The 126817-nt window shown below is 38.0% G+C and overlaps 5 protein-coding genes and 4 pseudogenes across 5 annotated transcripts; 4 read left to right on the top strand and 5 right to left on the bottom strand.

Annotated features, from left to right (window-relative positions):
• Nucleotides 1-21670: 21670 nt before the first annotated feature.
• Nucleotides 21671-22636, top strand: LOC121476672 (olfactory receptor 688-like). Its single transcript, XM_041730810.1, has one exon. It carries the CDS (start codon nt 21671-21673, stop codon nt 22634-22636), a length of 966 nt encoding a protein of 321 aa, XP_041586744.1.
• A 4608-nt stretch (nt 22637-27244) lies between these two features.
• LOC121475952 lies at nt 27245-28531 on the bottom strand (annotated as a pseudogene).
• Nucleotides 28532-49845: 21314 nt separating this feature from the next.
• Nucleotides 49846-50799, bottom strand: LOC121476097 (olfactory receptor 52L1-like). The gene is given in 1 exon segment (XM_041729840.1): nt 49846-50799. A coding segment is annotated over 1 exon segment (948 nt). The 5' UTR covers nt 50794-50799.
• A 7709-nt stretch (nt 50800-58508) lies between these two features.
• LOC121476236 (olfactory receptor 52K1-like) lies at nt 58509-59459 on the bottom strand. Its single transcript, XM_041729969.1, has one exon. The coding sequence runs from the start codon at nt 59457-59459 to the stop codon at nt 58509-58511; it is 951 nt and encodes a 316-aa protein (XP_041585903.1).
• Nucleotides 59460-68623: 9164 nt separating this feature from the next.
• On the top strand, nt 68624-74023 carry LOC121476096 (annotated as a pseudogene).
• A 14028-nt stretch (nt 74024-88051) lies between these two features.
• LOC121476673 (olfactory receptor 688-like) lies at nt 88052-89017 on the top strand. Its single transcript, XM_041730811.1, has one exon. It carries the CDS (start codon nt 88052-88054, stop codon nt 89015-89017), a length of 966 nt encoding a protein of 321 aa, XP_041586745.1.
• A 15757-nt stretch (nt 89018-104774) lies between these two features.
• On the top strand, nt 104775-105749 carry LOC121476095 (annotated as a pseudogene).
• A 10465-nt stretch (nt 105750-116214) lies between these two features.
• LOC121476094 lies at nt 116215-117227 on the bottom strand (annotated as a pseudogene).
• Nucleotides 117228-123931: 6704 nt separating this feature from the next.
• LOC121476660 (olfactory receptor 52B2) lies at nt 123932-124900 on the bottom strand. Its single transcript, XM_041730796.1, has one exon. The coding sequence runs from the start codon at nt 124898-124900 to the stop codon at nt 123932-123934; it is 969 nt and encodes a 322-aa protein (XP_041586730.1).
• Nucleotides 124901-126817: the final 1917 nt, after the last annotated feature.

The raw sequence follows: 126817 nt of genomic DNA, 5'->3' as shown, positions 1-126817 counted from the left end.
ACAGTTAATCTGAGGCAAAAGTAAATAAGTTTAAAACAACTAAAATGTGTCAGAACAGATGTATTGGAAGACTCAGAGCCATAGTAGCCAACCAAGAAGTAGCTCTTATCACAAGGACTATAACAAAGGCAGGAGCTAGCTGTCAATAGGCTTCCCCAAAACTGTAAGCCTCAAATATGACCTCAATTCCCACACCTGAAATCCTGTGCATGGACCTTTAGCAGGTTCCGTTATCTTCATTCTGAAAGGCAAGTCCATTCTTGATAGTTCTCCAAAGTTGGCGACTGTAAACAAGGCACTGGGCAAGCAAGATGTTATACCAATTGGCAGGTCCCAGAGGACACTGTAATATACCTGGACAGAACCCAAGTTAGCATCCACATTAGCTAGAGGCATGCAGCACTAAGTCTACTGCCCCCAGGATAGCTGATTGGGCAGGAGAGGTGGTTATTTCCCTGAAATAACCATCCTGTCCTATATAAGAGGAGAGAAAAAAACTAAAAGACACTTGTGAAGTTCACAGTCTAAAAGACACTTGTGAAGTTCACAGTCCAGTGGTACTAAAACACTGAGATCTAAATACAGTACTATAGGGATCCCTGGGTGGCGCAGCGGTTTGGCGCCTGTCTTTGGCCCAGGGCGCGATCCTGGAGACCCGGGATCGAATCCCACATCGGGCTCCCGGTGCATGGAGCCTGCTTCTCCCTCTGCCTGTGTCTCTGCCTCTCTCTCTCTCTCTCTCTCTCTCTCTCTGTGACTATCATAAATAAAAAAAAAAATTAAAAAAATAAATAAATAAATACAGTACTATAGAACACTTCCCCTTCCTCTACATTTTATTACCATATTATGAAGGTCTATATATAGCAGCTGGGGGGGGGGGTTAGGTTTTTGTTTTGTTTTGTTTTGTTTTTTGCCTAATATATCATGTCCAGCTATCAACAAAAAATTACAAGGCATTTAAAAAACAAAACACACAATTTAAAGAGACAAAGCAATCATGGGGCTCAGACATGGCAGGGTAGTTGGAATTATCAGACTAGGAATTTTAAATAATTATGAATAATAGGCTGAAGACTCTAATAGACAAAGTGGACATCATGCAAGAGCAGATAGGCAATATAGGCAGAGAAATAGAAATACTAAGAAAAAAACAAAAAGAAGCGCTAGTAATTAAAAACAAAACCAACAACATTCTATTTCTTTTCTGTAACAGAAAGGAAAAATGACTTGATGGGATTATTCGTAGATTGGATGTGGCAGAGTAAAGAGTCTCTGAGTTTGAGAATAGATCAATAGAATCCTCAAGGGAACAAAGACTGAAAAAAAAAAACAGATTAGAATATCCAATGACTGTGGGACAACTACAAAAGGTATAACATATATATATAATGGGATTACAAGGAGAAAAAAGAAATGAAGAAATATTTGAAACAATAATGACAGAATTTCCCCCAAATGAATGTCAGACACAAAACCATATCCAGGAAGCTCAGAAAATACCAAATAGGATAAATGCCCCCCAAAAACCACATCTAGGCATATCATTTTCAAACTACCAAAAATCAAAGATAAAGAAAAAATAATGAAATAAGTCACAGGGGTAAAACACCCTTTCTATAGAAGAACAAAGATAAGAATTACATCTGACTTTACCTCAAAAAATATGTAAGAAAGAAAATAGAAAAGCGAAATATTTAAACAATTGAATGACAGAACATAACAAACCAGAATTCTCTGCCCTGTAAAATTATCCTTCAAAAATGAAGGAGAAATAAAGATTTTCTTGGGCAAACAGAAATCTCACTGAGTATGACACACTACAAAGAGGACGACACATCTGCATTCCACATGCCCCACTGCAATGTAACATTGATAATTCCTCCCCTTGAATCTGAGCTGGCCATGGTGATCCACTGACAATCCATAGAATGTGACAGAAGTCTGCACTAGTAAAGGCCATGCAGCATCTGTCTGCATGTCTTGGAATGTTTCCTCCCTGGATGCTCCCTCCAGTAAGCTCCCTCTTAGAATCCACCTGCTATGCAATGAGAAATCTAAACCACATGAAGAGGCCTTGGGTAGATCCTCTAGTCAACACTCCTAATTAAGACCAGTTTTAAAATAATGCCAGCCCAGGAGCAGACATGTGAGCAAAGACACCGTCCACTGATTCCAGCCTCTAGCCCCTTGATTACTTTTACCTGTTTGAGTAGAAGGAAGCCACTGCACTCCACTCCATTGTACTCCTTTTAAACTCCTGACCCACAGAATCTGTCAGAGTGATAAAACCGATGTTATTTTATGCCACTATGTTTATGATGGTTTGTTAAAGAAAGTAGATAACCATAACCCTGGATTTTACTAAATAATTTGGGATTTTACTTATGAGTCATTATTGATGATTTTTTATTTTTTTTAAGATTTTATTTATTTATTCATAGAGTCACAGAGAGAGAGAGAGAGAGAGAGAGAGAGACAGGCAGAGGGAGAAGCAGGCACCATGCAGAGAGCCTGACATGGGACTCGATCCAGGGTCTCCAGGATCACACCCTGGGCTGCAGGCGGCGCTAAACCGCTGAGCCACTGAGGCTGCCCTATTAATGATGATTTTTTAAAGCATGTGCTTCTATTTAAAAATTTTGGGAGGTGCTTGGGTAGCTTAATTGGTTAAATGTATGCTTTCCATTCAGGTCATAATCCCAGATCCTGAGATGGCAGGCATTAAGCTCCCTGCTCAGCAGGAAGTCTGCTTCTTCCTCTACCCCTCCCCCCTACTGGTGATCTTTCTCTCTCTCTCATGCTATCTCTCTCTCAAATAAATAAATAAAATCTTTTTAAAAATAAACGTTTTTAATTTTTAATATAGTTCACAATAACACTAGCAAAATTCTTTTCTATTTGGCTGTGAACCTTTACTAAATCCTTTGTGTTTTGTTCCTTTAATATATCATTCTGCATACAGTCAGAGGAGACAAGCCACATGATTATTTATTTGTTTGTCTGTTTGTTTGTTTAAGATTTTATTTATTTATTCATAGAGCCACAGAGAGAGAGAGAGAGAGAGGCAGAGACACAGGCAGAGGGAGAAGCGGCTCCATACAAGGAGCCCAACGTGGGACTCGATCCCAGGTCTCCAGGATCACGCCCCAGGCTGCAGGTGGCACTAAACTGCTATGCCACTGGGGCTGCCTGCCACATGATAATTTAAATATGGAAAGTTAAATATAAATAATTTTCAACTATAACAAGGAATTGGATTATCAAGGGATTGGCTAGTAAATAGAGAGTACTCCAAAGAATATATCAATAGCAGATGAAAAGAGCAGCCCTTACCACTAGAGATAAGACAGATTGCCCAGGAAGACCCATCCTGAGCTGAAAATCATTTCCTGTCAGAGAGGGAACAAGGTAGTACACTGAATAGAAAAGAAGTTGTTGTAATGGTATGTCAGTGGAGTTGAAATTGCTGGAAATCCACATTCTAGGACGCTGAGGACAGTTGTTCACAAGAAAGTACCTTGCCAGATGCTCTGCCATAAACCCACTCCAGGGAGATGGTGCATGAAGCACCTGGCCACCGGGCACTGCTGGCTGCCAAGCACTACAGAAGCTGGGTACTTGGGAAGATGAGTGCACTGCAAGGCCTGGGCACTCAAGAAGCTGTGCACACTTCAGCAAAGTCTGCCAGACAATCATATAACAACTAGGAACCAAAACCCTTTCCGGTGACTTCAGTGAAATAGTAGACTAAGGGACTACAGAGCTTGTTCCCCCACAAAAACAGCAAATAATCTATCCCAAACTACTAGAATCAGCTTTATCAGAACCTTGGAAACTAGTCAAAGATTTGCAGCAAACAGGTGAACACTTAGTCAAGGAAAAGGTGGTTGAATCTAAGTAGGAGAGCTCTGTGACATTTTAACTCACCCTGGCTTCATCCCTCCCTCTTTAGTTCAGCAGTGCTCTTGAAAATGGTAGCCCATGTTACCCATGTAGATCCACGGAACTGAGAGAAGCAGAGCAGACCTTGTTCTCAAAGAATTATAGTTGTTTGCTTTGACCTATCTTGTGGTTTCCTGAGGATAGGTGCACGGAGGTTGCTTTTATTTTACATAACTCAGAACTTTCCCAGGATAAGGTGGTAGCTACTTATGAATATTTGTCAAAACATTTAAAGACAAATGGATTAGCCTCTGCCACCTGAGAGAAGGAATGATAGTTAGGGAAGGAATAGATACACCAAAAATGTTGGAGGAAGGCTAGGGAGTGAGAGGTCTCACTGGAATAGGGGCTTACTTTGAAAAGTTCTCCTGTATTCCTGGGAATCTAGAAAGCCTCATACATGTCCAGGACTTAATGCATGCTCAGAAAAGACCTGAGAAGGCCCTTAACTCTTATCTCTGCTGACCTTTGGTCTCTGTGCAAGCAGAAAATCAATACTAAGGTAGCATTGCAAAGTGCCTAGCTGACTGTTGAAGGCATGCTTTAACACACACAGAGCCCACCTGCAAAGAATGGAAGTTTTTCATTCTAGGCAATTAAAGAAATTTCTGTTGAATCTAGCTGACCACTAAGCTAGTCCATAGAGACTTTAGTAACTACAAAAACAAAAACAAAAACAAAAACAAAAACAAAAACAAAAACAACAGCCTTTACAAAATTTGTGTGGAATCACTAAAAAGCAAGAGCACCACCACAAGGAGTCACTGTTTAGTGTCCTTTCATTTCATCCTAAAGGACTCCTTTCATCCCAGGGTCCCACAAATTCCAGAGGGGGAGAATTTGAATTCCACAGTTGCTACATTATAATATTCAAAATGTTCACTTTTAACCAAAAATTATGAGGTATGCAAAGAACTAAGAAATATGTCTTATACACAGGCATAAGAAAAGGAATTAATAGAAACTGTCTTAAACATTTTTAATGAGCAGAAGAAAACCATGAATAAAAAACTAGAGCAAACCAATATAACAATATCTCACCAAATCAAGAATGTCACTAACAGGAAATAAATTATATAAAGAGACCATATAAAAATTCTGGACTTGAAAAGCACAATAACTCAATTAAATCTCACTAGATGGATGCAATAGCAGATTTAAGCAGGAAGAATAAAGAATTTATTAAACTGAAGAATCCATTGGGATTAACCAAAATGAGAAGCAGAAAAAATAGAATGAAGAAAAATGGACAGAACCTAAAAGACCTGTAGGACACTAATAAATCACATCAATACACACATAATGAGAATGGCAGAAGGAGAAAAAAGAAAAAAGAATATTTGAAGAAATAGTTACAAAAAGCTTCCTAAATTTGGTGAAAGATTTGAATCTATCCATTCAGAGCTCAATAAATTATTTTAGTGTAAATTCAATGAGATATACAATGAGACGTATTATAATCAAACTTTAGAAAGACGAAGAAAAAGAATCATGATGGTAGCAAGAGAAAGGTCTTAAGAGAGCCTCAATAAGACTATCAGCTGATTTCTTGTCAGAAACCATGGAGACTAGGGGCACCTGGGTGGCTCAGTCAGTTGGGCATCTGACTCTTGGTTTCAGCTCAGGTCACAATCTCAGGGTTGTGGGATCAAGCCATGTATCAGGCTCTATGCTCAGGGTGGAGTCTGCTTGAAATTCTCTCTCTCCCTCCTTCTGCCCCTTCCCCTACTTGTGTCCTCTCTCTTTTTCTCTCTCTCTCAAATAAATAAATAAAATCTTAAAAAAAAAAACATGGAGACTAGAAGTCAGTAGGATGGCAAATTAAAAGTGCTAAAAGAAAAAAATCTCAACCAATATTTCTGTATCTGGTAAAATTATCCTTCAAAATAAAGGAGAGTTAAAATATTCCCTGACAATTCCCAAAAAAATAAAAACAGAATTCATAACTAGTAGAGCTACCCTACCAAAAAATGCAAAAGGTGTGAGTCCTTTAGGATGACATAAAAGGACTCTAAACAGTAACTCAAATCCATATAAAGAAACAAAGAATAGCCTTGGTCTGGCCAAGAGGCATGGCGTGGGCAGAGGCCAGGTCACTGAAATACAAAGGGAGGAGCCTGAGCCACTGCTGCCACCACCACTGCTCCTGCCAGAAAGAAGCAAGTGTGCAACTTGAGCCAGGAAAATGAAGATGGACACCAAATCATGACTCGATTACAACTAACAGGTTCCTGTTGCATGTAAATCTTGTCTCTGTGGTTATGTACTTATTAATAGGAAACTCCTAAAAATAAACATCTAAGATAAATCATCACCTTTTACTGATGTGAACATTATCGTATCTTTGAAAGATTTCTGAATACCTTTTTTTATATGATCTTAAACAAGGATACAATGCATCTATAGTAAGTAGAAACATCAAGTCTATCTTTTGAGAAGACCTCTGAAGGTCTATAGAGTGGTGGCATGAAATTTTTGTTCCGGAGAGCTGAGTCTGAAAAATGACCCTGTAGGAAGACCCAAATCTGTTTTAAATGAAGATCAGCTGAAAGCCATGGTGGAAGCTAACTCCAAAACAGTAAATCAAGGCCTTCCAGCCGACTTCAGAATTTCTGCTACAACAGTTTCTCAACATCCAGCTTCTGGCTGCAATAGGAAACGTGAAAACATTGGACAAGTGGGCAGGTATCACACCATGATGGATGATCACAGATGATTAGAAATGTGCTCATCTCTTAGACTTGAAAGAGGAGAGAACTGTTTTGGAGAGGATCATGAGTTTTGACAAAAAAATAAAATTGAAAGTGATCTGGACAATAGTTGGATGCTGACAAAGTTCCCAAATACATGTTATAGCCATCATTGGAACAAAAAAAACTTCCAGTAAATGTATGGTGGCCTGCAAAAAGGGCATTTCATTACTGCTTTTTAAATAAGCTTAAACTAACTTCTTATTGTCAAGAAATTGAAATTACATACCAAAAATTGTTTTAAAAGCCCTCTGCTTTGGTTAGTAAACATGCACCTATATTTTTCCATGACAATATTTGACTATAGACATCACAAAATACCATAATAAAATTAAGTGAATTAGGCTAAGAAATTCATTATACTCACCTGAATCTCTTTCAACAGATTAACACTTTTTTTGTCATTTGAATCTCTTTATAAGAAAGAGACATTCAGAGGCGGGGCAAGATGGTGGAGAAGTAGGATTCCCAAGTCACCTGTCCCCACCAACTTACCTAGATAACTTTCAAATCATTCTGAAAACCTATGAATTCGACCTGAGATTTAAAGAGAGAACAGCTAAAATGCTACAGAGAGAAGGGTTTGTGCTTCTAAGAAGGTAGAAAGTCAGGAAAAAAATTTAAAAAAATAAAATAAAATAAATAAATAAAATTTTTAAAAAGTTTTTTTAATCCAGTGGGGGAGGGGCCCCCACGAGGAGCCAGGCTAAGGCCAGACAGCGAGAGCCTCCAGGACAGGAAAGCCCTGTCCCGGAGAGGCAGGAACTTTAAAAATCCATGCTGCATTCATCCCAGGTGGAAAGGCACTCACGGGGAACTTGGACAGAACCGCAGGAGGGGCAGTGGAGCCTCCAGATTCCGGGGGTCACTAACAGAGGAAGTGCGCCCCAAGGGACAGCGCACCACACACTGCAGGATGATCTCGGTAAAGGGCTGGTGCACGAGCCCTGCCAGGCCTCGGGAGCAGCTCAGGTCCCCGGACCCAGGGCCTGGGGGACACAGCCCAGGATCCAGTGCTCCCCTGGGACAGGCAGAGGCGGGGAGAGCACAGGACAGTGAGGACGCTCCTGCCACTGGGCACCCTGAGCTGTGCAGATCAGCGCCCACCCTCCACCTCCCCCAGCATCCAGGCCCCTCCAGACTCAGAGACCGTGGTAGTTACCTTAGGTGCTGACTCCAGGGCTGGAGAGCTGGCCGCTGCTAGTGTTGTTCTCCCTCCTGGTGTCACCCAGTGCCAGGGACAGAGAGGGGCCACCAGGGAACAGGGGCCTCACAAGATAAACAGCTCCCACTAAGCCATGTACTTGGCAGGAGGTAGGGCAACTCCCTCAGGTACACACACCTAAGAATCAGCACAGCAGGATCCTCCCCCAGATGACCAGCTGGGAGGACAGGGGTAGAGCAAGTTCTTGGCCAAGCAGCACTAGAAAGCTCCAGCACAAGTCATAGGATTTACAGTATACAGAACCAGAGGATACCCCTCCTTGTTTTCTTTTGTTTGTTTTCTGTTTTTTCTTTTTTTTTTCTTTTTCTTCCTTTTTCCAGTATATTTCTTTTTTAGCCACTCCACATGGAACAAAATGACTAGAAAGAAGAACTCAGAACAAAAGAAAGAATCAGAAACAGTACTCTCTGCCACAGAGTTACAGAATTTGGATTACAATTTGATGTCAAAAAGGCAATTCAGAAGCATAATTATAAAGCTGCTTGTGGTTCTGAATAAAGCATAAAGGTTTCAAGAGACTTCATGACTGCAGAAGTTAGATCTAATCAGGCCGAAATTAAAAATCAATTAAATGAGATGCAATCCAAACTGGAGGCCCTAACGATGAGGGTTAATGACATAGAAGAACGAGTGAGTGACATAGAAGACAAGTTGATGGCAAGGAAGGAAGCAGAAGAAAAAAGAGAAAAACAATCATGAGGAAAAGTAAAGAGAAATAAAAGCCTCAGAAAGAAAAATCTATGTCTAATTCAGGTCCCAGAGGGTGCCGAAAGGGACAGGGGAAAAGAAAGGGTATTTGAACAAATCATAGCTGACAACATCCCTAATTTAGGGAGGGAAACAGGCATTCAGATCCAGGAGATAGAAAAATCCCCCCCTAAAATCAATAAAAACATTCAACACCTCGACATTTAATAGTAACTTGCAAATTCCAAAGATAAAGAGAAAATCCTTAAAGAATCAGGAGACAAGAGATCCCTAAATTATATGGAGAGAAATATTAGATTAACAGCAGCCCTCTCCACAGTGACAAAGCAGGCCAGAAAGGGCTGGCAGGATATATTCAGGGTTCTAAATGAGAAGAACACGCAGCCAAGAATACTCTATGCACAAAGGCTCTCATTCAGAATAGAAGAGATAAAGAGTTTCCAAGTTAGGCAGAAACTGAAATACTATGTGACCACCAAACCAGCTCTGGAAGAAATATTAAGGGGGACCCTATAAAAGAAAGAGGAAGCCCAAAGAAATAATTCACAAAAACAGGGACCGAGTAGGTATTATGATGACACTAAATCCATACCTTTCAATAGTAACTCTGAATGTGAATGGGCTAAATTATCCCATCAAAAATGCAGCGTATCAGACTGGATAAAAGGCAAGACCCATCTATTTGCTGTCTACAAGAGACTCATTTTAGACATAAGGACACCTACAGCCTGAAAATAAAAGGTTGGAGAACCATGTACCATTCAAATGGTCCTCAAAGAAAAGCGTAGGTAGCCATCCTTATATCAGATAAACTAAAGTTTATCCCAAAGACTGTAGTAAGAGGTGAAGAGGGACACTGTATCATACTTAAAGGATTTATTCAACAAGAGGACCTAACAATCATGAATATTTATACCCCTAATGTGGGAACTGCCAAGTATATGAATGAATTAATAACAAAAGTAAAGACATACTTAGATAACAATACACTAATACTGGGAGACTTCAACACGATGCTTTCTGCAAATGACATCTCTTCTAAGCACAACAGCTCCAAAGAAACAAGAGCTTAAATAATATACTGGACCAAACAGATTTCACAGATATTTACAGAATTTTACACCCAAAAGCTACTGAATACACATTCTTGTCAAGTGCACATGGAACTTTCTCCAGAATAGACCACATACTGGGTCACAAAACAGGTCTCAACCAATACCAAAATATTGGGATTGTCCCCTGCATATTTTCAGACCTTATTGCTTTGAAACTTGAACTCAATCACAAGAAGACATTTGGAAGAAATTCAAATTTAGCATCTTGCTAAAAGATGAAACACTCAACCAGGAAATTAGAGAAGAAATACAAAGATTCATGGAAACTAATGAAAATGAAGATACAACCATTCAAAATCTTTGGGATACAGCAAAAGCAGTCCTGAGGGAGAAATACATCACAATACAAGTGTCCCTCAAAAAATTGGAAAAACTCAAATACACAAGCTAACCTTGCACCTAAAGGAGCTGGAGAAAGAACAGCAAATAGAACCTACACCCAGCAGAAGAAGAGAGTTAATAAAGTTTCAAGCAGAACTCATTGTAATAGAGACCAGAAGAACTGTAGAACAGGTGAACAAAATCAGAAGTTTGTTCTTTGAAAGAATAAATAAGATAGATAAACCATTAGCCACCCTTATTAAAAACAAAAGAGAAAAGACTCAAATTAATAAAATTATGAATGAAAAAGGAGAGATCACCACCAATACCAAGGAAATACAAACGATTTTTAAAACTTATTATGAGCAGCTATATGCCAATAAATTAGGCAATCTAGAAGAAATGGACGCATTTCTGGAAAACCACAAACTACCAAAACTGGAACAGGAAGCAATAGAAAACCTGACCAGGCCAATAATTGGAGAGGAAATTGAGGCAGTCATCAAATACCTCCCAAGACACAAAAGTCCAGGGCCAGATGGCTTCCCAGGAGAATTGTATCACATGTTTAAAGAAGAAACCATACCTATTCTACTAAAGCTGTTCCGAAATATAGAAAGGGGTGGAATATTACCAAACTTGTTCTATGATGCCTGCATCACCTTAATTCCAAAACCAGACAAAGTCCGAACAAAAAAGGAGAATTATAGACCAATATCCCTGATGAACACAGATGCTAAAATTCTGACCAAGATACTAGCTAATAGTATCCAACAGTACATTAAGAAGATTATTCATCATGACCAAGTGGGATTTATCCCCAGATGCAAGGCTGGTTCAACACTCCTAAAGCAATCAATGTTTTTAAATCATATCAACAAGAGAAAAAAACAGGAACCATATGATCTTCTCAATAGATGCAGACAAAGCATTTGACAAAATACAGCATCCATTCCTGATAAAAACTCTTCAGAGTGTAGGGATAGAGGGAACATTCCTCAGGATCTTACAGTACATCTATGAAAAGCCCATATCAAATATCATTCTCAATGGGGAACACTGGGAGACTATCCCCTAAGTTCAGGAACATTATAGGGATGTCTACTGTCACCACTGCCATTCAACATAGTACTAGAAGTCCTAGCCTCAGCAGTCAGACAACAAAAAGACATTTAAGGCATTCAAATTGGCAAAGAAGCTGAACTCTCCCTCTTTGCAGATGACATGGTACTATACATAGAAAACCCAAAAGACTCCACCCCAAGATTGCTAGAACTCATACAGCAATTCAGCAGTGTGGCATGATACAAAATCTATGCCCAGAAGTCAGTGGCATTTTATACACTAACAATGAGACTGAAGAAAGAGAAATTAAGGAGTCAATCCCATTTACAATTGCACCCAAAAGCATAAGATACCTAGGAATAAACCTAACTAAAGAGGTAAAGGATCTATACCCTAAAAACTACAGAGCACTTCTGAAAAAAATTGAGGAAGAGACAAAGAGATGGAAAAATATTCCATGCTCATGGATTGGAAAAATTAATATTATGCAAATGTCCGTGTTACCTAGGGCAATTTACACATTCAGTACACTCCCTATCAAAATACCATGGAGTGTCTTCAGAGAATTGGAACAAATCATCTTAAGGTCTGTATGGAATCAGAAAAGACCCCGAATAGCTAGGGGAATATTAAAAAAGAAAACCATAGCTGGGGGCATCACAATGCCAGATTTCACGTTGTACTACAAAGCTGTGGTCAAGACAGTGTGGTTCTGGCACAAAAACAGACACATAGATCAATGGAACAGAATAGAGAATCCAGAAATGGCCCCTCAACTCTATGGTCAACTAATATTCAACAAAGCAGGAAAGACTATCCACTGGAAAAAGGACAGTCTCTTCAATAAATGGTGCTGGGAAAATTGGACAGCCACATGCAGAAGAATGAAACTAGACCACTCTCTTACACCATACACAAAGATAAACTCAAAATGGATGAAAGATCTAAATTTGAGACAAGAATCCATCAAAATCCTAGAGAAGAACACAGGGTGTTGGAACTTGGCCACAGCAACCTCTTGCAAGATACTCCTATGAAGGCAAGGAAAAGAAAAGCTAAAAAGAACTATGGGGACTTCATCAAGATAAAAAGCTTCTGCACAGCAAAAGAAGCAGTCAACAAAAAAAGACAACCTACAGAATGGGAGAAGATATTTGCAAATGACGTATCAGATAAAGACCTAGTATCCAAGATCTATAAGAACTTAGCAAAGAAACAAACAATCCAATCATGAAATGGGCAAAAGACGTGAACAGAAATCTGATAGAGGAAGACATAGACATGGCCAACAAGCACATGAGGAAATGCTCCACATCACTTGCCATCAGGGAAATACAAATCAAAACCACAATGAGATGCCACCTCACACCAGTGAGAATGGTGAACATTAACAAGATGGGAATCAACAAATGTTGGAGAGGATGTGGAGAAAGGGGAACCCTCCTGCACTGCTGGTGGGAATGGGAATTGGTGCAGCCACTCTGGAAAACTGTGTGGAGGTTCCTCAAAGAGTTAAAAATAGAACTGCTCTAAGCCCCAACCATTGCACTGCTGGGGATTTACCCCAAAGATACAGATGCAGTGAAACAGCAGGACACCCGCACCCCAATGTTTATAGCAGCAATGTCCACAATAGCCAAACTGTGGAAGGAGTCTCAGTGTCCACCAAAAGATGAATGGATAAAGAAGATGTGGTTTATGTATACAATGGAATATTACTCAGCCATTAGAAAAGACAAATACCCACGATTTGCTTAGACGTGGATGGAACTGGAGGATATTATGCTGAGTGAAGTAAGTCAATCGGAGAAGGACAAACATTGTGTGGTCTCATTCATTGGGGGAATATAAAAAAATAGTGAAAGGGAATAAAGGGGAAAGGAGAGAAAATGAGTGATAAATATCAGAGGGGGTGACAGAATATGAGAGACACCTAACTCTGGGAAATGAACAAGGGTTGGTGGAAAGGGAAGCGGGTGGGTGGGTTGGGGTGACTTGGTGATGGGCACTGAGGGGGGCACTTAGCACGATGAGTACTGGGTGTTATGCTATATGTTGGCAAATTGAACTCCAATAAAAAATATACAAAAGAAAAAAAGGAGAACATTCTCCAGTTGAGTAGCAGTAATAAGAGAATTTGAATAAATTTTAACAATGCTGATATATGGTATTATTTAATATTTGGAGAAATTTATCATTTAGGGAAAGTGGTTAATGCTAACAGTGGATGTTTCGGCTGAATAAAAGTTTCCTTTTCCGAAAGAAAGTTGAATGTACATAAGTAAAGTTTACAACATGTGTAGACATAAAATATAATTAATCATCTAATCACTAATCATCAAAGAAATGCAAATCAAACCACAATGAGATATCACCTCATACCTATCAGAATGACTAAAATCAAAAACTCAAGAAATAAGTGTTGGTGAAGATGTGGAGAAAAAAGAACACTCATTCACTGTTGGTGGGAGTGCGAACTGGTACAGCAGCTGTGAAAAACAGTATGAATATTTCTAAAAAACTTAAAAACAGAATTACCATGTGATCCAGTAATTCCACTGCTGGGTATTAGCCCAAAGAATATGAAAATTCTAGTTCAAAAAAATATATGTGCCCCAATGTTTATTCTAGTATTATTTACAATAGCCAAATTATGAACACAGTCAAGTGCTCATGGATAAATAAATGGATAAACATGTGGTATATATCCATACAATAGAATTCTACTCACCCTTTATAATATAAAGAATGAAGTCTTGCCATTTGCAACAATAGAGATGGATCAAGAGACTACAATGCTAAGTGAAATAATCCAGTCAGAGAAAGACAAACACCGTATGATTTCACTCCTATGTGGAATTCTTTTTAAAGATTTGTTTGTTTGTTTGTTTGTTTGTTTACTTGAAAGATAGAGTCATGGGGGTAGGGACAGAGGGAGAGAGAGAGAGAGAGTCAGACTGCCTGCTGATCATAGAGCCTGGCATGAGGCTAAATCCCATGACCCTGAGATCATGAGCTAAGCCAAAACCAAGTGTATGATAGTTGACCGACTGAGCCACCAAAGTGTCCCCATATATGAAATTTAAGAAACAAAACAAATGACCAAAGAAAAAGAAACCAAAAAACAGACTCTTATCAATGAGAACAAACTGACGTTAGGAGAGGAAAAGTGAAAGGGAGGATGGGTAAAATAAGTGAAGGAAATTAAGAGTACACCTATTGTTATGAGCACTGAGTAGTGTACAGAATTGTTGAATCACTATATTGAATAACTGAAATCAATATAACTTTGCACATTAACTACAGTGAAATTAATGTTTTTAGCCTTTTAAAAATACAATTATAAATTTACTAGTAAACAACTTTTTATAATTTAAAGTACAACTATAAAACAACAATTATAAATTTATGTTGTGGGCATATAAAAATGTAATTTGTAACAACAACAAGATAAAGGGAATAGAACTATATAAAAAGTAAAGTATTTTGAATACTATTGAAACTATATTGATATCAATTCAAACAAAATTATTATAAATTAAGATGTTAATTATAATCTCCAAAAAAAATGTATATATTGTTTCCTCATACATATATGAGGGAAAAAAAGAAGGGAATCAAAATAGTATACTATAAAATATTTGTATAACACATAGAATTGAGAAATTCAGGAATACAAAAGATATAAGACATGTAGAAGACCATTCGTAAAATGGCAGAAGTTCTCCCTTATCAATAATGACTTTAAATTTAACTAGGTTAGCTCTCCAATTATAAGGCAGAAATTGGCAGAATAGGTTAACTAAAACATGATCTAACTATATAGTCTCTACAAAGAGACTCACTTTAAAACCAAAACAGAAATTCATTGAAAGTGAAAGAAAAGAAAAAGATAATCCATGAAAACAGTGACCAAAAGAAAGCCATGATATATATTAGTATACTTAATATTAGATTAGACTTTAGTAGTAAAAAATTGCTACATGGGATATAGAAAGACATTATATAATGACAAAAGGTAAAAATCCATCAAGAAACTGTGACAATAATGCATATATACCCACCAAATAACAAAGCCTCAAAATATAAAAAGAAAAATTGACAGAATTGAAGGGGAAAGTAAAGAATTCAACAATAATACTTGAGGATTTCAACAACCACTTTCAACAATGGATGGAACAATCACACATAAGATAAGGAAATAGAAAATTTGAACATTATAAACGAACTCGACTTAAAGATTATGCATAAAACATTCAACCCAACAAGAGCAAAATGCACATTCTTTTTAAGGTCACATGGAACATTCTTCAGGATAGGCCATATATTAGGCCACAAAACAAGAGTTAATAAATATAAAAAGACTGAAATCATACAAAGTGTCTTCTCTAATAATAATGGAATGAAATTAGAATTCAATAATAGAAGGAAAACTGGAAATTTAAAAGAATGTGATAATTAGCACACAGTTTTTAAAAGTTGAGTCAAAGAGAAAATCAAAAAAAAATTGGAAAATACTTGATAAGAATAAAAATTAACATACACTGTTCCAAAACTTATGGGATATGGCAAAAGCATTGCTCAAAATTTATACCTACAACACCTACATTAAAAAAATAAAATAGATCTTTTTTTAAATTAATTTTTATTGGTGTTCAATTTACCAACATACAGAAAAACACCCAGTGCTCATCCCGTCAAGTGTCCGCCTCAGTGCCCGTCACCCATTCCCCTCCACCCCCCCGCCCTCCTCCCCTTCCACCACCCTTAGTTCGTTTCCCCGAGTTAGGAGTCTTTATGTTCTATCTCCCTTCCTGGTATTTCCCAACATTTCTTTTACCTTCCTTTATATTCCCTTTCACTATTTTTTATATTCCCCAAATGAATGAGAACATACACTGTTTGTCCTTCTCCAATTGACTTATTTCACTCAGCATAATACCCTCCAGTTCCATCCACGTTGAAGCAAATGGTGGGTATTTGTCGTTTCTAATTGCTGAGTAATATTCCATTGTATACATAAACCACATGGTCTTTATCCATTCATCTTTCAATGGACACCAAGGCTCCTTCCACAGTTTGGCTATTGTGGACATTGCTGCTAGAAACATCGGGGTGCAGGTGTCCCGGCGTTTCATTGCATCTGAATCTTTGGGGTAAATCCCCAACAGTGCAATTGCTGGGTCGTAGGGGAAGTCTATTTTTAACTCTTTGAGGAACCTCCACACAGTTTTCCAGAGTGGCTGCACCGGTTCACATTCCCACCAACAGTGTAAGAGGGTTCCCTTTTCTCGGCATCCTCTCCAACATTTGTTGTTTCCTGCCTTGTTAATTTCCCCATTCTCACTGGTGTGAGGTGGTATCTCATTGTGGTTTGGATTTGTATTTCCCTGATGGCAAGTGATGCAGAGCATTTTCTCATGCACATGTTGGCCATGTCCATGTCTTCCTCTGTGAGATTTCTCTTCATGTCTCTTAAATCAAAAACCTAACTTTTCCACTTAAGTAACTAGGAAAAGAACAGCAAACTAAACACAAAGCAAGAAGAAAGATGGAAAAACTGAAGATTACAGTATTACAGTGGCAATAAATGAAATAGAGAATAGAAAAGAATAATGAAAATCAACCAAACCAAGATTCAGCTCTTTGAAACGATCAACAAAATTGACAAACCTTTAGCTAGACTGACTAAGACAATTAGGCAATGAAAAAATAAAAGTAAAAAGTATCCAAATAAAAAAGGAAGAAGCAGCACTATCTCTAATCACAGATGATATGATATTATACAGAGAAAATCCTAAAGAATACACACACACACACACACAACACTAGCACTAATAAATTCAGAAATTTTGCAGGATACATTAGCATAAAAATCAATGTATTTGTATGCATTAGCAAAGAAAAATTCAAAAATGGAATTAAGTCCATTTACAATACCATCAAAAAACATAAAATACTTTTTTAAAAAAGTATATAATACTTAAGAATTTAACCTAGAAGTTACAAGACTTGTACAATTAAAACTACAAAACATTTCTAAAAGACATTAAAGTATGAAAACAGAGAAGGATGCAAACCATAGGAGATGCTTAACTATAAGAAACAAACTGAGGGTTGCTGGAGGGGATATAGGTGGGGGGGATGAGGTAATTGGGTGAGGGGCATTAAGGAGGACACTTGATATAATGGGCACTGGGCATTATATGCAACCGATGAATCACTAAATTCTACCGCTGAAATTAATAATACAGTATATGTTAACTAAATTGAATTTAAATAAATAAATCAGCAAATAAATTTAAAAATGAAATTAAATTAGAATTAAGTGAATGTAAAGATATCAGTATTCATGATTAGAAGACTCAATATGGTTCAGATGGCAATACTCCCCAAATTAATCCACAGATACAATACAATCCTAGCAAAATACTAATTGCTTTTTTTTTTTCTTGAAGAAATGGACAAGCTGTTCATAAAATTCATGTGGAATTTCAAGGGACCTTGAGTCAAAACAATCTTGGAAAAAATCAAGTTGGAGGACTCACATGTCCCAATTTCAAAACTGACTACAAAGCAAAGTAATCAAAACAACGTAGTATTGACATAAAGATAGACAAATAGTTGAATGCAAGAGAATTAAGAGTCCATAAATAGGGTGCCTGGGTGGCTCAGTCAGTTAAGTGTCTGCCTTCAATTCAGGTCATGATCCAAGAGTCCTGGGATCAAGTTCGATGTCAGGCTCCCTGCTCAGTAGGAAGTCTGCTTCTCCTTCTTCTCCCCTTCCTCCTTGCTCATGCTCTCTCTCTAGATAAATAAATTAATTAAATCTTTGGGGAAAAAAAGAGTCCATAAGTAAATTCGTACATTTATGGTCCACCAATTTTCAGCAAGGGTGCAAAGATCATTCAATAATAGAATAGTCTTTTCAACAAATTATTCTAGAAGCACTCAACATCCATGTGGAAATAAAGAAAGAAGTTGGATGCTTCCTGGCACCACATACAAAAATTAATTTAAGATGAGTCACAGACCTAAATATGAAAACTAAAACTACAAACCTCTCAGAAAAAAATGTAGAAGTAAATATGACCTTTGTTTTGGCAAAACCTTCCTAGCTATGATACCAAAAGCAAAGGATAAAGGGGAAAAACAGACAAATTGGACTTCATCAAAATTAAAAAACTGTTTGTACTTCAAAGAATATTATCAAAAAAGTGAGAAAACAACCCAAAGAATAAGGTAATAATTTTATAAATCAAAGTGACAAAGAAATAACTCCATACTTTGGCATGTTGTGATAGTTGCTCTCGAGATAAAGGGAAGTTGGGTGGATTCCTCCTGTGTGTACCACCTTGCAGAAGGATAAAGGAAAGAATGGGACTGCCATTTTAGACATAATTATCAACAAATACCTTTCTCATTAAGGAGCATCTGATCTGATTATATGTTCAATATCACTCTTTCATTTCAGTTTAATTAACACTAAAAGTACCATATCATGAAAGACAAGAGAGGTTCCTAGAAGGAACCAATCAACACAGACAAATACTAGAAAGGGTTCAGGTAAGATGACATTCTAAATCCATTATTTTTGGCAATTTGAGAGCAAGCATTAGCAAGAGTAATTTCTGTGCAATGTTGAAATAAAAATTAAACTGCGAAATAAGTATTAAGGAGATGATGAAGAGTTAACAAAATAAAGAGGTTAATCACAAAGTTTGTGAAGGGGAAAATAGATGGGGCAATCTCTAGAAGGAATATGAAGGAAAGATATATTTGAAGGGGGGATACTTCAGAAATGTCCTTTAATCTGAAGGGCATTATTCGTCAGAGAAGAGTGAGTTAAGCTCTGGGGAGTCTGGAATAGAAAGCTGTCCATCTGGTGAGCTGCTCTGAGATTAGTGTTGAATGGATCTACTTCCTGAAATTACTCAGCTAACCCCTAAGGGCACTGGAGCCCTTTTCCCATTTCAAAATAAAAAAAAGCATTAGACCCAGGAGGATGCTTAGAATAGAGTGGTGAGGGTTTATATAGCTGCACACAAAACCAGAGCATCCCCAGCACCTAATTTATTCTAAAACTCCACTCCAGAGATGTCAAACAAAGCTACAGATCTGAACAACAAATGACTGAATACAGGCAGCTGAAGCCAGGAGTGCTGAAGCAGCTACAGAAAGCAGTGCCTGTCTGGGAGAACCTTTTCAAAGATCCTATTGGTAAGGAAACCAACCAATAATCTACATTCCAAGAGGTGAGGGGATGGGTGTGTCCCAAATTCCAGTATTTCTGTCCTGATCTCTGAATTTGATTAGTATGTGTCTTATCTTTGGCTTCCATGGCTGGCTTTCCTTATTCGATTCTTCACTTCCAGTACCTCCCTCTCACAAGCTCTTCACTTTTATAAAGGCTAAGGTCTATGATCAGAAAGTAGAACCAGGTGGGCTCCTGGGTGGCTCAGTAGGTTAAGCATATGTCTTCCACTCAGGTCATCGTTCCAGAGTCCTGGGATCCAGCTCTGCATTGGGTTCCCTGCTCAGTGGAGAGCCTGCTTCTCCTGCTCCCTCTGCTACTGCCCCTGCTTGTGTGCTTGCTCTCTCTCTCTCTCCCTTGAATAAATAAATACAATCTTAATTAAAAAAAAAAAAAGGCAGGAATGACAGACAACCTCAAAAGGGTGGGATTTTCCAGTCAGAAGCCCTTACACTTTTTACTTTACATCTCAAGAGAGGAACTAAGACTTGGGTGGATTCCTCCTGTGTGTACCACCTTGCACAAAGGAGAGAGTGAGGCAAGAAAGAGGGAAAAAAATGCTGTGAAAATTTCTGCAATTTTGAGTGTAGCATTTCCTTGGTTGGGCACTTACCCGTTTCCTATAGATCTTGACTTAGTTTCTCAGTTTCTAAAACTTCCACAAAGCTATTTTGGTCAATCTGTTGCTTGGTGTTCTGTAGTAGAACAAGGACCTAGAGGTTCCTAGTCCACCATTTTGCTGACATTCGTCCCTTAAATACACTTTTTGGTACACTTATTTGAAAAGGTTTCCAAAGATTAAAGAATTAATGAAATCAAGAATGTAAAAATGAAGAGGACCAAGTGTGAAAGGGCCAAGGGTAAGCCATGAAATGCCTTAAACAAAGAAAAAAAATGCTTATGTGCAAAAAAATGCATGCTGTATTTCCAACTTGTACCATACAGAAATATAGCTTGTTAAAAGTTTATTGTCACTTGGAATTTAAGAAATAAAACAGATGAACATAGGGAAGGGAAGGAAAAGAAAATAAGATGAAAACAGAGAGAAAAGCAAACCATAAGAGATTCTTAACTCTTGGAAACAAACTGAGGCTTGCTGGAAGGGAGGGGGCTAGGGGTGTAGGGTGATTGGGTGATAGGCATCAAGAAGGATACTTGATATACTGAGCACTGAGTGTTCTATGCAACTGACAAGTCACTAAATTCTTTCCTGAAATTAATACTACACTATATGTGAACTAATTTGAGTTTAAATAAAATCTTGAAAAAAAAAAAAAGTTTATTGCTACTTGTCCCTCCTTCTTTTGTTAATAAAATTGGTGATTTAAAAATACAACTCTAGGTATTTTAACATTACTTTAATAATCAGAAGAGGAAACATGCTATTCTATAGTGTACTGACGTATCCACTAAGATTTTATGGAAGGAATGTTGGATTTAAATGCATAACATTAAAATTTTACTGTAGTTTTGACACTTATTAATGATTTCAATACATGATCCTTATCTAGACAAATCATTCAGTCCATTTCCTCATATGAATAACATTTATATATGGTTGCAAATTAAATGAAGTGCTTTATGTCAAAAACTATTTTCCAGCAGCAAGGCACTTAGAAAGACTGATCAGAGCTCTAATTGCAGCTACTTATTCTCTTGCTGAAGATCCCCAGGAATGGAGACATCACCTCTACTCTCCAACTTTACTTACTTGTTTTGGCTCAATTGTATCCCTCAATTCATGCATTGAAATTATAATTAACAGCTTTGTAGAAAACGTCTTTAAAGAGGTAATTGAGTTAAAATGAATCTTGACCACAGGCCCTAATCCAATTGACTAGTGTTCTTAAGAAGAGTAAATTTGGACATGTGCATTCACAAAGAGTGGATGATATGAAGACACCAGAAGACAGCTATCTAAAAGTCAACAAGAAGGGACTTAGAAGAAACCAGAGCTACCAACACCTTGATTTTGGGCTTCTAGCCTACAAAACTGTGAGAAAACAAATTTCCATACCGGATTTCCAGCACATAAAATCAGTGAATCTCTACTTTTATTATATTACATTTTTAATCTTATTATCTATATTGGACCTTTTCTTATTCATAGGTAAACTTTCCCCAGAATCTCAAGGAGATAAAGGATACATTATATTTCAAAGGACTAAATTACTATTGGTGAATCTTACACCTGTACACAAATTTTGACATTCACCTAAGCTAACCATAGACTGTCCTTGCTTCTCTTAATCCATAGGCAGATGCTGAGAAGAAGACATTCCATAATATGGATATCACCCTGAGTATAACCAATAGCTCCAGGTTACAAGTACCTGAATTCATCCTCCTGGGGCTCCCAGGCATTCATGAGTGGCAGCACTGGCTCTCTCTGCCCCTGGCTCTGCTCTACATCTTAGCTCTTTGTGCTAACATCCTCATCTTAATCACCATCCAACATGAGCCTTCCCTGCACCAGCCCATGTATTGGTTCCTTGGTGTCTTGGCTATAGTGGACATTGGCCTGGCTACCACTATCATACCCAAGATCCTGGCCATTCTCTGGTTTGATGCCAAGGCCATCAGCCTCCCTGAGTGCTTTGCTCAGATCTATGCCATCCACTCTTTTATGGGCATGGAGTCAGGCATCTTCCTCTGCATGGCTATCGATAGATATGTAGCCATTTCCTACCCCCTTCGGTATCCCTCCATACTCACTGAGGCTTTTGTGATCAAAGTCACACTGTCCATGGTGCTCAGGAATGGCCTGTTGACCCTCCCAGTGCCTGTATTGGCTGCCCAGAGACACTATTGCTCCAGGAATGAAATTGACCACTGTCTATGCTCTAATTTGGGGGTCACTTCTCTGGCCTGTGATGACATCACTATTAACAGATTTTACCAGTTGGCCTTGGTATGGGTTATGGTTGGGGGTGACATGGGTCTGGTCTTTGCTTCCTATGCTTTGATTATTCGCTCAGTGCTGAGGCTGAACTCTGCTAAAGCAACATCAAAGGCCCTGAGTACCTGCAGCTCCCATCTCATCCTCATTCTCTTTTTCTACACGGCTGTTATTGTGGTGTCTGTCACCCAGCTGGCAGGAAGAAAGGTCCCCCTTATCCCTGCTCTCTTCAATGTGCTGCACAGTATCATGCCCCCAGCCTTTAACCCCATGGTTTATGCCCTCCGAACCCAGGAGCTGAGAGTGGGCTTCCAGAGGGTGCTAGGTTTGGGTGACAATGTGTCCAGGAAGTGAGCCAGCTTTAAATGGCTGGTTTTTATAACTGGTATTACAGAAAGAGCACAGGCTTTGGAGTACAACAGCCCTGGATTAAAATTCCATGTCTCCCAATTGCTAAGAACATCAATTCAAATTAATTCACCTGTTTTATACAGCATATACTAAGTTCCAAGCACTGTAAACAGTTCACAAATATTAATTCATATAATTGCATAACAATCCTATGAAACAATTGTTATTTAGATGACACAATTGTTACTGAGAAACTTGCCCAAGTCCAATGGGAAAGAAGTTGACAGTGGCATTAAAATCCAAGCAGACCCTGTTCTTAACCCCTTTCTCTCTATTCAACCTTGCTACTAACTTTTAAAAACATAAATTGACAATAAGAAAGAATGATATCCAAGTAAAATTTTAAATCACTTGTCTTTTAATAAAAGAATATTCCATTTAAAAGTTGACAGCAATTTTCCTGTCCGATACAACACATTTTAAATCCTCTCGAGTCAACCTAGGAGATCCTGTTATATAAATGTAAGTCAAGAACTTGACAGTATTTTGTTAGTTTATAAAATCTTTACCAACTCTTGAGTTTATTTTCATTAGAGTCCAAAGAGGAATATTGCAACTGCTTTTTGTTACCATTCAACATTACTTGAATTTCTCTACTGAATTGAGAAAATCCCAATGATATCCAGTGGTTTATTGAAAGTATAAAGGACACCAAAAGTACCTAAAGAGAAACTTTTCCCATAAGAGAAATGATATATGTTTGGGGGGAAAAAGAGGGGGAAAATTGGTCAATTTTTTTTTATTTATTTCAATGCCAGAGTATATATCAGTAAGGGTGCAATGCTGACTCAAGATAATATGTGGTTATGATTGGGTTTCATGCTGACCCAATCACATGGCATTATGGCAGACTTTTCAAAGTGAAACCTAATTTATGCCAGTAAATTTGGAAGCTCAAATGTGAGGATAAAATTCTCACATTAATCCTTAAGGAATTGAATCATCTTTCCTTTGAACAGAGCAAGTTAGATAGAGTTTTATATCTAATGTCAAGGCAGAATTGGACCATGGGCTTTCACCTGTTTTTAATTGTGATCCTATATACCAAAAATAAAAGTGCTGACAACTGACAAAGAGTAGTGCACTAATGGATAGGTCAAAGCCTTTTACTCTTTCCATGTGATATTTGGACCAGTCCTTGAGATCCTTTGATATTTCAGGGAGAAAAAAATAAGCCCTAAAAGAAAGATACTAGAATATCTTTTAATCTGGCCCTCCAAGAGGTTGGATTTCATCTCTATTAATGGCTGAGAGGATAATTCAAAGATTCCTGGTGAGAACAAGTAGAGATGATGGACAAACATCTTTAAAGGGGTATAGAGATTTTGGAGAACTAAGAAATCAGTAGAAATTATGTGAGAATCAGAGACTTCCTTTTGCTGCAACTTGTAAAGGAAACTCAGAAGTTGTCACTCACATTCTTACATCGAGATAAAACTGGACAAATGGAAAACTAACCACTTTTCTTGGACCCATCAGAGAACTGAGGTCACAGGACTAACTGACTTCCTGGAGTCAGAGGAATACACTTCCCCTAAATTGGGTATGGCTCTAATAAGTCTCTTCTCCTGGAGACAAAACCTTTATCATGGAAAATGCTCTGGGATTATTTCACAATATTAACTTTTCCCCTCCCCCGCCACGAGAGTCCTCTTGGATCTTTACTAGGAGAATCTGCTGAGTTTGCTGGCTATAAAGTGTGGGGCCTCTCTAAGACTGTAGCTCCTGATTATTTCAAAATTACCTTTGAACTCTTCCTACCAGTTTGTCACTCCAACAGCTTCTTCTCTAAGTAACCAGATAGGAAAACCAGTGTTTTTGTATCTCACCAAATTTTAGGGTGGCATTTTGCCTGGCAATAATCAGTTCCCTGATGGATACAAGAAAAATTATTAATATTCCTTTTTCCTAACTTTTCTTCTTGTAACTTCTAAGTTCTTTACACATCAGGAATCCTAGTATTCAGTTAATACCCAATGTACAAAATAAATACCGTAAGTCCACACTGATATAAATGGATGATGCAATAAATAAATGAATGGAGAATAATAGACAAATCTTCCATGTAAAAAATTTCCAAATAATTTATGTACATACATCACTCTGAAATAGGTGAAACATAATTCCTTACTTCTTCTCTCCAAAGAGCACAGTATGGGAAGTGGGAGAAATAATAAGTTTACAAATGAAGAAACCCAACAAACACTATGTCAGTTAGTTGATCAAGTTTGATACAATATGATACATCATGTTCATAATAAGTCTCTTTGATATAATATGATGAGAATAGCATCATTTTACCCCTCTGGTTTTTCTACAAAAACACATAACCTTGATCTAATCATAAGAAAACCATCAATCAAAATGTTTCTAAATGTGATATTATGTCCTGGTGGAATCCCAGAACAGAAAAAAGACATTAGGTGAAAACTAAAAAAAAAAAAAAAAATTGAATAAAGTATGTACTCTAGTTAATATTGTATCAAATATTGGTCATTAAAGGTGAAAAATGTACTGTACCAGATAAATAATTAATAAAAGAGAAACTGAGAGTGGCAATATATGGGAACTCTACACTATCTTCACAACTAACACAATTCTAAAAATCTAAGATCATTCTGCAATAAAGAGTTAATTTTGGAGGTTCCTGGGTGGCTCAGTTGGTTAAGCATCTGATTCTTAATTTTGGCTCAGGTCATGGTCTCAGGGCCATGAGATCGAGCTCTGAGTCAGGCTTCATGACCAACTTAAGACTCTCTTTCTTCCTCTCACTCTGCCTCACCCCTTCCTCCCTCCTCACTCATATGCAGGCTCCCTCTCTCTCTCTCTCAAAAAAAAAAAAAAAAAGAAAAGTCCATTTCTCATTTGCTATTATCTACCCTTTTTGATGATAGGCATTCTAGTTGATGTGAAGTTGTATTCCTTTGTGGTTTGGATTTGCACTTCCTGATGGTTAATGATGTTATGCTTATTGACCATATGTATCACTTGTTTAGAGAAATGTTCATTCAGATCTTTTTCCCATTTTTAAACTGGATTTTTAGTTGGTTGGTTTGTCCTTTTGTTATTGAGTTGTAAGAGTTCCTTGAATATTCTACATACAAGTTCCTGATCAGATGCATGATTTGCATGTATATTTTCTTATTCTGAAGGTTGTCTTTTGAACGCCTTGCTGGTATCCTTTGAAGCATGGATATTTTTAATTTTGATAACATTAAATTTATATATTTTCTTTGTTTGATTGTTCTTTTGGTTTCATAGGTTTTGCCTAACCCAATGTCATAAATATTTGTTTCTACATTATCTTCTAAGGGTTTTATAGTTTTAGTTCTCACATATTATATATGATGTGTGAGGAAAGGGTCCAACTGCACCTTTTTGCATGTGGATATCCAATTATCCGAGTATCATCTGTTGAAAAGACTATTCCTTCTATTGAATTGATTTGATAAATTTGTTGAAAACTAGTTAATCATAAGTGTGAAAGTTTATTTCTGAATTCTCAATTCTATTCCACTGAATTATATGCATATCCCTATATCAATACCATCCTGTTTTGATTACTATAACTGTGTAGTAAATTTGAAGTGTGAGTCCTCCAATTTTGTTCTTTTTTAAGATTGTTTAGCTGTTCTTAGTACCTTGAATTTCCATGTAAATTTTGGAATGGACAAGTACATGTCCATTTCTGCCAAAAAGGCAGTTGGGATTTTGATAGGGATTTCATGGAATCTATGGATCTATTTGAGGAGTATTGCCATCTCAATGATATTAATACTTCTAATCCATGAACACAAGATATCATTACCTTTATTTAGTTCATCTTTAATTTCTTCAAAATGTTTTGTTGTTTTCAGAGTACACACTTTTTATTCCTTTTATTACATTTACTCCTAGATATTTCATTATTTATGTTTTCAATGTAATTGTTTTATTTCAGTTTTGAATAGTTCATTAATAGTGTAAAAAATACAAATAATTTTTGTACAAATGACTTTATATCCTGCAACCCTGCTAAACTCATTTATTAGTTATAATAGTTATAATAGTTTTGAGTGGATCTTCTACATACAAGATTATGTTGTTGGGGTGCCTGGGTGGCTCAGTGGTTGAATGTCTGCTTTTGGCTCAGGTTGTAGCCCTGGGTCTTGGGATCAAGTCCCACATCAGTCCCACATCAAGTCCCTTGTTGGGAGCCTGCTTCTTCCTCTGCCTATGTCTCTGCCTCTCTCACTGCGTGTCTCTCATGAATAAATAAATAAAATCTTTTTTAAAAAGATTATGTTGTCTTCAAATAGAGATAGTCTTACTCTTTCCTTTACAATTAGAATGTCTTTTTTTTAAGTACAGGTTCAGTCAGATTTAATTTTAAAAATGGAACATATCTTACACAAGGATCTTTTTAGAAATGTAGTCACTACAGGAGATGCACAGACCTATAACTCATGAGTTACAGAGTGTATAGACAATTTTGTAAGGATTTGAAAAACAATTCAAAAATAGTTTACAAAGAGAATCAGGAGGCAGAAGATGCTTCAAGAGGCATGATACTCAGAAATTGTTCTGGAATGCTGGTTCACTTGTATCAGTGTCACGTTCCTGGATCAATTTCTTGAACTCACCACTTAGAAGAAGATATGCTCAAAAGAATATGTTTGGCATCTTGTTGGTCCTTTGGTAGTTTATTAGTTACTCCAAGAATGTCACCACACTTTCTGACATAGAATTCCAGGTCTTCTTCAGTACATTTATTGGTAATCTGAACAAGGCGGGCCTTCTCAGAAGAAAATGTCTCATCTAAGCCAAATAGCTCCAGTGGAGGAAACTGAAACAGGGAAGGAAAACCGCTGGCTGAAGGGCTGGCAGTGGCCTCTCAAACTGAGGTTGGATAAGCTGGAAAGGTTCATGTTTCACGTTCAGCTGTTCATGGGCCTTGATGACCTTGGGGAGGGAAGTGGTATCCAGTTGGTAAATGAACAGGTTGAAGAGGATGGTAAAGTCTCTCGGGTTCTCATTGCCCTCCAGGAGACACACTTGAAGCTTCTCTGACAGGGTGTCTGCTGGGCAGCATCACGTTGTCAGAAATCTCTGGGTCCTTAGCATCGATCTGGTTTAGGTGGATGTCTCCCATTGTGAGCCACTGGAAAACAACATCCATGTGATTTTGCTGCTTTCTTCTTTATCCTAATATTAGTCACTGAACATGTGACATGAGCCAAGGACTACCAGCTTCCCACCTTGGTTCTTCGAGTGACAGAAAGCCAGAATGGGTCTGTTAAGTGATAAATAGAGCCTGTGGACAGAACAGCCACTGCTGGTTCCATGACACTCAACGTGGCACCAAAAGGATAGACAAAGGTGAGAGCCTGAGCATTGTTTTCATTGCTTTCCTCATCAGTGATTCCAGGCACAGTGTTCCCTGCAGCTCGGCAAATTTCCCTATTCAGGACTCCATTGGAAACTAGAACTTCTTTAGGATGGAAATATTTATAATATACATTTCTAACCACAGCATCATTATTAACCATGATTCCATATTATTCTAGGAGAAAGTTAATATTGGTGTCAAATCTGGATTCTCCCCCTCTCTTAGCATCATAAGGATATCACCACCACCATGAAGGTATTTCTTCAGGACTTCAAACTCAGCTGCAGTAAATTTTTCCTTTGGCCCAGTTTTACTCCAATTAGCTTCTCAGATGTGATTTCATCTTTTAAGCTCTGAGTCTTCCAATTACTCTGAAGTCTTCTCTGTATGGATTTATAGCCATTGTTGATGGTAAATACTTCTTTCTTCTATGCATTGAAAAGAATGGTGATCTGAAGCTCTTTCTCCATGGTTACCTGAGGCCTAGTGACCACCATCTTCACCTGACTCTGCCCAGCATCAGAATTTTTTTTTAAGATTTTATTTATTTATTTATTTGAGAAAAAGAGAGATAACAAGAGAGATCATGAGCATGGAGGAGAGAGAAAAGCAGGCTCAACACTGAGCAGGGAGCCTGACACTGGGCTTGATCCCAGGACCCTGAGATCATGACCTGAGCCAAAGGCAGATGCTTGACCGACTGAGCCATCCAAGTGTCCCCAAAATGTCTTTTATTTCAGTTTTTTTCCTTCTATCTTGGATAGAACCTTAGTATAATGTTGAATAGAAGTGGTGGGAACAGATATCTGTATTTCATTCCTGATCTTAGAGGGAAAACATTCAATCTTACATCATCAGTGTGTTAGTTGTGGAGTTTTAATAGATGCCCTTTAACAGGTTGAGGTTGAAGGTATTCCCTTCTATTCCTAGCTTGTAAATATTTTTTATCTTGAAGGAGTATTAGATTTTGTCAAGTGCTTTTTCTACATCCTGAGATGATCATGTGGTTTGGGTTTATATTCCATTGATATGGCATAGTACATTGATTTTCAGATGTTAACTCAATCTTGTATTTCAGAGATAAAACACACCTAATTAAAACATATAATCATTTTTATGCATTGCCGAATTCTGTTGCTAATATTTTCTTGAGAATTTTTGTGTCTAAACATGCATTTTGAATGCTAACAATTTCTTTAATCAAACGGACTCTCCCAAACTACTGAGACATAGGACACTGCAGACATAGGACCTTTATTTACAACTGGAGTTACTGGGATGCCTGGGTGGCTCAGGAGTTGAGTGTCTGCTTTCAGCTCCGGGTGTGATTCCCAGTCCAGGGATAAAATCCCAGATTGGGCTCCCTGCAGGGAACATGCTTCTCCTTCTACCTGTATCTGCCTCTCTGTCTCTCATGAATAAATAAATTAAATCTTAAAAAAAAAAAAACCTGGAGTTACCATATGGCTGCGTACCACAGAGATGCATGTTACAGAAACGAGAAGAGAAAAAGAGACTGAGCTCTACATGCCCATCATTTTTCTTCTTTATATTACTTACTCATATTGAGACACTCCTACTCTGGAAAGAGGGTGAAGGGTGAACAGAAGCCAGTAGTATTCTAACAATATACTGGCCTACATAACCAGTGAAATATCAAGAAGGGGAAAGGTGTGCCTCACTAATATTAGTCAAGAATTCATTAGGATTATGTTTAGCTGTATAAGAGACACTAGATTACAGTGGCTTAACCAGACTGAAGTTTATTTCTCTCATCACACACATACACACACACACACACACACACACACACACACACACACACAGAATCAGGAAGTTCAGAGTTATTATGACACTTCCATTATACCAACAAAAGACAAGGCTTTTTCTATTTTTCTGCTCTGCCACTCAAAGCAATGACCACCATCCTCAACATTCAACTCCAAACAAAAAAGAAAAGATGGAAAAGGAAGCTTCCACAGACCTTTATATGTGATTGGGTAATTAATCTGATGTTCATATCTAATAGCAGAGAAGATTCCCAAGTACTTTAGCTTTCTAGTATCTTTGATAAAGGAAAGTTAAACAAAGATGGATTTGAATGAATGTTGAATAGCTAACACTCAGTAATAACAGATAATGTACATCATGTTCTTGGCATGTCTTATTCTCAGACATTGATAAAATTGTAAGTCATGAAGAAAATCTCAAAAATTCTAAAGAGTAAAAAAGTTGCAAAGATCTCTGGATCAACATGATAAACTTAGCACTCCCTTCCTCCTCCTACTCTAAAACCTATCAATACTGACAAGATATTCAAAAATAAATCAACGCATAATAACAAATGGAGAGTGTTTTATGAAACAGAAACATGAGGCAATTCTAAAAGATGAAAGATTACTGTGAAAGAATGATACAGGCCAAAAGGTGCACAGGAAAAAAATGCCACAAAAATAATGCTGAATCAGATTCAGAGATCCCTGATGCTACAAGAAGCAGAGAGCCATGAGAAAAATCAAGCTGCTGATAAATGAGCAGCTCAGGGTCGTAGGCAGGTCTGTCCTCCTGCACATACATTCCTGAAGAAATAGGCCAAAAGTCAAGAAACTGTGGTGGATGTTTCAGAATATTAAAAATTGGGTCAGAAAACAGAACAGTGACCCACATGGCTATAATCATACCCCATGAAGCACAGGGAATAAGCTCAAGTATAAATCGAGCTATTAGCACACCCTACATCTCCTGTACTGCACAATCAAATACAGCAGCTTCCTGAGATTGCCTACTAGGAAAAAAACCAAGAGATCAAAATGGCTAAACTTCAGACAGTTTCTGCAAGACTATAGGCCAATGTCCTTTGTTTTCTTAGAGCACTTGCTGGAGCAAATTTGTAATTATAAGTTCTTTCTGTGTCCCTTTACAGTGTATAGAAATCTTGTCCTAACTTCTTGCCAGTTTTGCATCCTAGGAAATGTCCTCGAGAACCTGGGAATTATCTAATGTAAACACTGAAATAGATAGCACCCTATCTCCCAGTCCCTGTAAAGTGTACCAGTCTAATTTCTAAGGGTGCCAATTAACAAACACAGATGGCCTAATCACAGACAAAAACATTGGCAATCTCAGGAATAATTCAATGTGCTTGACACATCCCATTGATCAATCTCCCACTGAAGTCCTCCAGTACATTTTCCACTTGCTCACCCCAGGGCTTAAACCTATTCCATCTGACACCTTACCCCAGCTCAGCTCTGCCTTTGTGTTAATGAAACTCGGTATTCATACTTGATCTGTGCTCTCTTCTCCATTGTTGGCATTAGTGTAAGAATAAAATCAACTTCTACTTGCTCATCCTGTCCGTTGCAATTTAACACCAAAAACAACCAGATATTTGAGCAAAATCAACATGAGAAAGTGGCATCAAAGTTAATAAACATAATCCATGGCTGAAGAGATAGAATAAATTCAGCATCAATCAAAAAAGTTCCTTTCAAGGTAATCTTCTCTCTGCCAACTCCCTACTTCAAAAATCTAGTGACTCCTCCCTTCACATCTAAAGCTGGTAACAAGTGCTGTTACTAACCCAAGGTCACTGCATTATCTTTTAGGGTCTTTTACTGATGACATCCTTATAAATAGTCCCTTTATACATAAATCCTTCTCTAATTGTTTTACTTTGAGTGGGCCATCTAGTCCCTATTGGGACTCTCTCTAATTCAATGCTCATTCAATTAGGCAATATGGAAGTCATTAGCAAAAGCAGTTTCAATATACCAATAGGACAGATTTTATTTTTTTTAAGATTTTATTTATTTATTCATGAGAGACACAGAGAGAGAGAGAGAGAGAGGCAGAGACACAGGCAGAGGGAGAAGCAGGCTCCATGCAGGAAGCCCGACATGGGACTCCATCCGGGGTCTCTAGGATCACGCCCCTGGCCAAAGGCAGGCGCTCAACCACTGAGCCACCGGGGCTGCCCTAGGACGGATTTTAGATGATCACAGATTTAAAATGTGAGGAAGTGAGAACAATATACAAAGATGACTCTTGCAAGAGATTGAGTCAGTGAAAGAAAGATCCTGAAAATGCAGGTTGCAACTGGGAAGTGCCATGAAAGGACTCAGGCACAAGTGTGTGCAATAGAGATTTTTTTTTAAGTTCTCAGTCCTTGGAATCTTCAATTATTGAGCTAAAAGATTTAGGAAAAGACTACTGACACAGGCAAAGGAAGATGCAGTTCCTTCCCTTCTGCTATCACTTGTTTTGAATGCACAACACCAGTGATACACTATGAAACAACTTGAGGATAACTGAATTTCACTTTTGCCTTTGTGCAATCCAAACACAGAAAATTGCATCAAGCTGAGAGTAAGCATCCTAGGACACACACACACACACACACACACACACACACACACACACACAGACTTCTAACATCCACCAGCTACCTTCTCTCACTTCACAACTTTTTGAGTTCAGACAAAGCTCTTTATACCACTTCACCGTAGCTCACAAGCTGAAGCCCTCCCACGCACTTCCACAAGCAAATCTCATGTCCTTCACAAAGTATTATATTAATCGCAGTATTTGTATTTCTTATGACACTTTGACACTTTAATATGTGTCAAACTATACTAGGTTTATACTAGTTTTCTATCTTTTCCGTGTCACTGATAACATTTTTGAGTACTATGCTCCTAATTCCATTTTTTCATAAATCCTGTGGTTTCTCATTGGGGGGGTGGGGGTTGCATAGCCCAGTGATTCTGAAGACCTCCTGTGTCCCATTACAAAAGAATACACAACTTGCTAGAGTCAGTGGAGAGGAAACCAAGCCTAGACAAGAAAGGCAAACATGCTATCTTCCAACATTTCAACCTGACAGAGCAGTCCATCTGCTGGGCCCATGCCCTGGGCCTAGGTTTGTTCTCAGAGTGGCTGAGGCAGGCATCCAAAGTCACTTGGGGCCCTTCCTGCTGGAGTGAGACAACCTGCCCCAGGGGGAGTTGGGTGACACTGAGGAGTGCTATGTTTTATGCCTGGGGCAGGGGGCAGGGGGCAGTCACATCAAGACTAGGTGATTTCAGAGCTGTGATTTACATCCAAAACCCCAGGAGTGGTAGGAGAGGGACATATCTGCTCTGAGGAACAAAAGGCCCAGCATAGGCAGCAACAGCCAGGAGAGGGGAAGCAGCCCAGAAGTTAAGAACCAGCCCAGGGGCATCTTCATGGAATCTCCTGCAGGAGTAAGTAAATCAGCCACTATCACAGACACTGGGATGGGACTCAGTGGAGGTAGTTCCCCTCTGAGGATTCTGTCCCTGTCTATGAATCTGGTTCACTGTCCTTGGATTTCTCAACTTGCCTTTCCTTACCTTCCATCAGTCTCTTCACCTGGGCAGGGGTTAAGAACTGTATGTGGGGATGAGGGCAAAGAGTTGCTGCTGAGCTCTGATGTGACCATATTGCAGACAGTGGGGCTCTTGAGCCAGGGGAATGTGCAAAGAAAACACCTTGGCTGCCATAGTGTCAGGCACACAGGAGACTTAGACAAAGTTTTTGAGTTTTGTGATCTTAGGTAACTCCTCACACTGTTCCACCCCCTTCTCCAAGATATCTGGGAATACTCCTAGTTTGGGAGTCCAAGAGGAGCTGATGAGCTGGGTCTCTTGGGAACCTTCATCTCACCTTATGTTATGGTGCTACTGGGTGCTAGTAGTTGTGATGTGAGTGACCATATTTGAAACTGACTTGAAATTCAAATCTATATCCATCTACTTGATTCCATAGATCATCCTTCTAAATATTATACCACTAGCAACATCCTGAAATTTTATATTGAACCTTTCCAGAATTTCTTAACAAAACTATTTTTTTTTCCTGCTTCTCACAGTATCCTGTATTGAACTCCGCTGTTTGATATCTGCATGAGTTTGGGCAGCTAATTCACCCTATATAAAAGTAGTCATTGGATTTTTATTATTATTATTCTTTTTTAAAATTTGTTTTATTTATTTACTTACCAACATATAGTATAAAACCCAGGGCTCATCCCCTCAAGTGCCCTCCTCAGTGCCCATCATCCAGTTACCCCAACCCCCTGTCCAACTACATTTATGCAATCCTTTGTTTTTTCCCAGAGTTAGGAGTCTTTCATGGTTTGTCTCCCTCTTTAATTTTTCCCACACAGTTCATCTCCTTTTTCATATAATCCCTTTCACTATTTCTTATATTCCCGTGTGAGTGAAACTATATGATGATTGACCTTCTCCGGTTGACTTATTTCACTCAGCATAATAACCTCCACTTCAATCTACATAGAAGCAAATGGTGGGTATGCATCCTTTCTGACAGCTGAGTGATATTCCATTGTATGTATATATAGAATATCTTTATCCATTCATCTTTCGATGGACACCGAGGCTCCTTTCACAGTTTGGCTGTTGTGGACATTGCTGCTAGAAACATCAGGGTGCAGGTGTTCCAGCGTTTCACTACATCTGCGTCTTTGGGGTAAATAGCCAGTACTGCAATTGCTGAGTTGTAGGGCAGGTCTATTTTCAAATTTGAGGAACCTCCACACTGTTTTCCAGAGTCGCCCTACCAGTTCACATTCCCACCAACAGTGCAAGAGGGTTCCCCTTCTCCACATCCTCTCCAGCATTTGTTGTTTCTCGTCTTGTTAATGTTCACCATTCTCACTGGTGTGAGGTGGTATCTTGTTGTGGTTTGGATTTGTATTTCCCTGATGGCCAGTGATGCAGAGCATTTTCTCATGTGCTTGTTGGCCATGTCTATGTCTTCCTCTGTGAGATTTCTGTTCATGTCTTTTGTCCATTTCATGATTGGATTGTCTGTTTCTTTGCTGTTGAGTTTAATAAGTTCTTAGAAACTTATAGATCTTGGATACTAGCCCTTTATCTGATAGGACATTTGCAAATATCTTCTCCCATTCTGTAGGTTGTCTTTTAGTTTTGTTGACTGTTTCTTTTGCTGTGCAGAAGCTTTTTATCCTGATTAAGTCCGAATAGTTCATTTTTGCTTTTGCTTGCCTTCATAGATGTATCTTGCAAGAAGTTGCTGTGGCCAAGTTCAAAAAGGGTGTTGCCTGTGTTCTCCTCCAGGATTTTGATGGAATCTTGTCTCACATTTAGATCTTTCATCCATTTTGAGTTTATCTTGGTGTATGGTGTAAGAGAATGGTCTAGTTTCATTCTTCTGAATGTGGCTGCCCAATTTTCCCAGGACCATTTATTGAAGAAACTGTGTTTTTTCCAGTGGATAGTCTTTCCTGCTTTATCGAAGATTAGTTGACCATAAAGTTGAGGGCCCATTTCTGGATTCTCTATTCTGTTCCATTGATCTATGTGTCTGTTTTTGTGCCAATACCACACTATCTTGATGATCACAGCTTTGTAGTACAACCTGAAATCTGGCATTCTGATACCTCTGGCAATGGTTTTCTTTTTCAATATTCCTCTGGCTATTTGGGGTTTTTTCTGACTCCACACAAATCTTAAGATGATTTGTTCCAACTCTCTAAAGAAAGTCCATGGTATTGTGATAGGGATTGCATTGGATGTGTAAATTGCCCTGGATAGCATTGACATTTTCACAATATTTATTGTTCCAGTCCATGAGTATGGAATGTTTTTCCATCTCTTTGTGTCTTCCTCAATTTCTTTCAAAAGTGTTCTGTAGTTTTTAGGATATAGATCCGTTACCGCTTTCGTTAGGTTTATTCCTAGGTATCTTATGGTTTGGGATGCAATTGCAAATGGGATTGATTCCTTAATTTCTCTTAATTCAGTCTCATTGTTGGTGTGTAGAAATGCCACTGATTTCTGGGCATTGAGATTGTATCCTGCCACACTGCTGAATTTCTATATGAGTTCTAACAATCTGGGGTGGAGTCTTTTGGGTTTTCTATATATAGTACCATGTCATCTGCAAAGAGGGAGAGTTTGGCTTCTTCTTTGCCAATTTAAACACCTTTGATTTCTTTTTGTTGCCTGATTGCTGAGGCTAGGACTTCTTGTTCCATACTGAACAACAGCGGTGAGAGTGGACATCCCTGTATTGTTCCTGATCTTAGGAGAAAGGCTCTCAGTGTTCCCCCATTGAGTATGATATTTTCCCTGGGATTTTCATAAATGGCTTTTAAGATATTGAGGAATGTTCCCTCTATCCCTACTTCTTGAAGAGTTTTAATAAGGAATGGATGCTCTATTTTGTCAAATGCTTTCTCTGCATCTATTGAGAGGATCATATGGTTCTTGTTTTTTTTTTCTTGTTGATAGGATCTATCACGTTGATTATTTTAATGAGTGTTGAACCAGCCTTGCATCCTGGGGATAAATTCCACTTGGTCATGGTGAATAATCCTCTTAATATACTGTTTGTTCCTATTGGCTAGTATTTTGTTGAGAATTTTAGCATCTGTGTTCATCAGGGATATTTGTCTCTAATTCTTTTTGGTGGGTTCTATGTATCATTTTGGAATCAAGGTAATGCTTGCCTCATAAAACAAGTTTGCAAGTATTCCCTCCCTTTCTATCATTTGACACAGCTTTAGTAGAATAGGTATTATTTCTTCTTTAAATGTTTGATAGAATTCCCCTGGGAAGTCATCTGGCCCTGGACTTTTATGTCTTGGGAGGTTTTTGATGACTGCTTCAATTTCCTCCCTGGTTATTGGCCTGATCAGGTTTTCTCCTTTTTCCTATTTAGTTTTAGTAGTTTATATGTTTCAAGAAATACATCCATTTCTCTAGATTGCCTAATTTGTTGGGATATAGCTGCTCATAATACGTTTTTAAAATCACTTGTATTTCCTTGGTATTGGTTGTGATCTCTCCTCTTTCATCCATGATTTTATTAATTTCAGCCTTTTCTCTTCTCTTTATAGTAAGGCTGACTAGGGGTTTATCTATATTATTAATTCTTTCAAAGAACCAGCTTCTGGTTTTGTTGATCTGTTCTATACTTCTGGTCGTTATTTCATTGAGTTCTGCTCCAATTTTATCATCTCTCTTCTTCTGCTCCATGTAAGCTTTACTTGATGTTCTTTCTCCAATTCCTTTAGGTGCAAGTTTAGCCTGTGTATTTGAATTTTTTTCCAATGTTTTGTGGGAGGCTTGTATTGCAATGTATTTCCCTCTCAGGACTGCTTTTGCTGTATCCCAAATATTTTGAATGGTTTTATTTTCATATTCATTAGTTTCCATGAATCTTTTTAATTCTTCTCTAATTTCCCAGTTGCCTCTTTCATCTTTTAGCAGGATGCTCTTTAACCTCCATGTGTTTGAGTTTCTTCCAAATTTCTTCTCGTGATTCAGTTCAAGTTTCAAAGCATTTATGGTCTGAAAATATGTAGGGGACAATCCCAATCTATTGGTATTGATTGAGACCTGTTTTGTGACCCAGTATGTGGTCTATTCTGGAGAAGTTCCATGTGCACTTGAGAAGAATGTGTATTCAGTTGCATTTGAATGGGAAGTTCTGTATATATCTGTGAAATCCATCTGGTCCAGTGCATCATTTAAAGCTCTTGTTTTTTGGAGATGTTGTGCTTAGAATATCTGTCATTTGCAGAAAGTTCCGTGTTGAAGTCTCCTACTATTAATGTATTATCTAAGTATGTGTTTACTTTGATTATTAATTCATTGATATACTTGGTACCTCCCACATTCGGGGCATAAATACTCATGATTGTTAAGTCCTCTTGTTGGATAGATCCTTTAAGTATGATATAGTGTCCCTCTTCCTCTCTTACTACAGTCTTTGGGATAAACTTTAATTTATCTGATATGAGGACTGCTACCCTAGCTTTCTTTTGAGGACCATTTGAATGATAAGTGATTCTCCACCCCTTCATTTTCAGGCTGTACATATCCTTAGGTCTAAAATGAGTCTCTTGTAGACAGCATATAAATGGGTCTTGCTTTTCTATCCAGTCTGAAACCCTGTGCCTTTTGATGGGATCATTATCCCATACACGTTTAGAGTTACTATTGAAAGATATGAGTTTAGTGTCATCATAATACCTATTCAGTCCCTGTTTTTTTGGATTATTTCTTTGGGCTTACTCTTTCTTTTACAGGGTCCCCCTTAATATTTCTTGCAGAGCTGGTTTGGTGGTCACATATTCATTCAGTTTCTGCCTATATTGGAAGCTCTTTATTTCTCCTTCTATTCTGAATGAGAGCCTTGCTGGATAAAGTATTCTTGGTTGCGTGTTCTCATTTAGGATCCTGAATATATCCTGCCATCCTTTCTGGCCTACCAGGTCTCTGTGGAGAGGGCTGCTGTTAATCTAATATTTCTCCCCATATAAGTTAGGGATCTCTTGTCTCTTGCTGTTTTAATGATTTTCTCTATCTTTGGAATTTGCAAGTTTCACTATTAAATGTCAAGGTTTGACATTTGTGAAATATTGTGAATAAAAATGAATGATTTTTATTGATTTTAGGGGAGGAACCTCTCTATCTCCTGGATCTGAATGCCTGTTTCCTTCCCCCAAGTTAGGGAAGTTCTCAGCTACAATTTGTTCAAATATGTTTTCTGACCCTCTGTCCCTTTCGGTGCCCTCTGGAACCCCAATTAAACATAGTTGGGTTTTTTTTTCCTTCTGAGGCTATCATTTATTTCCCTTAACCTGTCCTCATAGTCTTTTAATTGTTTTTCTCTTTTTTCCTCGGCCTCCTTCCTTGCCATCAACTTGTCTTCTATGCCACTCACTGTTTCTTCTACCTCATTAACCTTCGTTGTTAGGGCCTCCAGTTTGGATTGCATCTCATTTAATTGATTTTTAATATTGGCCTGATTAGATCTAAATTCTGCAGTCATGAAGTCTCTTGAATCCTTTATGATTTTTTTCCAGAGCCACCAGTAGCTTTATAATTGTGCTTCTGAACTGGCTTTCTGACATCAAATTGTAATCCAAATTCTGTAACTCTATGGGAGAGAGAGAGTACTGTTTCTGATTCTTTCTTTTGTGGTAAATTCTTCCTTCTAGTCATTTTGCTCAGTGCAGAGTGGCTAAAACAAGTTGTACTTGTTGGAAGCACAAGCTCTTCTCTCTGTAGCCTTCCAGCTGTTCTCTTTAAATCTCAAGTCAAATTCATTGGTTTTTCAGGATAATTTGAAAGTTATCTAGGTAAGTTGGTGGGGAAAGGTGACTTGGGGACCCTACTTCTCTGCCATCTTGCCCCACCCTCTATGGCCTAGGTTTACATTTTTAGTTGACTCCAACTTGAATGAAAGTCTGAAGAGTGTTCAAGAGCCTCCATCAAAAAGATAATATGAAGACATGAAGAAATTAATTTATGTATAATACATGAGTCCAGCACTATTATAAGTTTTATTTATATTGATTCCTCTAACCTTCACAAGAATCATATGATGTGGATGTGGTATTATTATTTTCATGTTCAATAAGGAAACTAAGACTCACAGAGATAAAGTGATTTTTTTAAAGTAACACAGTTTATGAGTGATGGTGCTGGGATTTTAACTCTGGTAGCCCATTCTACAGCCTTTTTTCATCATAGCACCCTGCTCTCCATTCTACATCACATTGGTGGCAATTTGCATTATTGAGATGTCATATTGATAAACATTTCACAGATGTTTCATTTTGTGCTGATAAGGTTTTTCACAGTGATGAGCCAATTCTAGATTCCTATTTTGAGGATCTGCTCTTGGGTCACCTTCTAGTACCAAATACTGTATCATGCAGGGTATAAGCAGGAAACAGTACTAGGAAAGGGTTGAACTGAAAGGAATTTAAATACAGAGTATTTATAGAGGTGTTGGCAGGGTCAGGAACCAACAAGAAGAACCCAAGAGCTAGCAACGTCAGGAAGCCACTACCACCCAGGTCTGAAGGGGTAAGGGAAGGGAGTAGTATTACTGCAATATGAGGGACTCCAGAACTGTGGAAGAGGGACTCCTTACAAGGATCTCTGGCTAGGAAGAAACACAAACATGACTAGAACTGTATCAAACCAAAAGGTGGGGTAGGAATAAGTACCCCAGCCTCCCTCATCCCATATTTGATTTCCTGCAGGTGACTCCTGTTGTCTGAACTTGGAAGTTGGGGAACCTAGCTGAAGCAGGACATAGAGATCAGCCTCCTTGAGCACAGAGCAGGGAAAAGATGAGGAAATGAATTTGTGGCTAAATAGAGAATAAACAGCCAAACTGTTTGCTTTTTCTGTGGTTGAACTCAAGAGATAAAGGAGAAAAATGTCACGCAATGAATTTGAATGGTTTTCCTTTAACTTCTTCATCTCAAATCCCCAAGAGATACTCAATAATGTCTGTGATTAGAATGCCTAATCAGTAATGTGGTTCAAATTACACTGAGGAGGTAGGAAATCAGATTACATATGACTTTGATTTCATTAATAAACATTATTTAATGTTTTGATCTTTCTACATTCTAAACACTGTGTTTGATACCATGTTAATGGGAAATAAAATTGACATGGATCCAGTGTTCATGAAGCTAACTGTCCAGTTCAGGTGTAGTGTTGGGTAGGCCATATTAAGAAAGTTTTATTTTAGGAACAGTGGGAAGGTACTGATACTATAATGTAATGTAATTACTATAAGGGAATCCTAATGCAGGCAGGGACCTTACTTTACTCACCTTTATCCCTGTGACTAATCTAGGACTGGACATATAGTTGATAATAGAAAATGGATACATATGGTATACTTGAAACTGATGTGACATTATGTGTGAACTACACTTGAATAAAAAAATTCTGATGGAGGGGCATGATAATGGAAAAGTACGGGTCCTCAATCCCACAAACTTACCTAGACAACCTTCAAAATATCCTGAACACCTATGAATTCGACCTGAGATTTAAAGAGAGAACAGCTAGAATGCTACAGAGAGAAAGGTTTTTGCTTCTTACAAGGTTGGAAGGCGAAAAAATAAAAAAGAATAAAGTGGGGGAGGGGAACTGAGACTATCAGGGATAAGGTGGAGTGGCAAAAGCCTCCAGAGCAGGTAAGCCCAGCCATGGAGAAGTGGGAACTTTAAAAATCCACACGGAGTTTTCCCTGATGGAAAAGTGCTTAGCCAGGAAATTGGGCAGAATCGCAGGAGGGGCAGTGAAGCTTCAAGATTCCTGGAGTCACTATAAGAGGAGGGGCAACTGGGGGAAAGCTCACTGCAAACCGCAGTCTGATATCAGTAAAGCGATGGAGTGCCGCAGCCTTCCAGGGCATTTGGGAGAAACCAGTTGGTTAGGTGGGCCGGCTCCAGAGCTCCTTTACCCTAGAGCTGGGCAATGGATAGACATGGCTGTACTCTGATCCCTTCTGGAGAGGTGGTCCCCAGGAGCATGGGTCCAGCAGCACAGGGCCCTGGATCCCAGGATGCCCAAGCAGACAAAGCCCATGATCTTTTGTTCCCCTTGAAACAGGCAGAAATAGAGAGGGCACAGGAAAGCAAGAACTCTCCTGCTGCAGGGTGCCCCACAAGCTGTACAGATCAGTGCACCCATGCCTGCCCCCAGGAACATATAAGCCAGTGACAACTTGGAGACTGCGGTTAGTTACTTGCAGGGAGGTCAATTCCAGAGCTGGAAATCTGGCCACCACCATTGTTGTTTAATCAAGATAAAAAAACTTCTGCACAGCAAAAGAAACAGTCAACAAAACTAAAAGACATCCTACAGAATGGGAGAAGATATTTGCAAATGACCTATCAGATAAAGGGCTAGTATCCAAGATCTGTAAAGAACTTATTAAACTCAACACCAAATAAACAAACAATCCTTCATGAAATGGGCAAAAGACACGAACAGAAATTTCACAGAGGAAGACATAGACATGGCCAACAAGCACATTAGAAAATGCTCTGCATCACTTGCCATCAGGGAAATACAAATCCAAACCACAATGAGATACCACCTCACACCAGTGAGAATGGGGAAAATTAACAAGGCAGGAAACAACAAATGTTGGAGAGGATGTGGAGAAGGGGAACCCTCTTGCACTGTTGGTGGGAATGTGAACTGGTGCAGCCACTCTGGAAAACTGTGTGGAGGTTCCTCATAGAGTTAAAAATAGATCTGCCCTATGACCCAGGAATTGCACTGTTGGGGATTTACCCCAAAGATACAGATGTAGTGAAACGCTGGAACACCTGCACTCCAGTGTTTATAGCAGCAATGTCCACAATAGCCAAACTGTGAAAGGAGCCTTGGTGTCCATCAAAAGATGAATGGATAAAGAAGATGTGGTCTATGTATACAATGGAATGTTACTCAGCCATTAGAAATGACAAATACCCACCATTTACTTCAACGTGGATGGAACTGGAGGGTATTATGCTGAGTGAAGTAAGTCAATTGGAGAAGGACAAACATTGTATGGTCTCATTCATTGGGGGAATATAAAAAATAGTGAAAGGGAATAAAGGGGGAAGGAGAGAAAATGAGTGGGAAATATCAGAGTGGGTGACAGAACATGAGAGACACCTAACTCTGGGAAACGAACAAGGGGTGGTGGAAAGGGAAGTGGACGGGGGATGGGAGGTTGGGGTGACTGGGTGACAGGCGCTGAGGGAGGCACTTGCCGGGATGAGCACTGGGTGTTATGCTATATGTTGGCAAATCGAACTCCAATTAAAAAACATACTCCCCTAAAAAATAAAAAATAAAAACCCCCAGGCCACTAGCTGATGCCTACTTGCTCCATTTATATATATTTTTTCTCATTATACTATCATAAAGAGAGTCCAAGCTAGACTTACAGATCACATTGTTGGAGAAAAAACACAAAGCCTGGAAGGGGAAGGAAGGAGTCTCTGGAAGTTCATATATCTCATGGTTAGTTTTATGTGACAACTTAACTGGGCTAAGGAATGCCCAGATACCTGGCAAAACATTATATCTGGATGCATCTAAGGGTGTTTTTGGAAGCGATTAGCATTTGGTTCAGTAGACTGAATGTTGGTGGGCATCAACCAATCTATTGAAAGACTTACTAGAACACAAAAAGAGAAAGGAAGGTTTCCTTGAGCTGAGCTGTCCATTTCCTCCCTTCCTATGACTATCAGAGCGCCTAGTTCCTGAGCCTTCAGATTCAGAGACAACACTAACAGCCCCCCAGTTCTCATACCTTTGGCCTCAGACTGGGATTTGTGCCAGGGATTTCCTGGTTCTCAGGCCTTGGAACTCAGAATGAACTATACCACTGGCTTTCCTGGATTTCTCTCTCTCTCTTTAAAAAAAAAAAATATATATATATATATATATATATGTTTGATATATATATATCAAACAAATATATATATATTTGACAGAGAGAAAGAATGAGAGAGCACAAGCAGGGGGGATGGCAGAGGGAGAAAGAGAAACAGAGTCCCCACTGAGCAGGGAGCCCAATGCAGGGCTCAATCCCAGGGCTCTGGGATCATAACCTGAGCCAAAGGTAGCCACTTAACCAACTGAGCCACCCAGTAACCCTTCCTCGTTCTCTTGCTTGCACACAGATTGTGGGACTTATCGGCCTCCATAACCACATGAGCCAATTTCTATAATAAATTTCCTCTTAGGGGCACTTGACAGGATGAGCACTGAGTGTTACGCTATATGTTGACAAATTGAACTTCAATAAGTAAATAAATAAATAAATTCCTCTTATATCTACCTATATTCTATTAGTTCCATTTCTCTGAAGAAATCTATTACAATACAGTCTCCCTTAAAGGGATCTGAGAAGGAGACATCCTTAGTTGATTATTAAAATCATAATAAAAAAAAAGGAAGAAAGTTGAAATGGAGGGAAGAGAGAGAGATGGGGAAAGGAGGGGAAAAAGAAGGAGCTTGGAGAGGACGAAAAGAGGGGGAGGAGGAAAGGGGGAAAGGGAATGGAAGAAAAGGAGAAAAATATTTTCTTTGAAAAAGAAAAGACTATCCCTTGAAAATTCCTAAACATAAATCTGTCCTTAGGATATTTGAGGGCTAGAATTCATATTACATGTGCCTTAAAATCTCATAAGTAAATTGCTGGTTTTGTTGGCTTAATTGGTTTAAAATTGTAACAATCCTTTATTATCCTTTTAATATTTTGTATTGTCTGTATAATTTCTTCAATCATCATATTGATCTTCTGTGTGGTTTTCTTTTTCTAAGTCTTAGAGGAGCTTTATTAATTTTATTAATCTTTCCAAAGAAACAACTTTGTTCTTTTGTTGATTTGTTGATTTTCTCTATTACTTCTGTTTTCAATTTTATTGATTCTGTTCTTGTCTTTATTAATTCCTTACTTTATTCTTATTTACCTGGGCTTAATGTATTCATTCTCTCTCTAAATTCTCAAGTCATCAACTTAAATAATTGCTTTTAAATTTTCATTCTTTTCTGGTGTAAGCAGTAAAAATAAAAATTTACCTCTAATTTCTTTGTAGCTATGTCCCACAGTTTTTGTTATGTGTTATTAAAAATTAGTCTGAAATATTTTCTAAGTTTTTCTGTGATTTTTTAAAAGATTTTATTTATTTATACATGAGAGATGCACAGAGAGAGGCAGAGACATAGGCAGAGGGAGAAGCAGGCTCCTCACAATGAGCCCAATGCAGAACTCGATCCCAGGACCCTGGGATCACACCCTGAGCCAAGGCAGATGCTTAACCACTGAGATACCCAGGTGTTCCTTTTTCTGTGATTCTTATTTAAGCCATGGATTATTTAGAGGTGTGCTGCTTAATTTCCAAGTGTTTGGGGCTTTAATAACTTCTCATTGGTATTGTTTTCCAACTTAGCTCTGTGTTTGTTAAGATAATATACTCTGTAAGGTTTTGTTCTCTTTACATATATTTTTTAAAGATGTTATTTATTTATTTATTTATTTATTTATTTATTTATTTATTCATGAGAGACACACAGAGAGAGGCAGAGACATAGGTAGAGGGAGAAGCAGGCTCCCTGTGGGGAGCTGGATGTGAGACTCAATCCCAGAACCCTGGGTTCACAAACTGAGCCAAAGGCAGACACTCAACCACTGAACCACCCAGATACCCTTCTTGAAATTTACTGAGACATAATTATGATGCAGCAAAGAAAAATTTTTCCTGCCCCTACCCCAAGCTATTTTTCCAACCCTGCCTCCCACCATGTAACATTTTCAATTTCACTCAAAAGAATGTGAAAGAAGTCATCTGCTGCCGATTGTGGAAAAATCTTATTTCCTCCTCTTTGCTTCCAGAGGAAGACTTTTCTTCCCCTCACCACAAGAGGGAAATAATAGGAGTGAAACTTCTCTATCTTTCCTTCCTCCTCTCCCTTGCTTGGTTTTCCATATGGGAAGAAGGATCACTAATACAATTGGACAAGGATAACTGGGAGCAGTGGGTGAGGTTAATGCATCTCAAACATGAAAAATGTTCTGTCTGTTTCACTGCCTGCCTAGAGGACCTTTAAGTATAGCAGTGGATTCTTGCACATTTTATTCCAATATCACATACACATCTGCAGAAGAAGCCTGAAATATGCTTCTCAGAGAAATCTCTAGAAGCCAACAATTCTTTTTGTATTTTATATTCTGTTTGCGGGAGTCCTGCAACCCTCCTTAAAGATACCTGGGTAATTGCACCAAAAGCCTAATTTTCACATCAAATCTCCCTATGTAAATGTCAGGGGGAAGAAAGAGGAATGAATCCCAAGATGTAGAATTAAGAGAATGAAATTGAAGACCTCACCTTTGTCTGCTGGTCCCATGTATAATTTTGCACTCATGACTTACTGCAAACGGAAGTTACTAGGTTCTAACCACCATTACTTTGATCAATCTTTAATTCCTTGTAAGTAACATCAATGACTAAGAACATAGAGGAGCTAAAGATGAGAAATGTGCACTTTCAATTGCTCACCACATTTCTGAGCTTATTTATATCAAGAGACACCATGTCTCCATCAGATGATTAGAATCTAATTCTAGGATGGGATATCTGTCCTCCTCAATAGAAAATCATACTAAAACTTATTTAAAAAAAAAAAAAAAAGGAAGAGGGATCCCTGGGTGGCGCAGCAGTTTGGCGCCTGCCTTTGGCCCAGGGCGCGATCCTGGAGACCCAGGATCGAATCCCACGTCGGGCTCCCGGTGCATGGAGCCTGCTTCTCCTCTGCCTGTGTCTCTGCCACTCTCTCTCTCTCTCTCTCTCTCTCTCTCTCTCTCTCTCAATCTGACTATCATAAAAAAATTTAAAAAAAGGAAGAAAGAAAGCGCTCATGACAGAGGTACCAAGTTTGTGCATTCATCCTGTATCACAAATAATTATTAAAATTTTTGTTGTGTGGGGGACTAAGTCAGGCACTTGATATTGAGAAGTAAATGACATATAGAGACTCCTGTCTTGGGGCACATGAATGGCTCAGACAGTTGAGCATCAGACTCAGTTTTGGCTCAGGTGATGATCTCAGAGTCATGAGATCTAGCCCTAAGTCAGGCTCTGTCTCAGTGCAGAGTCTGCTAAAATTGTCTCCCTTCCTCTCCTTCTCCTTGCTTGCTCTCTATCTCTTGCCCTCTAAAATAAATGAATAAAATGTAAAAAAAAAAAAGAGTCCTCTTTCTGGAGCCTAGTCTAGAAGATATATACAACACAAGTGATATATACAGGACTAAGTTAAAATTGTAATAATTATGATTCAAAATGTTGGACTGAAAACATGATTTACTTCCCATACCTGTTAAGGTTTCCCTTTAATAGCTATAGAAATATGAAAATAAGAGCATTCAATCCAGTACTACACATAGGGAAATATACAAGGATAGGTTCAAATACTTTGAGAAATTTCTGGAATTTATAATTCACGCTGGATTGGCTTTATAGAAAAACCAGAATGACGAGGCTGGAAACCCATGTAGGTATCTGTGTGGAGAATTATGAGTTAGGGAAAGAGAAATTGGACAAGTTAAAGCTTGATGCAGAGATGGGAAATGTGTTCATTAAGTGATCCATGGATTACTCCAAGTTTAAAATCAATGGAAATAGACAGAAATTGAAAGTAATCCTTAAGTGAATTGATGATGTAATTATTCTTGTATTAACTGGACAGGTGGGTAGGTATAGTCTTCTATAGTCACAAAGTGACTAGAACATCAGCTCTCTATATAAAAAGATGCCACTGACTTCCAAATTCTGTCATTGAAGTGAGACAAGATAGAACCAAAATCAATTTTAAGGTAGGATCCAAGTTAGAAATGGACAAAAAGTATGGAGGGCTCTACACATCAGCAAAGCATACTGTACCATCTCTGGTTCCATGTGTAAAACATTCTATACTTCAGGAGAAGAAGAAAAAACTCAGTACATTTTTATTTTCCTCTTGACAACCAGAGGGGAATTCTACTTGTAAGCACATCCCAGGACAATGACCTATAGTGTCCCTACAACCAAGGAACAAGAGCTGTGACCCACCCAGCCTCTGAGGAAACTGCCACCATCTATCCAAACCAATAATTCTCATCTATGAACAGACACATGAAATAATCTACAGACAGTTGAGGAACACTGGCCTCATGAAAAGGAAGAACCATGCTAAACAAGAAGAAAAGCTAATCCATTAGAGATAAGAGTGAAAGTAGAAAAAAAAAGACATTTATAAAACATGTAACCATATTTTTATGTCTTTTTAAATATATCTTTAAAGTGATAAAAAGCAAAATAATATAACTCAGAAAAGAAAAGTGAAATCAAAAAAGCCAGTGCTAACATTAAGTGGCTATAAGTTTAAACATTTAAATATTTTCATGCTATTGAAAAGTGTTTAACATGGATGAGCAAGGAAATCAGGGAAGGCACAAATAAACACTACCAGGAATGAAATTGGGGATATACAGGGATATACCATAGCCACAATAGAAAATAAAACAGTAAAAAAATGATATAAACATTTTCTGATAGTAAAATTGTATGATAGTAAAATAAACAGATTTTTAGACAAACAAGAACTAAAAACCTTTTCAAAAGGAAATTCTAAAAGACATCCTTCAGGCAGAAGAAATATCCCACTTGGATGATCTGAGATGAAAAACATCTACTCCTTAGGCTATAGGTTAGTCAGTTGCAAAAAGATGCCCAAAATATAGTGGCTTAACCCAGATAAAAGTTTCTGCCTCAGGTTTAAGTCAGGGCTGATGGCCCAGACAGCATCAGAGACATAGGCTCTTCTACACTGTAGCTCTGCTTGCTTCAGCAAACATTTCCATCTTGTGACCCAAGGAAGATCTTCAGATCCCACCTTCATACCCACATGCCAAGAGTCAGCAAGTGGTATAAATGGGAGGAGAGAACAAACTACTACTTTGAATAACCTACCTAAATTAAGTAGCTGTAGGGCCAAGATAGCTGTTTTCCCATGGATATAACACAACATACACCACAGTCTGGGCTTCTCCAGGACAACCCACCAGAGTTCAAGTCCTAGGTCTACAACCAAGGTGATGAGAATGTGTGTAATTACTCCTGCAATAAGAACTCATATGACTCCTCCCTAACTCACCCATATATGCCAACCAAACTGAAGACTTCAAACTTATCTCTGTACCTGAAAACTGTTTATTAGGAGTAAAATTTACCAAGAAAGGAGAAACTATGACACTAACCCATCCACTCCCTGCTTTTGACCACTATGGAGTCTCAGAATAGGACCTTCTCAACACCAGAGCATCCTATCTCAATGCAGCAGTGACTTGCTTCTTCTAGGTCTGAACAAAATGTATTACTTTTTAGGATTTTATGGCAATATACAACAAGCAGGATGCAATATGCCAATTGTGATGATCCTCTTGTAAGCTTTACCCAGTTCCTATTACTAGAAATGGGGAGGATCTAATTGACATCATTCATTATCCACATCTCAGAAAGAGAAATTCTCTTTTTCAGGTGTCATAACTAGTTCTATATTTATTAATAAATATAATAATAATTTATAAATTTAATAGAAATTTTCCAATACCAGACACTAGCAAATTTTATGATTATACCATACTAATAATTACATGATTACTTTTCCTTTGTTAAATTAACTTAAAAAACATACATATATTCAATACTTATTCCCTCCTTGTCCTAAGCAAAACATATAAATAAATCAAAATATATCAAAAATACAAATAGAACTTTTAAAAAAGAAATCTACTATATGTACATATAAGTTTATATTTTGAAAATAAGAATCATAACATATTATTCTTAGAGTCTATTACAGTACCTGCCCCACTTAGGTCTGTTTTAAATAAATGAGTAACACCTATATTGTAATAAAAGGTATTTTCTCACAGAGTGGACATGTCAAATGCTTTGAGAACACTTTCTTACTACAAAGGAACCCAGTGACCTAGAACTCACAGAATTTTGAGGATTTGAAGACACTCTAAACTAAAACCACGCAACAGTTGGGACCTCTCATTCCTTTATTAAATGATATTCCACAGTCACTGGGTGAAGGCAGGGGAAAAAATGGCAATCCAGAGGCATAATCTATTGACTTTATCTAACGTCCCACAACACAAGGAGTAGAGAAATATCAGGATCAAGAGGGAAAAAAAGGACGGGGAAAAAAAATCACAAATCCTTCCATCTAAGTAACCCAACCATGGATGGAGCCAAGTGCCCAAGGGTGTTCTTTGCTATGAGACTAGCAGTACTCAAAGGACTCCTTACTGTGGAATGGTCCCTAGCCGCATAGCCTAGACCAGCCAGGGGCTCCTGGCAGTAACTTTGGCAGGAGCTTCAGAAGAAAATGACTGTTCAGATCTATCCTTTTAGGGAGAAAACCCTAAGTACTCGCTGGCGGATCTGTCGAGTCTTCACCCCATAGACAAGAGGATTGAGTGCAGGTGGCACAAGGAGGTAGAGTGTGGCCAGAAGAACATGGATGTGGTGGGGTACATGGTGGCCAAAGCGATGTGTGAGGAAGGAGAATATTCCAGGAACATAGAAGATCAGGATAACACAAATATGAGACCCACATGTGCTAAAGGCCTTAAGTCGGGCCTCACCTCCTGGTACCTTCAGCACTGTCTGCAGGATGAGGGCATAGGAAATACCAATGGCCACAACATCTAGCCCAACCACAAGCAGAGCCACTGCCAACCCATAAGCTCAGTTCACTGTGGTTTCTGAGCAGGCAAGTTTTACAACAGCCATATGTTCACAATAGGCATGGCCTATGATGGTGGCCCGGCAGAAAAGGAGTCTCTGCAACAGGATAGGGAAGGGGAGGAGGAGGACTAACCCCCGCACCAGCACTGCTATCCCAATGCACCCGATGATCCCCGGATGCAGGATGGTGGAATGATGCAGAGGGTGACAAATGGCTACATAGCGATCCAGAGCCATGGCCACAAGTACCCCTGACTCCATGGAAGAGAACGCATGGATGAAGAACATCTGGATCAGGCAGAAAGTGTACCCAATCTCATGGGCATGAGCCAGGAGCACCGCAAGGGTTTTGGGTGCAGTGGAGGAGGCCAGCACCAGGTCAATGCCAGATAGCATGGCCAGAAAGAGGTACATTGGCTGGTGCAAGGATGAGTCAGTCCAGATGATGAAGATGATGGTGACATTGCCCATTACAGCAAGGACATAAAGGAAACACAGTGGCAATGCTATCCAGTGCTGGCTTTCCTCTAAACCGGGGATGCCCATCAGGAAAAAAGAAGGCTGGAGTAGCCTCCAGCTAGAATTACTAAAGGTCATCATCAATGGCTTGGAAGACAGAAGAGAGAAAAGAAACCAAAATCATGATTGCCCCATTCCTGGTGGGTCATCCAGTGTCTAGATCTGGCTACCATCTTCATGAGAAGAAACAAGCTGAAACTGAAACACAAGAAAATAAAGTGAGATACAAAGAAGAGAATCCCCTTTTCTTGAGACAAGGTCTTTAAGGTAAGACATCCACATGTCTTAACTATGATAGGCCTAGTTTCATTTACAGATAAGAGTAAACATGCTGCTTCTAGAGAGATGTTTAGACTCTACCATTCAATTACTCCTCATTTGGAATGTCCACTTGAAAGGATCTTCTGTATCCCCTCTTGCCATTACTAAACACTGCATATCAATTTGTTATCTTTTAAAGTATTCTCCCTCAGTTTCCATAACACAGCACCCTACAGTTAGTTGTTCCTCCTATATCTCCCATCCCACCACCTTCTCCATCTACCTCTCCCTTATATGTGGCTGAATCCAAGGCCTCATCCTCTCCTCCTTCCCCTGTTCTATACAGTATCTCTGATTGAGCTCATCCATTTGCCGTATTTTGACCATCTATATGTTTTAATTTCTTCCAAATATAGGTTTCTGAGTCAAATACCTTTCTGAAACCCAAATCCATTTTCCATTTATCTATGCCTAAATATCTATTCCACATGCTCAACAAATTTGAGACTGAATTAACTTGCATATTCTTCCCACTGCAAATCCACTTCACCTTCCTCATGCTCTTTCATGTAGAAACTCAAAATGATTTTTATTCATTCTTCTCTCTCATCCTTTTTACATTTTCACCAGTTCCTGTTGACTACCTTTTAATCTCTTAATATTCACTCATTCTTCTCACCCTCCACCTTCACAGCCTAGTGCATATTCCTAACTTCTATCACCTGGATTCTTTCCTTAGATCCGTCTGAGTTTGCCATTAACCCCTTCCTATCCACTGTGCATTCTTAAAGCAGAGGATTATGAAATACATCAAAACACTAAGATTAAAATCCTTCAGTCCATTTAATCCATAGAATAAAATTAACATTCAAGACTGGCAAACAAGGTTTTCAAAGGCTATCTTTTGTATTACTTTGACTTATACTTAAACAAATTTCCACATATATGTTTTGAATGAACTATTCCAATGTTCTTGGAATTATATGAGTACATCAATTTATTTTACATATGCCTTTTGTGTATTCTTCTTATTCCTCTATTATTTTAATTGGTCTTTCTTGTCCTTCAAAATTTAGAGTCTACTGGCTACTGTCTCTTAGAAAGGACTCATTAGCTCTATGAGGATTACACTAATCAAGTTAGGAGAACTCTATTTTGTGAATTTTTTTTTGTTCAGCCACAATTTTCTGTTTTATCTAATTATAGAAATCCTTTCAATGCCTAAATGGTTTGTCTCAAGAAAAGAACAGTTTTTCATTAAACTTCATAATTATAAACTAGCTAGTACAGGCGTCACAGTACCGGGGATAGACACAAAGTTTGTAGGCAGACAACTATGCTTAAAATCTGCCCCTTTCATATTCTATAAATGAAACCATGGTAGGCTACTTACATTCTCTGAGTATAGATTGCCTAACCTGTTGGTAGAGCAAATAATACAAATCTTAATGGTTTGTTATAAATATTAATTAAATGATGTATATAAAGTTATGATATATAGGTTATCCTAAAAATAATGTGCAAATTTATACTTAGTTCTTCAATCTTACCATGAAAGACAAGTCCATTCTTGATACTTTCCCAAAGTAGGTCTAGTGACTGTCAATAAGACACTGAGTGGGGAGTATGTTATTACCAACTGGCATGTCCCAGAGGACACACACACACACACACCTCTAGACAAAGCCAAAGTTAGCATCCAGATTGCATGGAGACCCACAGAGCCAAGTCAACTCCCTCAGAGATAACTAGTTGGGCAGAAAGGCAGAGAGGGAGTGGAACCAGGTGGCTCATGTTTGTCCAGTGTTGGTCAAACTTCTAAGTCTATCCACTTTGATATCTGTCATAGGAAACTGCATGCTCAGTGAGCTAGGAAAGCTCATATTTCTCTGTAAGCTCAGATTTCTCATTCTCACAGGTCAAACTCAGAGTAATAAATTCTTTAGTGGACTCTGGTTAAATGTGTTCATTCCCCCATTGCTGAGAGTGTGGGCTGCTAAAAGTTCATAATTGAGTCACTCTCCCTTGAACAGAGAGCTGCCTCACCCAAGATTACTTTTCCTTTCTGAGTGCAACTCTCACCCAATGACCTATCTAGGTACAAATACAAAGAGCTGAACATCTCTCTTTTGAAACAACATTGAAGTACTTTCTCAGCTCAGGAGCTCCCCATGGAATCAGCTCAGGCATCGGGGGTAACTGGATCATAGTTTAACTTCTTCATTTTCCATCCTGTTCCCCTTACTCCCTGACAAGTGTAATTTGTATACTTCACAATAAGCTTCCTGCATGCAAATCTCTGCTTCAGTGACTATTTCTAGAGGATCCAATCTAAGACAAATTGCACCTGTCTCAAGTGAATTAAGCACTCTACTTCTCTTCTGAGGGTTTGCTACAGGTCCACAGATATCAAGTCTACCATGGCAAATATGGGATAGATATTGATTCTCAGACTCCATACAAACAAGTTCCCAATGAGATGGCTAAGACCTCTTTTATCGTATCTCTCCATTACCAGACAGATCCTTCCCTTGGATATCTGATAAAGCAGCTACAGTTCACTCCAGCAGCCACATTCTCCTTTGGAATAATTTTTCAATTGCACAGTCTTTTTACTTCACCAATCAACAAGTATGTCATTCACAGCTGGTAGGAAGTTTGATTTATTCATTCATTCATTGAGTAGTATTAAATACCTACCAAATCCATATACTCTACTAGATGTTAAACAAGACAAATAATATGATAAACAATCCTTGTTATCATAGCTTATGGGATGGAATATATTATGTATGTAATCACAGAAACCTAATAACAGTTATAAGTATTACAAATTAAAACCACAGTATGTCAAACATATAATAAGAGAAACTTCTCATTCTCGGGAGTGCAGGAAAATCCCCCCTAATTCAAGTTAGGTACCAGAAGAATGGGTTAAAAGTGAAAGGAGTTGTAGGGGTAGGCTAAGAATACAAAACCCTGAGGCAAGAGAGAAGGGAGCTTGGTATTGCCGATGCTTGAAAGAATCATGAAATTTGGAGATGTAATATTCAGGAACTGAGCCTGGGGTATAAGCAGGAACCATAGTAGCACATTTTAGGTCATGTTAAAGGACAGTGGGAAGTGGAAGTCAGGAAGATTTTAAGCAGAAGATTGAGACATGAGCAGAATCTCATTATCAAATATCATGCTAGGAGTATGCATAAGAAAAGGTGAAGTACAGATGCTGAGAGATGTCTTGGAGACAAACACAGTGATCTCCAGAGAGGTTCAAGGATATGTCATGGGAATGGGTAAATGAGGGAGGGATCTTGGGAGAAAGAACTCAAGAATATGAGAATGCAGAGTGTTTAATGGGTCATTTGCATAAATCCTGAAGTCTTGCACCAGGGTAATGGGGGGCCAAAAAATAGAGAAGATATTAACTTAGTCATCCTTACTGAAGAATAGCAATAAGGAGATATACCAGTAACTGGGAGTAGTAGAGAATGATCTGCATGAAAGATATCAACAACAAAGTACCAATCCATGCTTATTCCTTTGCTAATCTGTTTTTCCAGAGGAAAAAGGAAACCTGAAAATTGCCTTGGGGAACAAGAACAGTGAACTCATTGTAACGCACTACCAAAGAAGAAGTATGAGAAGTGTGAGAAAATAAATGGTCTCCACTTAGTAGGAACCATAACATTTCTATCAGAAAAAAAAAAAATGGATGTGCGAGTATCAACTTCATATGCATTTTGTAAACATTAAATAAGACAGCCTATATACAAAGTTTTTTTTTCCTCAAGGGCTCAAGGTACCATGGAGTAAGAGCTGAACAACAGGAACTGCTCATATCCTCAAGATTTTACACTAGGGGCACCTGGGTTGCTCAGTGGGCTAAGCATCTGCCTTTGGCTCAAGTCATGATCCCAGGGTCCTGAGATGGAGCCCATGCATCAGGTTCCCTGCTCAGTGGGGAGTCTGCTTATGCATGCTCTCTCTCTCTCTCTCTCTCTCTCTCTCTCTGACTCTCGTTCTCCCTCTCTCTCAAATAAATAAAATCTTTAAAAAACAAAAAGATTTTTACACTAATATAAAATATTCAGACTAAGATTGCTTAAAAGAAGTTTAGGGCAGCCACAATGTCTCAGCAGTTTAGCACCACCTTCTGCCCAGGGCGTGATCCTGGGGACCCAGGATCGAGTCCCATGTCGGGCTCCCTGCGTGGAGCCTGTTTCTCCCTCTGCTTATGTGTGTGTGTGTCTCTCTCTCTTATGAATAACTAAATAAAATCTTTTTTAAAAATAAAATAAAATAAAACAAGTTTAGCTAAGGCACATAAAGGACTCTACACCCATTGGTAATAAGTACACTCATCCATCCTCCCACTAAGGAATCTTCCTCTAGGGGCAGCCCGGGTGGCTCAGTGGTTTAGCACCACCTTTGGCCCAGGGTGTGATCCTGGAGACCTGGGGTCGAGTCCCACATCGGGCTTCCTGCATGGAGCCTGCTTCTCCTTCTGCCTGTGTCTCTGCCCCTCTCTCTCTCCCTGTGTGTCTCATGGATAAATAAATAAAATAAATAAAATCTTAAAAAAAAAAAAAAAAAGGAATCTTCCTCTAGAATCCTACTGCACGTCTCCAGTAGCTCTTTCTTTCACTCCAACCCATGGAATAGAGTTAAGAGAAGAGGGAGGTCTCCACTTTGCCTTTTCTTTGAACTCCTATTTTCTTGGGGGTTTGTTGTTGTTATTTTTTATTGTGGAAAAATATATTTAACATTATATTTATCATTTTATGTTACAATTTTATATTTAGCACTTTTAAGTTATAATTTCTGTGGCATTAGGTACATTTACAGTGTTGTGCAGCCAACACCAATATCTATTTCCAAAATTTTCCCCATCATCTCAAACAGAAGCTCTGTATCTATTAAATAATTCCCATCCTTGTCTCCTATAGCCCCCTGGAAACCTCTATGCTACTTATGTGTCTATAAATTTGCCTATTGTAGGTACTTCATATAAGAGGAATCATACAATATTTGTCATTTTGTGTTTGGCTTATTTCACTTACCATAATGTTTAAGGTTCATCCATGCTCTAGCATGTGTCAGAATTTCATTCTGCTTAAGGGACTACTAATACGTGTATACTGCAGTTTTGCTAATCCATTCATTATTGATGGATACATGGGTTGTTTTCACCTTTAGCTACTGTGAATAATGCTGCTGTGCTATACACAAAAAAGGAAACCTGGGATCACTGAGTATGGCATAGAGCAAAAGCTAATTAGGAGAAAGACTGAGGTAGACTCCCTCTAGGGACCATAAGTTTAGCCATAACTCTCCATCTGCCCACTCAACAACCTAGACTCACACTCTTCTAAACCTTGGTCATTTATAGCATCTCTTTAACCTAACCCAACCCATGTCCCTTTCCTGCCCCTTACTTCCCATTCAGTGACTTGGAACCAACATCCACCACAGCACTATCACATTTTATCACAGTTTCTCTATTTTCAAGGTCATTTCATCATCACAACGAGAGCCTGGTAAACAATCAGGATGAAGAAGAAAATAATGGAGAAAACAAAAGTAAATGAAGATAAGAAGGAAGACAAATGTTATTTTTCTGATTTTATTCTCTATACACAGCATTGAGTTTGCCTTAGAAGAGTAATCATATTCTTCCATTCTTCTGCACAGTGTCCAAAATATCATCAGTTGAAATTTTTTTAAAACATGAAATTACATTTGAAAGTTGAGATAGTAAAAAAAAAAAAAAAGTTGAGATAGTAAAAAAAAAAAAAAAGTTGAGATAGTGATCATCACAATGATAGCAGTAAAGACAGTAGTGTTAATAGTGATTATGACTTCAATGTTGGTTTTGTGACAACTTATTTAATTTCCTCAATAAAAAGTTACTGAGTACCTGTATCACATTTTGAGATTTATATATTCATTTAATCCAAAACACACATATGTCAATGCGACTGATGAGGAAACATGCTAGCAATGATATAGTCCATTAAAATAACAATATTTATTTATTAAATAAACATTTATTGAGTGCCTATCATGTGTCAGATACTATGTTAAGGATACAATGCAGTTCACCATTTAGTAGAGATGGGGGACAGAGATCATTCAACCAATCAATATATATATATATATATATATATATATATATATATATATATATATAACTTTTTAAGATTTATTTATTTATTTATTTATTTATTTATTTTAGAAAGAGAAAGAGTATGAGCAGGGGGAGGGACAGAAAGGAGAGGGAGAGAGAATCTCAAGCAGACTCCCCACTGAGCAGGGAGCCCAACTCAGGGCTCAATCTCACAACCCTGTGATCATGACCTGAGTTGAAATTAAGAGTCCAATGCTCAACCAACTGAGCCATCCAGGCAGCCAGATAGGTAGATTGATAGATGATAGATAGATGATAGATAGATAGATAGATAGATAGATAGATAATATATAGATGATAGATAATTTTAAATCCTGATAGATAATGAAAGAAATATACATGGAGCTCCAAATTCATAAAACAAGTGACCTGATCTAGTTTTAAAACTCTTCTTCAAAGAGATGAGATTTGATCTAAAGTTCAAGATGAGTACCAATAGCAAGGATAAAGACAGGGAGCTGCATTCCCACTAGGAAAAGCCCGGACTACCCATGCGTGGAAGAAGCAAGGACATATGAGCTACTAGAGAAGGACATTTATGTATATTAGGAATACATAACACTCAATCAACGCTATATACATTGCAAGGATACTTAAGAACATACAATAAACATATTAAAAAGTGAGTGCCTATAGTAGAAACTGGAAGAGAATGGCCAAAAGAATTACCAAAAGACTAAAAATGGAAAAAATATCATTACTATTAGAGATTAAAAATACATAATACTATAGGAGTCAGAGATCATCCATCTCAAAAACAGGAATGAAAGCACATGGACTAAAGTATTTCTAGAATCAGATGGAACATGAATATTTTAAAGAGTTTCTTTCATGAATCTGAAACTCTAAAGAGTTTCTATAGTTTTCCACCCCTATTTCTGTGATGCCAAAGTTTCACTGATAGAGAAGACCTATCAGCTCCCACATACTATGTGTCAGTGTCATGATGGTGGGAAGTGGCCCATATTCTCATATGTATAAACAGGCACTCAGTTCATCTCTCCCTGATCTAAGTCACTTATTCCAGGTCTATAGAAATCGTCATTGTTTCTTAATTTCCTGATGCATTTATCTTATCAACACAAGTAAATCACAAACTCTTAGAAGAAAGATGTCTTCAAAAAATTACTTGCTTGAGACACCCCAGCACTTCCATTTCCCATCCCAGTATCTAAACACTATATATACCTGAGAAGAGATTTCCCAACTTCCAAACACTCAAGAAAACTTAATTTTCTTTCTCTTCACTGTCCCTGATATTTACCAGGTAAATATCCTGGGCTATGAGGCTCCTGCTCCACAGGGCAAGACTACCCTTGCCCTGAGAGCCAGATGATGAGAACTATACTCAGGTGGGATCAATCTGCTTGGGCCTTAGCATTTTAAACAGCTGATCACGGATCTGTTTGGTCTTGACCCCATAGACAATGGGGTCCAGGGCAGGGGGAAAGAGCAAGTAGAGATTGGCAAGAATAACCTTAGCAGCAGAGGCTGTGGGTGGGCCAAAGCGCTGCATGACCACTGAAAGAAAGCCTGGTCCATAGAAGAAGAGGATGACACAGACATGAGCTGTACATGTGCTGCCTGCTTTAGCACGTGCCTCAGGTGAAGGAAAATTAATCACAGTCTTCACAATCTGCCCATAGGAGTAAGCAATAAAGGCCACATCCCCCACACCAAGAAAGATTGCCACAGCAAAGGCATAGAGATTATCCACAGTGGTGGCGCCACAGGCCAACTTTACTACTGCCATATGCTCACAGTAGGTATAGGCAATTGTATGAGAGCCACAGTAGGGCAGCCGACGAGCCAAGGTTGGAAAGGAGATGGTCAATCCCACACCTCGCAGAACCACCAGGCCTCCAATCTTGGCAACAACAAATGGTGTAAGAATAGTTGCATAATGTAGTGGGTTACAGATGGCCACAAAGCGGTCCATGGCCATGGCCACCAGCACTCCTGACTCCATAGCAGAGAATGCATGGATGAAGAACATCTGGGAAAGACAGGAGTGGGAGCTGATAGCTGTAGCACCAAACCAGAAAATGGCCAGCATCTTGGGCAGAGTGGAGAGGGAGAGAACCAGGTCGACAAAGGAGAGCATGGCAAGAAAGAAAAACATGGGCTGGTGAAGGCTGCGCTCTGTCCGGATAAGAAAAAGCAGGACACAATTCCCAGTCATTGCCAGGAAGAACATGAAGCAAAAGGGAAGTGAGATCCAAATGTGGGCAGCAGTCAGTCCTGGGATACCAGCCAAGAAGAAAGTATGTGGGAAGTGAGAATTATTGGAAAGAATCATGGTGATCATCTCACTTAGAAGAGTGAAGAGCTACTGCAAAGAAAAGAGACAGGTTAAATTCAGTGATAGGGAGCTCAAAATATATGGTCCCACTAACTGTCACCATCATTCTTCCCCCAAAGGTTTCAGTAAACAGTGAAAAATAATTTTCAGCTTGGTTAATATCTCTGCAGGATCTTCAAACACAGAAGAGGCAAGTCACTTGGTCCAAAAGGAAATGCACTGGACAAGAAGTTCAGAAACCAGGTCCTAGAATTTAATATGCTAATATATTTATGACCTGAAGCAAATGACATAACCAGATTTTAGCAGATGCCCAGAAACTAATGTTAAATAAAAACCCTTCCCATAATGCTCACATTCTCAAATTCTGAATGCTGGCACTAGATTTAATTAAGACTGACCTCACATGGTTATTTAATCTTATATCACTAACTTCCATTTGAAATTGCCAAATATCCTAACATCTGGAAACTCCCTTAATATGGAGAGACAATACTCCTCCAAATTTCACTTCACTGCCAGATTACAGAATAAATGGTCCCTGAAAACTCCAACATTGATTAGGTTCTTCCTTGAATTATTCCCCAATCATTTCACAGTTTATATCTTATTTCTCTCCCCAGTATCTCAATCCTGTATCTCCCTCTCCTTCAATGCAGTGGTATACAGAGGTAGACACAAAGTTCAGAGTTGTGGTGACCTGGAAAAAAAACAAAAAAAACAGAAGTTCTTGGTAATAGCTATCATGTGAAAGCCAAAGAATTCTAAATCATGCCAAATTAATGAGAACAAAAGAAAAAATGGCAGATATTCCCTCCAGTCCCATTTCTCATGTATCCACAAAAAGTGTACAAAATTATTCATCTCTGCAATACATCCTGTGCTCAAAATCATTGTTTTGTAGGTTAGAAAACTGAAATCTAAAAAGAAGTAAATGTCCAAGGGTCACAGATCTATTTAGTGATAGAATCAGACAAGAGCTTACATCAACGGATCCCTGATCCCTGGTCTAAGCAGTCATCACCCTCTCTGTGTGTTAGCAGAGACTACTGCAGGGTCAAGGAAAAACATCCAGGGCTGGTGGCCAAGGCTGGGCAGTAGAGGAATCAAATAGCAGGGTAGATAAGGAATAATTTAAGGAGTACAGGTCTCCCCAATATCCCTCAATACCTCCAGTGCCCCAATGCTCCATGTGAAAGAAAAACACAGGAATACAGAGAGACCTGGGTCTAGGGTCTGTGAGGGCTTTGGAGCATAAGATAAGTGATTCACATTCCAGGCAGAGAAGATGCATCTGGGTTGATCTAACAATTCCAGAGACAGCAATAAGTAGTTTCTAAGCATGACGGAAAGAAGTCAGCCAGGAGCATAATCCAAGAAAAAAGAAACAGCACAGCTTAAAACAGCCAAGAATGTTTTACTTTTATCTCCAAGAGAAGCTATGTGATTGTTGGCCATACCTTCACCACAGCTGCTAAGAAAACTGCATAACCTCCACAGAAGGCAAGAGAACTGGGAAGATGAGAGATTAAAGTAGACCTATAGTTCTAGTGTCATGGAATAGACTCTGGACCAGGAGTCAAGGTCCTGATTTTCAGTACTATTACTGCCATATGTCAGCTCTGTAACTTGAAGCAAATCATCTATTTCCAAGTCTTAGTTTCCTCTATGTGTAATGAATATACTAAAATCTGTCTCAAAAGATCATTATGAGAATCCAATGAGATACAATATGTGAAAGTCCTTTGTCAAGAGCTGAAAATAGTAATACTATATCCACTGAATTGTAAGAAATGAATAACCCATTTGGAGGAATCTGGTTAAGAGCAACAGAAACTTCAGAGATTCAGAAACAATGCATTTGATTTGACAAGGGATGATATATTCATCCAATGAGTGGGTGTTATATAGTAGTAAACCAAAGACAAATAGTCAAAAATACCATATCCTCTCCAACATTGCTTCCCTCTTTCCTCCCAACCACACGCTATTCCCCGAAGCACCCCCAGGGAATATTTCAATGTGTGTTGGTGGTAGGGGAGGAAAGGTCAGATAGTATCAAGAAATGTGGCTCTGATCACCTGAGTGTCTGCTTCAAATTATCCTCAAAGCTGCCCATCCTTAAGCCTCTGCCCACTTTGTGGAATATGACAGTATCTTCAGAACAGTTTAAGAAATAATTACCTCCAACGCCCCTCAGGACCCAACAAATATCCCTCATCATAACCTTGTGCCTCAAGGAAAAGTATGATTCAGTAGGCTCAGCTCCTTTACTTCTATCAGGAAAGAAGGTTAAGGGAGGTAAGAGGTCCTAGAACCAGAATAATCCAGGACACAGAGTGAAGTGCCTCCATAAATGTTTCTCTATGACTCACCCTGTGGGCTTCAAAGAGGAACAGATTTACAAATAGCTTACTATTGAACCAGGACTAGAAGGATATTTGCCTGCTTGAGAGGAAGTAATTCTCACACACCTGATCTCTCTCTTGCCTGTGTCCATATAACACAAAAGGTCCAAATAGACTTTTAATGATGTACACATCATCAACACTGATGGTATTTCCAATTTCTCCCAGTGATATCAAGACCATGCATTTTCACCCCAGACAGTCTATTAGATTATCCAGATCAGGAAAGGTTGGTGGAAAGTTAATTTGTGGATGAAGCCTATATGTATCTCTCCTACTTGGGCCTACCCTTAGCCATTACTCACCAAAGAGCTGCACTGTTTAAACTACAGAAGGATGAGAAGAAGTTAAGCTACCAGTCAAGTTCCAAGAATAGGGTATTTAATGGGCACCTTTCCAGGCATTGCCTGTAGGGATCCAAAATGAAGCTCCCACCACCCAGACACCAATTAGTACTTCTGCCTCTTCTTCAAACAAAGGTTTAACAAGATCTCTCTTACTGGGGCCCCTGGGAAGAGCTGCAGCAGGGAATATTTTGAACAGTGTACTCCAGGGTGCCATGCCCAGAGACAGCCAAAGTCTTGCAGCCAGAAGCAAGGTAAAGTTTCCTACCATTGGGAGTAGGACCAACTGATGTGATGGCCAAGCAAGATCTGATCTAGGATGAGTGAGGAAGAAAGCAGGGATGAGGAGGGCCAACACTAGGATCAACATACAACATTACGTAAATGATTCTCCCCCGACCATTCTATAGGTGGAACCATGAGAGAAAGAATGGATTAATAAGTAAAAGACTTTATGAGAAAATAGAACCTGGCCAGGGAATAAGAGTGAAGACAAAGTCAAATACCTGAACTCAAAATGATAGGTATAAGAATAGGCCAAGTCTTGTAGATATTACCATCTATACACTATCTCACCTTAAGTGAAATTACCTACAACTCGGTCCCTTCTTAACCAATCCCTCTACATTTGACTCTCATATCAGCCACCAAAATCACTCCTGGAAATGGTGCTAGGTTAATCTATGGGAGAATATTCAAGAGTATGAAGGATCTGGATTGAGAAGGATTCAATAGATTAAGAGGTATTTTAAAAATTGAATGTGTACAGTTTACACAAGAGAACACTTGTGGTGGCGTGCAAGATTTTTCATGTGTTCATCAAGTCTGGGAAGAAACTCCCTGTGAGGGGAAAAGTTATTTTTTATGGAGCCAAAGTAAAAAACAAGAACAAATTCATGCAATTTTATAGTTCAGGACTCAGCGAGACTTGTTTATCTGCAAATGATAATCCCTTATCAGAAAGGCAAAGAGCAACCCAGGCTATCTGGGAAGGGAACAGCACAAGGTTTAATGGGAAGGATCAGTACCCAAAATCAGGTCATCCATTTCTGAGAGCCATACTTTAAGGGTACTGACCCAGTTCCAGAAAGAAGAGGACATAGTAGAGGTCGTTTCAGGTAGAGCCAAGATTAGGAACCCTAGCCTAAAGCAGTCAGTTTTCTAACAGAGAAGTCAATATGGAGAATAGTGAGCTTAGAGCAGATGATGCTGTGTTGTCTGAGACTTCAGAGAGAGGTATAATTAAGCAGAAAATACTGGCCCAGAACCCCAGCAGAGGAGGAAGGAGTAGGCAGAACAAGTAGCAAGAGCAATACAAAGCCCAGTTTAAAAGGCAATGGTAACAGACATAGAAATTCAGGCCCAGAAAATAAAGAAAAGTCTCATAACTAGAACTCTAGATTAGTGTGACTATCGATTGGCTGACTAACACTCTGGACCTTCACCTAAAGTCAGAAATTGTGTAAAATATTGAAAGATGGAATTGGCCAAAGCTCCAAAAATAGTCACAAGTACTGGGATCAATAATTTGTATTGAAAATATATATTTCCTGAGCTCCTCTTAGGGTTGTGGAAAGAAATTCAGAGATTTTAAATGAGGTCAAGTGGAAGATACACATCAAACTAAGGCGAAGTACCACCAAAGGTAAAGCAGAGGCATTCGGCCACACCATGGAGAGATTAGAACACCCAGGAGAGAGAGCATCTAATTATACCTGTGGGGATCAGGCAAGGCTTCACAAAAAAGGAAACATTAAAGAGGGAAGTTGAAGAGTAGAATAGAATATTCCAGAATGACTCATTAGTACTAAAAAGGACTCCAAACTCACAAAGTATGAAATTCTGGATGAAAGGCTAAGAGAGCAATATTGAGGGAGCAGTGCAGAGGGATGAGGTTTGAGAGGAAGGTTGACCCTGACTGTAGCAGGTTTTGAGTACTCTGCCCCACAGCCCTACATGGTAATAAGAGGACAGTGGCACAGATTGATTCACACTTTAATACGTTTCTTTCACAGACTTCTGGACATAAAATGATGTGATATCAGAGTGGGTGAGAATTGGTGAAAATCTGGAAGAAAGCATTGGCAATGGGGTAATTTGGAGGAAACTGAACTAAGTCTTTATGGCAAATTCTATTAAACTCTTACAAAAGAAATCTTGGCAATCCTTACAATAGAAATAACAATGCAGGGTTGGAGAAGATGGAGGAGGAGTAGAGGCCTCAACTCATTCGATCCCACCAACTTACCTAGATAACTTTCAACCAGTTTCAACCAGTTCTGTTCTACAGTTCTGGTCTCTACTTCATTGAGTTCTGCTCAAGTCTTTATGAACTCTCTTCTTCTGCTGGTGTAGGTTTTATTTGCTGTTCTTTCTCCAGTTCATTTACCTGTAAGTTTAGCTGGTGTATTTGAGTTTTTTTCCAATTTTTTGAGGGACGCTTGTATTGTGATGTATTTCCCTCTTAGGACTGCTTTTGCTGTATCCCAAAGATTTTAAATGGTTGTATCTTCATTTTCATTAGTTTCCAAGAATCGTTTTAATTCTCTAACTTACTGGTTGACCCTTTCATCTTTTAGTAGGATGCTCTTTAACCTCCACGTGTTTGAGTTTCTTCCAAATATCTTCTTGTGATTGAGTTCAAGTTTCAAAGCACTATGGTCTGAAAATATGCAGGGGACAATCCCAATCTTTTGGTTTCAGTTGATAGCTGATTTGTGACCCAGTATGTGGTCTATTCTGGAGATAGTTCCATGTGTACTTGAGAATAATGTATATTCAGTTGCGTTCAGATGCAAAGTTCTGTATATATCTGTGAAATCCATCTGGTCCAGTGTATCATTTAAAGCTCTTATTTCTTTGGTGATGTTGTGCTTAGAATATCTGTCACTTGCAGAGAGTGCCGTGTTGAAGTCTCCTACTCCTAGTATATTATTATCTAAATTTGTCTTTACTCTGGTTAATTGATTGATATACTTGGCAGCTCCCACATTCGGGGCATAAATATTCATGATTGTTAGGTCCTCTTGTTGGATAGACCCTTTAAGTCTGATATAGCATCCCTCTTCATCTCTTACTACAGTCTTTGGGATAAACTTAAATTTATCTGATATGAGGATTGCTACCCTAGCTTTCTTTTGAGGACCATTTGAGTGGTAAATGGTTCTCCACCCCTCATCATTAGGACCTCCAGTTTAGGAGTTCCTTGTAATTAGGATTGCATCTCATTTAATTGACTTTTAATTTCAGCCTGATTATATCTAATTTCTGCAATCATGAAGTTTGTTGAATCCTTTATGCTTTTTTTCCAGACCCACTAGTAGCTTTATAATTGTGCTTCTGAACTGGCTTTCTGACATTGAATTGTAATCCAAAATTCTATAATTACTGTGGCAGAGAGTACAGTTTCTGATTCTTTCTTTTGTGGTGAGTTCTTCTTTCTAATCATTTTGCTCTGTGAAGAGTGACTGTATGAGTGGCCTGCACAAGAATATCACCCACAACCTAAGTAAATTTTCCCAGATGTTTCTGCCGAGGTCAGAGACCAGAAATTGAAAACAAAGATCAGAACAAAATAAAACAAAAGGACCACTAAAGTGAAAAATAAATTTTTAAAGATTTTATTTCTTTATTCATGAGAGACACAGAGAGAGAGAGAGAGAGAGAGAGAGGCAGAGACACAGGCAGAGGAGAAACAGACTCCATGCAGAGAGCCCCATGTGGGACTTGATCCTGGGTCTCTAGGATCTCGCCCTTAACTGAAGGTGGCTCTAAACCACTGAGCCACCTGGGCTTCCCGAAAAACAAATTTTAAAATAAAGTAGTAAAAAATAAAAGGCCAAGAATCCCAAAGGAAAAAAGAAGAAGAATAAAAGAGAGAGGAAACAAAAGGGTGTGACTGGGAGAAGTTGGTGGTGATGAAGTTGTAGTAGAGGGAGAATGTAGTTTACCTGAGTGGTTCTAGAGGGTGATCCTCTTCTTTCCGGGTATATTAAGTTCTGTATGTTAGAAGATGCTTAGTCCCAAATTTATATAAACCAGAAATACTTGTAGAGGGCCCCAACATTGACCACCAAAACATAAATGAGATAAAATAGGGGGGCAGAATGGGAATGAGGAATTTCACAGAATGAACCAGCATGGTATACCACTTGGTTCTGGGTGTATACTGGTCATGTTTTAGAAGGTATTAACTTCTGCCATTGTAAAACAAAATAAGGCAGAGAAAACAAAAAGCAAACAAACAAAAAAAATATATCTTGTATATCTCCCAAAATTAAGTTGAGTATGTTGAAGGGAATCTAGAAGTGGAAAATATATCTAGGACCTGTCATTGTAGAAATATGAAAGTCAAAAAAAAAAAAAAGAAAAAGAAATATGAAAGTCAAAGAGGAAGAATCTTAAAAATGAAGAGGTGGTAAAATATTGTAGTTAAGGTGGGAAAAGAGAAAAAATTGGAAATTTATAGTATGATATAAAAACGAGTTGTACTGGAAAAACGAAGAAAAAAAATAGGAGGGGTTTCCTCTGATTCTATATACTGTAAATCCTCGACTTCCCCTGGAGCTTTCCAGCGCTGCTGGACCAAGAACTTGCTCTTCCCCTGACCTTCCAGCTGGTCTTCTGCCAGGTGCGGGCTGAGTGGGAGCTGTTTACCCTGTGAGGCCTCTGTTCCCTGGCAGCCCCGCTCAGTCCCAGGCACAGGGTGACACCAGGAGGAACAACAGCACTGGCAGTAGCCAGGTCTCCGCCCTGGAGTCAGCTCCCGCAGTAACTCCCGCAGTCACTCCCGCAGTCTCCCAGTCCACGCTGGCCTGGATGCTCCGGGGCCACGGGGGCGCCGATCTGCACAGCTTGGGTGAGCCCGGCAGCAGGAGCGTCCTCGCTGTCCTGTGCCCTCCCCGCCCCGCCTGCCCCAGGGGAGCGCAAGATACTGGGCTGTGTCCCCTGCGCCCTGGGGTCCGGGGTCTGAGCTCCTGGAATCACGCTCCCGGCCCAGCTCCCGAAGGCAGCAGGCCGCAGCCCCCTCCCGGAGCACCCCCCGAGCTGCTCCCGAGGCCCCGCCGGGCGCTCCAGCCCTTTACCCGCTGGGCCCGCGGTGTGGGGCGCTCTCCCCGGGCGCGCTTCCTCTGTTGGTGACCCCGGGGACCTGGGGACTCCTCTGCCCCTCCTGCGGTTCTGCCCGAGTTCCCTGCGAGCGCCTTTCCCTCCGGGAAGAATCCGGTGCAGATTTTTAAAGTTCCTGCTTCTCCAGGGCGGGGCTTTCCTGCCTCGGAGGCTCTGGCCAACCCGGGCCTTAGCCCGGCTCCTCCCGGGTGCCCTCCCCCACTTGGTTCTTCCCCACCCCACCCCACCCCCGCCTTCCTACCTTGTTAGAAGCAAACTCCTCTCTGTAGCATTCCAGCTGCTCTCTTTAAATCTCAGGCCGAATTCGTAGGTGTTCAGGATGGTTTGAAAGTTATCTAGGTAAATTGGTGGGGCCAGGTGACTTGGGGACCCTACTCCTCCACCATCTTGCCCCTGTTGGAGAGTTGATTAAAGTAGTTGAATTTGATGCTGATATTTTTACTATATATTATTATACATAACTGAGTACAGAGTATGGTGTTATAGCAACAGAAAGAAAAAAAGATTCAATATATTTATTGAACATCTATGATCAGCCAGCTACCCTGAGAGAATTGAGGAATAAAATAATGGATTAAATAGGCACAGCCCTGCTCTCACAGAGCTTAAAGTAATGGAGAAAAGAGGCATATAATTCCAATTGTAATTCTATCCAAAGATTGATAAAAGGGGAAGTTTTGGACATTATGGTTGTACACAGGAGTGGGATCCAAAAAGACTTGGAAAATCAGGGAAGGATTCTTAGAAGTGATACCTAGGTGCAAAGCAAAAGATTAGTAGAAGTTACTCACATGAACAAAAAAGGGCTCATGACGAAAAAAAAAAAACATCAATAAGAGAAAGGATAAGAACCATATGATCATTTCACTAAATGCATAAAAAGCATTTGACAAAGTCCAAAATCAATTCATGATAAAACCCCTTAACAAAGTAGGTCTGGGGAGTCCAAATGTCCTTCAGTTAACGAATGGATAAAGAAAATGTGACATGATAGATAGATAGATAGATAGATAGATAGATAGATAGATAGATATAAAATTAAAAAGCTATAAAAAAGAATATTATATGAGTAATATACAATGGAAAATTATTCAGCCATAAAAAAAGAATGAAATCTTGCCATTTGCAGGTGACATGGATGGAGCTAGAGTATTATGCTAAGCAAAATAAGTCAGAGAAAGACAAATACCACATGATTTCACTTAGATGCGGAATTTAAGAAACAAAAGGGGAAAAAAGAGAGACATCAAGAAACAGACTCTTGATTATGGAGAACGAACAAATGGTAATTGGACAGGAGGTGAGTAGGGGGATGGATTAAATAGGTGATGGGGAGTAAGGAATGCAGTTGTCATGAGTGCCAGGTGATATATGAAAGTGTTGAATTACTATATCTTACACCTTAAATTAATAAAATACTATGTGTTAACTATCTGGAATTAAAATAAAGCTTAAAATTAAAAAAAAAAAAAAAACAAGTAAATAGCTAACTTTAAAATTAAAAAAAGAAAATTTAAAGGCAGAGTGACCACCTAATAGGCCTTTCCATGGGACTGGGGGCTGAGTACTTCTATTACTTGAGCCAAGCTTGACATACCTCTAAGAGCTTTGGGGGCCATTTGGGGCTATGGCAAAAAGACACCATGCCTTGTTGTACACAGGAACAAAGATTACAGAGAGCCTCATAGAGGACCTAGAGAGTAGCCGAGAAGGTCTATGGCAAGTCTGGGCCTCCAATCTGTGAAATAGCCTAGGCCCCAAGGGAGAGGAGAAGTTATACTCCCAGCAACAAAAGCATAAAAGACAGATGTAGCCAAGAGAATAGAAGCAGCTATGGAAGGCAGTTCCATTAGGGGAGGATCTCTACAGGACCTCATAGCAGGAAATAACCAGGGGCCAAGGGAAAGAAGAAGGGGGCCACTTTCTTGCTCTGTGTTTCTAGCTCTGGGTTCTGGTTGCCCTGCCTCTCTTTTTCCCCATTCTTGGCTTTCTCACTTTGCTTTTTTCTTTTGATCCTCCTGAATTTGGCCTTCTTTTTCTTTAAGATCTTTCCTACAGAGACAAAAGTCTGAGATATGGAAAACAAGGGACAAACATGACACTGAGTGAGTAGAAACCCCTGCCTAACAAAAGAGTAACCAAAGGCTACCTCTCAGAGCCTGACCGAGATATGCTATCAAAGCTGAAAGAATGGTGCCAGCAGGAGATCCTTGCATTTAAATTATGGATCCAAGATCCTGAAAAGAGATAGGATTGAATTTGCCCATTTCTGATTTTTTTTTTTAAATCAAGAACTAGAAATAAACATCAAATCACCAAAACTAATAGAGACCATTCATCAGAAAACCATTAGCCAGTGACACTGAAGGGAAAGTTCTAGACATTCTACTTCAAGTCCAGACTTAGACACAGATGTTGACTATTGCTGTTTCCTTGTTTAGAAACCTATAAATAGAAACCTATAAATTGTTTAGAAACCTATAAATATTTTAATATGATGCAAAATAAAAAGTTACAATAGGGGCAGCCTGGGTGGCTCAGCGGTTTAGCACCGCCTTCGGCCCAGGGCCTGATCTTGGAGATCCAGGATGGAGTCCCACATCCGGTTCCCTGCATGGAGCCTGCTTCTCCCTCTGCCTGTGTCTCTGCCTTTCTCTCTCTCTCTCTCTCTCTCTCTGTTTCTCATGAATAAATAAATAAAATCTTTAAAAAAAAAAACTTACAATAGTCAAACTTACCTAATGGTAAGGATATATATTCTTCTATTCAAAAAAATGTGAAATGGAAAAATTTACTAAAAAACCATTAGCTTTGGAAAGCAATAGTGTAAAAGAACTATATTTTGAAAAGTATCTTAAAAAATAATAGTTATCAGAAGGTTTATTAGGTAACTGTAGCCAATTAGGAAATAACAAAGGGAGACAAAAGTAATAATAATAGAAAAAATTCCAAAACTATCTATGACAAAAAGGAAAAACAGATTTCTGACTGGAAAGAGTCAATGAGTAAAGATGTGAATTCCTCTATAATTAATTTGTACTTTTAAATATAATATTCCAAAAAAAATCATTTTAATTCATTTTACTTTAAAGCATTTTTTTGAAGTAATACTAAGGGGATGCCTGAGTGGCTCAGTGGTTTAGAGTCTGCCTTCAGCCCAGGGTGTGATCCAGGAGTCCTGGGATCAAGTCCCACATCGGGCTCCCTGCATGGAGCCTATTTCTCCCTCTGCCTATGTCTCTGCCTCTCTCTCTCTGTCTCTCTCTGTCTTTCATGAATAAATAAATAAAATCTTTTTTTAAAAAAATGAAGAAATACTAAGAATCTCCCCTACCATGTGGTAAATACGTTATTCAATTGGTAGTGACACTAAAAACAGAAAAGACTGTCCTGGGAGGCAGTGTTCTTCGAATATATGTTGGAATTTAATATATGACCAAAAAAGGGCATTCAGAACAATGGGAAGAAAGAAGCCTCATTTACTGAATAGTGCTGAAACAATGGTTTAACTATAAGTGGGGAGAAATTAATTTAGATACTTTTTCACTACATGTGAAATTTCCAATTCTTTTTTTTTTAATTATTTATTTTAGAGAGAGAGAGAACAGGGAAGAGGGGCAGAAAGAAAGGGAGAGAGAAACTCAAGCAGACTCCCCACTGAGCATGGAGCCTGACACAGGGCTCAATCTCACAACCCTGTGGTCAAACTGGAGCCAAAACCAAGAATTAGACACTCAATCGACTATGCTATCCAGGTATCTCTGAAATTTCCAATTCTTTTAAAAATTAAATTTTCATAAAGAATATGCTAGTGAATGTTTATTAAAATACTAGATTTTACATTATTAAGAGTCTAAAAGTCACAAAAAATACAAAAGTACAGTTGTTATGACCACATAAAAGTTTCTGTATACATGTGTATAAAATCATTTTTTAGAAAAGATAGGGCATAATGGAAAATGAATTGGAGGAAATATTTCCAGAAAATTCAAGAGAGGTATATATCTTCTCTTAAGGTATATCCTTAAGATATTATGAAATCCAAAAAAAAAAAAGATATAATGAATCCATACAAATTAATAAGGTTGTACTGTGAGACTCCCACTGAGTATTAAATGAAATAGTGTTTTTCAAGTGCTATGAGATATGTTGCACATAAAAACAAAAGAGAAAATCAGTGAGGAAGCACATAAGTGGAAAATAAATCTTTGAAAATGTCAAAGTTAAAAAAAAAAGAAAAATATCAAAGGTCACTCAATAGTGAAGTGAAAACTGAACCAAAATTGAAATATCAACTTTTACTTACTCTATTAATAATTTTTTAAGTTAAAATTCTTAATTTGGGTTGTGATGAAATGGATGGATATGGTGAAATAAACACAGTCCTGAGCAAACTGTGGTTCTATACACAGATACAGTGTATCTATGAAGCAAAATTACAGTAAACATCAAGAGCATTAAAATACCCATATTCTCATACAGGGGCAAAATAACTTCTTGAAAAATAATTTGGCAATATCAATCAAAATCTTTCTTTTCCCATTTCACCCCTCACTACATTCTTAGAAATTATCCTATAAATAAACTTATACATATGCATAAAGATAGATGAACAGGTACATTTAGTTCATCAATTTTTTACTGTAACAAAATACTGGGAACAAATTGAACGTCAGAAGTTTTCATTAAGTTATCAGATGCCCATGTGTCAGGAAATCATGCACGTAACAGTGAGGCATATCTAGTTTGTGATATGGAGTAGTCTCCAAGATAATTAAGAAAGAAAAGGAAAAAAAAAAAAGAAAGAAAAGGAAAGGAAACAAAGGATAAAGGATATAATTAGTATGCTAACATTTACTTTTGCCTTTTATGAGAAAACATATGTATATTCTTGTTCATGCAAAAACTATCTCTGGAAGGACTCCTATGAAACTAAGTTACTGGCTGCCTCTGGTAAAAAGGAAGAGATTGGGGAGACCCAAGCACAGAATTCTTCTGCCCATTGTTTACATTTTTTTATTTTATTTGAATTTTAATCATGTACATGTATGACACTTAAAAACAAAATACTACTGAAAATAAAATTTTAAGACGGCTATGGTTTTTGTATGTATCACTTTTATATCGTTTTTAACATTCTACTTAAAGGAAACAGTCTGAAAATAAGATAGTGATGAGTAAATTATGGAACAGCCAAATATAGAAAAAAAGCAGTCATCAAAGTTAAGATTCTACATTGCTTTTAATGATACTGGAAAGTTATGGTTTATTTATTCATCCATGTTATAAATTTTTACTGAGTACCTATTTTATGTTCTAGAACACACTACTAAAATACAAAGGCAAGATACAATTTTCCTCATATAATAATATAAACTGCCTAAATATAAAATAGAAAAATGGAAGGAAACCAAATATTAATATTTGTTATCTGTTAGTGAAAAGATTATTCTTGATATATATTTGAACATGTTTATTAGACACATAAGTGGTAATGATAAATGGTTATTCCAGTTTTTATGTTTAGAACAAATTTTGGCTTGTTTTATTCCTCCTCTGTGGAATATATTTCCAGGAGCAAAAAAAAGTTGAGGGCTATTCACACATAAAATAAACTGGATCATTGGTAGGAGTCTGCATTATGAGGATCCTGAGCTGAACTTTCAAATGCAACCTTCTTCCTATTTCAGTTTTATGGACAGACACTAAGAACAGGGCATCTGTATCATGGATCCTTCCACTACTGTACCAACAGTTGCAGCCTCCAGATTTCCCAGTTCATCCTCCTGGGGCTCCCAGGCATTCATGAGTGGCAGCAATGGCTCTCTCTGCCCGACTCTGCTCTGCATCTTAGCTCTTGGTGCCAGTCTCTTCATCGTGATCACCATCCAACATGAGGCCATGCTGCATGTGTCTAGTACCACTTTCTGGGCATACTGGCAGTTGTGGACATGGGCCTGGCCACCATGATCATGCCAAAAATCCTGACTATCTTCTGGTTTAATGCCAAGACCATCAGCCTCCCTGAGTGCTTTGCTCAGATTTATGCCATCCACTGCTTCTTGTGCACAGAATCCCGTACCTTTCTCTGCCTGGCAGTGGACAGATATGCAGCCAATTGTCACCCACTTCGATACCCTTCCATAGTCACTGAAGCTTTTGTGATCAAAGCCACAGGATTTATGGTGCTTAGGAATGGCCTGTTTACTATCCCAATGCCTATACTGGCTTCCCAGTCATGTTATTGATCCAAGAATAAAATTGACCACTGCCTGTGCTCTCGTTTGAGAGTCACCAGTCTGACCAGTGATGACATCACTGTGAATAAATTTTACCAACTGATCTTAGCATGAATCCTGATTGGGAGTGATAAGGCTCTGGCTTTTTCTTCCTACGTGTTAATCCTTCGCTCTGTGCTGAGGTTGAACTCACCAGAAGCAATGTCAAAGGCTCTCGGTATCCATAGCTCCCACTTCATCCTCATCCTCTTCTACACAGGTATCATTGTGCTGTCACACACCTTGCAGAGAAAAAGATTCCCCTAAAACCTGTGCTCCTTAATGTGCTGCACAATGTTATCCCCCCTGCACTCAATCCCATGGTCTATGCACTCAGGATGCAGGAGCTCAGATTGGGCTTCCAGACACTGCTTGGGCTGAGTGAAAATATGCCCACTAAGTAACTCCAGCTTTAGAAGGCCATTAAGGGGTGAGGAAAGAACAGAGATTTTAGATTCACTAGACCTGGGTTATAATCTGCCTTTATCTCTCACTAGGAAAAAAAAAATAGGCCACTAAAATCATGAAAACTGTCAGTCTCACTGATCAAAATAGGCATATGAAAATTATAATGAAATTTCCTGTTACTAAAATAAGTAAGAACAGAAAAGTGAAATGTTGCTGACCACAGATGCTATTCTGAGATTAATACTGTTATACACAGCTGATAGGAACATAAAGTGACCCAAATGTACCAAAAAGAAATTTGAAAAAATATACTGAAATGTTCATAAATGTTCATATTCTTTTCTCCAGTAATCCTGTTTTTAGAAAAATATCCAAAAGGAATAGTCTGAATGTATGCAAAAATTTATTCAAAAAATTCATTAATAGTAATAGAAAATGAAGACTTTAAAACTGTTTACATGAATTGACTGTAACATACATATTTGTGCATTTTTCATGTCATTTCCATAATAAGGAAAATAAATTTATTTTTAAAAGACAGGAAAAAAGTTTTATTTTTGTACCAGATAATCTTAATAATAATAATAATAATAATTAATGGTTAACAAGTACTAAGTACTTTTCATAGGCCAGATAACTGAGATCCACACAAACACACACACACACACACACACACACACACACACACACAAAACCTGATTTAATACAATAACCCTGTGAGGTGCATATAATATTATGCTAAAGGATATAGGGCACTGGGAGTTACAAAACTTGCCCGACTAGCATAGTTTTCAAGTAGGGTATCTGAGATTCTATTCCTTGGAAGTCTGACTGCATAAACTTTGCACTATTCTCCCTCTTATTCTTGCTCTGTTCCAGAATTTCCACATGATCTTGAGCAACTTGTAAAGTCTCCCTCTGTTTCAATTCTTCAAGTTGAAAGTGCTAATAATCATAACATTTTGCTAAATCAAGTCACAGCATGCCATAACAAGCAAAAGAGATAATAAAGAAAACAGGCTTTGAGATATAATATGGAAAAACTTATCTAATTCTGTGGCAAAGTTTTCTTTCTAGGAAAGGAAGAAAATAGTCCTAAAAAAATGCCCTAGAAAATTAGCTCCAAATAACCAATAAATTAAATCTAAATTAAATTTTATCATTTGCACATCTAACAAAAATGTGTATTTTTAAGTATAAGAACTCAGATCCATGTTCATTTTGTACCTTCTCTGACCCTGGGACAGGAATTCTGCACATGATAGTTACTTAATAGTTGATTGATGATGTAGTTGGTCAGAGGTATAAGATAGTCTGCTGACCTATGTATCAAATATCCTGGACCATGGTATGAAGAATGACTTCAGAAAGTTTTCACAAGTCCACCTTGAAGAATAACTTCTTAGATGACAACTCAGGACTGAAACAATACCATGAGTTCATCCTACCAGGGAAGTGAGCAGCATGGGGCAGCACAGCAGATGTGCAAGAAGTCAGTCCATAATGTGAAATGAGCCATCCTAAGAGTAACGATTGGAAATTTACCCATGAGCAGAGACTATAAACTTTCTCCAAAAGGAGCTATTACCTCACCCTTGACCAACAATGACCAATGATTCAGATGTGAAGCAATCCTCCAGTAAGAGAAGGTATGCAAGAGTCCCTGAAAAGGGCTTCAACTTAAGCCAACCTCCACTGTTTGTAACCCGAATGAGTAGAGTAAAAACAACAGCTAATCTTGAAGAGTTCTTTACAGTTTGCAGAACACTTTCCCAAAATGGATCAACTAATTTCATTCAGTCTTCATAGCAGCCTTCTTAGTTAGGAAGCATTACTATTATCCCTTTTTCACAAAGAAATAGGCACTCATATTGAATTATTTTACAAGTTAATCAGCTGGTAAGTAGTAATCTTGAACCATCCTCAAAGTTGCCTCCAAACTTTCATTCACACATTTTTTTTCATCTATTTATTCATTCATTCAAAAGCACACAGCACGAGTCTACATATAGGAGCCCAGGTGTAGACCACTTACAACAACTCTCTGAGGATGTGTCTCTCAGTTCTTTTTTTTTTTAATTTATTTATTTATGATAGTCACAGAGAGAGAGAGAGAGAGAGAGAGAGGCAGAGACACAGGCAGAGGGAGAAGCAGGCTCCATGCACCGGGAGCCGGATGTGGGATTCGATCACGGGTCTCCAGGATCGCGCCCTGGGCCAAAGGCAGGCGCCAAACCACTGCACCACCCAGGGATCCCTGTCTCTCAGTTCTTTTGAAAATATGTAAACATCTAACATCCAACCTGTACTCTCAGCAAAAATTCTGAAGCAAGAGAAAGATAAGAACAGTTCATTATTCTCTCCACTCTATGTACCATGAATATAAAAAAGGATGTGCACTGTTTTATCTTTATAAACTATTCTTTATCACATGTTTTATATTTATCCACTTGCTTTGCTTTATGTGATTTTAATACCATCACATTATTTTATTTTTAATTGCCTATTTGTCTTGTCTAGTACATTTATTTTCTTTCTTTTTTTTTAGTACACTTATTTTCATACCCAGTTGATAATTTAATTTGAATCTGTCTTTCAGAACAGTATTAGCTAAGTCTTCATTACTGCAAAACAAAGCCACAATAATATACTTCTTCATACCCAGTAGGATGGTTATAAATAAAAGTACAAATAGTAAGTGTTGGTGAAGTTATGGAGAAAATCAAATACTCACATGCTGCTGGTGGAGATGTAAACTGGTACAGTGGTTTCAGCAGTCTGGCAGCTCTTTGATTAACCAAGAGTCACCACATGACCCAGCCATTCCACTCTTAGGTACCACTCAAGAGAATTAAAAACATGTATGTCCACACAAAAATGTTTCCATGAACATTTATAGCAACATTATTCATAATGTTGAAAAATGAAAACAACCCAAATGTGTATCGACTGATGAATGCATTAAAAAAAATGTGGTGTACCCATACAATGGAAAATTATCCAGCTAGAAAAAGTAAAGAAGTGCTGACCCATGGTATAACATGGATGAACCTTGAAAATGTTAGGCTAAAGGAAAAAATGCCAGACAGAAAAGGACACATATTATATGATTCCATTTATATGAAATATCTAAAATAGGCAAATCTGTAAGGAGAGAAAGCAAATAACTAATTACCATAGGTTAGAGGAAAAGGGAAATGAGAAATGACTGTGTACAAAAGGGTTTCTTTGGTGGGGGGTGAAAATTTCTGTAATTAGAAGTGATGGTTGTGAATATTCACAATATTGTGAATGCACTAGAAGCCACTGAATTAAATACTTAAAAATGATTAAAATGCTGAATTTTTTGTTATTTGAATTTTACCTCACTTAGACAACTTCTCTTATTATGATGGCTCTCCAGTGCCCTCTACTGCCAAAGTTTAGCATCTTTTCCAGAGGACAATGGTATATAACATAAAGGACCCAAATCCATTTTCATAGAGCAAGCCAAAAAACATGTTTTGTAACTGAGGCACAATAAGTAGATTAACAGCCTATTTCACACCTTTGACTACTCACTCAGCTTCCATGGGCACCATTTCACACACCTTTGAACTCCCACACAATAAAACAACTCAATACTTGTATTTTAAGATAGCTTTAAAAAGTATACATACATAGATAAATGATAGATAGATGATAGATAGATAGATAGATAGATAGATAGATAGATAGATAGATATAGATGATAGATAGTTGATAATGAACATAAAAGATACAGCTATTCTTCATACAAAGAAGTTCTCATCTTTTCCCCAAAATAACAAGATGCACAATCCTGAGAGTCATTGTATACATTGCTGGAAAAATGACCCTATTCCTCAAATTCAGTCAGAGTCCAATCAAATATTCTGTTGCCTAAAGACTAAACTATAAAGCTAACTTCCAATAACTAGTAATATAAAATAAAAATGGAAACAAAAAAGAAGGCTTCATATATAAAAATAGAAGTTTGCATATAAAAAGCAAGTACAAAATATTCAAAGCTACTACAGCTCTAATTTCTGTAATTGTTGACAAGGTGATAATTGATGTCTATAATATTTATCCCAACTCTGCCAAAACTTGGCAGAGTATCCAAAACCTTCATTCCTAAAGGGTCTGAATTCTCAAACATCTTGCCCTTTATTGGTTGGTATATTTTTCTATTAACCCTCACTAGTGGGCATGGAAGCACCTAAGAGGCACCTCAGGGGATATCCTGGGTTCCCAGCATAGTCTAGCTGTCCCTGTTGCATAGAAACAACCTAATTTCACCTTACTTATTGGGTTTAATCATTCCAAATAATAAATAAACTTCTTATTCTCCTCTGGTTCCATGGAGTAAGGAAATAAAATGGGTCTCAATTATTTTTTTATTTTTTTTAGTTTTTATTTAAAGTTCAATTATGTAATATTAGTTTTTAGCTTCAGGTATACAATACAATAATCCAATACTTTCATACAACACCTGTGCTCATCAAAAAAAGTACACTCCTTAATCCCTATCATCTATTTAACCCATCCTCCCAGTCTCCTCCTGACTGGTAACCATAGGTTGTTCTCTATAGTTAAGAGTCTGTTTCTTGGTTTATCCTCTTTTTTTACCCCTATGATCATTTGTTTTGTTTCTTAAATTCCACATATGAGTGAAATCATATGATATCCACGCTTCTCTAACTTATTTCACATAGTACACTACTGTCTAGCTCCATCCTCATCCTTGCAAATGGAAAGATTAAATTCTCTTTTATTGGCTGAGTAATATTCTATTGTTGTTGGGTTTTTTTTTTTTTTTCGTGTCTTCTTTGCCCATTCATCAGTCAATGGACATTTGGGCTCTCTATAATTTAGCTATTGTTGATAATGCTGCTATAAATATTGACGTCCGTGTATCCCTTCAAATCAGTATTTTTGTATCGTTTGGGTAAATACTTAATAATTCAATTGCTAGATCAGAGAGTAGTTCTATTTTTAACCTTTTGAGGAACTCCTGCTGTTTTCCACCAGTTTTAATTCCCACCAAAAGTGCAAGAGGGTTCCTCTTTCTCCATATCTTCACCAACACCTATTGTTTCCTATGTTGTTAATTTTAGCCATTCTGACAGGTGCACAATGATATCTCATTATAGTTTTGATTTGTATTTCCCTGATGATGAGTGATGCTGAGCATCTTTTCATTTTTCTATTGGAAGATGGGTCCCTTGATATAAGGATATAAAAACAGAGGATCCAAACTAAAATACTTTCTGTTCCAACCCTTGATGGTATTTGAATCATTTGCTTCCACGACCAAATATGCACTTTGAAATCCGAAATAGACACCTATCACTGTCAGGAACCATTAATATCCTCCACTTGCTAGCTACATGTCAATCTGGTAGTGGCCCTTTGTGGTCTTGAGTCTCTGGTTGTCCCTGTCGACAAACAGAATAATTCTGAGCTTCAGAAGGAGTTAGTGGATTAGGCTGATTTATTTACTTATTGTCCATAATTGCATCACTAAAATAATCTCATGACTACTAATCTCAGATAACCTAAGAAGACTCCTCCAAAAAGTGGATTAAAACATCTATTTGTGGGATGCTGGGGTGGCTCAGCAGTTGAGTGTCTGCCTTCGGCTCAGGGCCTGATCCCAGGATCTGCAATCGTCCTACATTGGTCTCCCTGCAAGGAGCCTGCTTCTCCCTCTGCCTATGTCTCTGCCTCTCTCTTTCTGTGCCTCTCATGAATAAATAAATAAATCTTAAAAAAGATAATTTTTTTTAAAAAAATCTATTTGTTGATACTAGGCTGCTTCTGAGTTCACAAAAGGGTTTTGCAAATGAGCAGCAATATACCCATCTTTACATTCTCTCTTTCCAAGTTCAGAGTGTTCCATAATCTTGCACACCATACTGAGATCCATCTTTCTTTCTTTTTTTTTTTTGCACACCATACTAAGATCCATCTTATTATTCTGTCATCAAAGGTCCAATTCAGACCACATTGCCAATTCATTGCTTGTGATTGAAAATATGCATAATTCCATCCTATTCTATTGTCATTATCACTTAGTCCCTCTTATGCTGTAAAGAAACTCACTTAGCATATTTATTTACCTTTCATTTTGGCAAGTTCATTTATGAAAACTATTAGACAATAGTCATTCCCAGAGCAACTAACATTCTATTAGGGAAGGTAATTTTAGATATTTGTAAATTTTCTGAGATACCTTGAAATTTCAGGGTAGAGAATAAGTCTATGAAATGCTTATCAATGTTTTTCCTTTGGAAATCTATACCATTTCTCTCCATAGCATTTTCCACAGTGTCCTGAACAACACATTGTTATTCCCAAGTCCTCCTTGGTTGTGACTCCACATTTTTTATCAATATACAAATTTATTTTTACCAAAATTAAGAATATAAATAATTCCTGTTCTACCAGAACTGCTTACTTCCCTGACCATGTTTTTTCCTACAGCCCAGAAGCAAATTTCCCCAATGTTCTGACTGACTTTCTTTGGTTATAGCTTGACAATAATAATTTATGACTGGGTATATCTTAATTTTAGCAAGTTACACCTCACTTTGTAACATATTACAAAACCCAAGCAACGTAATATTCTATTAAAGTTGTTAAAATACTACATATCTTTGATCATAGCAAAAAAAAATGAATTTCATACATGGATAAAATTTTGATTCCATTCCAAAACTGGGCAGTAACATGTAAAAGAATGAATCTGGACAACTTTCTTACTCTATACACAAAAATAAATTCAAAATGGATTAAAGACCTAGATGTGAAATCTGAAGCCATAAAAATCCTAGAAGAGAACACACAGATAGTAACTTGTTTGACATTGGCTGTAGGGACTCCCCTGAAACAAGGGAAACAAAAGCAAAAATAAACTCAGGACTACATCAAACAAAAGCTTCTGCACAGCAAAGGAAACAATCAACAAAACTTAAAGGCAACCTGCAGAATGGAAGAAGATATTTGCAAATGGCATATTCAATAAAGGGTTAGTACCCAAAATATAAAGAACTTATAAAGCTCAATACCCAAAAAACAACACAATTAAAAAGAGGGCAGATGACATAAACAGACTTTTTTCCAAAGAAGACATAAGGTGGCCAACAGACACATGAAAAGATGCTCAATATCACTTATTATCAGGGAAATATAAATCAAGACTACAATGAGGTATTACCTCTCACTTGGCAGAAGGCTGAAAATGATAACACAAGAAATAACAAATGTTGGTGAGAATGTGGAGAAAAATTAACAGTAGCGCACTTTTGGTGGGAATGCAAACTGATGCAGCCACTCTGGAAAATTGTATGGAGGTTCCTCAAAAAGTTAAAAATAGAACTACCACACAATCTGGTAATTGCACTACAGGTATTTAGTATATAAAGAATACAAGAACACTAATTCACGGGGATACATGAAGCCCTATATTTATACTAGCATTGTTTACAATAGCCAAGATATGAAAACAACCCAAAAGTGTCCATCAATTGATGAATGGATAAAGAAGATGTGGTATATATATATACAATGGAATATTATTCAGGCATGAAAGAGAATGAAATCTTGCCATTTGCAACGTGGATGGACGACATGGATGGAACTAGAGCATACTACTATGCTAAGCAAAGTAAGTAAGTCAGAGAAAGACAAATTTGATTTCCCTCAGGTGTGGAATTTAAGAAACAAAAGAAGCAAAGGGGAAAAAATAAGTCAGAGAAATGAAGAAACAGACTTTTAGATATAGAGAATAAACTGATAATTATCAAGAGGAGGTGAAGAGGGATGGGTTAAATAGCTGATGGGGCTTAATGGTACACTTACCTTGATGAGCACAGGGCAATGTATGGAAGTGTTGAAACACTATATTGTACACCTGAAATTAAGATAACGCTGTATGTTCACTAACTGGAATTAAAATAAAAACTTAAATACATATTGATTCCATTCCATCACAATATTATGGTGTTTCAAATAATTTTTGACCCTTAGAAACTCTAACAGCAGTCTTCAAGCAACAAAGAAGTAAATGGGAGTTTCATAAGCTAATTTTAGAAAATTAAAATAAAAATTAAAGTTTTATTTATTAATAGTATATGTAGATAAAATACATGTACTATTAAACAGAAAAGGGTAAAATTTTACTACATATGAACACAAGCATCATTCTTGAAATGCCTCTAGACTGCTTCTCTATTCACTCTTTTCAATATTCATTCATCCACTTGACAAATAGTCATAAAATAATTACTATGTGCAGGAAATCGTCTAGGTCCTGGGGGTAGAGCCATAAATAAAAATTACAAAAAGTATGCTTTTGGGGAAGTTACATTTTAATGTGAAAAAGAAAAGAGAAACAAATAAGTGACTTTATGACATGTTGCAATATGTGCCATAGAGATAAATAGAGGAGTCAGGACTGCTATTTTAGATAAAATGATCAGAGATAAGGAACATTTGATCTAAATAGAAATTCTATATCAGTTTTTTATTCCAGTGTAATTAATACTAAAATTACAATGTCATGAAAGGTAAGAGAGGCAAGTGGTCCTAAAAAAGGAACTGGTTAACAACAAACACTAGAAAGGTTTCAGATAAGATAACATTCTAAAAAATATCCAATATTTTTGGTATTTGAGGTCATTAGCAAGAGCAATTTCTATGTGATGCTGAAACAAAAGTTAAACTGTAGTGAGACAAGAAATCTTGTGGTGAGGATGAGGAAGCAACATAAAGAGGTTATTCATAATGTGTGTGATGCAGGAAATATACAGGGGCAGTCTCTGGAAAGGATATAGAACAAAAATATATTTTGAGATAGAGAGACTTCAAAACTTTCCTAGGATGAGGAGCACTATTCATCAGACAAGAGTGAATTAATCCTTGAGGAACCTGGAGTGAAAATCTGTCCATCTCGCGGGCTGCCCTGGGACCAGATTTGAATGGACACAAACATTTTGTGACTAAATCCTAAGAGCACTTGGGTTGTATTCCCACTGCAATTCAAAAAAAAAAAAAAAGGACCCTGGAGGATGTTTGTTATAAAGTAGGAAGGGCCTAGACAGAACCACACCAGGATCAGGCACCTCACAGATCTAATTTATACAAAACCCCCAAACACCAGGGGTGGCAAGCAAGGACAGGAATCTGTTCTGAACAACAAAGGCTAAACCAGGCAGCTAAAGCCAGGAGAGCAAAAGCAGCTACAGAAGGCATTGCAACCTGAGAGCCTCTTCCAAGACCTTCCTGACATAGTAAATAAACCAGTCAATGACCTGCATGTACCCTGAGAGGTGAGGGGATGGATGTTTCCCACCTTCCTGTAAATAACTCTGTTCCTCATGTCTGAATTTGATTAGTATATGCCTTTTCCTTGCCTTCTATGGCTTTCCTCATTTGATTCTTCACTGCTAGTACCTCCCTTCTCTCAGGCTCTAGATTTTTGTAAAGACTAAATTCTGTGATTAGGCAACAGGAGAGAAATGCGAGTTCCAAGATTTACTGTTCCAAGATCAGTAAATCAATGATAAACCAACAGGCCTAGAATAATAAATTCCATACCCAAGATTCCTAGAACAAAAAGCAACTTTAAACAAAATACTGCTTTATTATACTTAATAAAAAGACATAGGACTACTTTTAAAAGACCTCATATTTAATATAAAATGAAGCTGAGTTCCCATTAAATCAACCAAAAAAACTGAAGATGTTTGCTATCATGCTTGTTTTACAATGATCATGAATTTCCAACCATTTTATTGAGATATGAAACAAAGATTAAGATATATTAATATTTGTAAGGAGGAAAAATAGTGTTGTTTGCAGGCAAATTTTAAAAAGGTATTTGTTGCACTTCTTTTTTTTAAGATTTTATTTTTAAGTAATCTCTACAGCCAACATGGGACTCTAACTTACAACCCTGCGATCAAGAGTTGTATACTCTATGAACTAAGTCAGCCAGATGCCCTGGAAGCAAATGTTTGTTATAGCTAGAAAATCAGAAAAAGAGCATTAATGGGAAAAATTTAAAAATTGATGATAGTTTAGTAAAATGGATGATACACAAGAGAAATAACAAAATAAATAAAATTGCACTTTAAAAAATAATAAACCCAAAATATTTGAATTACCAGCAACCATTAATTGGTTGAGGTAATACAGAAAAAACTCACAAAATGTTTGAAAGTAGCACAAGTTTAGCAAAGTGAATGAATGCAAAAAGAAATAATAAAAACCAACATAATAACACTAAAAAAAGATAAATTAACTAGATTTCCATTGGTCAGAAATATATATTGGAATACATAATTTAAAAAACATTCATTTAAAATATCTCAAAATACTAATAATCATAAGAACAGTGCAGAAGTACAAAAATTTTAATAAAAAATTTTAAAGATTTAAGTAAAGGCAAAAGAGAATCCACATTTGATGAATAAGAAGACTTGATAGTATAAGAATGTCAACCTTTTTTCTTCCAAAATCAAGGTACAAATTTGGCAGAATCCCAACCAAAATTGCTATTTTAGAACTCAATATAGGAATTCTAAGTTTATTCTGGAAAATAAACAAATGAAAAGGACTTTAAAATTAAAGAGAATAGGTAATATGGAAATATAGTCCTCTTGTGTATTACATTTATTGTAAAACTAAAATTTTTAATTCAGTTTGATATTGGCACAAAATTAACCAGAAAAAAATTTTGAAACGATTGAGTGCTCACATAGAATTTATACATATGAAAGTTTATTATGTTACAGAAGAGGCATAATAATCACTTGGTAAGATATGCATGAACCATTGTTTAATTTTGCAAAATCACTTTATTTACATGTCTCTCTTTAACAGAAAAATCAATTCGATGTAAATAAGTTGTGTCACAAAACCAAAGCTCAACCATTAAAAATTAAAAGTCATTGGGAAGTGAATTTTGGTCAAAATTTTGAATAAATAATGGTCTTCTGTAACTGTTTTTTGGTTGAATCATGGAATGTTTTGAGAATTTGATGAAAGCTAAACAGTTCCTATCCCCAGGATAATGTAAATATAGACAAAGTTTTTCCATATAAATTTAAGAAATTCACAGATTCCCATGTAGACTACCCATAAATTCTTAAAGAGTTCTATTTAAGTTCTATTAAGAAAAAAAAAAAACATTTAAAATTGTGTAAGGCAAAGATAAACTCAAAATGGATGAAAGATCTAAATGTGAGACAAGAGTCCATAAAAGTCCTAGAGGAGAACACAGGCAACACCCTTTTTGAACTGAGCCACAGTAACTTCTGGCAAGATACATCCACAAAGGCAAAAGCAACAAAAGCAAAAATGAACTATTGGGACTTCATCAAGATCAGAAGCTTTTGCACAGCAAAGGATACAGTCAACAAAACTAAAAGACAACCTACAGAATGGGAGAAGATATTTGCAAACGACATATCAGATAAAGGGCTAGTTTCCAAAATCTATAAAGAACTTATTAAACTCAACACCAAAGAAACAAACAATCCAATCATGAAATGGGCAAAAGACATGAAGAGAAATCTCACAGAGGAAGACATGGACATGGCCAACATGCACATGAGAAAATGCTCTGCATCACTTGCCATCAGGGAAATACAAATCAAAACCACAATGAGATACCACCTCACACCAGTGAGAATGGGGAAAATTAACAAGGCAGGAAACAACAAATGTTGGAGAGGATGCGGAGAAAAGGGAACCCTCTTACACTGTTGGTGGGAATGTGAACTGGTGCAGCCACTCTGGAAAACTGTGTGGAGGTTCCTCAAAGAGTTAAAAATAGACCTGCCCTACGACCCAGCAATTGCACTGTTGGGGATTTACCCCAAAGATTCAGATGCAATGAAACGTCAGGACACCTGCACCCCGATGTTTCTAGCAGCAATGGCCACAATAGCCAAACTGTGGAAGGAGCCTCGGTGTCCATCGAAAGATGAATGGATAAAGAAGATGTGGTCTATGTATACAATGGAATATTCCTCAGCCATTAGAAATGACAAATACCCACCATTTGCTTCAACGTGGATGGAACTGGAGGGTATTATGCTGAGTGAAATAAGTCAATCGGAGAAGGACAAACAGTGTATGTTCTCATTCATTTGGGGAATATAAATAATAGTGAAAGGGAATATAAAGGAAGGGAGACGAAATGTTGGGAAATATCAGGAAGGGAGACAGAACATGAAGACTCCTAACTCGGGGAAACGAACTAGGGGTGGTGGAAGGGGAGGAGGGCGGGTGTTGGAGGGGAATGGGTGACGGGCACTGAGGTGGACACTTGACGGGATGAGCACTGGGTGTTTTTCTGTATGTTGGTAAATTGAACACCAATAAAAATTAATTTAAAAAAATAAAATAAAATAAAATAAAATTGTGTAAGGTACAATATCCACATGTCCATATATATGTATTTTAAATATGTAAGCAGGATGTAAAACCAAATAAAAACTGGGGAAAATGTTATAAAAGCCATATGGTATCATCTAGTGGCCATTGAAAAAAATGTTTATGAAGTTTCCCAATGCATCAAGAAATTTATTTGTACCACGCTAAGAAAAAGCACAGGATGAAGAATTCCACTTACATAAAACTTTGTAAGATTTTCTTTCAGCAAGAAAAATGCTGAAAATTAAATATTCCAAAATATTAAAAGCCGTTACCTTGATTTGCTGGAATTTTGACTTATGGTTACTTTTCTAAATCTTTTGTTTTCTACAAGTACTACTGTTTTATTTATTTTTATTTTTCAATCTCATGAGTACTATATGTTTATTTTAAATGGCATGGTCATTCATTCTTCACAGAGGCGGTGAGGAATGGAGCCTTTATCTTACATTTAATGCCATCAAATGAAGCAAAGGTAGAAATTAAATATTGATATCTAAATATTTGACAAGAGAAGGTATTATTCACAAATAAAAGTTAAAGAAAAAAGAATTCTTCAAGTACTGAAAGTTTCCAAAACTACAATGCCTGTACACTTTTTGATACAAACTATTGAAAATAGTATGTAACCATTCAAGAGTGAGTGAACAAAATTGAGAATGTGAGAATGAGGAGAACCAAGTATTTAAAGGACCAAAAATGAGACATTGTTAAAATATTTAAACTGTATAAATGTGTGTGATAAATGCCTATTGCTTTAAATCTACACCACAGAAAAACTCTGGAAGAGGTGGGAAGTCTGATGGTAATTTCTCTCCTTATATCTTCTATTAATAAAATTAATTATTTTAAAATATAGTTTTATGTATGTCTTTAACATTACTTTCATAACTAGCAGAGGAAACAAATTATATTCCTACAGAGTACTGACCTTTTAGCTATGATTTGAAGCCAGAAATTAAAATTTCGCTGAATCTTTCTCACTTATTAGTGTTTTCAATATATAATTCTTATGTAGACAAATCCTTCAACCTCTGTATCCTTATAACTCCTGGTGGATGAAGATTAAATGACATGAATTTTGCCAGAAATCATTCGTCAACTACAGGCACTGTTTAAAAGAAAAATGTGATCAGGGTTCTTCCTGTGGCTGCTTGGTCTCCTCCAGAAGATTCCAACAATGGAGAAAACACCTCTGCCCTCTTAACTTTGAGTTCTTTATAATGTACAAATCTTCTGCTTTGTGTCTATATCCCCTCCAATCCCCTCCCTGCCCCCCCCCCACAAATCTACCCAGAATTTACAGAAAACAAAGCCAGTAAATCTTCACTTTTATTCTGCTAAAATCTTTATCTTAGAATCTATTTTGGCTCTTCTATTATTGCTCTTATCCAAACTTTTTTCAACAGTCAAAACGAGTTGAGGATACATTATGTTTAAAAGGACTTATTGAGTTATTATTGATGAATTTTCTACCTCTACACAAATTTTGAGCCTCTTCTGAGCTTACCACAGCCTATTCTTATTTCTCTTTAATTCGCAGGTAGATGCGAGAAGAAGACATCCCTGAGTATGATGATATGGATATCACCCTGGGTATAACCAATAGCTCCAGGCTTCAAGTACCTGAGTTCATCCTCCTGGGGCTCCCAGGCATTCATGAGTGGCAGCACTGGCTCTCTCTGCCCCTGGCTCTGCTCTACATCTTAGCTCTTTGTGCTAACATCCTCATCTTAATCACCATCCAACGTGAGCCTTCCCTGCACCAGCCCATGTATTGGTTCCTTGGTATCTTGGCTATAGTAGACATTGGCCTGGCTACCACTATCATACCCAAGATCCTGGCCATTCTCTGGTTTGATGCCAAGGCCATCAGCCTCCCTGAGTGCTTTGCTCAGATCTATGCCATCCACTCTTTTATGGGCATGGAGTCAGGCATCTTCCTCTGCATGGCTATCGATAGATATGTAGCCATTTCCTACCCCCTTCGGTACCCCTCCATACTCACTGAGGCTTTTGTGATCAAAGTCACATTGTCCATGGTGCTCAGGAATGGCCTGTTGACCCTCCCAGTGCCTGTATTGGCTGCCCAGAGACACTACTGCTCCAGGAACGAAATTGACCACTGTCTATGCTCTAATTTGGGGGTCACTAGTCTGGCCTGTGATGACATCACTATTAACAGATTTTACCAGTTGGCCTTGGCATGGGTTATGGTTGGGGGTGACATGGGTCTGGTCTTTGCTTCCTATGCTTTGATTATTCGCTCAGTGCTGAGGCTGAACTCTGCTAAAGCAACATCAAAGGCCCTGAGTACCTGCAGCTCCCATCTCATCCTCATTCTCTTTTTCTACACGGCTATTATTGTGGTGTCTGTCACCCAGCTGGCAGGAAGAAACGTCCCCCTTATCCCTGCTCTCTTCAATGTGCTGCACAGTATCATGCCCCCAGCCTTTAACCCCATGGTTTATGCCCTCCGGACCCAGGAGCTGAGAGTGGGCTTCCAGAGGGTGCTTGGTTTGGGTGACAATGTGTCCAGGAAGTGAGCCAGCTTTAAATGGCTGGTTTTTATAACTAGTATTAAAGAAAGAGCACAGGCTTTGGAACAGGCAACAGCCCTGAGTTAAAATTCCATGTCTCCCAATTGCTAGGAACATCAATTCAAATTACTTTACTTGTTTTATACAGCATATACTATATGCCAGGTACTGTAAACATTTCACAAATATTAACTCACATAATTGCATAACAACGCTATGAAGCAAGTACAATTGCCATTTATATATTTTGCAGATGAGGCAAGAAAGTTGAGAAACTTGCCCAAGGTCAAATGGGAAGGAAATTGCAGAGTGAGATTTAAACAGTCAGGCTCCAGAGTCCCTGTTCTTAACACTTTCTCTCTATTCAACCTTCCTACTAACATTTAAAACAGGAATTAAGATGACCAAAAATAAAGGAATGATATCTAAACTAAATGAAATTATATTATCACTTCCCAATTAATAAAAGAAAATTCCATTTAAAAGTTGGCAGCAATTTTCCTGTCTGATAGAAAATACAGAACATTTTAAATGCTCTAGAATCACTCTAGAGAACCCCACTAATTCTATATAAGACAAGAATTTGACAGGAATCATTTTGCCACTTCATTAACTCTTTGACAATGCTTGAGTTCATTTGATTAAGCACTAAGAAGACTATCCCACCCACCCTCTCAATGCTGCAATTTAGTGGCAGTATAAAGGTCAGCAAAGTTCTCTAAAGTAGAACTTTCCCCCATAAGGGAAATGAAACAAGTTTCTGGACAGAGAAAAGAAAAATAATTTGGTAAAATTATTTTTTAGTTATTTTAATGTCAGAATATAGACCAGCAAGGGTGGGTTTTGGGCTCCAAAGTGATATATGACTAAGTTTAGGAAATTCCCCTGACCTAATTACATGACATAATGGCAGACTTTCACCCAGCAGCATGTCTGAGAATTCAACTCAATTCTAACAGGATCTACTGGGAAAACAGTGTCAGATTCCACAGGTTAAGGGTTTAGTCCTACAAGACTGCCCTCCATCCCCTGCTTCAGTGCCAGCACTTCTTTCTCTGGTTCCATTAATTTGCTAGAGCAGCTCACAGAACTCAGAGAAACATTTTACTTACTGGATTATCAGTTTATTATAAAAAGATATGTCAGGAACAGCCAGCTGGATGAGATGCAGAGGGCAAGGTATGCATTAAGTGATATGGAGAACAAAGGCAAAAGAATAAAAAAATTAAACATCCTTATAACTTACAACCCATTGGCAAGTACTTGGGACAGGCAAGGTGACCTTACTCCAGGAACTTAGCTGCCTCCATATTAACACTTGGCTAGAAGTAAAAGGCAACCTTAGCTTGACATTAGCCAGACTTCCAGAATCCTGTTAAGTCTTATTTAACACACAAAAATCCCTTTGGAAACTTCCTTTATCTCTACCCACCAAGATGTATGTTAGCAATCATCCTCCAAGCATATGGCCCACTGATATACATCTGAAGGGGTTCATGACTAAATTTTATTAGACAGTAGTAAATGATCTTTTCCTAACAGTAGCTAGCTCCTCAGGGTCCTGGAAACCTTACTTCCAAATTCCTTATGCTATCCCCAAACCCGTTCCAACTCAAAAGTATATAATCAGCCACTCCAGGCACAGAGCTTCCATGCCCTCTCCAGGTCCAACATCCCCACATCTCTATCTGTTCATCAACTGGGAAGAGATCTGAATCCAGTCCTTTTTTATGGGGATTTCATTATATTGTCATGTTTGACTAAGTCATTGGCCATTTGTTGACTCAGCCTCCAGGCACTCTTCCCTCCCCAGAAGTAGGGGAGCAAGGGCTGAAAGTTCCTACCCTCTAATCACAAGGTTCCTTCTCCAGGGAAACAGCCCCCACCCTTAAATTACAGAAGAGCTTTCCCAAAATTGCCTAATTAACATAAAAAAGAGGCCTTTATCTCCCTTATCACAGGAAATTCCAAGGGTTTTAGGAGCTAAGAGCCAGGAACTAAGGTTGAAGGTCAAATATATAGGAAAATATATTACTAATCACAAAATCACAGAGCCCAAGACTGAGAAACTTAAGCCATTAAAACTCAAGGAACTGGGGCACCTAGGTGGCTCCATCAGCAAAGTGTCTGCCTTTGGCTCGGGTCATGGTCCCAGGGTCCTAGGATCTAGCCTCCAACCCCAACCCGTATCATCCCCCCAACCCCCAACTCTGCCAGCCCCAGCTAGCAATCCCCAACCACCCTCCCACCTCCCCACCCACCCCCCACATTGGGTTCTCTGCTCAGCAGGGAGTCTGCATTTCTTTCCCCATCTGCCTCTCACCCAGCTCATTCTCTCTCTCTCTTACTTTTTCTCTACTCCCCCCCAACCCCCCCACCCCCCCCACCCCCGCCATATAACCCCTTCAAAAACAGCTCCCATCCACTGCCTCTTTGCAAACAGCTCTTTTTCTGCTGTCTTGTCTACTGCTCCCTTGCAGTGTATTCAGTAAACTTTGATCTACTTTGATCAGCCTCAGGTGAATTTTTTAACCACCATGCGACAGGCTTCCTCCCAATTATCACCTGACATTTGGGGGCCCCCTTTCAATAGGGATAATCACCCCATTTAGACACCACAATCTTCATGAGAGATGGAAGTAGAAAAATGTTCACCTTTAGACTGAAAGTCTGGATAGTCCTTATAGGGATTAAATACGTGCTATTTGCTGCATTCTTAATGGGTCTCACGACTGCCTATATATTAACTGATAGTAATAACCAACTGAGTGATAAGCACCAGAGAAATCTTGTGGAAGTAGTTTTACAAGTAGAAATTCAAAGAAACATTTGTAATCTAATATACCTTACATGTTCCCTCCCTCTTGAGCAGAGCATATAACTACCAGCTTCATACATCAAAAAGTGCAGCTCTTCTGCCCAAAGGACTTGTCCCCATACTACTCAGATAAACTTATTTATTTGCACCATACAAAGTCTTAAGAATTTTTTCTTGACCTTTGCAGTTGACTTCTCCACAACAATCCCATATATCAACAGGAGCACTGACTGCTGATAAGTAGTGGTGCACTAATAGATGGGTTAAATTGCCTGTTACTCTTTCTGCATAGTGTTTGGACTAACTCCCTGAGATCCTTTGACATTTCAAGGAGATAAAAATAAGTCCCAAAAAAAAAAAAAAAATAAGTCCCAATAGAATTTCTTCTATTCTGGCCTTCCGAAAGATTGGATTTCCACTTCCACTAATGGCTGATAGGACAATTCAGACAAAGACTCATTGTGAGAACAAGTAGAAATGATGGACAAAACATCTTTAAATGGGTATAGGGAGATTGGAAAACTGACGAGTTAGAAAAAATTGTGTGAGACTTTCTTTCAGCTCCAATTTATAAAAAAAAAAAGTTTAGAAGTGTCACTCCCATTCTTACATCAAGAAAAAGCTGGAAAACCAACCACTTTTCCCAGATCCATCAGAGAACCAAGGTCACAAGGCTAACTGACTTCCTGGAGCTAGAGGAATACCTTTCCTCTAGGTAGGATATGGCTCTAATAATATCTCTTCTCCTGGGGATGAGACCTTTATCATAGAGAATACTCTGGGATTATTTTACAATGTTAATTTTTCCCTTCCCCCTGCCAGAGCCAGGGAACCACTCTTGGATCTTTATTGTGAGAATCTGCCAGCATTGCTGGATATAAAGTGTGCCCCCCCCCCAAGACTGCAACCCCCATAATCATGCTTTAGACCACACTCATACTCCAGGATATGTCAAAGTTACCTTTGAAGTACCTATCAGTCTATGTCTTCAGCACTTTGGGCTTCAACTAGCCAAATTCTTTGTATTCACCTGTCTCTTCAAATTTGGGGGTGGCAGTTGCCCTGTAATGTCACTTCTTTGATGGATCTATGAAAAGTCATTGAATTTCCTTTTTTTCAGACTTTTTCATTTTAAGGACAGATGTGATGGTTCAAAGATCTTTACATGTCAGAAGCTCTCATATTAGTTATAACTGAGGCACAAAATAAGTATCCCTGAGTCCATACTCATATAAATAAATGATCTAATAATTAAGTATATAGGGGAGAATAAGCAAGTCTCTTATGCAGAAAATTTCCAAATAATCTATGTAGCTATACCACCCTCAAGTAAGTAAAGCATAAGTCCTCACTTCCTTTTTTTTTTTAATTTTTTTTTTAAATTTATTTATGACAGTCACACACGCACAGAGAGAGAGAGAGAGAGAGAGAGAGAGAGGCAGAGACACAGGCAGAGGGAGAAGCAGGCTCCATGCACCGGGAGCCTGACGTGGGATTCGATCCTGGGTCTCCAGGATCACGCTCCAGGATCAGGCGCCAAACCACTGCACCACCCAGGGATCCCAAGTCCTCACTTCTTAAGCACATAGTGACTTCTTTCCAAAAGCCTGTATTGGCTTTAAGTAGGAAAAGGGGAAAAAAAATTTTTTTAACCACCAAAACATGTATTTTTGATGCCCACGTTATAGATTTGTATACCTTCTTCCTCAGTATGCTCTTTCAATTACTAACTGTTAACAATTTCTTATTACAAATAAGATTTTTTTTCTTTTTCACATTAACTGCTCAGATTAAGACAGTGCATACTGTGGAGAGTGCGTAAAAAGTAAACAGAGAGCAGGAGTCCTGACCATGGACTAGCCAGCCAGCACAATGGCACAAAACATCAGAAATGGAAAACATGCTTCCTTACTCTTAGTACAAAAGCTGTCAATTAGGATTGTGTTTCATGAGGAAATGCTCTGCATCACTTGCCATCAGGGAAATACAAATCAAAACCACAATGAGATACCACCTCACACCAGTGAGAATGGAGAAAATTAACAAGGCAGGAAACAACAAATGTTGGAGAGGATGCGGAGAAAAGGGAACCCTCTTACACTGTTGGTGGGAATGTGAACTGGTGCAGCCACTCTGGAAAACTGTGTGGAGGTTCCTCAAAGAGTTAAAAGTAGACCTGCCCTACGACCCAGCAATTGCACTGTTGGGGATTTACCCCAAAGATTCAGATGCAATGAAACGTCGGGACACCTGCACCCCGATGTTTCTAGCAGCAATGGCCACAATAGCCAAACTGTGGAAGGAGCCTCGGTGTCCATCGAAAGATGAATGGATAAAGAAGATGTGGTTTATGTATACAATGGAATATTACTCAGCAATTAGAAACGACAAATACCCACCATTTGCTTTAACGTGGATGGAACTGGAGGGTATTATGCTGAGTGAAATAAGTCAATCAGAGAAGGACAAACAGTGTATGTTCTCATTCATTTGGGGAATATAAATAATAGTGAAAGGGAATATAAAGGAAGGGAGACGAAATGTTGGGAAATATCAGGAAGGGAGACAGAACATAAAGACTCCTAACTCGGGGAAACGAACTAGGGGTGGTGGAAGGGGGGAGGAGGGCAGGTGTTGGAGGGGAATGGGTGACGGGCACTGAGGTGGACACTTGACGGGATGAGCACTGGGTGTTTTTCTTTATGTTGGTAAATTGAACACCAATAAAAATTAATTAAAAAAAAATAAAGTCAACCTATTTTAAAAAAAAAAAAGGATTGTGTTTAACTGTATATAATGGACAGCAGAGTATAGTGGGTAGGAAAAAAGAGAGTTTATCTCATGACATATATGTGCACATGCATGCAAACACACACACACAAGGTATCAGGCAGTTTGGAGGTATTAAGATGGTTCTACTGTGCCATCAAGTGACCAGCCTCTTTCTACTTTCTGCTCTGACATTCTAAACTATGGTACTATACTCCACATTCAACTCCATATTTCAGAAAAGAAAAAAACCTCATATCTCTCTTAAAACAGGTTCCATGAAACAAAGACAGCAACATCCCAAGATTGCCTACTAGAAAGAAAACCAACCAACCAGAATCAAAAATGGCTTGGTACAAACTTGACAAAGGTTTCTTCCTGAATGTAAGCCCCTTGTCTCCCTTTTCTTAGGGCATTTGCTTCAGAAAACTTGTAATTGTAAATTCTTTCTTTGCCCCTTTGCAGTGTACATGTCTACTCCTAACCTCTTGCCAATTTTGCAACCTAGGAAATGTCTTTCTCAAGAACATGTGAACTATCTCCTGAGATGTAAACATTGAAAGAGATAGCACCCCCATCTCCCAGTCCCTGTAGAGGGTACCAGCCTAATTTCTAATGGTGCCAATTAGCAAACACAGATGGCCTAATTACAGACAAAATCATGGGCAACCTCAGGAATAATTCAATGTACTTGACACATCCCATTGATCAACCTCCCACTGAAGTCCTCCAGTACATTTCCAAGTGCTCATTCCAGGGCTTAAACTCATTCCACCTGACACATTACCCCAGCTCAACCCTATCTTTTTATTAACAGAACTGGGTATTCAGATTTGATCTGTGCTCTCTTCCCCATTGTTGGCAATAGTATAAGAATAATATCAATTTCCACTTGCTCATCATATTCAGTGCAATTTTATTGAACACTAAATACAACCAGATATTTGAGCAAAATCAACATGAAATAAAGTCAATAAGCAAAACTCACACCTAAAGAGAGAGGAAATTAAGAATCAGAAAAGCTCCTCTCAAGGTAAATTTCTCTGTGCCAACTCTCTACTTCAGGATTCTAAGGACCCATGCCTTCACATCTAGGGATGATCACAAGCACTGTTACTAGCCCTAGGTAATTACAATACCACTTAGGATCCTACTAGTGACATCCTTATACTAGTCTCTTTGTAAGTAAAGCCTTCTCAAATTATTCCAATTCAATTAATTTGAATTATTATATTCAAATTGTTCTAATCTGAGAAATAATTAGCATTGGCAAGAATGTGGAGAAAGAGAAACACTTGTGCACTGCTGGTGGGAATGTAAATTGGTAAAGCCACTATTGAAAACAGTATGGAGGTTCCTCAAAAAATTAAAAATAGAACTACTACATAATTCATCAATTCCATTTCTTGGTATTTACCCAAAGAAAATAAAAACACTATTTCAAAAACATGTATGCACCAACATGTTCATCTCAGCATTATTTGCAATAGCAAAGATATAGAAACAAGTTAAATGTCCATCAATGGATGAATGGATAAAGAAGATACAACATACACACACACACACATAGAGAGAGAGAGAGAGAAATACTATTCAGCCAAAAAAACCTGAAATCTTGCAATTTACAACATGATGGATATTGAGGGCATTATGCTGAGTGAAATTAAGTCAGATAGAGAAAGACAAATACTGTGTGATCGCACTTATACATAGAAAGAAAAAAGAAAAAAGTTTACTGATACAGTTAACAGGCAGAGGAAGTGGTTAACCAGAGGCAGGGATGGGGTGGCAAAATGTGATAAGGGAGTCAAAATTACAAACTTGCAAGTATAAAATAAGTAAGTCCTGGGAATGTGATGGACAGCATGGTAACTATAGTTAATAATACTGTACTGCGTATTTAAAACTTCCTAAGAGAGAATAATTTTTGAAAGTCCTCCTCACAAGAAAAAAAAATCTATAACTATATATAGTGATGGATGGTAACTAGATTTATTTTGGAGATCATTTCCCAATATATACACATGTTGAATCATTATGCTGTACACCTGAAAGTAATATAATGTTATATGTCAATTATACTTCAATTAAAAAGTTTTTAAAATTATTCTAATTTGAGTGGGCCATCTGTTCCCTATTAGTACTCTATCTACTGCAATGCTCATTCAATTAGGCAATATGGAAGTCATTAGCAAAAGCAGTTTCAATATACCAATAGGACAGATTTTTATAGTCATAGATTATAAAGGTGAGGAAGTAAGAGCAATATACAAAGATGATTCTTACAAGAGGCTGAGTCAGTGAAAGAAAGACCCTGGTGATGCAGGGTATGACTGGGAAGTGCCATGGAAAGACTTAGGCATAAGTGTGTGCAATACAGATTTTTTTTTTAAGTTTTCAGTCTTTGGAATCTTCAACTATTGAGTTGAAAGATTCAGGAAAATAGAAGACAATTGACACAGGAAAAAGGGATACAGTCCTTGCTGCTGTATCACTTGGTTTGAATATACAAACATGCTCTGACACCAGTGATAAGCTATGAAACAATTTGAAGATAACTGAATTTCACCTTTGCCTTTGTGAAATCCAAACGGAAAACTGCATCAAGCTGAGAATAAGTGTCCTGAGATAGACACACACACACACACACACACACACACACACTCCTAACACTTATCAGCTACCTTCCCTCATTTCACAACTTTGAGTTTAGACAAAGCTTTTTATCACTTCATCATAGCTCACAAGCTGTAACCTTTCCTCCTACTTCTACAAGCAAACCTCATGTCCTTTTCAAAGTGTTGTATTCATTGCAGTATTTGTATTTCTTTAACCATTTAGCATGTCAAACTCTGCTAAGTTTTGTCCTAGTTTTCTTTTTTATGTGTCACTGATAATTTTTTTAAGATTTATTCACTTATTTTGAGAGAATATGGATAGGAGAGGGGCAGCAGGAAAAAAAAAAGAGAATCTCAAGCAGACTCCCCACTGAGCATGGAGCCTTATTTTTAATGACCCAGGAAATCATGACCCGAGCCAAAATCGGTCAGACACTCAACTAACTGAACCACCCAGGCATCCCACTATTGTTTTGAGTACTATGCTCCTAATTCCATTTTTCCATAAATTCTGTGATTTCCCATGGGGCTTTGCATAGCCCAGTGATTCTGAAGACCTCTTCTGTCCCATTACAACAGAATGGACTATTTGCTAGAGTCAGTGGAGAGGAAACCAAGCCTAGACACAAGAAAGGCAAACACACAATTTAACCTGGCAGAGCTGTCTATCTGCTGGGCCCATGCCCTGGGACTAGGTTTGTTCTCAGAGTGGCTGAGGCAGGCATCCAAAATCACTTGGGGCCCTTCCTGCTGGAGTGAGACAACCTGCTCCAGGAGCAGTTGGGTGACACTGAGGAGTGTTATGTTGCAGGCATGGGGCGGGGGCGGGGGGGGGGGAGGGGGCAGTCACATCAAGACCAGGTGATTTCAGAGCTGTGATTTACATCCAAAACCCCAGGAGTGGTAGGAGAGGGACATATCTGCTCTGAGGAACAAAAGGCCCAGCATAGGCAGCAACAGCCAGGAGAGGGGAAGCAGCCCAGAAGTTAAGAACCAGCCCAGGGGCATCTTCATGGAATCTCCTGCAGGAGTAAGTAAATCAGCCACTATCACAGACACTGGGATGGGACTCAATGGAGGTAGTTCCCCTCTGAGGATTCTGTCCCTGTCTATGAATCTGGTTCACTGTCCTTGGATTTCTCAACTTGCCTTTCCTTACCTTCCATCAGTCTCTTCACCTGGGCAGGGGTTAAGAACTGTATGTGGGGATGAGAGAAAAGAGTTGCTGCTGAGCTCTAATGTGACCATATTGCAGACAGTGGGGCTCTTGAGCCAGGGGAATGTGCAAAGAAAACCCCTTGGCTGCCATAGTATCAGGCACACAGGGGGCATTTAGTAAAACTTTGTTGAGTAAATGATCAAGCTAAGTAATTTTTTAATAATAAATTATAAAGCAAAGATTCTCAAAATAAAAGGATTTTATGAATTATGAGTCTCAAATCTTCAATGACTTGGAAGTATATAAAATGCAGTATATAAAATGCATTCTTAACTGGTTTTATTTGTAAAAGAAAAAAGCCAACACCACTATCGATGTAAAATATTTTATTAAATCAGCCAAAGGGGGAAAGTGAGATTGGCTGTCACTATTGACATTGTTATTTACAAGTTTTCTGAAGCAAATGCCCTAAGAAAAGGGAGACAAGGGGCTTACATTCAGGAAGAAACCTTTGTCAAGTTTGTACCAAGCCATTTTTGATTCTGGTTGGTTGGTTTTCTTTCTAGTAGGCAATCTTGGGATGTTGCTGTCTTTGTTTCATGGAACCTGTTTTAAGAGAGATATGAGGTTTGCTAATATCTTGATTTATTCTTCAGGTTATCCCCATGCTTCATGGGGTATGGTCCTTTATAACCATGTAAGTCACTGCTACGTTTTATGACCCAATGTCTAATGTTCTGGAATATCCACCACTGTTTCTTGAATTTTGGTCTATTTCTTGGTTCAGGAGTTGTATGTGCAGCAAGAGAGATTTATCTGGCTACTTCTACTGTGCTACTCATTTATCACTGGGTTGATTTTCTCATGGTCCCCTGCTCTTCTTAGTCAGACATTTCTCAGTCTGAATCTACCATGCACTGTTTGGGCTTTCATTTTCGACAATTCCATCACAATTGCCTTTCATCTTTGGAGTTTTCCTGTTTGTGTGTGTGTGTGTGTGTGTGTGTGTGTGTGTGTGTGTGTGTCTTTCATCAGTAGCTCTCCATTTGTTTTGTGTTAGTAGTTGATGTCATTCATTGATATGTTATTGCATATTCTTAGTGATTGCTAGGTTTTGTAGTGGGAGTAGGAACCTGTGGTGTGTTGAGTTTGTCACGTTGATTCAGAGATCTCTAGAACCTATTCACTCTTCGGAAGTTTTGAAACTTTTTTTGTGGTCCAATGTTTTATCAATTTTTGAAAATATTGCATGAAATAATGTAACGTATATTATGTTTTTACGGGGAGTTAGTTTACCCAGTACCCATTCAAACCTACCTTTGCATAACTTTCCACTATCATAGAGGCTGGACATCTAAAAGACTTGATTTTTGAGTCTTTCTTGGAACTAGAAATGAACATCAATCTCATTTCTGATCAATCAGATGTGAGTAAAAGTCTATTGAGACTTCCTTTTAAATTTCTTTCTCACTATAGAAATCTCATCACAATTCACAAATAGAAAAATGGAACAGAATAAATAGACCTAGTACATATAAAAACTTACTGCACAGAAAAGGAGGCATCAGTAGCTAATGGGAAAAGAAACTAAAACTACTGTTTTGCTATCTGGAGAAAAAACAATACAAATATATTCTTCCTCCTGTAGTTCAAAATCTATTCATAATAAACAAATTATATATTTTGTAATGAACCATTAAAACCAGTTTTAAAAAAGGTAATGAAAATAATAATCAAAATTCTGAATTGAAGATGATCTTCTAATTCACTCAAGATATACTGCCTATTTTCCCTTGCTATTAAAATAACTTGAAAATGTTCTATAGTCATGCAATAAAGACCTCACAAATGAGGAGGTATTGTTAGGAAAAGTTATATGGTGAACATTGGATTCACTTAAGTATGAATATCTAAATATTTAAATGTCAAAATAACAATGGTAATTATAGTAATTAAATCTAGTATATGTTAAAATTCATTTAAGGAAATATATGGTATTATGTATTTTTAAAATAATACTCTAGCCTTCTAAAACCTGAAAGTTGGAGGAAAGTTGTTAGTGGTTTAATTATCTTACATATCTCAGTATTTAAAAAATCAATAAATTGAAAAATATAGGTTTTAATATGTTTTCAATTTAACTTTTGTAATCAAAAAGGAAAAAAAGGTTATACTTTAAAAGAACCATTTTTGTCTATGCTATCCAGAGCAATCTACATATTCAATGCAACCCCTATCAAAATACCATTGACATTTTTCACAGAGCTGGAACAAATAATCCTAAAATTTGTATGGAACCAGAAAAGACCCCAAATAGCCAGAGGAATGTTGATAAAGAAAACCAAAGCTGGAGGCATCACAATGCCAGACTTCAAGCTATATTACAAAGCTGTGAGCATCAAGACAGTGTGGTGCTGGCACAAAAACAGACAGGTAGATCAAGAAAACAAACTAGAGAACCCAGAAATGGACCCTTAACTCTATTGTCAACTAATCTTCAACAAAACAGGAAAGAATATCCAATGGAAGAAGAACAGTCTCTTCAATAAATGGTGCTGGGAAAATTGGACATCCACATGCAGAAAAATGAAACAAGACCATTCTCTTACACCATACACAAAGATAAGCTCAAAGTGGATGAAAGACTTAAATGTGAGACAGGAATCCATCAAAATCCTAGAGGAGAATACAGGCAGCAACGTCTTCGACCTCAGCCACAGCAAATTCTTGCAAGACATGACTCCAAAGGCAAAGGAAACAAAAGCAAAAATGAATTTTAAAAAAGCTTAAAAGCTTCTGCACAACAAAGGAAACAGTCAACGAAACTTAAAGGCAACCTATGGAATGGGAGAAGATATTTCCAAAAGACATATCAAGTTCAAAAAGGGTGTTGCCTGTGTTCTCCTCTAAGATATTGATTGAATCTTGTCTCACATTAAGATCTTTCATCCATTTTGAGTTTATCTTTGTGTATGGTGCAAGAGACTGGTCTAGTTTCATTCTTCTGCATGTGGATGTCCAATTTTCCCAGCACCATGTATTGAAGAGACTGTCTTTTTTCCAGTGGATGGTCTTTCCTCCTTTGTTGAATATTAGTTGGCCATAAAGTTGAGGGTCCACTTCTGGATTCTCTATTCTGTTCCATTGATCTATGTGTCTGTTTTTGTGCCAGTACCACACTGTCTTGATGACCAAAGCTTTGTAGTACAACCTGAAATCTGGCATTGTGAGGCCCCAGCTATGGTTTTCTTTTTTAAAATTCCCCTGGCTATTCGGGGTCTTTTCTGATTGCACACAAATCTTAAGATAATTTGTTCCAATTCTCTGAAGAAAGTCCATGGTATTTTGATAGGGATTGTATTAAACGTGTAAATTGCCCTGGGTAACATTGACATTTTCACAATATTAATTCTTCCAGTCCATGAGCATGGAATATTTTTCCATCTCTTTGTGTCTTCCTCAATTTCTTTCAGAAGTGTTCTGTAGTTTTTAGGGTATAGATCCTTTACCTCTTTGGTTAGGTTTATTCCTAGGTATCTTATGCTTTTGGGTGCAATTGTAAATGGGATTGACTCCTTAATTTCTCTTTTTGAACTTGGCCACAGTAACTTCTTGCAAGATACATCCATGAAGGCAAGAGAAACAAAAGCAAAAATGAACTATTGGGACTTCATGAAGATAAGAAGCTTTTGCACAGCAAAAGAAACAGTCAACAAAACTAAAAGACAACCTACAGAATGGGAGAAGATATTTGCAAATGACATATCAGATAAAGAGCTAGTTTCCAAGATCTATAAAGAACTTATTAAACTCAACAGCAAAAAAACAAACAATCCAATCATGAAATGGGCAAAAGACATGAACAGAAATCTCAGAGGAAGACATAGACATGGCCAACAAGCACATGAGAAAATGCTCCGCATCACTGGCCATCAGGGAACTACAAATCAAAAAACAATGAGATACCACCTCACACCAGTGAGAATGGGGGAAATTAACAAGGCAGGAAACCACAAATGTTGGAGAGGATGTGGAGAAAGGGGAACCCTCTTGCACTGTTGGTAAGAATGTGAACTGGTACAGCCACTCTGGAAAACTGTGTGGAGGTTCCTCAAAGAGTTAAAAATAGATCTGCCCTACGACCCAGCAATTGCACTGCTGGGGATTTACCCCAAAGATACAGATGATGTGAAACGCCAGGACACCTGCACCCCGATGTTTATAGCAGCAATGTCCACAATAGTCAAACTGTAGAAGGAGGCTCAGTGTCCATGAAAGATGAATGGATAAAGAAGATGTGGTATACTTATACAATGGAATATTACTCAGCCATTAGAAATGACATATACCCACCATTTGTTTCGAGTGGATGGTATTGGAGGGTACTATGCTGAGTGAAATAAGTCAGTCAGAGAAGGACAAACATTATATGGTCTCATTCATTTGGGGAATATAAAAAATAATGAAAGGGAATATAGGGGAAAGGAGAGAAAATGAGTGGGAAATATCAGAAAGGGAGACAGAACACGAGAGACAGAACTCTGGGAAACGAACCAGGGGTGGTAGAAAGGGAGGTGGGGGAGGTTGGGGAGACTGGGTGATGGGCACTGAGGGGGCACTTGATGGGATGAGCACTGGGTGTTATGCTATATGTTGGCAAATTGAACACCAATAAAAAACAAATTAATTTAAAAAAAGACATATCAGATAAAAGGCAAGTATCCAAGATCTACAAAGAACTTATCGAGCCCAACACCCAAAAAACAAATAATCCAGTCAAGAAATGGTCAGAAGACATGAACAGACATTTCTCCAAAGAAGACATACAAATGGCCAACAAACATATGAAAAAATGCTCAACATCATTTGTCATCAGGAAAATGCAAATCAAACCACAATAAGATATCACTTTACACCAGTTAGAATGCCTAAAATTAACAAGATGGGAAAAAACAAATGTTGGCAAGGATGTGGAGAAAGGGGAACCCTCTTACACTCTTGGTAGGAATGCAAGCTGATACATTCCATACTCTGGAAAACAGCATGGAGGTTCCTTGAGAGGTTAAAAATAGAGGTACTCTATGACCCAGCAATTGCACTACTAGGTATTTACCTCAAAGATACAGATGTATTGAAATGAAGGGGCACCTGCACCCCAGTGTTCATAGAAGCAATATCCACAATAGCCAAACTGTGGAAGGAGCCAAGATGTCCTTTGACAGATGAATGGAAAAAGAAGATGTGATATAAATCAATTGGATAAAGACAATTATATGGTTTCACTCATATGCAAAATATAAGGGATAGTGTAGAGGATCATAAGGGAAATGGAGGCCACTGAATGGGGAAAAATAATAGACAGGGAGACAAACCATGAGAGACTCTTAACTCTGGGAAACAGGGTTGCTGAAGGGGAAGTGGGGAAGGAGGTGAGGTAACTGGGTGATGGGCATTATGGAGAGCACATGACATGGTGAACACTGGATGTTAAACACAATTGATGAATTATTTAAAACTACATCTGAAACTAATGATGCACTATATATATTGGCTAATTGAATTTAAAAATTAAAATAACCATTTTTATTAAGCCATCAGCAATAGTTTAACAAAATGTGCATGGCAGCTAAATACAGAATGCTAAGATTTTAGCTCCAGTGTGTTTATCATTTAAAACTGGAGCAGCCCCAGTAGCTCAGCTGTTTAGCACTGCCTTTGGCCCAAGGCATGATCCTGGAGACCCAGGATCGAGTCCCATGTCGGGCTCCCTGCATGGAACCTGCTTCTCCCCCTGCCTGTGTCTCTGCCTCACTCTCTCTCTCTCTCTCTCTCTCTCTCTCTCTCTCTTCATGTCTCTCTCTCTGTGTCTCTCATGAATAAATAATTTTAAAAAATTGTAACCACAAATAAATCACTTAATTTCTATGAACTTCAATTTCCTCAAATTTGGAAAAGTCCTCTTTCAAAGGAGTTTTTGTGCAAACATCTAAACCCTATCCAAAACAAAACCATTATGGTAATTTCTGTTTTGATTTCTTGTTCTTCCTTGGAAGACCTCTATTCTATCCTTAATTTTTACCTCCTGAGAAATCAGAATATTCAGGACTGAATACTCTCCTACTTTGTCTACATCAAAAATACCTACAAAAATACCACTGAGTGACCTGAAGCTGGTAACTAATTTTGTTTCTTCTGTAATCTTCCTTTTAGGACTATTTTGGTGATCTCAGTTACTCTTTTCTGAACATTTTCCAGAGACAAGAGACATGGTGTAATATCATGATGAAAGGGATTATGAGTGAATCTTATATCTTTAAATTAAATCTGAATCACAGCTGAACACTTACCCAAGTTCCCTTCTTATTTCCCTCTATCTACAGACAGACACTACAGTTTCAGATGTCCCAAGATAGGGATATCTCCCAGAATGCACCCAACAGCTCAAGATTTCAAGTGTCTAAGTTCATCCTGATGGGGCTTCCATGCATTCATGAATGGCAGCTCTGGCTTTCCCTGCCTGTCCCTGGCTCTGAGATGTCTCAGCTCTTGGTGCCAACATTCTTACTGTGATCACTGTTCACCATAAGCCTAACCTCTAGAGCCCATGTATCAATTCCTTAGTGTCTTGGTTATAGTGGACATCGGCTTGGCTAAAATCATCATGCCCAAGATTCTGGCCATATTCTGGTTTGATGTCCAGGCCATTAGCTTCCCTGAGTGATTTACTCAAATTTATGCTGTTCATTGTTTTATTAGCATGGAGTCAGGCATCTTCTTCTGCATGGCTGTGGATAGATATGTAGCCATCTGCCACCCCACTTCAATACTCCTCCATAGTTACTGAAGCTTTTGTGGTAAAAGCACAGTGTTCATGGTGCTTAGGAATGTACTGTTGACCATCCCAGTGCCTATACTGCCCAGAGACACTATTGCTCCAGGAATGAAATTGAGCACTGCATGTGCTCCAACCCAGGGGTTACTGGCTTGGCCCATGATGATATTACCATTAATATGTTCTATCAATTGGCTTTGGCATGGGTCCTGGGTGGAAGTAGCAAGGTTCTAGTCTTTATTTCCTATGCTCTAATCTTTCATTCTGTGCTGGCGCTGCACTCTACTGAGGCAATAATCAAGGCTCTGAGCACCTGCCGTTCCCATCTCATCTTCATCTTCTTTTTCTACACAGCCATTGTGATGGTATCTATAGCTCATCTGGCTGGAAAAGCAGTTCCCATCTTTCCTGTTCTTCTAAATGTGCTCAACATTGTCATTTCCCCAGCCCTCAACCCCATGGTATATGCTCTTAGGGCTCAGGGGTTCAGAGTAGGCTTCTGGAGGGTATTTGAGATAGAAAAGAATGTGTCCCCAAAATGACACAAACTTAAAGAATGTGATATGTCATGTTACAAAAGAGCACAGGTTTTGAAAACCCAGGCTGCAGTCCAATTTCCCTCTTTCATTAGGAAATACAATTTGCTAGCCAACAAAAATTCACACTGTCTAGAAATAAAAATGCTGTAAATTAAATAGATATGAGAGGCAGTTCCTGACTAAATGGAACTATATACTTGTTTTTAATGGAATCAATTTACATTTAAAACCTACAAACTTAGAAATAATTCAAACATGCATCAGCTGATGGATGGATAAATAAAATGAGGTATATCCACATTTTGGTATATTATCCAACAATAAAAATGAATGAAGTGTTGATACATGCTACAATGTGGATGAACCTAAAACATCATGTTAATTGAAAGAAGCCAGACATAATAGGTCATATATTGTATAATTTTATTTATGGGAATTGTGTTTAATAAGCAAATCTATAGAGATAGAAGTTGATTGGTGTTTGTCAGGGACTGAGAATGTTGGGTGTGGGAGAAGAGTGATCAATGCTCTTAGATAACATTTCTTTTTGTGGTGATGAAGGTGTTCTGGAATTATATAATGGTGATAGTTGCACAAATCTATGAATATATTAAAAACCATTGAATCATACACTTCAAAGTGTAAAACAATAGTATGTGCAATACAATTTTATTTTTTAAATGTTGCCAGATGCTTGTCTAACATTGCAGGCAGCAGACTTTCTTCTAGAGATCAGTATAATAAAAATTAATTATATGTGGCAAGCATATAACATATATTATTTTGTGACTTGACAAAGGCTGATCTTTCTCACTATATACAGAGCCAATTTTTATTTGATCCAAGAAAGCTTTCTGGAAGAGAAGTAATGAGACCACCTGCCCCTATAATCTCTTCATTTTAGATTTTAATATATGCCTTTTCTCAAAGAGTGGATGATGATCCCAACAGAGTCTAGACCTATCTGCATCAAAGATCATAGAAAAATTCTCAAGGGGAAATCTCACCATCAGTTAAGAGAGAGAGTATGTGTTGGGATGAAGTAGAACTGATGTCCTGGGACCAGTATCAAAATCCAGATGGACAAGGGAGGGTTGCCAGATTTAGCAAATAAAAATACAGAACATAAGTTAAATTTTAATTTCAGAAAAATAGCAAATGTTTTTTAGTAATAGTACATGCCATGCAACATTTGGTATCTACTCGTACTTAAAAAATTATTTATTGTTTATCTAAAATTCAAACTTAACTTGGTGACCTAAATTTTATCTGGACTGCCACCAGGTAGTAGATTGTTCACAGTCCCCACATGGCTGAAGGTGTGAGGAAGGTGGGAAGACTTTGGGAAGAGTATTTTTCATAAGATGAAGCATGTAAGTACAAGGTAAAGGGCTGTCAAGTTGGGAGTCTCAGTATGGAGCATGCTTGGCCAAAAATACTGAGGAAATGTATTCATCCTACCACAAAGAAATTTTTAGGGAATAGAAAGTGGTATGACAGTGTGGAGAAGTCATAAATCTTCTTCCTAGGAAACTATAAAATTAGAAATAATTATCAGAAATACTCACATCATGGTTCTGGATACCACCCAGTGGAAAAACTACATATTGAGAGGCATTTATTGAATAGCTGCCAAATGTTGGGTAGGAGACACAGGACTCTTTTGTTCTTGCCTGGAGTGACTCCCATGTAACCTCTTCCAATCCCACTTGGTCAGTATGACAATTTCACCAGTGAAAGACTGGGTGTAAATTTGCAGCTTCATTGTCAGAGAGGCTGATTATTTGGAATGAATGAAGAGTGGAAAACCCTTTTCCAGGGTGAAGGGAAAAGCCCTGCAGTCATCCTAGCCAGAGAATTGTGTCCTGACTGGGGTTAGCAGCAGACTAGAAGACTGGCCAGATGTTCACAAGGAGATATTAGCAATGAGAGAAGCTTAGAGGCTTTGATTAGCTCTTACACATACCCCACTGACTAGAAGTTTGTACAGACATTCAAGGGAGAACAAAGAGACCCCAAATTCTCCACACATCCTAAACTGCCCAGAAGCTAAGTGCAGAAAACACTTGAGAAGACTGATGGAAAATTAAAGCCAGAGCAGACTTAAAAATTGCCTAAACTTTGAATGTAAGCACATTCCAAGCTGAACACAAATCCACAGCAGAGGAGTCAACTATTACTGGCTCAAGGTATTTAGACACAACATCTGATAAATCACTGGTAGCCTACTAAGCTACTAAGCTATTTATCTACTAAGATAAATCACTGGTAGCCTACTAATCACAGGGAAACTCATTAAATTCTAGGCTTAATAATAAAATTTTAAATTTAAAACTTTCAAGCAGAGAAGTCAGGTGAGCACTGTGGGAGAGACAGGTTTCACAGATGCCAGGAAAAGTTACTTTAAAAAAACAAAACAGCAACAACACTTGTGGGGGGGGGGAAATCAGGAAAAAAAAGTATTTAAAATGAATAGTTTTAAAAAGTTGTTTATTTAAATAAAGTAGGAGACATGTAGAGAAAGAAGACAATAAGACCTATGGTGGGGCGGGGGGGATGGAGCAGTCATCAAAATGGACTCTCAGTGAACCCAGATATTGCTTTTATCAAAGACAGATTTCAGAGAAGATATTATAAATATGTTAAAAGAATTAAAGGGAACCATACTTAAAGAATTAAAAAAGATAGGAGGACAGTGACTACAAGCAGAGAATCTTGATAAAGAGATATAAACCATATATATATAATGGAATTTTTGGAATTGAAAAGTAGGATAACTGGGGGGGGGGGGAACAACAGTGAATTTGCAAGTAAATCTGAAGGACAAAGAGAAAAAAATAGTTAAAGAAAAAGGAACAGAGACTCAGAGATCTGAGACACAACAAAATACCAACATATGTGAAATGCAATTCTCAGAAGGATAAGAGAAACCAAGAATGGGGCTGAAGAAAATACTGAAGAATCAAAAACACTTAATAAAAAAACATTAATCTACATATTGAAGAACATCAGAGTCCCAGCTATGATAAAAACAAAGATATCTACATCTACACACTAAGAGTCAACCTACTAAAGACAAAGACAAAACAATCTTAAAGGCAACAAGAGAAAAATAATGCATCACAAACACCCATTACAATTGATAATGACACCTGGAGGCCAGAAGGCAATAGAATGACATATCCCAAGTTCTGAAAGTTCTTAGTCTCAACCAAGAATTCTATATCCAGCAAATTATCCCTCAAAAATAAAGGCAAAATAAAACAATCACAAACAGAAAAAAAAAAAAGGCTGAGGAAATTCACTGCCAACAGACTTTCCTTATAGGAAATACTACAGAAAATCTTGGAGGAAAGCAAGTAACACCAGACAGTATGTTGAATCCATAGGAAGAAATGAAGAAACTAAAAATGGTGAATATGTGGCAAACATAATGACTGTATAAATAAATATATATTTTATCTTTTTCTCTCAAAACTTCTTTAAAAGACATAAGACTATATAGAGCAATAATAACAAAACTGTGTTAGTGGGTTTGTAACACATAAAGATATAATATTTATGCAACAGTGAGAACAAAGAAGGAGGAGGTAATCTAGATATTTTGGAACAAAGTTCTTATATTCTATCAGAATCAAGTTTTCATTCATGTAAAGTAAATTGTGATAAAAAGAGGTGCATTCATAAAGCAATATCTAAGAAAATAACCAAAGCACAGTTTAAGAATTAAAGGATTAAAATGGTACAATAAAATTTTTATTTCATACAAAATAAGTAAAATGGTAGTAAAAGCAATAGATGAGCAAAACCTGGAGGAACCTGAGACATACAGAAACAAAAAGCAAAATGGCATATACAAATCCAAACATATAAACAATAACATCAAATATGCAGGGATTAAAGGGACGCCTGCGTGGCTCAGTGGTTGAGCGTCGCCTTCAACTCAGGGTGTGATCCTGGAGTCCCTGGATTGAGTCCCACATCGGGTTCCCTGCATGGAGCCTGCTTCTCTCTCTGCCTGAGTCTCTGCCTCTCGTGAATAAATAAATAAAATCGAAAGAAAGAAAGAAGAAAGAAAGAAAAAGAAAGAAGAAAGAAAGAAAAAGAAAGAAAGAAAGAAAGAAAGAAAGAAAGAAAGAAAGAAAGAAAGAAAGAAAGAAAGAAAGAAAGAAAGAAAGAAAGAAGAAAGAAAGAAGAAGAAGAAGAAGAAGAAAGAAGAAGAAGAAGAAGAAAGAAAGAAAGAAAGAAAGAAAGAAAGAAAGAAAGAAAGAAAGAAAGAAAGAAAGAAAGAAAGAAACTCTGAGGGATCCCTGGGTGGCGCAGCGGTTTAGCGCCTGCCTTTGGCCCAGGGCGCGATCCTGGAGACCCGGGATCGAATCCCACGTCAGGCTCCCAGGGCATGGAGCCTGCTTCTCCCTCTGCCTATGTCTCTGCCTCTCTCTCTCTGTGATGACTATCATAAATAAATAAAAATTTAAAAAATAAAATTAAAAATAAAATTAAAAAAAAGAATTCTGAAAGTACAAATAGTTTAAAATTTAAAAAGTAAAAATATAAGCTATACAGATAAAAATCGTAAGTGCTGGACTGACTATATTAATGTCAGATAAAATAGACCTTAAAACAAATATTTCTAGAGTCATTTAATAATGCTAGAACAAATACCTTAAAAAGATATATCATCTATAAATGTGGGCACCTATCAATAAAGCCCCAAAATGCTTAAAGCAAATCTTACATAATTTAGAGAAAAAACAGCTCAACAACAATAGTTAAGGATTTCAATATGCCAACCTCAATAATTAATAGAATAACTAAACAGAATATCAGCAAGAATACAGAACACTTGAACAACATTATTGACCAATTTGATATTTGATATTTTTATAACACTCCACCCAATGACAGCAGAATACACATCTTTCAGGTACATTTAAATATTCCAGGATAAATCAAATACCACATGATAAAACCAGTCTCAACAAATGTTAAAAAAAAAAAAGTTAAAAGATTGATACCATATAAAATATTTTATGATCTCAACAGAATTAAATTAGAAATTCAAAACAAGGGGCACCTGGGTGGCTCAGTGGTTGAATGTCTGCTTTTGGCTCAGGGTGTGATCCTGGAGTCCCAGGATTGAGTCCCACATCGGGTTCCCTGCATAGAGCCTGCTTCTCCCTCTGCCTGTGTCTCTGCCTCTCTCTGTGTGTCTGTCATGAATAAATAAATAAAATCTTTATAAAAAAAGAAATTCAAAACAAATATTTCAAAGAATCTCCAGATGCTTAGAAATAAAATTACACACTTCTAAATAAACCGTAGGTTAAAAAAAATTATAATGGGAATTATAAAATATTTTAAATAACATGAAAATTAAAATGCAACATATGAAAATGTATGGAATGTATCTGAAGCACACAAAAATGGAAAACTACAGCTTTATTCTTTTTTTGAAAACTGTAGCTTTAAATATCTGTATTTAAAAAGAAGAAAAATTTCAAATCTGAAATCTAAGCTTCTATTTTAAGATATTAGAAGAATTAAAACCAAAGCAAATAGATGAAATAATAAAAAGAGAACAGAAATCAATGAAATAGAAAATTTAAAAAGAATAAAGAAAATAAATAAAACCATTAATCCATCCTAAATATTTATTTAAAGAAAATAATCTGTAAAAAGATGTGAATTTTATTAAGAAAAATGTTCATTGCATCATTACTCAAAAAATAAAATGCAGTCCATAAAAAGCATATTTACAAGACTTTATAATTATAGGGGCACCTGGGTGACTCAGTTGGTTGAGCATCTGACTCTCAGTTTTGGCTCAGGTCCTGATCTCATGGATGGTGACACTGAGCCCCAAGGCAGTCTCCATGCTCAGTAGGAGCCTGCCTAGATATTTTCTCCCTCTGTCCTTCCTCCTACTCATTCTCATTTTGTCTCTGTCTCCTTCTCTCTCTCTCTCTCATAAGTAAATAAGTAAATCTTTTTTTTTTTTTTTAGTCTTTATAATTACAAGGGGAAACTACGAAATAAAACAGTATACCTAGCACAGGACTAGCACCTCACAGCTGCCTAACAAAATCTGTGTGTCACAGGTCTATAGTAAATGTAGTCTTTCCCAGTGTTTTTTTTTTTTTTTTTTTTTTTTTTTATGTTCTGGACCATTCACTGAAGGGAGCCTTCGGGAAGCTTATGGATGAATCCACACTTGGGCATCAGCTGCTTAGAAGACTGATTCTGGATGGATGTGGAGCAATGGTAGGAACCATGAGGTGACCAGCCAGACTGGTCCAATGCAGGGCAGGATATGGAGGCTGAAAACCCACAGCAGAGCCACGAGTAATCAGCCCTTAAACTGGGATGGGTGAACACGAGAGGCAGCAGTAAGGAGAAAAGCTGCATCCTTTTCCAGCAGGTCAGAGTGATTCTTCCACCAATGAAGTCTTGAGATTAACCCAATATCTTTCATGTGTCCCCCTGGCAGTAGCATAAGAATAATAGAGTATCTGGCAGCTAAAAAATTACCATAATTAAAGTCTCATTTAATCTTCATAAAATTATTAGTTAGATATCCTCCTCGACATTCAAAAACTCCAAAAATCAGACTAATTCAGTGGCTGTATTAATAATACAACTTCAAATTTTCACATATTTGACACAATAAAGCATTATTTGCTATTCATTCAGAAAGGAAAAAATGATAATATAGCAGGTTGAATGGGACTACTAGTGGGTCTCCTCCAAATGTCATTTTCCCCAGCTTTATTCAGATATAATTGACATACAACATTTTATAAGTTTGAAGTGTACAATGTGTTGATTTGATATATATTGCAGAATGATTGCCACCATAGAGTTAGCTAACATTTCCATCACATCACATAATTACTATTTCTTTTTAGTGTCAAGGATATTTAAGTTCTACTCTATTAGCAACTTTCAAGTATATAATACAGTATTATTGCCATGTTGTGCATTAGATCCACAGAAATTACTTTTTTAAAACTAGAAGTTTGTACTCTTAGACCAACATCTCCCCATTAATCACCACCATGCGTGGTAACCACTATTCTACTGTTTCTATGACTTTGTTTTTTTTATATTCCACATATAGATTATGTCATACAGTATTTGTTTTTCTCTTTCTGACTTGTTTCACTGGTACTTTCCCTTCTGTCTGCCTCTTTTATTTATGAGGGCCCTTATGATTACATTGGCTCCACCCACATAATTCAGAATAATACCTGCTGATTAGCAACCTTAATCCCTCTTTGCCATGTATCCTAATATTATTGCTTCCAAACAGTAAGAAATGACTTTTTAAAGCTTCAAGCAAAATTTCTCAGTAAATTAAATTGCCAAAAGATAAAGATCATGTTATGAGTGTACTCTCCAATAAACATCTCAGATGGATAACAACTGAGAGCAAAGGTCAAATTAAAGGTGGTACCTTCCCACTAAGGCATCAGAGTCCCAAAGTAGCCTCCATTTAGTTCAGAGATATACATGGAAGTGATAAAGGGAAAAATAGAAAAATTTGGAGAATTATGTCTTTAAAAGATTTGAAATGTGTTTATTGGCACATAAGTGGAACCAAGTACATAAGAAACATACTAGGTTTTTAACCAACTTATGTTGCCAAAAAAAAAAAAAAAAAAATCAAGAGCTCAGCTAAGAAATCCCTTGACTGTGATCCCTGGGTAGCTCAGTGGTTTAGTGCCTGCCTTTGGCCCAGAGCATGATTCTGGAGTCCCGGATCGAGTCCCACATCAGGCTTCCGGCATGGAGCCTGCTTTTCTCTCGGCCTGTGTCTCTGCCTCTCTCTCTCTCTCTCTCTGTGTCTTTCATGAATAAATAAATAAAATCTTAAAAAAAAAAAAAAAAAGAAATCCCTTGACTACTTAAGAGTTAATCTAACTCTTGAGATAAAACATTTCAACACCAGAAAATGGACTGAGAAACCTCTACTGTCCCCAAGAAGGACATATTCCCCCAATTCCTATTTTAGATACGACATAAGAAGATAATAGAAAAGAAAAAAGATTCCAGAGAGATGCTTTCATGAGTCACAGTAAGGAATAGACAAGAGAGTTTCTGCTAGAGACTCTATCAAGAAACTTCTTCCACCCACCACCTCCCCACAAAAAGAGAAACTTCCCCCAAATCCAGGGCACAGAGAGTATTCCCAGTGTCTGCCCAATGGGGACTTCAAAATTGCTATGAAATAATGACCATTGTATGCCTCATATTCATCATCTTTCCAAATGGAAGAAGTTGTTGTTAAATGTTTCTGTCACACTATCATATAATTAATAAGGGGGTGAGAAGTCAGCACATAAATTTCCTTTTAAATCATAGGTCTCAGGGCACATGGCTGGTTCAGTGGCTGAGTGTCTGCCTTTGGCTCAGATTATGATCCTGGAGTCCTGGGGTGGAGTCCCACATCAGCTGCCCGTAGGGAGCCTGCTTCTTCTTCTGATTATGTCTCTACTTCTGTCTGTGTGTCTCTCGTGAATAAATAAATAAATATTTAAAAATACTAAAAAATAAAATATTTCTTAAAATAAATAAATCAGGTCTCTAGGCCAAGAAAAGACTGAAACAAATCTGATGGAGAAATTCTTGTGTATCAGCTGAAGATCCTACACTTGGAGCTGGGTGAAGTGCCTGGATAGGACTTTGGGGTTTCTACAGTGGAGATGATTTGAATGCGTTCTAATATGGGAAGAAGAGAGAACACAGAAATATTAGGTGATCAAAAGCATGGGTGAAAAAAAAAAAAAAGCATGGGTGGATCATGGATCACACGCTCAGACAGCATTCACTGCAAACCCATGAGCTTCCCTACATTTCCAACCTTCCCTTGCAGTTGAGTTATGGCCTTGTTAAGACAATGTGCTCATCAAGGAAAAAGTGAGCAAAAATAACAAATCACTTCAAGACCAGGGCAGCCCGGGGGGCTCAGCGGTTTAGCACAGCCTTCGGTCCAGGACGTGATCCTGGAGTCCCCGGTTGGAGTCCCACATACGGCTCCCTGAGTGAAGCCTGCTTCTCCCTCTGCCTGTGACTCTGCCTCTCTCTCTCTCTCTCTCTCATGAATAAATAAATAAAATATTTTTTTAAAAAGACCAAAAAGGAAATAATTTCTCTTCCCTGCTTTCACAACTTAGAGAAACGCGTGTTGCATACGACGACACTTCACAAGACAGAGGGATCCAAAATTTCTGGTTACTTAATGGAGAATAGATTCTGTTGATATACACTATACTGTAAATGAGAGAGAAATGAACTTTATCAATTCACTGAAATAAAGTATAGCTTAAACTATCCTAATTACAGACATGTTTATTTTGAGATGCCATAAGACATATAACTAGAGATGTCAAGAAACAGTTGAATATATGATTTTAAAGAAAAATTCAAGGCTGGAGATACCAATTTGGAGGTCATTCTAATTTAGAAATGGAATTTAAAGCCATACAACTGTCTCTGATTAGGGGAGAGAGTATGGATATAGAAAAAGACACAGAATCACAGGATATTACCTTATTTCCTCTTTTTAACATCTGAGTATTTGTGTGCTGTACCATATTCTCTATTATCACTGTGGACTCATAACTTGTTCTTGGTTCATGCATCCAACTCAGACAACTAACTCTGAGGGCAATGCCTATGTCTATGTCACTCAACCATTTTCTGCAAAAGTTAAAAAATTTATTTTTTAAAGCTAGTTTTTTGTTTTTTAAGATTTTATTCATCCATGAAAGACAGAGAGAGAAAGAGATTGGCAGAGACACAGGCAGAGGGAGAAGCAGGCTCTGTGCAGGGAGCCTGACGTGGGACTCGATCCTGAGTCTCCAGGATCATGCCCTGGGCTGAAGGTGGTGCTAAACTGCTAAGCCACCAGGGCTGCCCAAGAAATTTATTTAATATAATAATAGTGATAGTTCCTTGCATATAAAATGTAATCATTTTTCAATGATTTCAATCCTTAGTCTTTTTCAACAGCTTACTTTAAAAAAAAAAAAAAAAAGCATTTTTAATGCCTTTTACCTAAATTGATTTATACAGCATTTGTGGTTATGATGGCAATTATGTTGGAGATGATGATGATGGCTATCACACAGTCTTAGATGGTAAGCAGAAGGCAGAACAGCCTCTGAAAATATCGGAAATCTCACATACATCAAATCTAAAGCATCTTGCTTGGGTAACAAACTTCAAGTTAGAATGAGAGCTAATATTGAGCACCCCCTAAGTGCTGAGCAATGTACCAAGTAGTTTCCAGATTTTAATCTTTACAAAACCCTTACAGCATAGGTACAATTGGTTCTCCTTTATAGGTTAGGACTAAGTTTCCAAAAGGTGGGAATCTAACTATGGTCAAAAATCAGGAAGTAAGGGAGTTAGGATTTGACTCCAAGTATATTTTATTCTAAAGCCTATTTGCAGCCTTTCTGCTTCAAAACACTAAAGTACTAAAATTGGGGTCTTGGTCAATAAGTTCTTTTTTTCTCCTGCTAGTAAGAGAAAACTGTGAAAGAAACATAAACTTTCTCAAGACTTCCCCACAACAGATAACATGAGCCATACTGTCCCTGATTTGCTTGGTTTTTGCTCCATAGATGATGGGATTAAGCATGGGGCAAATTAATGCTTAGAGATTTGCCAGAAGGATGTGGATATGGTGGGGGATATTTCAATGGGTCAAGAAAGTAAAAAAGGATGGGATGAAAAAGAGGAGAATGATTTCAATGTGGGAACCACAGGTATTGAGAGCTTTGTGCCGGGAATCCTGGGAAGGAAGTCTAAACACAGCTCGGAGAATCAAAGTGTAGAAAATACCAATGAGTGCAATATCTACCAAAACTGATGCCATTGGCACTGAGAAGCCATACAAGATATTGACAGTGATGTCAGCACAGGCCAATCTGGCCACCCCAATATGCTCACATTATAAGTGGGGAATGATATTTATTTGACAGTATGGCAGTCTCTTCAACAGGAATATGATCAAGAACATGTCCCAGTGCTTCATTCCCAGATTGCCAGAGTCATTTTTCCAATTGCCATAGGAATTAAGATGGCTATGTATCTCAAGGGAGTACAAATGGCCACATAGTGGTCAAATGCCATGGCCATCAGGATACCTGACTCAGCCACAAAGGCAACATGTATGAAAAACACCTGAGTGATGCAGGCATCAAAGGCAATCTCCCCAGCATGAAACCAAAAGATAGCCAGGGCCTTGGGAACAGTGGTGGTGGACAGCAGGATATTAGTGCCAGCCAACATGGATAGGAAAACATACATGGGTTCATGGAGGGTGCATTCACTGAATACAAGGATGAGGGCTTCATTTCCCAATACTGCAGTGATGGACATGTGGCAGAAGGGGATAGAAAACCAGGCGTGGTAGTTCTCCAGTCCCGGGATGCCAAGTAGGATGAACACAGTGGGGTGGAAGGTGTGAAGTTAGCACCAAACATACCTACTTTAGGAGTCTCTCTATGAAGACTACAGAAAGTAAGAATCAGTGGGCAGAACCAACAATAACTTTCACTAAAAGTTGGACATTAGATAATTAAATCAATCACTAATGCCTTGACTTAGAGTATATAATCCTATGCTTTTATTTCCTACATTATCATTATAAACACAAATATAAATAAAAGTTCCTGCTCACACCTCAGCAATGTCTAGAAGCCATACATAGCTCCTCATTCTCACTTACATGCTCCATCTCTGGCTTTAAGCATCCTTCACTTGTTCTGGTGCAACAGCATCTTAAATAACTGAGTTCTCTATCTCCCAGTTTCCCATCCTCAACCCCTCCATGTCCATGAGCTAGCTATGTTACAGCCTGGCTGCTATGCACAAAACAAACTGAAATCTTATCAGATTTCCTCTTATAATCTGTATATAATGATTTATTCATCACAAGATAAAGCCCAAACTTCTCAAGCATACAAAGCTTCACAATCCTCCTGATACTCTCTTCTCTAGCTTTAGTTCCATTTAGGCATTCTGATATTAAATTACATGAAAGTTAAATAGATCATAATCTATTCTCCACATAAAATCTGAGTTTTCCACCTTTCATGATTTTTCTCAAGCTTTTCTCTTAAGCTGTAACATACTTTTCTACCTTTGATGTTTGTTAAACGCCTGAGCTCCCAATTCACAGCTTAAATATTTATCATCTGAGAAGTCTTCTCCGGATTGAAATTCTGGGCTTCCAACTTTCTGATATTGACAAAAGGCAAGTTTTTTACACTTCAGAAATTTAGCCTAACCTGTGAAAATGAACTATTCATATTTACCTTGCAAGGATTAAACCAAATACTTTCTTTAAACTGCCTACTATAATGCCTAGAATAAAAAATGCTACATAAATGCCAGTTATTAATAGTCAGCAGATCAATACAACTACATAGAGAGCCCAGAAACTAATATATTTGAAATTTTAAATGTAATAAAATACCATTTCAATTTAGTGAGTAAAGGAAGGCCTGGCCAATTAATGTCATTGGGATATTGAGCAATGATATTTTTGTAAAAGAATAAAGCTAGTTCCCACCTTACTCACTAAACAAAGAGAAATCTTAGATAAATTAAAGATGTATATATATTTTTAAATATGTATATTTTTAAAATAAAACCAAAAAATATTAAAAATTAAGGTGAAGGTCTTAGGGGAAAACAAAAGAAAATTTTTAAGTTTGGAAAGATTTAAGTTAAGAACATGGCATTTCATGGACAATAATAATTGAATGATACAACTATGCAAAAATGTAGACAAGAATAAATTCTAGGAGAACAAATAAAAGTTCTAATAGAAAAGTTATAAAACATAACAGACAAAAGACTAATATCCTTATTTATTAAAAGTTAGTATAAATGAATGAGCAAAAAACAAAAAATATGCAAAGAATCAAAATAGGCAATTCACACAAGAAAAATGGCCATTATACACATGAATAGATACTCAAAATTTAAAGAAACAAAAATCTGTCATTTTGAAGTATCATAATTTTATTATTAAATTGGAAAACATAAGGAAAAAATTAGCCTCCAGTGCTGGTGACACAGCATGAGAACATATAGATATTTCTACAAGGATATTCATTGTTATACTGTTGCTTAATAAAAGAAATTATGACAACATCTATATGTTAATAGAGGAAAAATAAATTATGGCATATACAGTACAATAATATGTTTTGTTTCCATTTTTTAACAAAAAAAGTATCAGCCAAGGCATACAATTAAGTGAAAAAGCAAATTGAAAATTAAAATGAATACAATAATTCTTTTCTTCTTTCTTGTATCAGTTATAGCACTTTACAAGTACAGAAAAATCCAATCTCACTTTGACATGAAAACAGAAGGAAATGTCTTTCTTCTGAAACTGAAAGGTATGTTTCTATCAAGTTTATAAACAAATTCAAGCAAGGGCCATATTTTTTTCTGACTCAGATCTGCCTCCAGGTGTTGAGTCTCCTAAGGCCAAGACTAAGGTGAGATGAATGAGAACTTACCTCCATACAAAATGGGTAAGTGTGCAAAAACTCAGTAAATAGGATAAGTAATATTTTAATAGAATTTTCAAATCAAAATTAATGCAAAATATCCATGATGAGGAAGATAACAAAATTTTAAATAAAGATAAGATTAACCATGCTGTACTTAGCCATATCAGAGCCCAAAGTAAAAGGGAAAATGGGAACACTTATATATATGTTTTTACGTGCTTTTTTTTTAAGATTTATTTATTTATTTTTATTTATGATAGACACAGAGAGAGAGAGAAAGAGGCAGAGACACAGGAGGAGGGAGAAGCAGGCTCTATGCCGGGAGCCCGACACGGGACTCGATCCCGGGACTCGATCCCGGGACTCCAGGATCGCGCCCTGGGCCAAAGGCAGGCGCCAAACCACTGAGCCAGCCAGGGATCCTCTTTTATGTGCTTTTAATGGCTAATTCTTTCCCTAATTTTATTTTCAGACAATTATTTATGAGTTTCTCCCATTAAAGCCACTAAAATTATAATAAATTCTAATTTTTATATAAATAGCATATTTAAACTTAATGTTGTGAGTTTTAGTATACTTACTTTTTAATTGTGTTCATTTTTTTCAACAGTGTTCCATTTTTATAATTTTTTTAAAGATTTATTTCTTTCTTTGACAGTGTGTGTGTGTGTGTGTGTGTGTGTGTGTGTGTGTGTGCACGCGCCCATGTGAGTCAGGGGAAGGGCAGAAGAAGAGAATCCTCAAGCAGACTCCCCACTGAGTGTGGAGCTTAACATGGAGCTTGATCTCAAGAACTATGAGATGACCTGGGCCAAAACCCCAAGTGCCAGACACTTAACCAACTGAACCATCCAAGAGCCCCCAGTATTCAATATTTTTTTAAACCACTGTTAATTCTGGAAAAAATATTTGTTATACCCCCAATCCTGCATAGTAAAAAACATATGTAGCAGTTCAAGATGTCAAGATGTATGTACTTACACTACATTATCCAGAGGAATCAAGATCTGATCTGAATCAGTTTATTCAGAAAAAGTTTATTCCAGAAAAACCTACAATTCCTAGGAATGAAATATTTATCCCCTTCCTAGAAACTTGCCCCAGTTCAAGAGAAAGTTCGTCCTCAACATATGAAAGAAGCTGACTCTGGACAGTATTTGTGTATTAGGTGTATTAGGTATTAGGACAGTATTTGAACCTCATCCACAGGAATCTCTGCAAGGAGAGAGCTTCTATTCCACTCTTTAGGGAGCATCTGCTTTAATCAGACAGAAGCAGACCCCAGCAGGACCAATCTCCAGAGATCACTCACTCAGGAACCAGAGAGAGTGGGCAATCTAACTATGCCCTACCTATAGCAGTCTATACATGCTGCATCTGTTAAAGACCCCATGTCTCTGGCGAAAATATGGGCAGAGTGGATTTGAGTTGCTACTAGTCAATACATAGAACGTTGAAACCCTGCCTATACCAGCTAGACCTCAATGTACATACAAACCTGTGAAGATGTAGAAATAAATCAGAAGGAACTAAGTGGGGGGGTGTGTGTGTGTGTGTGCATGCATGTGTGTTCAAATGATTTTCAGTCATAAATTAGATAATATTTAACAGTGAAGGGTCCAGAAGTCAACCACTTTATAACATTTAATATTAATCAATCCATAAATATACATAATTAATCCTGTGCTAGATGTTGGAACTCTGACGATGGGTAAGACTTATTTTTCGCCCTCACAGAACACAAGCTTTGATGGTTTCATGGAATAATTAATATTCAGCTGAAACATAAATGTTATTGCTATGAGAGCCAAAGGACAAAGTAATCACCTCTGACTTGGGGGGATTGGCAAAGACTTCTAAAGGGAATTGACATCAATACTCTACCATTTCTCAGCTGAGTGGCCTTCATTATTCATCCTCTCTGACACTTGGGTGGCCCCTGTGTATATAACTGATAGCAAAGATACTATCTCATAAGGCTATGTAGGTATTAAATAAGTTAATACATCAAAGCATTTAACATGGCTCCCAGCATTGATTAATCCTTTAATAAATATTAGCTATTGTCTTAATTATAATTATTAATATTATTATATACTAACGCATTACTATATAGTGGTATGTTTTGAGATAGAAATGGAAAGGTAATTTAGGACTACTTACTTTAAGTTAATGCTTGGCTTAGAAATTACCTTGTAGTCCTATGATTTCTAAACTGTGGTTAATGGAACAGTACGTTATTTTAGAGGTGTAAATTGATGGGCTATCAGAAAAATGAAAAATGACAAAGATATGGACACAAATATCTATGTTCACATTACTGTGGGATATGATGCAAACTCTAGCTTTCCCTTGGACAGCCATGTGAATAACCCACGGAGTGTCAGTACATTTCACTTATTTGACCATGGAACTTTTTTATAAAGCATCTATTATGATATCTGCTATTTCTGCAGAATATTCTATGGAAAACATTTCTGTAAATAATGAAGATTGCTTGAAAGTATTTGACAGAAGCTCTGCCTTTTCAAATGTTTAACTTCAAGTCAATTTATAGTTTACCTATATAATATACCTATATAATTTATAGGTTACAGTGTAAATGACTGAAAACATGAAATCATTAAGAAGCTAATGTTTTATCTGAGGTGAAAGATGATAACAGACATAAGTAATTGGTAGAAGCAATGTGAAAAATAAAACTAACAATACTAAGACCTTAGCATTAATGAAATATTTCTCAGATACTTACTATGAGCCAAGGATTAAGTACTAGCTATGTGGTTTATTTCATTTCAACCCTATGAGGTATTATTGCTATCCCCATGACAGATGGAAGAAATGAGAACTAAAAATATTAAATATGTTTCACACATTCACACAGCTAGAAAATAATAGGGACATGACTTTAATCCTGACAAGACTCCAAATATTATCCACATAACTATTTAGTGGTATAATAACCAATATTGGTAACAATCATTAACTTCTTGAGGAACAGGACAGAGAGGAAGAGGTTGAGTAACTCCCCAGGGTTTCCAGCTCAGGACGTTGATGGAATCAGCATAATCTAGTTCCTAAGAAAAGGAATTGAACAGGAAGAAAAGCTAGCCTCAATGGGAGCTCCATTTCCTGGAGGAGATATCCAGTTGATAGATATATTTATCAAAAAAGAGTTCTAGGATGAAGAGAGGGATGTTGAACTCATTTGTGTCAATGGTAGTTGAAGAAATGAGTTGAAGAAATGAGCTCTCTTCTGAAAAAGCATGAAAGAATGACAGGCAAGACTAAACTCCAAGAGATTATTACTTTAATGTTGCTAAACTGGGGATCCCTGGGTGGCGCAGCGGTTTGGCGCCTGCCTTTGGCCCAGGGCGCGATCCTGGAGACCTGGGATCGAGTCCCACGTCAGGCTCTCGGTGCATGGAGCCTGCTTCTCCCTCTGCCTGTGTCTCTGGCTCTGTCTCTGCCTGTGTCTCTGGCTCTGTCTCTCCTTCTATCTCTCAAGAATAAATAAATAAAAAAAATCTTAAAAAAAAAAAAAAAGAAAAAAAAATGTTGCTAAACTGGCCAGGAATAATGTGCTATAATTCCTAATACTGAGAAGGGTCAGAGACCAGTTTAGAAAAGAAAATCAAAAGTGCCCTGTTTCCTCTTACCCTAGTCTATTCCCTGGTCTCTGTGTTACAACAAAGGTGTAAGAAGTAAGACGCTCCGCAACCCGCAGCTTATTTGCCTCCCTGACACCAACTGCCTTTGTGAGGAACTGATTTACTCACCACTGGTTTGTGGACTAATTCAGCTGATCATTTGAGTGCATAATAGAAATGCATGTTCTAACATCAGGAGGTAATTGTGCTCTCATTCATTTTTTCAAAATTTATCATGTGCCAGGCATTTTATAATGCACTGAAGTACAAATATGAAGGATACTCACTCTTCTGATTTCAAGGAGTTAATAGTCAACTAGGGGTACAAATAAACAACTCATTATAATTCACTATATACATTTTGGGATTTGTATAAGGTGCAATCAGTATACAAAGATACTAACCTTGGATTGCTTGGAAAAATCACAAAAAGAGTTTTCAGGGAAGCTAGTTCTTAATTTAAAATTTGAAGAATGAACAGTTTTTCAGAGGGTGAAGGACATGCATGACTGTTTTTCAAAAACACTTGCCATTGTAAAAGTGAGGAGAGAGCTACTTGAGTCTGTACAAAGAATCAATGCACATTTAAAGATTTTTTTAAAATAATTGGAACCCCTTCAAATGTTACATATAAAATTATTCTCATCCTTGTGTTTATAACCCGCTTTCTGGTGTGTTTAGTTCTCTGTGTTTCTGGAGTACGTCTGGTCTACTGAAGGTATCAATATTCACATCAGAGGCATGTATACTTAGTTATTATTTCTGGGTTACAGAGGAGGGATATGAGAAAAGAAGATACAGAAAACAAACAAACAGGAGAAGGAGGCAAAGATGTAGAGTCAGAAGAGGAAAAAAAGAAAAGTTGGAGGAGGATGACAACAAAGAAGGAAAAGAAAAAGGAAGAGAACTAAAAAGCCCTCTCTGTCCAAAAAATTTCTATATTCCATGCCTTGTTTCCTTGATAAAGCTTGGAGTGCAGATTCGTGGAGAGCCATTAGCCCAGAGGGGAAGCACAGCACCAAGTCTTGATGTCAAGAAACCGGTGGGCTACACCCTCCCGGATCTGCTTAGTCTTCACACCATAGACGATGGGGTTGAGCATGGGTGGTACCACCACATAAAGATTGGCCAGCAGGATATGGACATGTCGAGGAATGTTACGTCCAAAGCGGTGGGTCAATAGTGTAAAGAAGGATGGAACATAAAACATGAGGATGACACAGAGGTGGGAGCCACAAGTGCTGAGGGCCTTGTGCCGGGCATCCTGGGAGGGCAAACGAAACACTGCTCGGAGGATCAGTGAGTAAGACACAGCAATGAGGATCACATCCAAGATGACCATGACAATGGGCACTGAGAAGCCATACCAGATGTTAATGGTGATGTCAGCACAGGCCAACCGGGCCACTCCAATATGCTCACAATAGGAATGGGGGACGATGTTGGTCCGGCAGAAGGGCAGCCGCTTCAATAAGAAGATCACTGGGAAGATGATGCAAAAGCTTCGGGTGACAATGGCCAGAGCAATCCTTCCCACAACTTGCCATGTTAGCACTGTTGTATAATGCAAGGGAGCACAGATGGCCACAAAGCGGTCAAAGGCCATAGCTAATAGGATGGCTGACTCCCCTACAAACATCACATGGACAAAGAAAACTTGGGTGACACAAGCATCAAAAGCAATATCATGGGCATGGAGCCAAAAGATGGCTAGAGCTTTGGGTACAGTAGTGGTAGACAGCAGGATGTCCGTGATGGCCAGCATAGAGAGGAAGAAGTACATGGGCTCATGAAGATTACGATCTGTGATGATGACCACTATCAGGATGGTGTTCCCCAGGACAGCAGTGATATACATGAGGCAGAGGGGTACTGATAGCCAAATGTGGTAAGCCTCCCACCCAGGGATGCCCAGTAAGACAAAAACTGCAGGGTGGAAGATGGTAAAGTTGGTGTGAGTCATGATGCACTTTAGGGTTCTTTATAATGACTCAGAAGCTGAAGAGTCTGCTGAAAGTGACAGAAACAGAAAAGACCTCTGAGTGTATGCAGAGATCATAAAAGATACGATCTCTAAACTGTGGGACTCTCCAGGCAAGTTCTCCCAGAGAATGCTCAGTTGGGCATAGGAATGACTTCTGACCCATGGGCCTCATTACCATGTAGAGCTTCTGTGCCAATCATTCTTCAAGAACTAACAGAGGCTTCACCCTGCCTCTAGCTACTCTACTTCCAAAGTTTGGCCCCACTAGACTTTTCTGATCTCATTCCACCATTTCCACCCAAATGACATATGCTCCCTTGATTGTTTTATACTTTTCCCTCCCCCAAGATCTTGCTCCTTCTCTATTTACTTGAATTTCCCCTTCTCTTCCACTTCTACTTACTCAAATTTTAACCTTAAAATACTTTCTTATATTCATTTGGGGATTATAAAAAATAGTGAAAGGGAATAAAGGGGAAAGAGAGAAAATGAGTGGGAAATATCAGTGAGGGCGACAGAACATGAGAGACTCCTAACTCTGGGAAACGAACAAGGGGTGGTGGAAGGGGAAGTGGGCGGGGGGTTGGAGTGACTGCATGATGGACACTGAGGGGGGCACTTGACGGATGAGCACTGGGTGTAATGCTATATGTTGGCAAATCGAACTCCAATAAAAATATATGCAAAAAATAATAAAATTATATTTAAAGTAAAAGAAAAAAACCTCCTTAAAATATACCACTTTGCAGTGGCCTATGTTTATAACAATGTATCTCCTTTCTGAAGACCTATTAGCTAAACTATATTGTAACTTGATTATTTAATCATGTTAAATTTATCTGGCTATTACTTTGACCGTTTCACATGATACTAACCTAGTATCTTGGCACTTGTGGCTTCCTGTTCTTGAAAATGGAATACCAGGTGGATATCCAGAAGGAGCCTAAGGTATGTATTTCTCCAGTCTGGCCCAAATTCAAATCTTCCCTAAAAGCAGCAAAGAATAGAGCAACCAATGAAATTGAGAGAGACCATATTCATTGCCTGCTCCTTGTGACTTCTCATGCCCCTCCACAAACGGTTCCATAAAGGTGTGTCTAGTCTAGATCTTTTTATCCTTCAGAGCCCCTCCCCAGGAAAACTATTCTGGGAACAAGAATCAGTACACTTCCCTATAGATCCATTAATATAGCCTTCCTCCTGCCCAACTTGTTTCTTACCCTCAAAAATATTCAAGTCTCCCTTCTGCTAAGAAGAGTTAAGCATAAAGCTCTCTCTCCTTAGCTTTTCCGAACTTTCAGGTAAGATTGGTTTCCTGCTGCTGAAGCTCTGGACCAACTGTTAGCTATTAGAACAAGGGAAGATTAAAACTCTGGACTGGACATGGAGAAAAGGGACCATAGAGAAAATAAGGAGAGAATCAGGAGTATAAAGTTATCAAATAAATACTAGATGGGTCTACTGATAATCAGAGGGCCCCAGGGAGGAAGGCATCCAAAGGAATGAAAGCCCCAGGATGCCTGGGTGGCTCAGTGGTTGAGCATCTGCCTTTGGCTCAGGGCATGATCCTGGAATGCTGGGATCGAGGCCCACATCGGGCTCCCTGCATGGAGCCTGCTTCTCCCTCTGCCTATGTCTCTGGCCCTTTCTCTCTCTGTTATTCTCTCATGAATGAATAAATAAAATCTTTTAAAAAAGGAATGAAAACCCCTATTTATGTCTGTCTCCCCTGCCCCCATGCAGATATACTTGCTCAGAGTGTGATGGGCTGTGTGGAGGGAGGGATGGACTATAAGTGGGTACAGAAAAGGAAACAGGGCCAGGTTCAGGGAAGTATGGTCCCCAGGTAAGTTAATAATATGACATCTTTCAAGCCAGTATATTTTACTTTTTTAA

Source organism: Vulpes lagopus, chromosome 15 (assembly GCF_018345385.1).
Source record: "Vulpes lagopus strain Blue_001 chromosome 15, ASM1834538v1, whole genome shotgun sequence".
Lineage (NCBI taxonomy): Eukaryota > Metazoa > Chordata > Mammalia > Carnivora > Canidae > Vulpes > Vulpes lagopus.
Note: the sequence above shows the minus strand (reverse complement) of the source record. Positions and strands in the feature narration are given on the sequence as shown.

Bases quoted from the DNA above. Each gene is read 5' to 3' on its own strand.
- LOC121476660 (XM_041730796.1), bottom strand. From the start codon at position 124,900: ATGACTCACACCAACTTTACCATCTTCCACCCTGCAGTTTTTGTCTTA.
- LOC121476236 (XM_041729969.1), bottom strand. From the start codon at position 59,459: ATGATTCTTTCCAATAATTCTCACTTCCCACATACTTTCTTCTTGGCT.
- LOC121476673 (XM_041730811.1), top strand. From the start codon at position 88,052: ATGGATATCACCCTGGGTATAACCAATAGCTCCAGGCTTCAAGTACCT.
- LOC121476672 (XM_041730810.1), top strand. From the start codon at position 21,671: ATGGATATCACCCTGAGTATAACCAATAGCTCCAGGTTACAAGTACCT.